Source organism: Melanerpes formicivorus, unplaced genomic scaffold (genome assembly GCF_026170545.1).
Source record: "Melanerpes formicivorus ecotype bairdi unplaced genomic scaffold, bMelFor1.0.p_v2 SCAF_91, whole genome shotgun sequence".
Classification (NCBI taxonomy): Eukaryota; Metazoa; Chordata; class Aves; order Piciformes; family Picidae; genus Melanerpes; species Melanerpes formicivorus.
Genome location: NW_027142443.1, coordinates 1 through 110753, shown reverse-complemented (window position 1 = coordinate 110753; position 110753 = coordinate 1). Strand labels below are relative to the sequence as shown.

General features: G+C 60.8%; 5 protein-coding genes and 2 long non-coding RNA genes across 15 annotated transcripts; 2 read left to right on the top strand and 5 right to left on the bottom strand.

Moving 5' to 3' along the window:
• Positions 1-7804: 7804 nt before the first annotated feature.
• On the bottom strand, positions 7805-35713 carry LOC137455098 (uncharacterized). Of its 3 annotated transcripts, none has more exons than XR_010990757.1 (3): positions 35630-35713; positions 10827-10948; positions 7805-10075 (listed from the first exon to the last, which is right to left on the bottom strand). It is a non-coding gene; the product is annotated as an uncharacterized lncRNA (long non-coding RNA). The 3 variants fall into 3 exon arrangements; XR_010990755.1 differs by lacking the exon at positions 35630-35713 and adding an exon at positions 30707-30773; XR_010990756.1 differs by lacking the exon at positions 35630-35713 and adding an exon at positions 17813-17884.
• A 6886-nt stretch (positions 35714-42599) lies between these two features.
• LOC137455093 (uncharacterized) lies at positions 42600-48178 on the bottom strand. 2 transcript variants are annotated; one of them, XR_010990752.1, is made up of 3 exons: positions 47985-48178; positions 46031-46124; positions 42600-44352 (listed from the first exon to the last, which is right to left on the bottom strand). It is a non-coding gene; the product is annotated as an uncharacterized lncRNA (long non-coding RNA). The 2 variants fall into 2 exon arrangements; XR_010990753.1 differs by having other exon boundaries at positions 46031-46121.
• A 1260-nt stretch (positions 48179-49438) lies between these two features.
• HDAC3 (histone deacetylase 3) lies at positions 49439-64861 on the bottom strand. 2 transcript variants are annotated; one of them, XR_010990754.1, is made up of 16 exons: positions 64752-64861; positions 64422-64504; positions 60278-60420; positions 59881-59962; positions 58478-58534; positions 58331-58386; positions 57165-57298; positions 56060-56140; positions 55898-55971; positions 55471-55535; positions 54456-54545; positions 54299-54357; positions 52245-52324; positions 51671-51828; positions 49808-50643; positions 49439-49776 (listed from the first exon to the last, which is right to left on the bottom strand). XR_010990754.1 is itself a non-coding variant. In XM_068165640.1 (15 exons), the coding sequence occupies exons 1-15, from the start codon at positions 64804-64806 to the stop codon at positions 50574-50576; spliced, it is 1287 nt and encodes a 428-aa protein (XP_068021741.1). In that variant the 5' UTR covers positions 64807-64861; the 3' UTR covers positions 49439-50573. The 2 variants fall into 2 exon arrangements, 1 of the variants encoding a protein (XP_068021741.1); XM_068165640.1 differs by having other exon boundaries at positions 49439-50643.
• A 2506-nt stretch (positions 64862-67367) lies between these two features.
• On the top strand, positions 67368-82916 carry RELL2 (RELT like 2). 3 transcript variants are annotated; one of them, XM_068165643.1, is made up of 8 exons: positions 67368-68216; positions 72445-72658; positions 74465-74530; positions 74608-74674; positions 75460-75648; positions 79812-80331; positions 81823-81865; positions 82559-82916. In XM_068165643.1, the coding sequence occupies exons 1-7, from the start codon at positions 68178-68180 to the stop codon at positions 81862-81864; spliced, it is 1137 nt and encodes a 378-aa protein (XP_068021744.1). In that variant the 5' UTR covers positions 67368-68177; the 3' UTR covers position 81865; positions 82559-82916. The 3 variants fall into 3 exon arrangements, with proteins under 3 accessions (XP_068021744.1, XP_068021742.1, XP_068021745.1); XM_068165641.1 differs by having other exon boundaries at positions 82087-82916; XM_068165644.1 differs by lacking the exon at positions 67368-68216 and adding an exon at positions 71068-71738 and having other exon boundaries at positions 82087-82916.
• Positions 82907-94305, bottom strand: FCHSD1 (FCH and double SH3 domains 1). 3 transcript variants are annotated; one of them, XM_068165637.1, is made up of 19 exons: positions 94206-94305; positions 93798-93895; positions 93261-93306; positions 92349-92422; positions 91301-91445; positions 89989-90125; positions 89838-89901; positions 88537-88665; positions 87946-88068; positions 87767-87862; positions 86955-87062; positions 86743-86838; positions 85910-86140; positions 85730-85813; positions 85453-85609; positions 85121-85326; positions 84123-84219; positions 83975-84042; positions 82907-83819 (listed from the first exon to the last, which is right to left on the bottom strand). In XM_068165637.1, the coding sequence occupies exons 1-19, from the start codon at positions 94227-94229 to the stop codon at positions 83754-83756; spliced, it is 2049 nt and encodes a 682-aa protein (XP_068021738.1). In that variant the 5' UTR covers positions 94230-94305; the 3' UTR covers positions 82907-83753. The 3 variants fall into 3 exon arrangements, with proteins under 3 accessions (XP_068021738.1, XP_068021739.1, XP_068021740.1); XM_068165638.1 differs by lacking the exons at positions 87946-88068; positions 88537-88665; XM_068165639.1 differs by lacking the exons at positions 87767-87862; positions 87946-88068; positions 88537-88665.
• A 7913-nt stretch (positions 94306-102218) lies between these two features.
• On the top strand, positions 102219-106559 carry LOC137455076 (proteinase-activated receptor 3-like). The gene is made up of 2 exons (XM_068165615.1): positions 102219-102577; positions 103925-106559. Exons 1-2 carry the CDS (start codon positions 102490-102492, stop codon positions 104950-104952), a joined length of 1116 nt encoding a protein of 371 aa, XP_068021716.1. The 5' UTR covers positions 102219-102489; the 3' UTR covers positions 104953-106559.
• LOC137455115 (arf-GAP with Rho-GAP domain, ANK repeat and PH domain-containing protein 3-like) lies at positions 105209-110525 on the bottom strand (the record flags this gene model as incomplete). The annotated part of the gene is made up of 8 exons (XM_068165671.1): positions 105209-106559; positions 107809-107847; positions 108121-108258; positions 108583-108646; positions 109708-109743; positions 109942-110024; positions 110153-110286; positions 110397-110525. Coding segments are annotated over 8 exons (1172 nt in total), but the record flags the coding sequence as incomplete, so codon positions are not given.
• Between the last annotated feature and the right edge of the window lie 228 nt (positions 110526-110753).

Here is a 110753-nt window from a genome sequence, read left to right as displayed (position 1 = left end):
AGGCAGTGCTGCAGGTCTCTTCAGCATCCTTGGAGCCCTCCCTTGGACTCTCTCCAGCAGATCCCTGTCCCTCTTGACCTGGGGAGCCCAGAACTGGGTGCAATACTCCAGGTGAGGTCTCACTAGGGCAGAGAAGAGGGGCAGGAGAACCTCCCTGGATCTGCTGGACACAATCCTCATTGTCCTTCCTCTGGGGATTGTCCTCAGCTCCTCACCTGCTCCTGGCAGGGCTGGAACCTTGCAGATGCCAGGGGCAGTGCTGTCCCCACGTGCCCAGCCTGCATGGCTCTTGCTCACAGCAGGTCACGTTTTGAAGCCAGCTGACCTTGGAAAAACCCAAACCAAGCCCAACAACAACAGCACAAAAGCAGCCAGGACTGAGCCAGCCCGAGTCTGCAACTGGATTTATGAGCTGAGGTGGCTGGGCCCTGGGGAGGGCTGGCTGGGAGGAGCTGGCACCCTGCCTGCTGACGTGCTCCTTGGCATCGGGCTGTGGTCACAGGCTGGGTCCCACCAGGGAGCTCCTCCAGCGGTGAGCTCACCCAGCAAGGAGCAGGGGAAACAAAAACATCACCCAAAAGCTGAGTTGTCACGCTGCTCCCTCTCACCCACTCCTCTGAGGTCCTCCAAGGCTGGCAGGAGGCTTCTCCAGGCCTGGCACAGGCACTGTGAGCTCTGCTGGGTTAACAGAGCTCTGTGCAGGCCTGTGCCAAGAGCTTGCGGCTGGAGTTTGAGCTTGCCCTGAGCTGAAGAAAACCCTGGGGAGCTGCTGGCTGTGGGGGAGCTTCTCCTCCCCACAGTGAATCAGGGAGAAGGTGGGGAGCTGAGGCTGACAGCTTGAAAATCCTGGTGTTTGGGACAGGAAAGGTCTAAAAGGGACTCAGCAGGGGCAGGAGGTGGAAAAGGGTGAGGAGGGGAGAGCAGAGCAGGTGTCCATGGCAGGGTGACATGATGACACCAAGCTGTGTGGTGCAGCAGACACGCTGGAGGGAAGGGAGGCCATCCAGAGGGACCTTGACAGGCTGGAGAGGTGGGCACAAGCCAACCTCATGAGGTTCAACAAGAGCAAGTGCAGGGTCCTGCAGCTGGGTCGAGGCAATCCCAGGCACAAATCCAGGCTGGGCAGTGACTGGCTGGAAAGCAGCCCTGAGGAGAGAGACTTGGGGGTGCTGGTGGACAGAAAGCTCAACATGAGCTCTCAGTGTGCACTTGCAGCCCGCAAAGCCAATCAGATCCTGGGCTGCATCAGGAGAAGTGTGGCCAGCAGGGCAAGGGAGGTGATCCTCCCCCTCTGCTCAGCCCTGGTGAGACCCCACCTGGAGTACTGTGTCCAGTTCTGGAGCCCCTATTACAAGAGGGATGTGGAGGTGCTGGAAGGTGTCCAGAGAAGGGCCACAAGGATGATCAGAGGGCTGGAGCACCTCTCCTGTGAGGACAGACTGAAGGAGTTGGGGCTGTTCAGTCTGCAGAAGAGAAGGCTCCGAGGTGACCTCATTGTGGCCTTCCAGTATCTGAAGGGGGCTACAGGAAGGCTGGGGAGGGACTGCTCAGGATCTCAGGTAGTGATAGGACTAGGGGGAATGGAATGAAGCTGGAGGTGGGGAGATTCAGGCTGGATGTGAGGAGGAGGTTCTTCACCATGAGAGTGGTGAAACCCTGGAATGTGTTGTCCAGGGAGGTGGTTGAGGCCCTGTCCCTGGAGGTGTTTAAGCCCAGGCTGGATGAGGCTCTGGCCAGCCTGATCTAGTGTGGGGTGTCCCTGCCCATGGCAGGGGGGTTGGAACTAGAAGATCCTTGTGGTCCCTTCCAACCCTGAATGATACTATGATACTATGGGAAAGTCCTTCCCACAGCCCTCACCTCCTGGTTCCCCACCAGCCCACATTTGCAGTGCTGGGCTTCCCAGTTCCAGAGGGACAGGGATACACTGGAGAGTGGCCAAAGGAGGCTATGGGGGTGATGAAGGGACTGGAGCAGCTCTGTGAGGAGCAAAGGCTGAGAGCCCTGGGGGTGCTGAGCCTGGAGGAGAGCAGCCCCGGAGGAGAGCAGCCCCAGAGGGGAGCTGAGCAATGCTCAGCAAAAGCTAAAGGCTGGGGGGCAAGAGGCTGGGGCCAGACTTTTATCAGTGGTGCCCAAGGGCAAAGGGCACAAAGTGGCAGCCAGGAGGTTCCATCTGAGCAGGAGGAGAAAGCTGCTTGGTGTGAGGGTGCTGGAGGCCTGGAGCAGCCTGCCCAGAGAGGTTGTCTGGAGGCTTTCCAGACCTACCTGGACACATTTCTGTGTGGCCTGCCCTGGGTGACTCTGCTTTGGCAGCAGGGTTGGACTCTCACAGCCTTCACCTTCCCAGCTGGGAGCCCCTCTCAGGAGGGTGTTTCACCATCCTCCCTCCAGGTCCCTTCCTGCTCCACGAAGCCACTTCCCAGCGCTTGGATTTGTGTCGTTGTTGGGCAGCTGGAGCCCAGCCTGAGGACACACCACAGGATTTGCCTCCTTTTGCTGACCGAAACGTTTGTGACTGTGGTGAAGGAGAGGGCAGAGGGGGACAGCACTACCAGCCCTGCAGGGCCAGGCCCAGCCCCTCAGCCCCTCTGCAGGCTGCAGGGCACCAGACAGAAGAGGACGTGGTGGCACTGCTCCCTTCAGCAGCCTGCCTGACCTCACGGTGGCCTCTGCCCTGCAGTGCCAGGAGCTGCTCGGAGCCCTCTCTGTCTGTCTGTCTGTCTGTCCTCCCCCGCAGGGCAGAGCCCTTGCCCTGGCCAGGCTGGTGGCTGTGTGCCCGGGGAGCTTGGCCTCGGGCTGGTGGCTGCGGCCAAGGGCTGATGCCATGGGGCCAGGGCCAGGGGAGGGCAGGGAGGGGAAGCAGAGGGATGCCAGGTGGGACAAAGGCAAACTGGGCAGAGTGGGGAGAGGCTGTGGGCACTGCTGTCGGGTCCTGGTGTGGCTGCAGGGGCTCAGCTTCATGGGGACACCTCTGTCCCCTCCAGAGCCCCCCCTCCAGAGCCCCCAGGCTGTGCTGGAGCTTGCTGGTGCCCTTGGGATGGGGACCAGCCATGGCCAGTGTCACCGAGCTGCTGCTGGAGGACCCAGCCCATAGGGTTGGACCCAGGGTCTGGTGCTGACTCAGCAGGCAGGAACACCTCTCTGCTCCCAGCCCAGTGCTGGCTTCCCCACCCCCATCCTGGGAAGCCCCTGGGGGTCACAGAGGGCTAATTCCCTCCTGGATGCCCTCAGCCCACGCCAGTCCCCAGGGATCTGGGCAGCGGCAGCAGCGCCTTGGGAAACCCCAGGAGGAAAATGAAAAGGTCAAGAAAAGCCTCTGGGGGCCAAAAATGTTCCTCCAGCAGCACACAGAGCCAGGGGCAGGGGCTGCCCATGCCCAGCCCGGCCTGCCCAGCCCTGCTCCCCTTGGCACATACCCAGAGTGGCAGTGCCCAGTGTGGGGAGGGGGCTTTTGGCAACCCACCCCCCTTCGGTCAATATACAGCAATGGCAAACCTCCCAGGGCTTTGCCAGGCCAGCTGGGAGCAGGAAGGGGGCAGGAGGTGGCTGTGATGGACAATGTCCCCTTGCAGGGCACAGGGGTGTGGGGAGCACAGCGCTGGGGATGTTCCCCTGGTTGAGGTCTGGAAGCTGCTGGCACTTCTGGGGACCTCTCTTCCTCTCCCACAGGGTTCCCAACATGGAACTGGGGGATGGGGGGGGGGGGGAGAATTCCTCATGGTGACCCCCAAGTGGCACAACCCTGCTGGCATGGGGGAGGGAGAGCAGCTGGTGAAGCTGTGCCATGCTGGAGGGAAAGGGCTCCCCCCTGTGCCACCCTAGCTCCAAAGGGCTTTGGGCAGCAGCAGCCAGGCTGTGAATGGGTGCCAGGGCTGGTGGGTTGGGGACCCTTCCCTTTGTCCCCATCACCTCTGGCTCAGGGTACAGCCAGGAGGGTTCCCTGTGAGCTGCAGTGGGGGTGAGAAAAGGGGATTTGAACCCTCCCCACCCCAGAGATCAATAGAGAAGATGGAGCCAGGAGGGGTGCCAGGGCTGGTGGGCCTTGGGGATCCTTCCCCTTGCCCTTGTCCCCATCACCTCTGGCCCAGGGCACAGCCAGGAGGGTTCCCTGTGAGCTGCAGTGGGGATGGCAAGGGGGGCTTTGGCCCTCCCTACCCCAGAGATCAATAAAGAAGGGTCCTTGGGCTGGAGCTGGAGACTGGATGGGTGCCAGGGAGGGAGAGCAGCCAGATGGAGGAGAGGAAGAGGAAGAGGCAGACAAAGCTGCTTTGTGCTGGGCAGCAATGAGAGCGGAAAGAGGGAGGGGGGAGGGGAGGCCTTGGGCTCACTGGTGCCAGCCTGAGGAGCATGAGGGGTGTGTGTGTGTATGTGTGTGTGTGTGTGAGCTGGCTCCTTCCATCCCCATGGTCCCCAGAGTGGGGGTGCAGGAGGTAGCCTGTGGGGGTGTGGGGAGACAATAGCTGCTGTCCTGTTCCTCAATTTACAAGGACTGAAAAGAGAATTTCTGTTACCTCTGCCCCGTCCTTTTGTAGCCCAGGGGGGTGTGGTGCAACCTCAAAATGTGGAGCCCACTGCTCCCCATCACGTTGTTAGAAACCAGAGATCCTCCCTCCTCCTCCCCCCCTCCCCCAGGCTGAGCACTCCAGGCTCATACAGCACTCTCCCCACTGAAGCTCACAAAGGTCTCTGCAGAGCTCTGGGGTGTCCCCAGGGGAGGGGGGTGTGTGTGTTCCCTCCTCCTAAAACAAAGCATCAGCTCTGTGTCCTTGCTGAGGTCACCCCAAGCCTGGCTTTCCTCCATCCCCCTGGCCAGGCCCAGTGCCAGGCTCAGATGATTACTTGGTGACTCTTTTTGGCCCCCTCTTTTTTTCACAGGACAATGTGGGGGGGGGCACTGAGCCATGAGGGTGCCCCAGGAGACCCCAAGCCCTGCCCCACTGGCCCAGTTTGAGGCCTCCTGCTCCTCAATTAGCAGCTTGGCATGGGGCAGCTCCTCAAGAGGCTGCTAAAAACAGACCCCAAAGCGAAGAGAACGAAGAGTTGTCACAAACTAGGGCAAGAATCAGGTCTCTGCCCTCCTTTCCAGATGGTCTCAGCAGTCCCCTGTGTGCCCATGCCCACAGAGACCAGCTCCTGAGAGCCCTCTGGTGCCAGCCCTGGCTGGCCCTGTCCCACACCCACTGCAGCAATGGGGACCTCTGGAAGGGTAAAGGGGCAGGGGAAGAGGCAGGGACATTCAGGGACATGGTGGGACTGGGGAGATGGAGCAAAAGTAGAAGTGAGGAGATTGAGATTGGATGTGAGGAAGAAGTTGTTCCCCATGAGGGTGGTGAGAGCCTGGCACAGGTTGCCCAGGGAGGTGGTGGCAGCCTCACCCCTGGAGGTGTTTGCAGCCAGGCTGGCTGTGGCTGTGAGCAGCCTGCTGTAGGGTGTAAAGGCTGGGACCATGGTGGTGGAGGAAGCCACCTTGGTGCCTTGCAGCCTGGTGGTTTGAACACCTGCCTGGGGAAAGGGCTCAGCTCTCTCCAAGGGGAAGGGCTTTCAGGGACCCCCACCTCACTTCTGGACAACTTCTAGCTGCAAGAGGAAGGGCAGCTCTGGTCCCAGGTGAGCCAGCACACAGCCAAGGGGCAGAGCCTGGCATCCCAGAGGGCAGCAAGAGCAGTGGGTGGGCAGAGCATCAGCTGGGAGAGGTCTGAGTGCTGGAAGGTGTCCAGAGAAGGGCCACGAGGAGGAGCAGAGGGCTGGAGCTGCTCTGCTCTGGAGACAGACTGAGAGAGTTGGGGTTGTGCAGGCTGGAGAGGAGAAGGCTCCAGGGAGACCTTCTTGTGGCCTTGCAGGATCTGCAGGGGGCTACAGGAAAGCTGGGGAGGGACTTTTGGGGATGTCAGGTAGGACTGGGGGGGATGGAGCAAAAGTAGAAGTGGGGAGATTGAGATTGGATGTGAGGAAGAAGTTGTTGCCCATGAGGGTGGTGAGAGCCTGGCACAGGTTGCCCAGGGAGGTGGTGGCAGCCTCACCCCTGGAGGTGTTTGTAGCCAGGCTGGCTGTGGCTGTGAGCAACCTGCTGTAGTGTGAGGTGTCCCTGCCCATGGCAGGGGTTTGGGACTGGCTGAGCCTTGAGGTCCCTTCCAGCCCTGACCCTTCTGATTCTATGATTCCATAAGGGCTCCTGTGCCAGTGAGCCAGAGCCAGGGCCACCAGCACATGGCAGAGCATTTGTCCCTCCCAAGTGGCCATCTGGGAGAAGATGTCCTTGGTCCCAGCAGAGCAGCAGGGAGCTGCAACCTGGCCCAGTTCTGCCTGGGTCAGCCTCTAAACTCAGCTGCTGGCCAGGCTGGTGCTGCTCACAGGAGAGCAAGGGCAGGAGGAGCCCTCCATGGGGCCACCACGGTGGGGGGGACATTGCTGTCACAGAGCTGTCACACAGCTATGGACACCTCTGGGGGGCAGGAAAGGCTCAGACAGGGTGACCAGGGCTCTGCTTGGTTTTATCCCCAGGAAATATCCATCAGGGCAAGTACCTGGACAGTGGTGGTGGCTCATCCCCACCAGCTTCCCCCCTGCTTGGCTTTCAGGGCAAGGGTTAGGGTTAGGGTTAGGAGGGATGTCTCCAGCCCCCAGAGCCCACTCCCAGGCTCAGAGGGGAGCTCCCAGGCACCAGCCCAGGTTTGCCAAGGTGGACTTTCTGTGCAGTGAACAGGACTTCCAGCCTCCTCCTGGCAGCAGAGCTCACCACAGGCAGCTGTGATGCCCACCCAAGCCTGGGGGAGGCCCCTGCTCAGTGCCACAAGGCTTCAGGTTCACCTCCATGCCACCAAAATTCACAGCTTGCATCAGGTTGGAAGGGACCCTCCAAGGTCATCTTGGCCAATGCCCCTGCAGGCAGCAGGGACAGCTCCAACCAGAGCAGGCTGCCCAGGGACACATCCAGGCTGATCTTCAATGTCTGCAGGGGTGGGAACTCAACCCTCTCCCTGGGCAGCCTATGCCAGTGTCTCACCACCCTCATGGTGCAGAACTTCCTCCTGATGCCCAACCTCAACCTCCCCTGCTCCAGTTTCTAACCATTGCTGCCCATCCTATCCCCACAGCCCCTCCTGAGCAGTGCCTCCCCAGCTCTCCTGGAGCCTCTTCAGGTACTGGAAGGCTGCTCTGAGGTCTCCCTGGAGCCTTCTCTTCTCCAGGCTGAACAGCCCCAACCCTCCCAGCCTGTCCCCACAGCAGAGGTTCTCCAGCCTCTGAGCATCTTTGTGGCCCCCTCTGTCCCCTCTCCATCAGCTCCAGGTCCTTCTGGTGTTGGGGGTCCCATATCAGGACCCAGCCCTGCAGGTGAGGTCTCACAGAGCAGAGCAGAGGGGCAGGATCCCTCTCTCCAGCTCTGGCCACACTGCTGTGGATGCAGCCCAGGCTGCCCTTGGCCTTCTGTGCTGCCAGTGCCCATTGCTGGCTCCTGCCCAGCTTCTCCCCCACCAGCACCCCCAAGGCCTTCCCTGCAGGGCTGCTCTCCTGGATTGCTATCAAGGATTGCCCCAACCCAGCTGCAGGGCCTTGCTCTTTGCCTTGTTGACCCTCAGGAGGTTCTCCTCACCACACCTCCCCAGGCTGCCCAGGTCCCTCTGGATGGCTCCATCCCACCCTTCAGCCTCACCAACCACCCCCTCAGCCTGGGGCCATCTGCAGAGCTGCTGAGGCTGCCTCAGCCTCGCTCTCTGTGTCCTTGATGAAGACCTTGAGCAGCAACTGGTCCCAGTACAGACCAGTATGGAAGCAAAGCAAGCCAAGATCCCAGTTGGTACCCCAAAATGCTGTTTATTTCCCCATTTCTTTGTACACACCAACTGTCAGGATTAGACCCCCCCTCAGCCCTTCCCCCCCATAACTTTGGCCCCATCCAGTCAAGCCTGGCACTGCCCTCCAGCTGCAGCCCAGTGCTGGTGTCCCAGTTAAGAGGTCCAGACAGCTCCTGCCCTGAAGAAGCCTTCACAGCTTAGAGCCTGAGCTCATCCAGCTCATGACGTGGCCAGGCCTGAATTAGAGCAGCCAGGGGGCACTGGGGCACTCGGTGGCTGAGGGCACAGGGCTGAGGGTGGCTGTGGCATGGCCGCGGGCAGGGCACCTGGGGACAGGCAGCAGCCGCAGCTCCTGCCCCTGCCCCTCCACTGCCTCCTTCCCAGGGGGAGTTTGTGTGCTGGAGGAGGAGGCAGAAGGGAGGGGGAGGGCTGAGGGGTATCCAGCAGCAGCTGAATGACTGCAGGCAGCAGAGGTTAACCCTTTCGGGACCAAAAGCCTCTCAGGTGTCAGCCTGAGACGCTGAGGGCAGGCACAGAGGAGTCAGTGTGGATGGAAGAGATCTCCAAGAGCATCCAGACCAAGCCTCACCCCAGCACTGCCAGGGCACCACCAAACCATGGCCCTCAGCACCAGAGCTCTGCAGGTCCCCTCGTGGTGGCTTTGCTCTTCTCTGAGGCTTCTTTGGTCTTTCAGCAACATGATCAAAGCCAGGAGCAGGAAGAAGGATGAGGAAGGAAAAGAGAGCAGAGAAATCAAGGCCCTGCTGTCAGACAGCACCAACACCATGGCCCTCAGCACCACAGCTACACAGCTCTGAAACCCCAGCAGAGATGGAGACTCCACCACCACCCTGGGCAGCCTGGGCCAGGCCTGGACAACCCTTTGGAGGAAGAAATTGTTCTTCATATCCAACCTAAACCTCCTCTGGCACAACTTGAGGCCATTTCCTCTTGTCCTATCACTTGTTCCTTGGGAGAAAAGACCCCACCTGGCTCCAGCCTCCTCTCAGGGAGCTGCAGAGAGCAATGAGGTCTCCCTCAGCCTCCTCTTCCCCAGGCTGACCAACCCCAGCTCCCTCAGCTGCTCCTCCCCAGCCCTCTTCTCCAGACCCTTCCCCAGCTTAGTTGCCCTTCTCTGGCCCTGCTCCAGCTCTTCAACATCCTCCTTGGACTGAGGAGCCCAAACCTGCCCCCAGCACTCAAGGTGTGGCCTCAGCAGTGCAAGGACACAAGCTAGGGGATGTAAAAGTGGTTTGGGGACTGCTAAATAAGGGACAAAGCCAGCAGCCCTCCCTCAGCCTCTCCATGCCCTGGAGCACCTCTGGAGCTAGCCCTCACCTCTCCTTGCTGCAGCTGCCTTTCTCCCCTGCTGCCCACCTGCAGTGCCACACAGGCTTCTGTTCACTGGTGGGCAGGAGCCATCACTGCTGGGTCTGTCCTCCTCCCCCCACAGCAGCAAAGCAAGAGGAGCATGAGGTGTGTAGAGCAGAGGGCTGGGACAGCTCTTCTGCCCTGTGCAGCTCTGACACACACAGGTGGTGCAGACAGGGAAGGGACCAAGGGCCTCCAAACCCAGGCACCAACCATCTCCCTTCTCCTTCCACATCTGCTGGCAAGATGAAACCTTCCTGAGGCCTCCTGGTGACTTAAATGGCTGATCAGAAAGCTGTGGACAGGCTTTTCAGCAGGGCCTGTTGTGACAGGACAAGGGGGAATGGTTTGAAACTGAAAGAGGGAGGTGGAGAGTGGAGAGAAGGGAGAAATGTTTGACCCTGAGGGTGGGGAGAGCCTGGCCCAGGCTGCCCTGAGAGGTTGGAGCTGCCTCATCCCTGGCACCATCCCAGGTGAGGCTGTTTGGGGCTGTGAGCAACCTGCTCCAGTTGGAGATGTCCCTGCTGGCTGCAGGGGGCTTGGACTGGATGAGCTTTGAAGGTCCCTTCCCTCCCAAACCACTCTGGGGTTCACATGTCTCCTGGGCAGGGGGTAGGGGCATTTTCCAGCACTGGGCCCTGTGTGGGTGCTGCTGGTGGGTCAGACCCCTCCAAGTGGTCTCAGATTCCTGCTGCCAGGCTGCCCAAGAGCTGCTCTCCCCTCTCAGTCCAGCAGTGAGCAGGGATGAAGCATTTGGGTTGTGCAGACAACACAGGGAGCATTCAGAGCTGCCAGGCTTTGTGTGCTGATCCCCTCAGGGCTCCAGCAGAAAGGGAAGGGGTGGGGAGGGGGGTGGAGGAGAAATGTCCCCCCCCCAGCTGCCAGCTGGACCATGGCTGAGCTAGAAAGAGCTGAAAGAAAGAAAGAAAAGACAGAAAGGGCATGCACTCAATGCACCTCTTGTCCTCCTCCTCCTGCAAACCCTCCTCTGATCCAGCAGCCCTGGCTGCCCCCCAGGCTCTCCTACATCCCCCAAACCCTCTCCCAAGCCTCAACCCACAGAAGAAAACATTTTCCCATGAGAACAGTTGGACATTGGAACCATCTCCCAAGGGAAGCAATGGATCACAGGGTGCTGGGCCACCTCATCCAGACTCTGCTGTGACCTAGAAAGGCTGCACTAGATCCTTGGGGTCCCTTGAGGGGTTCTATGATAAGCTTCTCCCTGCTCTGCCCAAAGCCATCAGCCCCCAGAAGCTTCTCCCTGCTCTGCCCAAAGCCATCAGCCCCCAGAAGCTTCTCCCTGCTCTGCCCAAAGCCATCAACCCCCAGAAGCTTCTCCCTCTGCCCAAGGCCATCAACCCCCAGAAGCTTCTCCCTGCTCTGCCCAAAGCCATCAACCCCCAGAAGCTTCTCCCTGCTCTGCCCAAGGCCATCAACCCCCAGAAGCTTCTCCCTGCTCTGCCCAAAGCCATCAACCCCCAGAAGCTTCTCCCTGCTCTCACCACAGCCCTCCCTCTCCTGCAGCCTCAGCTCTCCCCTTCCCAACCCACAGCCTGAACCCGGCAGGCTGCTCCCTCCCTGCTTCACCCCCACCTCAGCTCCTTGCAGCTCCCAAACCTTCCCTCTCCTCAGGCACTGAGGTTTCCCACATCCTCCCACCTTTTCCTTGCACAAACGTTCTCAGGTTGCTTTTTTTATCCCTTGCAGCATCCTGTGAGGAGGAGGAGGAGGAAAGCTGTGAAGCTCCAGCTTGGCATTTAAGGCTGAGTTCATTCAAGCTCCTGCAGAAGAGACACCAACAGCTCCAGGTTAGGATTTCAGACTCCTCCCTCATGTCCCTTTGCTGACTGCAGCAGCTCCTGGCTCTACCCAGTTGTCCTCACTGCCCCCACCTGGATTCTTCTCTAGCTCTTGATGTCCCTCCTCTGGCAGGGGAAGCAGAACTGCAGCCAGCACACAATGCTTTGGGCTTGGGAGGAACCTTTGGGAGATCAGAGGCTGCAGCCTTTGCTGGGGGGCAGCAAACAGCCAGGGCCAAGATCACAGAAGTGTCAGGGCTGGAAGGGACCTCAAGGCTCAGCCAGTCCCAACCCCCTGCCATGGGCAGGGACACCTCACACTACAGCAGGTTGCTCACAGCCACAGCCAGCCTGGCTGCAAACACCTCCAGGCATGAGGCTGCCACCACCTCCCTGGGCAACCTGTGCCAGGCTCTCACCACCCTCATGGGGAACAACTTCTTCCTCACATCCAATCTCAATCTCCCCACTTCTACTTTTGCTCCATCCCCCCCACTCCTATTCCCTCCCTGACACCCTACAAAGTCCCTCCCCAGCTTTCTTGGAGCCCCCTGCAGATCCTGCAAGGCCACAAGAAGGTCTCCCTGGAGCCTTCTCCTCTCCAGCCTGCACAACCCCAACTCTCTCAGGCTGTCTCCAGAGCAAAGCAGCTCCAGCCCTCTGCTCATCCTCGTGGCCCTTCTCTGGACACCTTCCAGCACCTCCAGATCCTTCCTGGCACAGAGGCTCCAGACCTGGACACAGAGCTGCAGCTGTGGTCTCAGAGTGGAGCAGAGGGGCAGAATCCCCTCCCTCACCTGCTGGCCACACTTCTCTTGCTGCAGCCCAGGCTCTGCTTGGCTCTCTGGGCTGCAAGTGCTCACTGCTGGCTCCTGCTGAGCTTCTCCTCCCCCAGCACCCCCAAGGCCTTTCCTCCATGGGTGCTCTCCAGCCAGTCCCTGCCCAGCCTGTATCAGTGCCTGGGATTGCCCTGACCCAGATGCATGTAGCAACCATGCAGCAGCCTTGGCTCCTGCCAAGGAGAGCAGACTCAGACCATGCTAGGGATGGGTGGAAGAGACAGATCCTGAGGGTGTGGAAAAGGAGACAGCTTGGAAGCAGGTCCAGAGGTGACAGGGTTTGAGGAGAGTAGTGTGAAGGGATGGTGGAGCAGCTGAAAGTGGTCCTTGGATGGGAGGCTCTGGCTAGAGAGGATCTGATGTGCTCAGGGTGCAGAAGGCAGCAGAGAAAAGCAGCTCCACTGCTGAAAATAAGTTGGAGATCTCTTTCCATGCTTCTCCTGAGCCTCCTGCACCTATAGCTGAGGCACCAGAGCTGTAGCTTTGCCTCTCCGTTATCTCCACTCTGGTTTTCTTCTTCCCAATGCTTGGCTGAGGGATCTACCTCCCCCACTCTTCTGGCCTGCTCCCAGGCTTGTGGCCACTTGTGTGGCACAGACCTAAGCCCACCTGGCTGCCCTCCCCTCTGCTTTGCTCTGCTGTCTTCTCCAGCCTGAGCACATCACATCCCCTCTAGCCAGCGGCTCCCATGCAGTCTCTGCCATCCAGGACCACTTTCAGCAGCACAGAAGCTGCTCCACCAGCTCCTCACACTGCTCTCCTCAAACCCAGTCCCCTCTGAACCTGCTTTCAAGCTGTCTGCTTTTCCAACCCCTTTGATCTCTCCTCCATCTGTTCCTTAGCATGGCAGGAGGCTCTTCTCTCCACGAGCTCCTGCAGCTGCTGGGACCCGGGGGTCTCCCCATATGTCCCACCACCACTTCAGCTCTTTCCATCTCCCTGCAAGCCCTTCTGGAAGAAGTCTAACAGCCCTGCCTTGGCCACACTCATGCACACAAAAGGGACCATTCTGCTTCCTCAGCCTGGGAGAAGGCTTCTGAGCAGGGCCTGTGGTGCCAGGCCAAGGAGAGATGGGTGGAAACTCAAAGAGGGAGATTCAGAGTGGAGAGAAGGGAGAAATGTTTGACACTGAGGGTGGGGAGAGCCTGGTCCAGGCTGCCCAGAGGGGTGGGAGCTGCCTCATCCCTGGCACCATCCCAGGTGAGGGGGTCTGGGGCTGTGAGCATCCTGCTCTGGCTGCAGCTGTCCCTGGTGGCTGCAGGGGATTGCACTGGATGAGCTCTAAAGATCCCTTCCCACCCAAACCATTCTCCAACCCTATGATCCACCTGCCTGATGCTCTGCAGCCCCCAGGAGCTCTCTCTCCCAGCTCTCCTTCTCCATCACCAGCTCTCAGACCCTTTCTCCATGCCCCATCCCAGCTGCCAAAGAACACAGGAGCTCCGTGGGTGAACCTTGGCAGCTCTGCTCTCCAGCTCCCACCCTGCCCAGGCAGCTTGGTTCTGTGCAGCCAGGAGCAGCTCCAGCCCTAGGCTAAAGGAGGGGGAGAAGCTGCTGGGCTCCTGGTGAGCAGCTGGAAGGGGCTCTGGGTGCAGATGCCCCTGTTGACTGCAGGGGGATTGGTCTGGGTGAGCCTTGGAGGTCCCTTCCAACCCAAGCCAGCTGATGGTTCTAAGGCAAAGTGTGGTGCCCTGGTCCAGATCTCTGGGCAGGGGAAGAGGCAGTGGCAGGCCAGGAGTGCACAGTGGAAGGTGCTGCTTAAGGCAGCAGGAATGGAGGGGGTGGAGAAGCTGTTTTGGACGTGGATTCAAAGGGCAGAACACGTCAGCAGCTGCAGCACTACCAGCTGGCTGTGAGAGCCATGCCAGGGTTCCCTTGACAGCTGAGAGGATGGAATGAACACTGAGGAGGAAGCAGAGGATCAGGGAATGGTTTGGCTTGGAAGGACCTTAAAGATCATCTGGTTCCAGCCACGGGCAGGGACACCTCCCAGTGGAGCAGGTGGCTCAAAGCCTGGCCCAGCCTCACCTGGGATGGTGCCAGGGATGAGGCAGCTCCCAGCTCGCTGGGCAGCCTGGGCCAGGCCCTCCCCACCCTCAGGGTCAAACATTTCTCCCTTCTCTCCACTCTCAATCTCTCTCTCTCAGTCCAAACCATCCCCCCTTGGCCTGTCCCAACAGGCCCTGCTCAAAACTCTGTCCCCAGCTTCCTTCTCATCCCCTTCAAGCCCTGCAAGGCCACCAGAAGGTCTCCCTGGAGCCTTCCCTTCTCCAGGCTGCACAGCCCCAACTCTCTCAGCCTGGCCTCACAGCAGAGGGCTTCCAGCCCCCTCCTCATCCTCAAGAACAGTCCCAAGAGCAGGCACCTTCTCCTCCTTCCCTGACATCCCTGGAGCTCCCTGTGGGAAGGAGCATGGAGGTGGCATAGCCTGGTGAGCGGCTGCTGCCCTGCCAGGGAGGGGACAAGCCACCAGCCTGCAAGGCTCCCCTCCCTCCAGCCACATCAGCCACCCTCAGAGGAATCACAGGGCCCTGAGACACACACAGGGAGGAACAGGGACCAGAGCCCAACCTTTGGCACTGTCCCCACAGCATCCTGCTGGCCTTGTTGGAGAGGGATGGATTTGCTGGGTGGACTGCTCAGTGGGTAAGGAATTGGCTGGGTGATTGCACCCAGAGGGTGGTGCTCAGTGGCTCAAAGTCCAGCTGGAGAGCAGTGACAGTGGTGGCCCTCAGGGCTCTGTGCTGGGATATCTGCTGCTTAATATTTTTATCCATGCTATAGACAGAGGGATCCAGGCACCAGCAGCAGTGTGCAGATGGCACCAAGCTGAGTGGTGCTGTTGGCACCCCAGAGGGACCTGGACAGGCTGGAGAGGTGGTGCCCAGGTGAGCCTCATGAGGCTCAACAAGAGCAAGTGCAGGGTCCTGCAGCTAGGCCAGAACAATCCTCACTGTCAGTACAGACTGGGGAAGGAGGGGATAGAAAGCAGCCCTGGGGAAAAGGACTTGGGGGTGCTGAGGAGAAGAAGCTGGACAGGAGCAGGCAGTGTGAGCTTGCAGCCCAGGAGGCAAATCACAGCCTGGGCTGCATCCAAAGCAGTGCTGCCAGCAGAGCCAGGGAGGTGATTCTGACACTTGGCTCTGCTCTGGGGAGACCTCACCTGGAGCACTGCATCCAGCTCTGCAGCCCTCAGCACAGGAAGGACCTGGACCTGATGGAGAGGGTCCAGAGGAGGCCATGAAAATGCTCAGGGGGTTGGAGCAGCTCTGCCATGGGACAGGCTGAGGGAGCTGGGGGTGTTCAGCCTGGAGAAGAGAAGGCTCCAGGGAGACCTTAAAGCAGCTTCCAGTCCCTGAAGGGGCTACAAGAAGGCTGCAGAGGGACTGTTCCCAAAGGCCTGCAGGGACAGCACCAGGGACAATGGCTTCAACCTAGAGCAGAGCAGACTGAGATTGGATGTGAAGAACAAGTTCTGCAGCAGGAGGGTGGTGGAGCACTGGAAGAGGTTGCCCAGGGAGGTGGTTAAGGCCTCATCCCTGGAGATATTCCAGGTGAGGCTGGACAGGGCTCTGGGCAACCTGATCTAGTAGGGGATGTCATAGAATCAATAAGGTTGGAAAAGACCTCAAAGATCATCAAGTCCAACTTGGCACCCAACACCTCATGACTACTAAACCATGGCACCAAGTGCCACATCCAATCCCCTCTTGAACACCTCCAGGGATGGGGACTCCACCACCTCCCTGGGCAGCACATTCCAATGGCCAATCTCTCTTTCTATGAAGGACTTCCTAACCTCCAGCCTAAACCTCCCCTGGCACAGCTTGAGACTGTGTCCTCTTGTTCTGGTGCTGCTTGCCTGGGAGAAGAGGCCAACCCCCTCCTGGCTACAACCTCCCTTCAGGTAGTTGTAGAGAGCAGTACCCAGGGGACATGGAGCAAAACCCAGGGGGCATGGAGCAAAACCCAGGGGGTCCTCACGCTGTAGGTGCTTCAAGGGAATGTTCTCCTCCCCTGTGGGTATGATGGGTGGTGGGAAGGCACCCGCCTCCCCCCACCCTTACCCCCCCCCCCCCCGATGGGAAGGGCTGGATTAGGACCCAGACTGCCTGGCAACACATTCCTGCTGGGAAGGAGGGGGCAGGGATGGCTGCCCCAGGCCCTGGAGCTGTCTGAAGCCTTGCTCAGGGATCCCAGCTGTTGGGTTATTCATTTGCTGCCAATCAGAGCCCCTCTGCCTCCCCCACGATCTGCCCTGGGGTCTTCTCCCTCTCTGCTGGGTTCAGTTGGCTGCTGGCTCCCCTCCAATGAGCACCCTGGGCTGCTAATGCCACCCTGCCTCTAATCTCCCTTTCACTCTCCTGCTGGTGCTCAGCCCACTAAGGAGCTTAGCCTGGCCTCAGCTGCTCACCCTGCCCAGCAACAGGGCTCTCACCCTCGGGGTGCCACGTGTGGGGGTGCCACATGTGCTGGCAGGGATGCTCTGCTGCTGGCCTCTCTTGTCCAGGCACCGAGAGGGTCCATGAGCTGCAGTGTGGGGTAGGATGTGCTTGGCCCAGGATTTTGTAGGACATTGGACCTCATGAGGATCAACAAGGCCAAGGGCAAGGTCCTGCAGCCGGCTCAGGGCAATCCCAGGCACTGATACAGGCTGGGCAGGGACTGGCTGGAGAGCAGCCCTGGAGAAAAGGCCTTGGGGGTGCTGGGGGAGGAGAAGCTCAGCAGGAGCCTGCAGGGAGCACTTGCAGCCCAGAGAGCCAAGCAGAGCCTGGGCTGCAGCAAGAGAAGTGTGGCCAGCAGGGGAGGGAGGGGATTCTGCCCCTCTGCTCCACTCTGCTGAGACCACAGCTGCAGCTCTGGGTCCAGGTCTGGAGTCTCTGTGCCAGGAAGGAGCTGGAGGTGCTGGAAGGTGTCCAGAGAAGGGCCACGAGGAGGAGCAGAGGGCTGGAGCTGCTCTGCTCTGGAGACAGCCTGAGAGAGTTGGGGTTGTGCAGGCTGGAGAGGAGAAGGCTCAAGGGAGACCTTCTTGTGGCCTTGCAGGATCTGCAGGGGGCTCCAAGAAAGCTGGGGAGGGACTTTGTAGGGTGTCAGGGAGTGATAGGGCTGGGGGGGATGGCTCCAAGCTAGAGGAGGGGAGATTTAGATTAGACATTAGGAAGTTGTTCCCCATGAGGGTGGTGAGAGACTGGCACAGGCTGCCCAGGGAGGTGGTGGCAGCCTCCTGCCTGGAGGTGTTTGCAGCCAGGCTGGCTGTGGCTGTGAGCAAGCTGCTGTAGTGTGAGGTGTCCCTGCCCATGGCAGGGGGGTTGGGACTGGCTGAGCCTTGAGGTCCCTTCCAGCCCTGACACTTCTCTGATTCTACAATTTTTAACCCCAAGATGGGAAGCTGGGAGACCTGCACCCACCCTCTCCTGCTCTCCCCTCTTGTTTGTTTGCCAAGGCTGAAAAGGGTCAGGACAGGTAGGTAGAAGATGGAACCCCCTCTGTCTTCACCCCCAGGGCAGAGCTTTGTGCCCTGACAGGACAGCAAGAGATTTTAAGAGGCCAGCAATGCTCCCCCAGCCCCAAATGAGCCAACACAGCCCTGGCCCTGCAGAGCCAGCAGGAGGTTGGGAGCTGCATGCACAAAGCCACTCAGCACTCCTCTGAGAGCTGCCTCCTGGGGCTGCTGCCTGCCCTGGGCAGCCTCCCTCAGCCATCAGCATGCTCCCTCAGCCATGCTCCTCCCTCAGCCATCAGCATGCTCCCGCAGCCATCCTCCTCCCTCAGCCATCAGCATGCTCCCGCAGCCATCCTCCTCCCTCAGCCATCAGCATGCTCCCGCAGCCATCCTCCTCCCTCAGCCATCAGCATGCTCCCTCAGCCATCCTCCTCCCTCAGCCATCAGCATGCTCCCGCAGCCATCCTCCTCCTTGCCCCCTGGGCTTTGTCATCTTCCTGCCTCAGCCATCTTCATCCCCCCTTGGCCATCCTCCTCCTTCCAGGGCCATCCTCCAGATCCTACCTCAGACATTCTCCTTCTCCTCCTCTTTCAGCCATTCTCCTCCTCCTCCCTCACCACCCTCCTCATTCGGCCATCCTCTTCCTCCTCCTCCCTCAGCCATCCTCCTCCCTGCCCCTTGGGCTTTGTCATCTTCCTGCCTCAGCCATCTTCTTCTCCCCTTGGCCATCCTCCAGTTCCTACCTCAGCCACTCTCCTCCTCCTCCCTCACCACCCTCCTCTTTCAGCCATCCTCCTCCTCCCTCGGCCCCGGCGCCGAGATGGTTAACTGCGGCTGCTGAGGGCTGTCTCCAGCTCCGGTTTCCGTGGCAACAGCTCCCGGCGGACCCCAGCCGAGGCAAATCCCCTCCAACATCTGCCAGCAGCTGCCGGCTCCAGGCCCCTGCTGCCTGCTCCGGCTGCCCCCTGCTGGCAGCCCCCTGCGTGCCAGCCTGACCCACATCTCCCACCGGACGCACAGGGGATCACAGAAGTGTCAGGGCTGGAAGGGACCTCAAGGCTCAGCCAGCCCCAACCCCCTGCCATGGGCAGGGACACCTCACACTACAGCAGCTTGCTCACAGCCACATCCAGCCTGGCTGCAAACACCTCCAGGCAGGAGGCTGCCACCACCTCCCTGGGCAACCTGTGCCAGGCTCTCACCACCCTCATGGGGAACAACTTCCTAATGTCTAATCTAAATCTCCCCTCCTCTAGCTTGGAGCCATCCCCCCCAGTCCTATCACTCCCTGACACCTTCCAAAATCCCTCCCCAGCTTTCTTGGAGCCCCCTGCAGATCCTGCAAGGCCACAAGAAGGTCTCCCTGGAGCCTTCTCCTCTCCAGCCTGCACAACCCCAACTCTCTCAGGCTGTCTCCAGAGCAGAGCAGCTTCAGCCCTCTGCTCCTCCTCGTGGCCCTTCTCTGGACACCTTCCAGCACCTCCAGATCCTTCCTGGCACAGAGACTCCAGAGCTGGCCCCAGAGCTGCAGCTGTGGTCTCAGCAGAGTGGAGCAGAGGGGCAGAATCCCCTCCCTCCCCTGCTGGCCACACTTCTCTTGCTGCAGCCCAGGCTGTGATTTGCTTTCCCAGCCCTCTCCCAGCCCCAAGGCACAGCTGCTGCCACCCAGTATCCCCCCAGAAAAAATCCCTCCCCAGCTTGAGGGGAGCAGGGACAGCACCATGAAGGGGAGAAGCTTGGGGCATCAAAGTTGGCTACCAGACCTGGCTGCTGGGCTAGTGAAGGGAGCCTGGGATGGTTCTAGAGAGAAATGGTTTTCAATGCCCAGTTTGGACTGGTCCTGAGGAGAAAATGTTGGGCACTGAGGGTGGGAAGAGCCTGGGCCAGGTTAGCCAGAGAGGAGCACAAACTCTGTCCTGGGGAGGCCACAGCTGCAGAGCTGGGTCCAGGTCTGGGCTCCCCAGGTCAAGAGGGACAGGGAACTGCTGGAGAGAGTCCAAAGGAGGCTACAGAGATGCTGAGGAGTCTGGAGCAGCTCTGGGAGGAGCAAAGGCTGAGAGCCCTGGGGGTGCTGAGCCTGCAGAAGAGCAGCCCCAGAGGGGAGCTGAGCAATGCTCAGCAAGAGAGAAAGGAGCTGTGGGGGGCAAGAGGCTGGGGGCAGACTCTGCTCAGTGGTGCCCAGGGGCAGCACAAGGGGCAGTGGGCACAGACTGCAGCACTGGAAGCCCTCTGCTGTGAGGCCAGGCTGAGAGAGTTGGAATTGTGCAGCCTGGGGAAGAGAAGGTTCCAGGGAGACCTTCTGGTGGCCTTCAAGGGGATGAGAAGGAAGTTGGGGAAAGAGTTTGGAGCAGGGCCTGTGGTGCCAGGCCAAGGGGGGATGGTTTGAACTGAAAGAGGTAGACTGAGAGTGGAGAGAAGGGAGAAATGTTTGACCCTGAGGGTGGGGAGAGCCTGGCCCAGGCTGCCCAGAGTGGTTTGAGCTGCCCCATGGCAGGAAACCTGCAATCAGAGAACATTAGTGCCTGGAAGGGACCTCCAGAGATCAGAGTCCAAGTCCCTTGCTACAGCAGGAGCACCCAGGGCAGGTCACACAGGAGCACATCCAGAGGGGTCTTGAAAGCCTCCACACCAGGAGACTCCACAACCTCTCTGGGCAGCCTGCTCCAGGGCTCAGCACCCTCACACCAAACAACTTTCTCCTCAGGTCCAGATGGATCCTCCTGGCTTCCAGCTTACTCCTGTTGGTCCTTGTCTTATTACTGGGCACCAAGAACCTGGCCTTGAACACCTCCAGGGAGGGGCCATCTACAACTACCCTGGGCAACCTCTTTCAGTGTCTCACCCCTGAAGCCTTCAAGGCCAGGCTGGATGAGGCCTTGAGCAACCTGGGCTGGTGGGAGGTGTCCCTGCCCATGGCAGGGGGGTTGGAACTGGATGAGCTTTAAGCTCCCTTCCATCCTAACCCCTTCCTTGATTCTATGATCTGAAGCAGGAGCTGCAGATATTGATCTGTGGGCTCTCTAATCCCCCCCAGGCTGTACCCCAAGTCATTCCCCTGCACTCCTGGGCTCAGAGGTGCAGAAGAATTCAGCTCCAGCTTGGAACAAAAAAAACCCTAATCACCTCCTCTGCTTGGAGAAGGATGGGGCCAGAAGCAAGCTGGGAGCAGAGAGTGCTGCCTTCATCTCATCCTCATCATCCAACTCCACTGCTCTGTGTCTGTGTGTGTGGTGTGGGGAAACAGTGCAGGGACTGGCAGCAGCAGGAGCCCTGGGAAACTCTGGCATCTGCTGGAGCTGGGGGGACTCCAAAGGGGCCAGGGATGAAAGCTGACACGGAGAGAAAACACTTGGAGCTCCAATTGTTGGCACAGCTGCTGGCCAGACCCCCTCCTGAAAGCCTGGAGCATGCCCAGCAAGAAGGGGATGGAAACCATTAACATCTTCATTGGTAGGCTTTGAACCAGTTCCATTTCCCCCTGGCCCTTCAGCAAGCTCTATTGTTGGAGGGGTTCCAGCTCCTGGGCCCCCCTGAGCAGCAGGCAGGGCTTGGGGGAAGCACGAAGGGAGGCAGGGCTCCATCTCCCCTCCTCCTCCTCCCCAAGTGCTTCCCAAAGCAGAAGCCATGGGAGCCTGATTGCCCGGCAGGAGTGATCACAGAACCACAGAAGTGTCAGGGCTGGAAGGGACCTCAAGGCTCAGCCAGCCCCAACCCCCCTGCCATGGGCAGGGACACCTCACACCACAGCAGGTTGCTCACAGCCACAGCCAGCCTGGCTGCAAACACCTCCAGGGGTGAGGCTGCCACCACCTCCCTGGGCAACCTGTGCCAGGCTCTCACCACCCTCATGGGCAACAACTTCCTAATGTCTAATCTAAATCTCCCCTCCTCTAGCTTGGATCCATTCCACCCAGTCCCTGACACCCTACAAAGTCCCTCCCCAGTTTTCTTGGAGCCCCCTGCAGACCCTGCAAGGCCACAAGAAGGTCTCCCTGGAGCCTTCTCCTCTCCAGCCTGCACAACCCCAACTCTCTCAGGCTGTCTCCAGAGCAGAGCAGCTCCAGCCCTCTGCTCATCCTCGTGGCCCTTCTCTGGACACCTTCCAGCACCTCCAGCTCCTTCCTGGCACAGAGGCTCCAGACCTGGACCCAGAGCTGCAGCTGTGGTCTCAGCAGAGTGGAGCAGAGGGGCAGAATCCCCTCCCTCCCCTGCTGGCCACACTTCTCTTGCTGCAGCCCAGGCTCTGCTTGGCTCTCTGGGCTGCAAGTGCTCACTGCTGGCTCCTGCTGAGCTTCTCCTCCTCCAGCACCCCCAAGGCCTTTTCTCCAGGGCTGCTCTCCAGCCAGTCCCTGCCCAGCCTGTATCAGTGCCTGGGATTGCCCTGAGCCAGCTGCAGGACCTTGCCCTCGGCCTTGTTGAACCTCATGAGGTTGTCATGGGCTCACCTCTGCTGCCTGTTATGGTCCCTCTGGATGGATTCCTTCCTGATGGCCAGGAATGAAGCCAAACAGCCTCCAGGAGGAACCCAGAGAGGTTTGATGCTCCTCTGGAAGGGCAGAAAGTCCACAGCCTCGAGAGGGAATGGGGGGGAAAATAGCCCAAATCTAGGAAAGGCAGCAGCTGGCAGCAGCTGGCTGAGACCTACAGGGTGACCCTTAGGGGGGAGAAGGACCTGGGGGTGCTGACTATGAGCCAGCAGTGTGCTGAGGTGGCCAAGAAGGCCAAGAGCATCCTGGCCTGGATCAGCAGGAGGCAAGAGTGTGGCCAGCAGGTCTAGGAATGTGATTGTCCTCCTGGGCTCAGCTCTGGGGAGGCCACAGCCTGAGTGCTGGGCTCAGTTCTGGGCTTCTCACTCCAAGGCCATTGAGGAGCTGGAGCAGGGCCAGAGAAGGGCAATGAAGCTGGGGAAGGGTCTGGAGAAGAGGGCTGGGGAGGAGCAGCTGAGGGAGCTGGGGGTGTTCAGCCTGGGGAAGAGGAGGCTGAGGGAGACCTCATTGCTCTCTGCAGCTCCCTGAGAGGAGGCTGGAGCCAGGTAGGGGTTGGGCTCTTCTCACATGCAGCAAGTGACAGGATGAGAGGAAATGGCCTCAGGTTGCCCCCAGGGGAGGTTCAGGTTGGATGTTAGGAGACATTTCTCAGGCCCTGTCCCAGGCTGCCCAGGGAGCTGGTGGAGTCTCCATCCCTGGAGGTGTTTCCAGGCCATCTGGGTGTGGTGCTGAGGGAGGTGCTGCAGTGCTGGTGGCTGAGCAGCAGCACTGGGAGCTGTAGGGCAAGGGTTGGACCTGATGATCCCAAAGGTCTCTTCCAACCTCAACAGCTCTGTGGTTCTGTTCTCTGACCCAGGAGCCCTGCAGAGGCAGGGTGGGGACCTTGGCCAGGAGAAGGCAGGACACAGCAGCCCTGCCAGGCACTGAGCAGAGGGCTGGGGAGTTCTGCTGGGACCCGGCTGAGCCCTTGGGGCTTCTTGGGCTCAGCTCAAGCGCCAAAGGGTCTGCAGCCCTGTCTGGGAGGGACTCTGGGTCAGGACCACCTTGTTGAGGCAGCAGAGCAGCAGGAGGGAGGGAGGAATGTGAGAGCTTGCAGAGCATCTGCCTGCAGGATCCGGAGCTGGCAGGGGGAGGGGACGAGCTCCAGGGAGGGCAAAGGCAGGAAATGAAGGCAGAGGGACACTGATTGACTCCAGATGCTGGAAGGGAAGGAGGAATCTGGTAGCAGGGAGCAGACTGAGGGAGACAGCCCACGCTGGGGGGACAGCAAGGAGTCAACCTTAGCCTCCTGGAGCAAGCAGAAGGTTGAATTTGGACTAAGCCACAACTGCTGAGGCAGGGCACTTGTCACTGCCCTGGGCTGTCAGCTCTGCTCTGGGCTGTCAGCTCTGCCCTGGAGTAGCTACAGAGCCAGGAGGCTTCCAAGCCTAAGCACAAACTCTGCCCTGGGGAGGCCACAGCTGCAGAGCTGGGTCCAGGTCTGGGCTGCCCAGGTCAAGAGGGACAGGGAACTGCTGGAGAGAGTCCAAAGGAGGCTACAGAGATGCTGAGGGGCCTGGAGCAGCTCTGGGAGGAGCAAAGGCTGAGAGCCCTGGGGGTGCTGATCCTGCAGAAGAGCAGCCCCAGAGGGGAGCTGAGCAATGCTCAGCAAGAGAGAAAGGAGCTGTGGGGGGCAAGAGGCTGGGGGCAGACTCTGCTCAGTGGTGCCCAGGGACAGCACAAGGGGCAATGGGCACAGACTGCAGCACTGGAAGCCCTCTGCTGTGAGGCCAGGCTGAGAGAGTTGGGGTTGTGCAGCCTGGGGAAGAGAAGGCTCCAGGGAGACCTTCTGGTGGCCTTGCAGAGCTTGAAGGGGACAAGAAGAAAGTTGGGGACAGAGTTTTGAGCAGGGCCTGTGGTGCCAGGCCAAGGGAGGATGGTTTGAACTGCAAGAGGGAGAAACAGAGTGGAGAGAAGGGAGAAATGTTTGACCCTGAGGGTGGGGAGAGCCTGGCCCAGGCTGCCCAGAGAGGTTGGAGCTGCCTCATCCCTGGCACCATCCCAGGTGAGGTTGTCTGGGGCTGTGAGCATCCTGCTGTGGGTGCAGCTGTCCCTGCTGGCTGCAGGGGGGTTGGACTGGATGAGCTTTGGAGGTCCTTTCTAATCCCTTGCATGATTTTTACCTGCTCTTCCAGGATTCACTCAGGGATGAGGGCACAGACATGGTGATGGATGAGGAACCTGGCTCTGCACATCATCCCAAGGCCACCCCACAGAGGCTGTCCCACTCTTTAGGTTCTCTCAGGTTCAGGCTACATGCTGGGAAAACTTGCAGGACTTTTCTGGCCTCTCCCCTCCCCTTTTAAAGCACATCTGGAAAGGAATCTGAAGCACATGTGGCTGGAAGCGAGGAAGCTGATGCCAGGCTCTGCATCTGGGAAGGAGGGAGGAGAGCCCTGAGGCTAAGACCCACCAGGCCTCCAAGGAAACAAGGGAGAGGATGGAGCACAGGACCAGCACTGAAGGACCCCACAGGCTTCTGGGATGTCCAACAGCTGCATTTCATGGAGGCAAAAAGCCTCTCAGGAAGGCCTCCAGATCTGGTAAGGTCCTTTAGCCCCTTAGGAGGCTTTGCCCATCACTGAAGATAGCCTCAGAGGATCACAGAACCATGGAACTGTCGAGGTTGGAAGAGACCTTGGAGACCATCAAGTCCAACACTCACCAAGAGCTCTCAATCTGCTGAGCTAAGCTACTACTATGCCACCACATCCCTCAGCACCACATCCCTGCACCTTTGAAACCCCTCCAGGGATGGGGACTCCACCACCTGCAGAGCCTGGGACAGGGGAGGGGATGGAGCTATCCTGGAGCTGTTCCTGGCTGTTATCACAGAAACACCCAGGTTGGAAGAGACCTCAAAGATCATCGAGCCCAACCTGTCACCACAGACCCCATGACTAAACCATGGCACCAAGTGCCACATCCAATCCCCTCTTGAACACCTCCAGGGATGGTGACTCCACCACCTCCCTGGGCAGCACCTTCCAATGGCAAACAACTCTCTCTGGGAAGAACTTTCTCCACACCTTGAGCCTAAACCTCCCCTGGCACAGCTTGAGACTGTGTCCTCTTGTTCTGGTGCTGCTTGCCTGGGAGAAGAGACCAAACCCCTCCCTGCTACAACCTCCCTTCAGGTAGTTGCAGACAGCAATAAGGTCACCTCTGAGCCTCCTCTTCTCCAGGCTAAGCAACCCCAGCTCCCTCAGCCTCTCCTCACAGGGCTGTGCTCCAGACCCCTCCCCAGCCTTGTTGCCCTTCTCTGGACACCTTCCAGCAGCTCAACATCTTTCCTAAACTGAGGGGCTCAGAACTGGACACAGGACTCAAGGTGTGGCCTCAGCAGTGCTGAGCGCAGGGCAGGATGACCTCCCTGCCCCTGCTGAGTGCAGGGGGTTGGACTGGATGAGGTCTGGAGCTCCCTTCCAGCCTGGCCCATTCTGTGATTCCATCAGCTGGGAGCCTTCCTGGAGGCTCTGTGAGGAGCAGCTCACTTTGGGTCATGGAAAGGGACACTGAGTTCTCCCTGTCCTGCTCCTCCCTGTCTCTCCTGGAGGTATGGAGCAAAACCCAGGGGATCCTCACACTGTAGGTGCTCTCCTCACAGGGCTGTGCTCCAGACCCCTCCCCAGCCTCATTGCCCTTCTCTGGACACCTTCAAGAGTCTCAGTGTCCTTCTTAAACTGAGGAGCCCAGAACTGGACACAGGACTCAAGGAGGCTGCTGAAATGCCAGGCCAGGTAGGCCAAAGCTGAGCCCAGCAGAGGTGTGTTTGGAGCAGCCTGGCCTTGGGCAGCGCTGGACGGATGCATCTGCAGCCACATCCTGCGGCTGCCTCTGCCTTTCCTTCCTCCCTGGACACTGACTCAGCACCACCAGCCCTTCATCCCAGCACAGAACAATAAATATCCTTCCTTCCAGCCAACACAGCTGCTGTTCCAGAGAGGTTTCTTCCCCCTCACCACCCACAGCTCCAACAGGAAGGTGGCTCCCACCGGAGCACCACAAATGAGGCACTCTGGGATGCAGCCCCAGGCTCTGCCATCAGCCCAAAGTGTCTTTGCTCAGAGCAGCTGAGATCCAAAGCCCTGCTCAGGAGCCACAGGGAGCATCTCATCAGCCACAGCCTGGGCTGCAGCAAGAGAAGTGTGGCCAGCAGGTGAGGGAGGGGATTCTGCCCCTCTGCTCCACTCTGCTGAGACCATCCAGCCTGGCTGCAAACACCTCCAGGCATGAGGCTGCCACCACCTCCCTGGGCAACCTGTGCCAGGCTCTCACCACCCTCATGGGCAACAACTTCTTCCTCACATCCAATCTCAATCTCCCCACTTCTACTTTTGCTCCACCCTCCCCAGTCCTATCACTCCCTGACACCCTACAAAGTCCCTCCCCAGCTTTCTTGGAGCCCCCTGCAGATCCTGCAAGGCCACAAGAAGGTCTCCCTGGAGCCTTCTCCTCTCCAGCCTGCACAACCCCAACTCTCTCAGGCTGTCTCCAGAGCAGAGCAGCTCCAGCCCTCTGCTCATCCTCGTGGCCCTTCTCTGGACACCTTCCAGCACCTCCAGAACCTTCCTGGCACAGAGGCTCCAGATCTGGACCCAGAGCTGCAGCTGTGGTCTCAGCAGAGTGGAGCAGAGGGGCAGAATCCCCTCCCTCCCCTGCTGGCCACACTTCTCTTGCTGCAGCCCAGGCTCTGCTTGGCTCTCTGGGCTGCAAGTGCTCACTGCTGGCTCCTGCTGAGCTTCTCCTCCCCCAGCACCCCCAAGGCCTTTTCTCCAGGGCTGCTCTCCAGCCAGTCCCTGCCCAGCCTGTATCAGTGCCTGGGATTGCCCTGAGCCAGCTGCAGGACCTTGCCCTTGGTCTTGTTGAACCTCCTGAGGTTGTCATGGGCTCACCTCTGCTGTGTATCAAGGTCCCTCTGGATGGATTCCTTCCTGATGGCCAGGGAAGAAGCCAAACAGCCCCCAGGAGGAATCCAGAGAGGTTTGATGCTCCTCTGGAAGGGCAGAAAGTCCACAGCCTCGAGAGGGAATGGGGGGGAAAATAGCCCAAATCTAGGAAAGGCAGCAGCTGGCAGCAGCTGGCTGAGACCTACAGGGTGACCCTTAGGGGGGAGAAGGACCTGGGGGTGCTGACTATGAGCCAGCAGTGTGCTGAGGTGGCCAAGACGGCCAAGAGCATCCTGGCCTCCTGTTGAGCTTTTCCTCCCCCAGCCCCCCCAAGGCCTTTCCTCCAGGGCTGCCCTCAGGCCAGTCCCTGCCCAGACTGTACTAGTGCCTGGCATTGCCCTGAGCCAGAGGCCACACAACCCCCAACCCTGACCAGCTCTGGGGTGCTCCCCCTTGGGTCCTGTGGGTGAAAGGGCTGCAGGAGGCTGTAGTCCCCTCTCCTCCCAGTGCCCACAGCCAGCTGCTGCCCAGTAACAAGGGGGGGTGCTGAGCTCCCTGGCTGTGAGCTGACCTATGGCTGTGCTGCTGCTGCGCTGCGCCTGGGGCTGCCAGCAGCCAGGGAGGAGCTGAAGCCCTGACCTATTTTCCTGGAAGAGGAGAAGAGCCAGGCTGGCAAACAAAGGCAGCTTTGGCTCAGGGTATTTAAAGGCAAAGATCCTCACCCAGCTGTCCCCAGGCAGCACAGCAGCTCTCCTGGCCCACAAGAAGTGTCCTCCTGCCTGGGGGTGGGAAAGGGACACACAGAATGACCTGGAGCTGCTCGGTGAGGAGCAGAGGCTGAGAGCCCTGGGGGTGCTGAGCAGCCCCAGAGGGGAGCTGAGCAATGCTCAGCAAGAGAGAAAGGAGCTGTGGGGGGCAAGAGGCTGGGGGCAGACTCTGCTCAGTGGTGCCCAGGGACAGCACAAAGGGCAATGGGCACAGCCTGGCAGCCAGGAGGTTCCATGTGAAGAGGAGCAGAAAGTTGTTTGGTGTGAGGGTGCTGGAGGCCTGGAGCAGGCTGCCCAGAGAGGTTGTGGAGTCTCCTGGTGTGGAGAGCTTCCAACCCCCCCTGGGCATTGTGCTGCTGGGCATTGTGCTGTGGGTGCCCTGCTGGAGCAGGGGGCTTGGGCTGGATGAGTTCCAGAGGTCCCTTCCAAACCACACCCTGCTGGGATTGTGCTGCAAGCTGGCAAGATGAGAGCCCAGAGCAGCTGGGTAACAGCCCAACAAAAAGCTCCCAAATCCCATTTCTAGGAAGCTAACAAAAAGGGATCTAAAGCAGGAGCATAAAGCAGGCCCAGGGCTTGAGGAGCACAGCAGTGACCAGGATTCAGCTACCTGAGCCTTCAGCTGGAGCCCCAAACAACCTCACCTGGGATGGTGCCAGGGATGAGGCAGCTCCCAGCCCTCAGGGCAGCCTGGGCCAGGCTCTCCCCACCCTCAGGGTCAAACATTTCTCCCTTCTCTCCACTCTGCATCTCCCTCTTGCAGTTCAAACCATCCTCCCTTGGCCTGTCCCAACAGGCCCTGCTCAAAGCTCTGTCCCCAGCTTCCTTCTCAGCCGCTTCAAGCCCTGCAAGGCCACCAGAAGGTCTCCCTGGAGCCTTCTCTTCCCCAGGCTGCACAACTCCAACCCTCTCAGCCTGGGCACCTCTCTGGGCAGCCTAGAGCAGGTTACTCAGAGCCCCATCCAGCTTCACCTGGAATGGTCCCAGGCAGGGGGGCAGAGCAAGAGCCAGCAGCCCATAGACCACATCCAAGTCCTCCTCTGAGCCTGCAGCCCTCTGCTTTGGTTGGGTCAGGGAAGATCCCTGATGGAGAAGCCCCCAGCAGCTCAGAGTTTGCAGCTTGCTCCATAGCCTGAATTGGGAAATGCCTGCTGGCCCCAGGCTCCTCACTGCAGGACCCAGTGGGCTCTGTGAGCAACACCACAGCAATGGTTCCCAGAAACAGAGCCCTGCACAATGCTTGCTCAACAGCAGAGCCTGGCAGCTCCCCTGGGGCTCTGCAGGCAGCTGGGACAAGCACCACTGCTTTGGTTGGAAACAAACCTGGAGCAAGCAACAACCTCCCCCTCACCCCCCCAGACCTCCTTGGTCAACAGGCAGGAAGGAAAAAAGGAGCAGGAATAGATCTGAGTGTCCTGAACAATGGCAACAGGAAAGTCCCTCTGGCCTGGGCAGCCCCAGCAGAGCTGCTCTGCCCCAGAACCTCCTCAGCTCCCTCTGGGCAGCCCTCAGCAGAGCTGCTCTGCCCCAGAACCTCCTCAGCTCCCTCTGGGCAGCCCCCAGCAGAGCTGCTCTGCCCCAGAACCTCCTCAGCTCCCTCTGGCTTCCAGGCAGCCCCCAGCAGAGCTGCTCTGCCCCAGAACCTCCTCAGCTCCCTCTGGGCAGCCCCCAGCAGAGCTGCTCTGCACCAGAACCTCCTCAGCGCCCTCTGGGCAGCCCCCAGCAGAGCTGCTCTGCACCAGGACCTCCTCAGCTCCCTCTGGGCAGCCCCCAGCAGAGCTGCTCTGCCCCAGAACCTCCTCAGCTCCCTCTGGGCAGCCCCCAGCAGAGCTGCTCTGCACCAGAACCTCCTCAGCTCCCTCTGGGCAGCCCCCAGCAGAGCTGCTCTGCACCAGGACCTCCTCAGCTCCCTCTGGCTTCCAGGCAGCCCCCAGCAGAGCTGCTCTGCACCAGAACCTCCTCAGCTCCCTCTGGGCAGCCCCCAGCAGAGCTGCTCTGCACCAGGACCTCCTCAGCTCCCTCTGGGCAGCCCCCAGCAGAGCTGCTCTGCACCAGGACCTCCTCAGCTCCCTCTGGGCAGCCCCCAGCAGAGCTGCTCTGCACCAGAACTTCCTCAGCGCCCTCTGGGCAGCCCCCAGCAGAGCTGCTCTGCCCCAGAACCTCCTCAGCTCCCTCTGGGCAGCCCCCAGCAGAGCTGCTCTGCACCAGAACTTCCTCAGCGCCCTCTGGCTTCCAGGCAGCCCCCAGCAGAGCTGCTCTGCACCAGAACCTCCTCAGCTCCCTCTGGGCAGCCCCCAGCAGAGCTGCTCTGCCCCAGAACCTCCTCAGCTCCCTCTGGGCAGCCCCCAGCAGAGCTGCTCTGCCCCAGAACCTCCTCAGCTCCCTCTGGCTTCCAGGCAGCCCCCAGCAGGAGCAGCTGGCAGGGGCATGGGGGGTGTGTGTGTGTCTGGCAGGGGCATGGGGGGGCTGCCAGCAGTTTTTCATCATAACTAGAAGCTCTTCTTGCAGACCCTCCCCCATCCCCTCTCCCCAGGGCTGGCATCCCCCTCCCTAGGTCTGGCTTCCCCCTCCCTGAGACCCCCTTGCTCTGCATCCCCCTGGGTACAAGCCTGGATGGAAGGAGGGAGGTGGGGTGGGCACCATCCTGCCTTGGGGGCTGGCAGGGCTGTGGTGGAAGGGTTCCAAGCACTATTTCATCTCTCTGCTGACCTCCCTCCCCACACTCAATTCTGTCATCACCTTCCCCTGAGCCCTCCTCTTGCTCTGCATCTCCAAGTTGGGATGGAGAGAAGGAAGAATGGAGGGTGGGCACCACCCAGCCTCAGGGGCTGGCAGGGGCATGGGGGGGGGGGGGGGAGGGTCCCAGCACTTTTCCATCCTAAATAGAAGCTCTCCTTGCAGACCCTCCCCCACCCCATGCCAGGTCTGGCATCCCCCTCCCTGAGACCCCCTTGCTCTGCCTCCCCCTGGGTACAAGCTGGGATGGAAGCAGGGAGGGGTTGGGTGGGCACCATCCTGCCTTGGGGGCTGGCAGGGCTGTGCTGGGGGGGCTCCAAGCATTGTTTCATCTCTTTGCTGCCCTCCCCCCACCTCCCCAATTCTGACATCCTCCCCCCAGAGCCCCCCCTCCCTCTTTCACCCCCCTGGGGCTTGCTGCCTGCCTCCCTCCCCCTCCCCAGCCCCACATCCTGCCCCAGTGCCAGGCTTTGCCTCAGCACATCCTGCTCCCCCTCTCCCTCCCCCACTTCCCTCCTCTCCCCCCTCCCTCTGCTGACCTCTTTCTTTCCTGCATCCTTCCCATAAAATGGAGCCTGCAGGGAGGGGTCCTGCTGCCTAAGATGGCTGAGGATGAGGAGGGCTTGCAGGATGATGCAGGAGCACCCTCTGCTGTTGGAAGAGCTGGGGGGGGGGGCACACCACAAAATCCCTGCAGCCCCACAGGCTGCAGCACACACACAGACACAAACCCCCAACCAGCCCTTTTCCCAGGGCCATTTAAATCACTGGGGCAGCCAAAACTTTGCCTTCAACTGCCTGGCAGCAGCTTGGGTGCCTCCCTGAGCTGGCTTCTCCCCCACCACCTCCTGCTTCTCCTCTCTCTGGAGCATCCCCAAGCCTCAGAGTCAGAGTTTTGTCCCAAATCCAGCAAGTTTCACACCAAGAGCTCCCCTCCAAACTAATGCCACCCACCCCCGGGTTCATCTCTTTGTCCAGGTATGAGACCCCCCCCAGGGATTTCACCTGCATGGTGCCCACCATGGTGGGCACCCCAGAGCCTGGTGTCAGCCCCTCATGGGAGTAGGTCCAGGCCCTGGGATGGAAGAAAGGGTTGAAAGCAGAGCCTCTGCTCCCAGACCAGATGAAAACATCAAGCCCAGCACCCCCTTGCCCCTCCCTGCACTGGGGGTGACCAAATCCTGTCCCCTAGGGAAGGTTTGGTGAGCAAAAGGTAGAGGCAGAAGCAGCAGGAGGCCACCTGCATGGGGCAGGAGAAGGAGGAGCTGGGCAGGGGGCAGCAGCAGGGGGCAGGAGAAGCAGGAGCTGGGCAGGGGGCAGCAGCAGGGAGCAGGAGAAGCAGGAGCTGGGCAGGGGGCAGCAGCAGGGGGCAGGAGAAGCAGGAGCTGGGCAGGGGGCAGCAGCAGGGGGCAGGAGAAGCAGGAGCTGGGCAGGGGGCAGCAGCAGGGAGCAGGAGAAGCAGGAGCTGGGCAGGGGGCAGCAGCAGGGGGCAGGAGAAGCAGGAGCTGGGCAGGGGGCGGCAGCAGGGAGCAGGAGAAGGAGGAGCTGGGCAGGGGGCAGCAGCAGGGGGCAGGAGAAGCAGGAGCTGGGCAGGGGGCAGCAGCAGGGGGCAGGAGAAGCAGGAGCTGGGCAGGGGGCAGCAGCAGGGGGCAGGAGAAGGAGGAGCTGGGCAGGGGGCAGCAGCAGGGGGCAGGAGAAGCAGGAGCTGGGCAGGGGGCAGCAGCAGGGGGCAGGAGAAGCAGGAGCTGGGCAGGGGGCAGCAGCAGGGGGCAGGAGAAGCAGGAGCTGGGCAGGGGGCAGCAGCAGGGGGCAGGAGAAGCAGGAGCTGGGCAGGGGGCAGCAGCAGGGGGCAGGAGAAGCAGGAGGTCTCTGTGGTGCTGCTCCAGAGGCAGGGGATGCAAGCTGAGAGCTGAGGTGCCAGAGCCTCTGATGCCAGGAGCAGCAGAGGGCCCAAGCTGTTGCCCAGCAGAGCCCTGGGGCTCCTCAGCATGGGTGTGAGCCCCAGTGAGTCAGACTGGGGAGGCTGGGAGTGTGAGACATGAGGCTGGATCCCAGCCTGGGAGGATAATGCCATGGGGCAGGAATGATGGAGCTGGGAAGAGCTCTGGGGAGCTCCAGCCTGGGGTACCCTGGCACTGTGGGGTCTGTAGTGCCTGCAGGGAAGGGGGGCAGGAAGAGAACCCCAGAATGGTTTGGATGGGGAGAGACCTTTAAAGCTCATCCAGTCCAACCCCCTGCAGCCAGCAGGGACAGCTGCACCCACAGCAGGTTGCTCACAGCCCCAAACAACCTCACCTGGGATGGTGCCAGGGATGGAGCAGCTCCAACCTCTCTGGGCAGCCTGGGCCAGGCTCTCCCCACCCTCAGGGTCAAACATTTCTCCCTTCTCTCCACTCTGCATCTCCCTCTTGCAGTTCAAACCATCCTCCCTTGGCCTGTCCCAACAGGCCCTGCTCAAAACTCTGTCCCCAGCTTTCTTCTCATCCCCTTCAAGCCCTGCAAGGCCACCAGAAGGTCTCCCTGGAGCCTTCTCTTCCCCAGGCTGCACAACCCCAACTCTCTCAGCCTGGCTTCACAGCAGAGGGCTTCCAGCCCTGCCAGCACTGCTGTGGCCTCCCCTGGCCCTGCTCCACCCCCTTGTTCAGGGGGGTTAGGATCAGAGGAGCCTTCCAGCAGCACCCCAGGGATGTGCTGGGAGCATGGGGCAGGAATGGGGAGGGGGTGAGCACCGGGAGGGCTGTGAGCAGCCTCACAGCAGAGGGCTGCAGAAGAGTGAAGGAGCTGCACCAGGCTCCTGCCAGCCCTGTGTCCCCCCCCTGCTAATCCCTGCTCCTGCTCTCCAGATGCCCTAAAGCATCCCAGGATGCTGCAGATGCCAGGCTGGGGCAGGTGGTTTCTGCCTGCCACCCCCTCAGTGCCCCAGCGGCAGATGGAGACCCCCAGCCCCAATTGTGGCCTTGTCAGAGGCAAAGAAAAGCAGCCACAAATCACCCCAAGGGAGCTGCCAGGCAGCACAAAGGCTCCTTGAGATGGGAGCTGAGCTTTAGCCACCTTCAGACTGGGGACAGAGGCTGGGGGGGCGATGGTGCTGAGCACAAGGGGGGGGGGGTGCTGGGCAGAAAGGGAAACAGTGCTGAGCAGAACGGGGACGGACAGTGCTGAGCAGAATTGGAGGGATGCTGAGTAGAAGGAGGGGGGATGGTGCTGAGCACAAGGGGGGGGTGCTGAACAGAATTGGGGGGAAGGTGCTGAGCAGAATGGGAATGGTGCTGAGCAGAAGGAGGGAGATGCTGAGTAGAATTGGGGGGTGCTGAGCAGAAGAAGGAAGGGGATGGTGCTGAGCAGAAGCAAGGGGGGGATGGTGCTGAGCAGGAAGGGGGGGTGGTGCTGAGCGGGGGGGGGGGGGGGAGGGGGCAGGAGGGGGGAGGGGCCCGCGAGCCGCGCTTGGCGCAGCGCGGGGTGCGCGCGCAGCCCGCCTTTGTCTGCAAAGGAGGTCACGGGGGGGGGGCGCGGGTGGGCTGGGGAGGAGGCGGGGGGGCTGCGGGCGGGCCGGGGGCGCTTGCGTCACCCGCGCGTCACCGGCAGCTGATTCCCCGCCGCCAATCGCAGCGCTCTGAGCTCATCCCCGGGCGCGGCGCCAGCCCGGCTCAACTGCGCACACCTGGCGGACGAAAAGCGCATCGCAGCCTCCTCACCGGCACCAAAGGGGGTCCAGGGAAAAACCCTTCCTTCTCCAGGCCCCCCGGGCCCCCCCCGACCCACACCCGGCCCCAAAAAATCCCTCCAGCGCCCCTGGGCTTGGCTTGGCCGCTCCAAGCTGCTCAGAGCTCCAATCACCAATAAAACAGCTGCCCGGCTTTGACCCCCCCTGCAGTGTGAACAGCAGGGATGTGCCCCGTGGGCACTGCAGGCACAGGCCAGCGCCCAGCACACCCAAAAAGCACCAACACACCTGCGGAGAGCCCACCAGTAACTCTCCCAAGTGCTTTTTGCAGCCACAGCAGCCTGGGACACTCCAGAGCTGGGTGCTCCCCCGCCACCCAGAGCCCCCCAAAAAGTGAGCAGCAGCAGTGCCAGCAGCCAAGGGGACAGAAGCAGCTCCTCAGTGCTCAGGAGACACCCCCAGGACCCAGCCCAAGCTTGTTCTCACCGACTTTTCTACATGTTTCTGTTAGAAACCTCACCTCCACCTGGCAACACATCCACACCGGGACATCTCCTGCACCTGGGCAGCAGCTGGGGGCACCAGGGGTGGCACTGCTGTGGCAGGAGAAGAGCTGCTTGCCCTAAAGCATGAGGAAAGGTCAGGCCAAGCCAAATAAAGCAACACCATCAACCTTATGTGAGGTGAGAACTTTGCTAAAGGACACAGTTGGCCTACAGAAAGGTCCTGAGCTGGTCTGGGTGAGCCTGGGTTGTCCTCTCCAGGCTCTGAAGAAACAGCAGGAAGGTGAAAAGCCCTCCCAGAGCAGCTCCCACTGCCCCTGGACTTATAGGCCAGGTGTGTGTGATGAAGACACTGCAGGGCACACACTCAAAGCCCTCTCCTAGGACATGCCATAAAATGACCACTCCACAACTTCTGCAGAGAGGAAACACAGCACCTAGAGAGGAACTTCCCCAAGCAGTCCCTGCCTCCTTTGAAAAGCAAATGGACCTTCCCTGTCCTACCAGTGCTGCTCCAAGAACCACAGAATGGTTTGGGTTGGGAAAGGCCTCTGAGCTCATCCAGTCCAAGCAGCAACCCAACCCCACCATGGCCACCAAACCATGGCCCCAAGTGCCATGGCCACAGGCTCCTTGAACACCTCCAGGCATGGGGACTCCACCACCTCCCTGGGCAGCCTGTGCCAATCCCTGACCACTCTGGCAGCAAAGGAATTGTTAATCTGCAACCTAACCCTCTCCTGGCACAACTTCAGGCCCTTGCCTCTCCTTCTATCACCTGGGACTAGGGAGAAGAGACCAACCCCTACCTCAGTCCAACCTCCTTTCAGGGAGAGCCATGAGGTCTCCCCTCTGCCTCCCCTTCTCCAGACTAAACACCCCCAGATCCCTCAGAGAGAGTGACACATCCAGGAGCCACATCCAAACACACTGATGCCATCAAGGTGTGTTTCCCACCCCCATTCCAGGAGAAACAAGGAAGGGAGAGCAGGGAGAAGGTCAAGAGATAACAGCCACGAGGTCCAGAGAGGAGGTTCCCAGCCTGGAGATCATTTCCCTGTCCCTGTTCACTGCCACTTCTCAGTGACACTTCTCACAGCCACTTCTCAGCAGCTAGGGTGAGCAAAACACACAGGGACACTGACTTCATACAAGGAGAGTATTGACATCAGGGGTGGTCCAACATGACAGAAAGGAACCAGGCTACACCCAGAGCAGCAACCTCTCTCCTTGGAGAGACTCTGAAGGGACTGCAAAAAACCCTGAGCCATCTCAGACTTTCAGGTCAGCCTTACCTGGAGCAGGGTGGAAGAACTTGAGGCCACCAGAAGACTCTCCTGAACCCAAATCACTCTGAGCTCCTCAGGTTTGCTCTCCCCAGCAGGAACTTCTCAACCAGGATGTGAAGGCTCCCAGGGCTGCAGGCAGACATCTCTGTCCCATCCAAGAATATTCCTGAGGAACAGGAGAAGAGAGGAGTTTCTGGGCCTGCTCCCTGCTGCTCCTCAGCCAAGGTGGCCACAACACACAGGGACACTTGAGGAGGAGAGAAGCTACAGATGCAGAATGCTGAAGGCCAGAGAGAGGGCATGGAGAGGGGATCCTCACCTGAGAGAGGGCATAGAGAAGTGATCCTCACCAGGGACAGGGCATGGAGCAGGGATCCTCACCAGAGCAAGGGCATGGAGAGGGGATCCTCACCAGAGCGAGGGGATCCTCACCAAAGTGAGGGACGGAGAGGGGATCCTCACCAGAGCGAGGGGATCCTCACCAGCGCGAGGGACGGAGAGGGGATCCTCACCAGCGTGAGGGGATGCTCACCAAAGTGAAGGATGGAGAGGGGATCCTCACCAGCGCGAGGGACGGAGAGGGGATCCTCACCAGAGCGAGGGGATCCTCACCAGAGCGAGGGGATCCTCACCAGAGCGAGGGGATCCTCACCAGAGCGAGGGACGGAGAGGGGATCCTCACCAGCGCGAGGGACGGAGAGGGGATCCTCACCAGCGCGAGGGACGGAGAGGGGATCCTCACCAGCGTGAGGGGATGCTCACCAAAGTGAAGGATGGAGAGGGGATCCTCACCAGCGCGAGGGACGGAGAGGGGATCCTCACCAGAGCGAGGGGATCCTCACCAGAGCGAGGGGATCCTCACCAGAGCGAGGGGATCCTCACCAGAGCGAGGGATGGAGAGGGGATCCTCACCAGCGCGAGGGGATGCTCACCAGAGTGAAGGATGGAGAGGGGATCCTCACCAGCGCGAGGGACGGAGAGGGGATCCTCACCAGAGCGAGGGGATCCTCACCAGAGCGAGGGGATCCTCACCAGAGCGAGGGGATCCCCACCAGAGCGAGGGGATCCTCACCAGAGCGAGGGACAGAGAGGGGATCCTCACCAGAGCGAGGGGATCCTCACCAGAGCGAGGGATGGAGAGGGGATCCTCACCAGAGCGAGGGGATCCTCACCAGAGCGAGGGATGGAGAGGGGATCCTCACCAGAGCGAGGGATGGAGAGGGGATCCTCACCAGAGCGAGGGGATCCTCACCAGCGTGAGAGGATACTCACCAGCACGAGGGACAGAGAGGGAATCCTCACCAGAGCGAGGGACGGAGAGGGGATCCTCACCAGAGCGAGGGATGGAGAGGGGATCCTCACCAGAGCGAGGGATGGAGAGGGGATCCTCACCAGAGCGAGGGACGGAGAGGGGATCCTCACCAGAGCGAGGGACGGAGAGGGGATCCTCACCAGAGCGAGGGATGGAGAGGGGATCCTCACCAGAGCGAGGGACGGACAGGGGATCCTCACCACAGCGAGGGACGGACAGGGGATCCTCACCAGAGTGAGGGGATGCTCACCAGAGTGAAGGATGGAGAGGGGATCCTCACCAGCGCGAGGGACGGAGAGGGGATCCTCACCGGAGTGAGGGACGGAGAGGGGATCCTCACCAGAGCGAGGGGATCCTCACCAGAGTGAGGGATGGAGAGGGGATCCTCACCAGAGCGAGGGACGGAGAGGGGATCCTCACCAGAGCGAGGGACGGACAGGGGATCCTCACCAGAGCGAGGGACGGACAGGGGATCCTCACCAGAGTGAGGGGATGCTCACCAGAGTGAAGGATGGAGAGGGGATCCTCACCAGCGTGAGGGACGGAGAGGGGATCCTCACCAGAGCGAGGGATGGAGAGGGGATCCTCACCAGAGCGAGGGACGGAGAGGGGATCCTCACCAGCGTGAGGGACGGAGAGGGGATCCTCACCAGCGTGAGGGATGGAGAGGGGATCCTCACCAGAGCGAGGGACGGAGAGGGGATCCTCACCAGCGTGAGGGACGGAGAGGGGATCCTCACCAGCGCGAGGGGATCCTCACCGGAGCGAGGGACGGAGAGGGGATCCTCACCAGCGCGAGGGATGGCAGAGGTGACCCTCTGTGGTCAGCCCAGAGCAGAGAGGGAGAGGTGGTCCTCATCAGAGAGAGAAGGAGAGGTCATCCTCACCTGAGACAGTGGAGGGAGAAGGGATTCTGACAGAGAGAGAGGATCCTGAGATGGTATGGGGAGGTGCTCCTCAGCAGAGAGAGGGAGGGGAGAGTTGCTCCTGACCAGAGAGGTGGTATGCAGAGGTGATCCTCACCTGAGAGAGGGGATCATTACCACAAAGGGGATGGAGAGGTGACCTTCACCAGAGAAAGGAGGGAGAGGTGACTGCCAGGAGAGACAGGCAGGGGAGAGGTGGTCCTCACCTGAGAGGAGGGAGCACAGGGAGAGGAGGGAGAGGTGATGCTCAGTTGTGGGAAGGGATGAAGAGGTGATCCTGAACCAGAGAGAGGGGATCCTGAACCAGAGAGAGGGGATCCTGAACCAGAGAGAGGGGATCCTGAACCAGAGAGAGGGGATCCTGAACCAGAGAGAGGGGATCCTGAACCAGAGAGAGGGGATCCTGAGCCGAGAGAGGGGATGGAGAGGTGATGCTCAGCAGACAGAGGGGATCCAACCCAAGAGGGTATGGAGAGATGATTCTCAGCAGAGAGGTGGTATGAAGAGGTGATCCTCAGCTGGCAGAGGGGATCCTCACTAGAGACAGGACAGAGAAGCGATCCTGGGCCAGAGAAAGAGATCCCTCACTAGAGAGAGGATCCTGAGCAGGATGAGGAGACAGAGAGTGGATCTTCATGAGAGACAGGGAATGAAGAGGTGATTATCACCCGAGTAAGGGGAGGAAGAGAAGATCCTCAGCTGAGAGAGGAGATGGAGAGGGACCCTCAGCTGAGAGAGGGGATCCTCACTAGGGAGAGGGATGGAGCTGTGGCCACTGAGAAGATAAAGCGAGAGAGGTGTCAGGCAGAGGGGACCCTTGTGCCTAGCAAGACCTCCACGAGCAGGAGTGATGCCTCCAGCAGCCTGGAGCTCTGAGGAGACAGGAGGAGCAGGTGGGGATGGCTGAAAGGTGTTTGTGAGCACCTGGGGGGGGCTCAGGCATTTTGTGAGTGCTGGGCAGCATTTTCAGTAGAACCCCAATGCTACAGCCTCAACAGAACCCTTGGTTAGGGTCCACACAAGGGGGTCAAGGCCCTGACTCCCAGATGGGTGCAGAAGGTCTCCCTGTCCCTTGGTGGTGTTTTACAGTTCCATACAGGAGGAGCTCTCTGGACCTGCCCTTCTGGGGCTAAGGACTCACTGCTTTCTGGTGAGCCAGACTGGAGAGAAGGAAGAAATTCTTCTCTGTGAGGGCAGTGAGACCCTGGCCCAGGTTGCCACCATCCCAGGTGAGGTGGGTTGAGGCTCTGAGCAACCTGCTCTGGTTGCAGATGTCCCTGCTGGCTGCAGGGGCTTTAGAAGGTCCTTCTAGTCTGGCCCAAACCATTCCATGGTCTATAAATAGTCCAACCCCTGCCTCTCTAGGTTCCACCTGCCAGAAAATAAAGCATCTCAGTGCAGAAGGAAGGGAAGACCTTAGAGCAGCCTTCCAGTACTTGGAAGGTCCAGAGGAGACCATGAAGTTGATTAGAGGGCTGGAGAACCTCTGCTATGGGGACAGCCTGGGAGAGTTGGGGCTGTTCAGCCTGGAGAAGGCTCCAGGGAGACCTCAGAGCAGCCTTCCAGTACCTGAAGGGGCTCCAGGAGAGCTGGGGAGGGACTTGTGACAAGGGCTGGAAGTGCCAGGAGGAGGGACAATGGCTTTGAGCTGGGAGAGGGGAGACTGAGACTGGAGATGAGGAAGAAATTCATGGCAGTGAGGCTAGGTTGCCCAGGGAGGCTGTGGCTGCCTCCTGCCTGGAGGTGTTCAAGGCCAGGCTGGATGAGGCCTTGTGCAGCCTGTGCTGGTGGGAGGTGTCCCTGCCCATGGCAGGGGGCTGGCACTGGATGAGCAGCACCCCTGAAGATGAAGCACCCAGCACTGTGTGCCCAACCCATGCAGGACAAGCACAGCTCAGCTCCCAGGGGCTGCACCACCCAGAATGAGGAAGAAAAGGACCTCAGGTGTTGATTCTATGAGCAGGTCAGAAAGGAAAGGAATGGAAGCCATGGAGGGGACAGCACTGAGTGACAGGGCTGCCAAAACCCTGCCTCTGGTATGCCCAGACCTCTTCCAGATCACAGCCAGCAGCCTGCTCCACCCAGAGTCTGTCATCCAGCACAAAGTGCCAGCAGCCACTGCTGTGCCCTGACACCAGCAGCAGGTCCCAGCCACAGGCAGGTGGACTGCAGAAATGCTCCTCCAGCTTCAGCAGCCATCTCTTCACCTCCCCACAGCCAGCTGTGGGCCCTGGCACTGGGTTTGTCCCTGCACTGCTCATGCTGGACCTGTCTAACAGCCACAGAGAGGTTCCAGAGAGGACTCCAGGGTGGGGGCAAGAGCCTGGGGCTGTGGGAGGGCGGAGGAGGGCAACCCCTGACAACTGAGAGGCTTGGCTGAGACACCTGAAGGCTATGTGGCCACCCAGTGAGACTTGGACAGACTGAGAGCTGGCACAGAGGATCCTACTGAGGCTCAACCAGGATGAGTGCAGAGCCCTGCAGCTGGGCAGGAAGAATAAACTGCAGCAGGACAGGCTGGGAGGGGATCTGCTGGAGAGCAGCCCTGGGGAGAAGGACCTGGGAGTGCTGGTGGACAAGTTCTGCATGGGACAGCAATGTGCCCTGGTGGCCAAGAAGGCCACTGGGGTCCTGGGCTGCATTCAGAAGAGTGTGGCCAGCAGAGCCAGGGAGGTTCTCCTGCCCCTTTACTCCCCTGGTGAGACCTCACCTGGAATATTGCATCCAGCTCTGGGCTCCCCAGGTCAAGAGGGACAGGGATCTGCTGGAGAGAGTCCAAGGGAGGCTCCAAGGATGCTGAAGGGACTGGAGACTGCCTGGGGAGGAGAGGCTGAGAGCCCTGGGGGTGGTTAGCCTGGAGAGGAGAAGGCTGAGAGGGATCTGATCAATGTCTATCAATAGCTGAGGGCTGGGGGTCAGGAGGGAGGGGACAGGCTCTGCTCAGCTGTGTCCTGTGCCAGGACAAGGAGCAGTGGATATAAACTCCAGCACAGGAGGTTCCACCTCAACATGAAGAGGAACTTCTGCACTGTGAGGCTCACAGAGCCCTGGAGCAGGCTGCCCAGAGGGGTTGTGGAGTCTCCTTCTCTGGAGCCTTTCCAGCCCTGTCTGGATGTGTTCCTGAGGGACCCGTGCTGGATTCTCTGGTCCTGTTCTGGCAGGGAGGTTGCACTGGAAGATCTCTGGAGGTCCCTTCCAACCCCTGACACCCTGTGAGCCCTAAGAAAAGCAGTCCCTGGCTGCCCACGGTGCCAAGCAGAACTCTCTGCTGGGCTGTGCCTCCTAACTCCAAAGCTGGCACAGACCAGACCTGTCCCAGAGCACGGCCAGGACTCTGCTCCCCCAAAGAATTCCCCCTGGCAGTTGCCTGGGGTCTGGGCCAGGCTCTGGAGCAGACACAAAGCTGCGGCAGAGCCCAGCGAGCCTGGTGCCACCTGGCGGCCAAGAGCAGCTCTGCACCGGGACCCAACCGCCCGGGGGCCAACTCTGCAACCCCTCTAACTGCGACCCAGGGGCACCACGGGGACCAGCAGCACCGACTCTGCTGGATGAGGCCCTGAGCATCCTGTGCTGGTGGGAGGTGTCCCTGCCCACGGCAGGGGGATTGGAGCTGGATGAGCTTTAAGGTCCCTTCCAACCCTGGGAATTTGGGAATCTATGAAAGCCTGAGTACCACCTGGCCTGTCCCCAGCATCCCCAGCTCAGGATCCAGCACCCCCCTAGCTGCAGAGACACGCAAATGGGTCTTTCTGTCCCAGCAGAAAACTCTTTGCCAGGCTCCCAAGTCCTCTGGACACCATAGGCTGGGAAACTGAGGTGACTAAACATGAGCAGGACCCTCAGAACCCTCCTTCAGCTGGGCAGCCAAAAGCAGAGGGAGACACAGAGCAGAGCCAGGAGCTGCTGAGGCCTGATGGTGACATCTTGCTGGCCCTGCAGTTGAGGACACCAGCGAGGCAAGTCCTGAGCCAGGCCCAGCAGCACCCTGAGGGGGCAGGGCTGACCCTGTGGTGTGGCTGCAAGTGGAGGAGCTGCAGAGCAGAGGTGCTGGGCAGCTCCAGAACCTATAGAACTGACCCCAAGCACATCTGTGTTGGGGCAGCTGCAGAACCAAGAAGCCAGGAAGGTGGCACTGGGACAGCAGAGGACAAGCAAGAGGTTCTACCACTCCCTCCCTGCCCCTGAGCTGGTCCTAGAACACCCACAGGGGGTGCACAGAGTGCTCCCACAGCCACCCTGCTTCTCAGGCAACCTCAAGGGAGACCTTCTGATCCCATCACAACCCTCTGGCAGTGCCCTGACCTCCAGCAGGGATCAGAACAAGCTCCTTGGTGCCTGCCTGTGAAAGGCCAAACTCCAGAAGCTTAAAGGAAGGAGAGCAAAGGAGGTTTAAGAAAGAAACAACCTGGAGAAAGGGAGAGAGCTGGAGAAAGCTCCCAGCCAGGTGCAGCAGAAGCAGGACACAGAGCAGGGCTGATCTCCCAGAGCCACCCCTGAAGCAGGTGAAGAGAATCAACCCTCTGGGCTGTCACCTGCCAAGTTGTCCCTTCCCTCAGCACAAAGGGAGGGAGACAACTTGCAGCCACTTCTCTGCCCCCCTCAAATCCCTGAAGGGTCAGGGAAGGGCATCCCCCAAAGCACCAAGGAGAGCCTCACACTTAGAATCACAGAATCAGTTGCCAGAGTTGGAAGGGACCTCAAGGCTCAGCCAGTCCCAAGCCCCCTGCCATGGGCAGGGACACCTCACACTACAGCAGCTTGCTCACACACAGCCAGCCTGCCCTCAAAAAGCATCTGGAGAACATGGAGCTCTCATCCCCTGCTCCACAGGACAAGCTCAAAGCCTGGAGATGTTGCTCCCATTCCACTGTTGTAAGGACCCTAAGGCTGGGGAGCCTGTGGACATCTCCTCTCCAGCCCCTCCTGTTCACACCCCAGGACATCACACAGCCCAAAGCCTGCTCTGGGTGCAGGGACAAGGGGGGACAGGGCTCCAGGAGTGTTTCACAGGAAGAGATGTCACAGAGAGCTCTGAGAGATGGGGGAGAGCCTCCTGCAGTGCTGGAGACTCAGCAGAAGAGTGACAGGGACCTGGTGGAGCAGGGCCAGAGGAGGCCACAGCAATGCTGGCAGGGCTGGAAGCCCTCTGCTGTGAGGCCAGGCTGAGAGAGTTGGGGTTGTGCAGCCTGGGGAAGAGAAGGCTCCAGGGAGACCTTGAGACCTTCCAACAGTCAGAAGAAAGCTGGGGACAGAGTTTTGAGCAGGGCTTGTGGTGCCAGGCCAAGGGGGGATGGTTTGAACTGCAAGAGGGAGATGCAGAGTGGAGAGAAGGGAGAAATGTTTGACCCTGAGGGTGGGGAGAGCCTGGCCCAGGCTGCCCAGAGAGGTTGGAGCTGCCTCATCCCTGGCACCATCCCAGGTGAGGTTGTTTGGGGCTCTGAGCAAACTGCTCAGGCTCTAGCTGCCCCTGCTGGCTACAGGGGAGTTGGACTGGATGAGCTTTAAAGGTCTCTTCCAACCCAAACCTTTCCATGCTGCTGCTGCCATTGCTTAGCCAGGAGATTCCTCAGAGCTAAAGAAGACTTCATCATCTGGAAGGGCCTTTAGGTCTTCACAAGAGCCTCCTTAGGTCCTGGCAGCCTATGAAGGGAGCTTACACAGGACAGGCACTCAGGGCAGCAGTGAAGACCTTCCAGGCCACCACCACCTTCAAAGGTGGCAGAGCCAGGGGAAGTTTAGGCTTGAGGTGAGGAGAAAGTTCTTCCCAGAGAGAGTTGCTGGCCATTGGAATGTGCTGCCCAGGGAGGTGGTGGAGTCACCATCCCTGGAGGAGTTCAAGAGGGGACTGGATGTGGCACTTGGTGCCATGGTCTAGTCATGAGGTCTGTGGTGACAGGTTGGACTCGATCTTTGAGGTCTCTTCCAACCTTAGTGATACTGTGATGCCAGCATCCTACCAGCCAGGGCTCCTGCTTGGCTTTGGGTGGACCAAGCCCCTCAGGTCCCTGGGTGCTTTCCCTGCCCAGCAAGGCCAAGGTGAACTCATCTCCCTCTGCAGAGTGCTGCAAGCAGGGCCATGAAAGCCCTCAGCTAGGCTGCTGTGAGGAGAGGAGACACAAAGGAAAGGAGAAGCTTGTTGAGGTGAGAGAGCAGGGTGTAAGGTGCCCTTGAGAATGCAGGTCCTACCTTGGTGCAGTGTGGTCTTCACAGCTGCATGGCTGCTGAGAAGCTTCTTTGGAGGCAACCCTCATGGAAGCAGTGGAGTGCCACAGGCTGTCCTGCATCTGAAGCCAAGACCCATTCCTGATGGAGGTGGTAGGAATGCAGAGCAGCCTGGGAGAGAAGCTGCTGCTGGGATGCCTCCAGGAACTGTCAGTGGTGCTGGCTGGCTGTTCTCTGTGGTGCCTGGCACTGGAGCTGCTGGCAGGGAAGAAGAGTGTGAAGCTGTTTCCCTTGTTGGTGTCTCCAAGCTCTTCTTTCAGCCTCTCCACCTGAAGCAGAAGCACAGTACATGCCAGGGGTCACTTTGGGCTCAGTTACCCAAAGCACAGAGGGACCCACCCTGGACCATGAACCAGATGATCAGCTTGAGCTCAAACCCCCTTCCTTCCCTCCACAAGTTGCTGCCTCCTTCCCTTAGGATCATAGAAGCACAGAAGTATCAGGGCTGGAAGGGACCTCAGGGCTCAGCCAGTCCCAACCCCCCTGCCATGGGCAGGGACACCTCACACTACAGCAGCTTGCTCACAGCCAGCCTGGCTGCAAACACCTCCAGGCATGAGGCTGCCACCACCTCCCTGGGCAACCTGTGCCAGGCTCTCACCACCCTCATGGGCAACAACTTCCTCCTCACATCCAATCTCAGTCTCCCCACTTCTAGTTTTGCTCCATCCCCTCCAGCCCTATCACTCCCTGACACCCTCAAAAGTCCCTCCTCAGCTTTCTTGGAGCCCCCTGCAGATCCTGCAAGGCCACAAGAAGGTCTCCCTGGAGCCTTCTCCTCTCCAGCCTGCACAACCCCAACTCTCTCAGGCTGTTTCCAGAGCAGAGCAGCTCCAGCCCTCTGCTCCTCCTCGTGGCCCTTCTCTGGACACCTTCCAGCACCTCCAGATCCTTCCTGGCACAGAGGCTCCAGACCTGGACACAATGGTCCAGGTGGGGTTTGGGTTGGAAGGGACCTTCAAGATCATCCAACTCCAGCCTCCTGCCACGGGCAGGGACACCTCCCACCAGCCCAGGGTGCTCAAGGCCTCATCCAGCCTGGCCTGGAACTCCTCCAGAGAGGAGGCAGCCACAGCCTCCCTGGGCAACCTGTGCCAGAGTCTCCCCACCCTCACTGCAAAGATTTTCTTCCTCATCTCCAGTCTTAGTCTCCCCTCTCCCAGCTCAAAGCCATTGTCCCTCATCCTGTGACTCCCAGCCCTTGTCAGAAGTCCCTCCCCAGCTCTCCTGGAGCCCCTTCATGACAATTCAAGGTTGCCTTAACCCCAGCCTGATCAAGCAGGTCCCTGCAAGGCTTCAGTAAGGAATCAATGGAAGGTCTGCTGTGTGATGCTGCCACCAGGAAGGTTCAGCACTCTCTGGGTGTGGACTTCCAGTTTACTCAAGGAATTACTGGTTTGAGTCCTGTTTTAGCTTCAGAAACTTAGGGAATGCTTCTGAGCTTAAGAGGAGTGTGGCCAGCAGATCCAGGGAGGTTGTCCTTCCCACCTCACCTGGAATAGTGCATTTGTTCTGGGCTGCCCAGTTCAAGAGGGACAGGGATCTGCTGGAGAGAGTACAAGGGAGGGCTCCAAGGATGCTGAAGGGACTGCAGCACTGCCTGGTGAGGAGAGGCTGAGAGCCCTGGGGGTGTTCAGTCTGGAGAGGGGAAGGCTGAGAGGGATCTGATCAATGTCTATCAATATCTGAGGGCTGGGGGTCAGGAGGGAGGGGACAGGCTCTGCTCAGTTGCACCCTGGGATAGGCCAAGGGGCAGTGGATATAAACTCCAGCACAGGAGGTTCCACCTCAACATGAGGGGTGTTGGACTGGAAGATCTCCAGAGGTCCCTTCCAATCCCTGGCACCCTGGGAGCCTGTGATCCTATCAAAGGCAGGTTTTGGGCTGCAGCCATTGCAGAGCACAGAATGTCTCCTGGAGATGCCAGTGGGGGTCAGCAGTACTCACAACACTGGGCACAGCAAGGCTTCTTTGCCTGGATCATCTCATCCTTCTCCCTTGGAGGCTGCTGCTTCTCTTTGCCCAGGTCCATCTCCAGCTGCTGAGAGAAAGCAGAACAGCTCTGAATTATCCACCCCTGTGGACTGGAGTGAGCAGAGCTCCATGGCCAGCACCAGGGGGGTGGCAAACACAGCTGCTGTTGAGCTCAGCAAGCACCCATTGGGGCTGAGTCTCCTTAGAAAGCTGTAATCCACCCTGACAGCATCCATCACAGAACAACAGAAAGGACCTCTGGAGATATCCAGCCTCAACCAGGGGAGGTTCAGGTTGGACAGCAGAAGCAGCTTCTTCACTGTGGAAAGGTTCTCAAAGCCTGGCCCAGGCTGCCCAGGGAGGTGGTTGAATCCTCCTCCCTGGAGGTGCTTCAAGCACAAAGAGTTGTGGTGCTGAGGGCCATGGTTTAGCCCCAGCCTTGCCAGGGTCAGAGAAGAGTTGAACTGGATGATCTTGGAGGTCTTTTCCAACCCAAGAAATTCTCATCCCTCTGTGAAAGGCAAATTTCAGGCCCTGCTGGGTCTCAGCAGTGCTGCACAGAGAGCCCTTTGTAGGGAAATGCCAATTAGGGCTCACTGGAGGAGCTTTGACGACTCCAATTTGGCTTCAGTTGCTTGAGTGGCTTCAGAAGAGGACTTGAGCCACACATGGATGATCAAAGGACTCTTGGCTTTGAGCAGAATAGAGCTGGACCTTTTCCTTTCTTTGAACAACAGAATGGTGAGGGCTGGAAGGGGCCTCTGGAGCTCATCCAGCCCAAGCCCCCAGCCCAAGCAGGGCACCCACAGCACAATGCCCAGCAGCACAATGCCCAGGGGGGGCTGGAAGCTCTCCACACAAGGAGACTCCACAACCTCTCTGGGCAGCCTGCTCCAGGCCTCCAGCACCCTCACACCAAACAACTTTCTCCTCCTCTTCACATGGAACCTCCTGGGTGCCAGTTTGTGCCCATTGCCCCTTGTGCTGTCCCTGGGCACCACTTGCCAACACCACCATCAGTCCAACCCCACCATGGCCACTAAACCACGTCCCCAAGTGCCATGGCCACAGGTTTCTTGAACACCTCCAGGGATGGGGAGTCCACCACCTTCTTGGGAAGCCTGTGCCAGTCCCTGACCACTTTTCCTTATCTTCAACCTGACCCTTCCCTGGCGCAACCTGAGGCCATTTCCCCTCCTTCTGTCACCTGATACCAGGGAGGAGAGGCCAACCCCCACCTGACCCTAATAATAGTAATTATTGAAGTGAAAGAGAGGAGATTTAGTACTTCCAGTGCTTAAAGGGGATGAGGAGAAAGCTGAGGACAGAGTTTTGAGCAGGATCTGTTGGGACAGGCCAAGGAGGGATGGTTTGAACTGCAAGAGGGAGATGCAGAGTGGAGAGAAGGGAGAAATGTTTGACCCTGAGGGTGGGGAGAGCCTGGCCCAGGCTGCCCAGAGAGGTTGGAGCTGCCCCATGGCTGGCACCATCCCAGGTGAGGTTGTTTGGGGCTGTGAGCATCCTGCTGTGGGTGCAGCTGTCCCTGCTGGCAGCAGGGGCGAGGTGGATGAGCTTGAAAGCTCTCTCCCCACCCAAAGCATCCAGCGAGACCTTAAAGCTCCTTCAAAAGAGGGAGATTTCAAACTCCCAAGGCACTCCTCCGGAGGCCAAAGCAGGAGCTCAGCCAGGCATCAACATTCCTGCCCCTCCTCAGAGAGGACAAAGGCTTCACCCTCAGCGCAGCCCGGAGAACCAACCCCTTCAAAGCAGCCTCATTAACCGCCAAATCCCAACGGCCGCAGGACAATGAGGAGCACAAAGCAAGCACCGCGCTGCGAGCGCAGCCCTGCTCAGCCTTGGAGTCCCTCCATCCCCCAGCACCTGTAAATCACACCAATTACTCCGTGGACACAACTTCGAGTCTTACCAGGCTCAGACGGAGGTTTACTGAGCTTCCAGGGGTGGATTTCTCAAGTCTATCCATCAGCCGGGAGCTGTCATCGGGAATCCGAGCGGCTCCTGAAGCCCAGCCTCAGGTGCGCGGAGATCTGGGGAGCCCGGGCTTGAGGCACGACTCCACAACGGAGCATCACCGAGGGGCGAGAGCTCGACGGTGCTGGGGGGCTCCTGGAAATGCACATTTGAGGGCAAAATGAGAACACTGAGGGAAGAACCAGGATTATTTCGCAGGAAGGAAAGCAGAAGGCACAGGTTGCAAGTTCCGTAGCTACACCTCGAACGCTCAAACGCCCCTGAAACCCCCAAACCCCCCAGATTAACCCCCAAATAACCTACTTTGGGATCCATCGGCGATCACTTACGGGGTGGTTTTGGGGCTCTTCCAAGAGCTGCGGGCGCGGGAGAAGCCGGTGGGAACCCCGCAGCCAGGGCAGGAGGAGCCGCGGCCCCCATCCCAGCGGGAACGCCTCGGGAATCCCCACCCCAGAACCATGCCGGGAGCCCCCCGGTATCCCCCAGCCCCACCGCGCTCACCGCCGCCGCCGCAGGGAGCCCGCGCAGGCAGCGGGGCCGCCTCATGAATATTAATGATAACCACGCCCACAGCACCCCGGGACACGCCCACAGGGAGGGGCGCGCCTCCCCTGCGTGCTAGAGGCGGAGGGGGCGGCGGAGACTAAAGCAAGAAAGGAAGAGGGAGAGAAGAACCCCGCCCGCAGTCTGACCCCCAGATCCCTGCCCAGCTGCTTCGGGCTCCTCCTCCTCTTCACATGGAACCTCCTGGGTGCCACTTTGTGCCCACTGCCCCTTGTGCTGTCCCTGGGCACCGCTGAGCAGAGTCTGGCCCCAGCCTCTTGCCCCCCACAGCTCCTTTCTCTCTTGCTGAGCATTCATAGAATAAAATCATAGAATCAATCAGGTTGCCCAGGGAGGCTGCGGCTGCCCCCTCCCTGGAGGTGCTCAAGGGCAGGCTGGATGAGACCTTGAGGATCTTGGTCCAGTGGGAGGTGTCCCTGCCCATGACAGGGAACTGGATGCTCTGGAAGGTCCCTTCCCACCCAACCCATTCTGTGAATCTCTGAAAGTGAAGCTGCAAGGAGCAGACTCTTCTTGAAGCTGCAACTCAAAGGCACCAGGAGATTCAAAGCCACTGAAGGAGAGGCCTCTGCAAGCAACCCTTAAGCTTCCTGCAGAGCTTCCGCTGGACTCAAGCAGGAGCCTCCACCCCTGAAGCTGTCCTCTGGTTAGGGAATTCAAGGCTCTGCTCACAGTGCAGAGGCTGAAGACTCATCAGAGTAGACATCAAGGAGCTGATTGCCCTCCACCAATTCAGATGCTGAAGGACACGGCCCTGCTCGTTGTGTCCATCCTTGGGAGGACAGGAGCCACTCAAGTGTGAGGATGGAAGAGCCAAACACCAGGTCAGGTAAGAAAAATACTGCCTCTTCCTTTAATGGTCAAAGCCACCAGTAAACAACCCCAGCACAAGACAGCCAGAGGCTGAAACCCTCCCACCCTCCCTCAGCACCCTCAGAACCGTCACAGGGACCAGGGGATGGAGCAGCAAAAAGTCAGGAGAGGGTGAGGGGAAGTCCCCTGCTGTGTGAGGGCAAGGGGACAGGCTCTGGAGGAGCAGTTTCCCTCAGCCAGGAGCAGAAGGTACCAGGAGGGAATGCTTTCTGCTCCCAGCAGCAGCCCTGGCCTCTTGCTCACACACAGAGGGGCCAGGTGGGACCTTGGCAACCACAGCTGGAAGCCACCTCAGAGGTGCAAGACACAGCTGGAAGCCACCTCTGAGGTGCCAGGGCACCCCATGGCAGCCAAACCTCTCCTCCAGCGGGCTTTTGGCCTCCCAGAGAGAGCAGGGGACATGGGTCCAACTCAAAGTGCTGTGGAACTGCTCTGTGAACACAAAACTGAGCATGGAGGGGAATGAGCACCATGAGGCTCTGCAGGGCTCCTGCCCACCTGCTCCAGCAGGCTGCTCCTCCTCACTCCAGGGGTGCACCCAACCCCTATCCTACACCAGGCCTTGGCTCCTCAGGGTGATTTTGCTCCAGCTGTGGACCATCAGATGGTTAAAGAAGACATCAGGAAGCAACTCTCCAGTGCAGGTTCAGAGGGGAGTCGCTGAGGAGCTGAGCAGAGGGCTGGGATGAGAAGGACGGGTTGGGTGCTGCTGCTGAAGGGGGGCAGAGAGGGGAGGGAGAGCCTGGCCAGGTCCCACCCTGCTGGCAGAAGCCTGGATGGGAGTCACAGGAGGTGGCTGAAGGCTCTGAGGGCAAGTGGCACAGCTGCCAGCCAGGATGCAGCACGGATTGCAGTGCTGCTTGGAACTGCCACTCCCCAGAGCAGAGCCAGCAGTGGGACGAGCAGGACGAAGGTTTCACCGCTCTCTGCCTCTCCAGGCAGCAGAGGCCAGCTCTGGTGGTGGTGCTCCTGCTGCCACCACCTGCAGTCAGATACAAAAGGGAGGGCTGACTGGCTCCTGCAGGGCCCCAGCTGTCTGCTCCAAGCACCCATGGCCAGTGTGGGCCCTCCCCTGGGGGCAGTGCCCTCAGATCTCCACGTCGCTCTCTTTGTCGTTGTCGTGGTCGCCGTCGTAGAACTCGTTGGCAGCTTCAGGCCTGGAGGGGAAGACAACCACCAGGATGAGGAGAGCCCTAGGTAGCCCTGGGCCAGAGAAGAATGCCTGGGACATGCTGCTGAAGGTCAGGAGATGGCCTGCACACAACCACCACCACCCCAGGTGAGGAGACCACACATGTCCAGAGAGGCTCCTTGGATAGAAGCAGAGACTCACAGAAGGTCATCCTGGTGGGGATTGGAAGGGACCTCTGGAGAGCATCCAGCCCAAGCCCCCTGCTCCAGCAGGGCACCCACAGCACAATGCCCAGCAGCACAATGCCCAGGAGGGGTTGGAAGCCCTCCACACAAGGAGACTCCACAGCCTCTCTGGGCAGCCTGCTCCAGGCCTCCAGCACCCTCACACCAAACACCTTTCTCCTCCTCTTCACATGGAACCTCCTGGCTGCCAGTCTGTGCCCATTGCCCCTTGTGCTGTCCCTGGGCACCACTGAGCAGAGTCTGGTCACAGCCTCTTGCTCCCCACAGGGCTAAGCAACCCCAGCTCCCTCAGCCTCTCCTCACAGGGCTGTGCTCCAGACCCCTCCCCAGCTTTGTTGCCCTTCTCTGGACACCTTCCAGCAGCTCAACATCTTTCCTAACCTGAGGGGCCCAGAACTGGACACAGGACTCAAGGTGTGGCCTAACCAGTGCTGAGCACAGGGCAGGATGACCTCCCTGCTCCTGCTGGCCACACTGCTCCTGATGCAGGCCAGGATGCCATTGGCCTTCTTGGCCTCCTGGGCACACTGCTGGCTCACGTTCAGCTGCTCTCAATCAGCACCCCCAGGTCCCTCTCTGCCTGGCTGCTCTCAGCCACTCTGCCCCCAGCCTGTAGCACTGCATGGGGTTGTTGTGGCCAAAGGGCAGAACCTGGCACTTGGATGTGTTCAGTCTCAAGCCCTCAGACTCGGCCCATCTGTGCAGCCTGGCAAGGACCCTCTGCAGAGCTCTGCTGGGCTCTAACAGATCAGCTCCTTAAGGTGTGGCCCAAGCAGTGCTGAGCAGAGGGGCAGAATGGTCTGGTACCTGCTGTAGTTCTCCTCAGAGCCTCTCTCCTCCGGGTCAGGCTCGTCGGTGCGGTCGTAGCTGAGCAGGTCCGAGGGCACGTCGTGGATCTGCACGCTGGGAGCGTGGTTCAGCATCTTCAGGTTCTCAAATATGGTCTGCCTGATCTGATCCAGGTACTGCACACACCACAAAAGAGACAACCACCGAGGTCCTCAGGTGCTACCAGACCCTCCAACCAAGTCCTGCACCGTGAGCATGCTGGAACGCTACAGCGAGGTGCTCAGGGAGGTGGTGGAGGTCCCATCCCTGCAGGTGGTGGAGGTGAGGCTGGACAGGGCTCTGGGCAACCTGATCTGGTGGGGGATGCCCCTGCTGACTGCAGAGGGGGGTGGACTGGATGAGCTTTGGAGGTCCCTTCCAACCCAGCCCATTCTATGATCTCAGAGGACAAGGTCATACTTGGGGTTTGGCCCTTTATTGCCCCTCTAAGAACTCCTTGGCTGGGGTCTCTCTGGTTTCAGAGGGCACAGCACTGAGCAGAGGGCTGTGGAAGGACAAGGCTGGACCTTGGACAAAGGCTGCAGGGACTCACCTGCCTGGAGTTCTGGTTTTCAATCCTGGTGCTGACATCAGGATGCAAAGTGAAGTCTGGGGCGAAGTACTCGAAGTACTCTGAGGGGGAAGGAGCAGAGTCACAGCAAGGAGCCTGAGGAGTCAGCACTGCTCTGGGGGGAGCAGAGCTGGACCCCACCACACCAGGAGGGACCAGACCCCCAAAAGCACAGCCCTGAGAACATCAGGAACTATAGCACAGCATCCCAGCATGGTGAGGGTGGGAAGGGGCCTCTGGAGCTCATCCAGCCCAAGCCCCCTGCTCCAGCAGGGCACCCACAGCAGCTTGCCCAGCAGCACAATGCCCAGGGGGGGTTGGAAGCTCTCCACACAAGGAGACTCCACAACCTCTCTGGGCAGCCTGCTCCAGGCCTCCAGCACCCTCACACCAAACAACTTTCTCCTCCTCTTCACATGGAACCTCCTGGCTGCCAGGCTGTGCCCATTGCCCCTGGTGCTGTCCCTGGGCACCGCTGAGCAGAGTCTGCCCCCAGCCTCTTGCCCCCCACAGCTCCTTTCTCTCTTGCTGAGCATGGCTCAGCTCCCCTCTGGGGCTGCTCTTCTGCAGGCTCAGCACCCCCCATGGCTCTCAATCTTTGTTCCTCCCAGAGCTGCTCCAGGCCCCTCAGCAGCTTTGTAGCCTCCTCTGGACTCTCTCCAGCAGTTCCCTGTTCCTCTTGAACTGGGGAGCCCAGAACTGGACCCAGGACTGCAGCTGTGGCCTCACTAGAGTAGAGCAGAGTGGAGAAGAACCTCCCTTGACACATAAGCATCCCATCAGTACAGCTGATGACACCAACCCCAGTGGGACAGATGACACAGGATCATGGAATCACAGAACTGCTTCTGTTGGAAGAGACCTTTAAGATCATCAGGTCCAACCCTTACCCAGCACTGCCAGGTCACCCAAACCAGGTCCCTCAGCACCACATCTCCATGGCTTTGAAACTCCTCCAGGCATGGGGACTCCATCACCTCCCTGGCCAGCTTGTCTAGACCATTTTTTTGCCATGAAAGGTTGAACCAAATGATCCTTGAGGTCCCTCCCCACCTGGGAGTCTCTGATAAATGAAACAGAGCCACCAAAGCCACACTGAGGTCACTGAACAGGAAACAACCCAAATTAAAGAGTCCAGAGGAGGGCTGGAGCACCTCTGCTCTGAGGACAGGCTGAGGGAGCTGGGGTGCTTCAGCCTGGAGAAGAGAAGACTCCAGGAGGACCTCAGAGCTGCCTTCCAATAGCTGAAGGGATCCTACAGGAAGGCTGCAGAGGGACTTGTGCTAAGGGTGTCTAGGGACAGGCCAAGGGGGAATGGTCTGAAGCTGAGGCAGAGCAGGGTGAGGCTGGAGCTTAGGGAGAAGTTCTTCAGTATGAGGGTGGTGAGACCCTGGAACAGGCTGCCCAGGGAAGCTGTGGATGTCCCCTCCATGGAGGTGCTCAAGGCCAGGCTGGATGAGGCCTTGGGCAACCAAGTCTTGTGGAAAGGTCTCCCTGCCCGTGGCAGGGAGGTTGGAGTAGATGATCTCTTGAGGTCCCTTCCAACCTGAGCCATTCCATGTCAGTGCTACATGACCCAGGAAGGGAGTGGCTGCCCAGCAACATCTCCTCGTAGGTGGCAGGAGATGACTAAGGGCATCTCTAAGATCAGAGAGTGCTGTCACCTGATCTTATCTCTGGTCAATGAGGAGTAGAAGTGTGGCTTAAGCTGCACAAGGGGAGGGTTAGGTTGGAGGTGAGGAAATATTTCTTCCTGCAGGAGCGGTCAGGGATTGGCACAGGCTGCCCAGGGAGGTGGTGGAGTCACCATCCCTGGAGAGGTTTCAAACCTGTGTAGCTGTGGTGCTGGGGGCCACTCTGGAGGTGTTCAAGGAATGTGTGGCCATGGGGCTTGGGGACATGGTTTGATGGCCATGGTGGGGTTGGAACTCAACAGCCTTTGAGGCCTTTCCCACCCAAAGCAGTTCCCTGCTTGTTCAGCTGCCATCAAACAGCAGAGCTCAGCTACGAGAGGCAAAGACCCAACTCCAACTCACCGCTGTAGGGCAGCTCTTCACTTATGGCTTCATCCACCAGCAAGGAGGTCTCATAAGTCCTGCAAAGGTGGAGGAAGAGGAGTTCAGACCACAGAGTGGTGCCACTGTGACAAAGCCTACAAGTGCTCAACCTCCAGGCAGCAGAGGAGAGACTCACCAGCACCGCGCCACGTTGCGCACCGTGTAGCCACCTCCTCCCAGCACCAGCAAGGGGATGTTGAAGCTCTTCACATACTCCACACACTCCCTAGAAAGGCCAACAAAGGTGCCAGAGCTGTCAGCTGGGCTGGACATCCACCTGTCACCAGTGCCAGCCAGACACCACCACTGCTGGGGGGATACACCTGCAGGTGGCAGCTTTCACCCAGGAGCTACAATTTCGATTGCTCCCCTGCCAGAGCCTGAAGGCTTTGCTCTGAGACCCCCTCCTGGCAGGCCAGAGAGAAAAACCCAACCCAAAACCTGCTAGTGGCTGCTGGAAGGGTGAAGGCAAACCTCAAACCCCATAGCAGAGGAACTCAGAGTCCTTCAGACTAAAGGATGATCTTTCAACACTGGCCAGAGGTCTGTGGCCAGCAGGAGCAGGGCAATGATTGTCCCTCTGTGCTGGGCACTGGTGAGGTCACACCTTGAGTGCTGGGTTCAGTTCTGGGCCCTCACTCCAAGGAGGAGATTGTGGGGCTGCTGAGTGTCCAGAGAAGGCAACAAAGCTGGGGAAGGGTCTGGAGAGCAGGGCTGGTGAGAGGCAGCTGAGGTAACTGGGAGTATTTGGTCTGGAGAAGAGGAGGCTGAGGGGAAACCACCTGACTCTCTACAACTCCCTGGAAGGAGGTTGCAGCCAGGTGGGGGTCAGCTCTCCTCTCAAGGAAGAAGTGATAGGACAAGAGGAAAAGGCCTCAAGTTGCCCCAGGAGAGGTTTAGGTTGAACATGAGGAACAATTTCTTCCCCTTGAGAGTTGCCAAGGCCTGGCCCAGGCTGCCCAGGGCAGTGGTGGAGTCTCCATCCCTGGAGTGGTTTCAAACCTCCGTAGCTGTGGTGCTGGCAGCCACAGTTTGGTGGTGACCTGGCAGTGCTGGGGTAAGGCTTGGACTGGGTGATCTCAGAGATCTTTCCCAACCTTAATGATGCTGATTCAACCAAAGAGCTCCAAGACCAGCCCTGCTGCACTCACCCATGGCCTCTGATGCTGAGGTTAAAGCAGCCCAGGCGGTCACAGCCCAGCGAGTCGGCGCCGCACTGGGGAACAGAAACAGACCAACCTCAACTGGTGGTGGCCTCCAGAGCCACAGCAGTGTCCCCACCCCATGGCCACCCTCATTCACCCAAGGGTACACACAGACAGCAGCTCAACTGGAATACACCAACCATGACTGCCCAGGAACAGAAGGTCTTGGAACAGGCTGCCCAGGGAGGTGGTGGAGCCCCCATCCCTGGAGGTGCTCAAGAAAGGCATGGCCATGGCACTTGGGGACATGGTTGAATGGCCATGGTGGTGCTGGGTTGATGGCTGGATGATCCCAGAGGGCTTTTTACCCCAAGCAATTCTATGCTAGAAGGCTCTGAGAGGGATGGAGCCGTGCAGAGCTTTAGTTCCTTACCTGCAGCACGATGCAGGTGGGCTGGTAGTAATCCACCACCTGGTTGATGACAGGCTGGAAGAGGTGTTTGTAACCTTGGGAGAGAAAGGAGCATGGCTGATGGCCCTGGGGGAGAGGGAGCAGGCAAGGGCTGGGTGGGGAGGGGCAGCAGGGAGCACCTACTTTGGTCGTCGATGCCGTCTCGGAGGGGCACATTGAGGCAGTAGTAGCGACCGCTCTCAGCTCCCACCTCGTACATGTCACCTGCCCAGGGAAAGGGCAGGAGTCACAACAGCTCTGAGCCTTCACAGGGGCAGGAAGGCTACATCTGCTCTGGCCTGAGACCTCCTAACCCAGCTGGGATCCCCCTTCCTCACAAACAACAACTCCTGTTCCTCTCTACCTGGTTTTTGCAGCAAGGGTTGGGTTGGAAGGGACCTTCAAGGCCATCCAGCTCCAGCCCCCTGCCCTGGGCAGGGACACCTCCCACCAGCCCAGGCTGCTCAAGGCCTCATCCAGCCTGGCCTTCAACACCTCCAGGGAGAGGACATCCACAACCTCTCTGAACAACCTGTTTCAGTGTCTCACTACCCAACTCTTGGGACTTTTGACAAGGGCTGGGAGTGCCAGGGACAATGGCTTGGAGTTAGGAGAGGGGAGATTGAGGCTGGAGAGGAGGGAGAAATTCTTTCCATTGAGGGGGGGGAAAGAGACTGGAGCAGGTTGCCCAGGGAGGCTGTGGCTGCCCCTTCCCTGGATGTGTTCAAAGCCAGGTTGGATGAGACCTTGAGGATCTTGGTCCAGTGGGAGGTGTCCCTGCCCATGGCAGGAACTGGATGCTCTGGAAGGTCCCTTCCAACCCAACCTATTCTGTGAATCTCTGAAAGTGAAGCTGCAAGGAGCAGACTCTTCTTGAAGCTGCAACTCAAAGGCACCAGGAGACTCAAAACCACTGCAGGAGAGGCCTCTGCAAGCAGCCCTTAAGCTTCCTGCAGAGCTTCCGCTGGACTCAAGCAGGAGCCTCCACCACTGAAGCTGTCCTCTGGTTAGGATACCTCCCTGGAGGTGCTCAGGGCCAGGCTGGATGAGGCCTTGAGCAACCTGGGCTGGTGGGAGGTGTCCCTGCCCCTGGCAGGGGGCTTGGAGTAGATGATCCCCAAGGTCCCTTCCACGATTCGTCCCCTTTTCCCCTCCCTTCTCCCTGCAGCTCTGAGTCTGTGCTTTCAGCCTTTGGCAGCCCAGCAGAACTGCCCAGGGGCTGAGAGGCAGGGCCAGGGCCCAGACCTACCTGTGCCAGGGAAGAAGTAGTTGCCATACTTGTGGAAGGAGACGGTCATGACGCGGTCGGTCAGGTAGAAGGCCTCCTGCACCCCGTCCCCGTGGTGGATGTCGATGTCAATGTAGAGGACTCGAGGGTGGTACCTGGAGGGAGGCAGGAGGAAAACAGCTCTGCTGAGGCACTGCAACCCACCCCACCGCTCCCCACAGGCCTCAGTTATCCCCTGGTGCTCTGGAAGCCGCCAGCCACGTCCACCTGCCAAGCAGAACTGCCCTGGCCCAGCTGGGGTGGGACACCCCGGGGGTGTTAGGCAGGAGAATGTTTCTATGGCCATGCAGATCTCAACCACCAGAACATCTTCTGTTCTGCTGGGGAACTGAGAGTTCCAGCAGAAGGCTTTCAGACGGAGCCAGAAGTGTCTTGGGAAGCACTTGGTGAAGAGACTCTACTGTAGTCAGCAGGATGGTAGGAAGGAGAGGTCCTCCTGCCCCTCTACTCTGCCCCAGCACAGCCACAGCTGGAGGACCTGGTGCAGTTCTGAGCTCAAGGGGGACAGGGAACTGCTGCAGAGAGGCCAGCAGAGCCTGCAAAGCTGCTGAGGGGCCTGAGCAGCTCTGGGAGGAGCAAAGGCTGAGAGCCCTTGGGGTGCTGAGCCTGCAGAAGAGCAGCCCCAGAGGGGAGCTGAGCAATGCTCAGCAAGAGAGAAAGGAGCTGTGGGGGGCAAGAGGCTGGGGGCAGACTCTGCTCAGTGGTGCCCAGGGACAGCACAAGGGGCAGTGGGCACAAAGTGGCACCCAGGAGGTTCCATGTGAAGAGGAGGAGAAAGTTGTTTGGTGTGAGGGTGCTGGAGGCCTGGAGCAGGCTGCCCAGAGAGGTTGTGGAGTCTCCTTGTGTGGAGAGCATCCAACCCCCCCTGGCCACTGTGCTGCTGGGCAAGCTGCTGTGGGTGCCCTGCTTGGGTTGGGGGCTTGGACTGGATGATCCCCTGAGGTCCCTTCCAGCCCACAGCATTCTATAACTCTCCAAACCCTCTTCTTGTGCCTGCAGAGGAGGCCAGGACAACAACCAAGCTGTTGGCCTTCCTGGACTCTAGAAACCAGGGTGGAAACAGAGAGCACAAGGCAGGAGCAGAGCAGTGGAGCCAGGCCAGCAGGGCCCCTGCCCCATGTCCTTACTTGAGCAGCTCCAGGATGCCAATAACGATGTCATTCACATAACAGAACCCAGAGGCCTGCAGGAGAGAGAAAACCAGGATCAGAAAGGGCTCATCCCAGGCCCTGAGCCTCCCAAAGGCTCAGCAGCACCCAGGGTGGCTTCATTACCTCAAACTTCTTGGCATGGTGTAGCCCTCCTGCCCAGTTTATTGCAATGTCACAGATCTAAGAGAGAAGAAACCACAACAAACCCAGTTAAAGGTGACAAGGTGGTGACAACCTTGCAGCCCCTTCCCCAGTGCCACCTTCCTGGCCTTTTTCTCCTCTGCAGACCTTTCCAAAGCTCCACCTCAACTGTTAGCCCAGATTTGGTTGCATCTTACCCATACTGGGTTAGCTCTGTGCTATCCCTTCCCACTTAGGCCAGCAAAGATCATCTCCCACCACCAGCAGCAGGCACAGATTGCTCCTGCACTTGCTCTTCTCACTCTTTGAGACCTTCCTCAGGTCTCTAGAAGCCTCAAAGCTCTGTGGGCATTTTGGATAGTTCCCTGAGGGACCCTCTTCAGACCTTCTGCAAGGGTCTCCTCCAGTGCACTTCCACCCAGCAGTGGCCTCCAAGCAGCCAGTTTGAAGCCCCTAGCACTGAGAGGACGTTGGGATGTGCAGCATGAGGATCTTCTGCCTCCCTCAGGGTTAAATATCTCCTGAATGGTTGCACAGGAATGGTCTCAAGCTGGCTGATCACAGGCTCCCAGGATGTTAGAGGATGGAAGGGACCTCTGGAGATCCAGTGCAACCCCCCTGCCAGAGCAGGACCAGAGAATCCTGCACAGGTCACACAGGAACACATCCAGACAGGGCTGGAAAGGCTCCAGAGAAGGAGACTCCACAATCTCTCTGGGCAGCCTGCTCCAGTGCTCTGTGAACCTCACAGGGCAGAAGTTCCTCCTCACGTTGAGGTGGAGCCTCCTGTGCTGGAGTTTCTATCCACTGCTCCTTGGCCTATCCCAGGGTGCAGCTGAGCAGAACCTGTCCCCTCCCTCCTGACCCCCAGCCCTCAGCTATTGATAGACATTGATCAGATCCCTCTCAGTCCTCTCCTCTCCAGGCTAACCACCCCCAGGGCTCTCAGCCTCTCCTCACAGGCTGCAGTCCTTGTTCCCAAAACAAATCCCTGAGGTTCTCCTGACCTGGAAGCCAGCTGGCTGGTGGCTGGCAGCCGGCCGGCCAGAGCAGGATGGGGGGGGCAGGGGGGGCAGCCGGCCGGCCAGAGCCGGGCAGGGGGCAGCCGGCCGGCCAGAGCCGGGCAGGGGGCGGGGGGGGGACAGCCGGCCGGCCAGAGCCGGGCAGGGGGCGGGGGGGGGGGGACAGCCGGCCGGCCAGAGCCGGGCAGGGGGCGGGGGGGGGGGGGCAGCCGGCCGGCCAGAGCCGGGCAGGGGGCGGGGGGGGGGGGCAGCCGGCCGGCCAGAGCCGGGCAGGGGGCGGGGGGGGGGGGAGCCAGCCAGCCAGAGCCGGGCAGGGGGCGGGGGGGGACGGACAGCCGGCCGGCCAGAGCCGGGCGGGGTTACCTTGTTGTTCAGCTGCGTCGCTCCTTGCAGGGAGGCCCCGGTGTAGCGAGAGCAGAACTCAAAGAGGCCTGGGAACACTGGGCTGGAAGAGAAACCATGGCTCACCACCACCAAGCCTGCTCCACCAAGCTCCAGCCCTCTGCTCCTCCTTGTGGCCCTTCTCTGGACACCTTCCAGCACCTCCAGAGCCTTCCTGGCACAGAGGCTCTAGAACTGGACGCAGAGCTCCAGCTGTGGTCTCAGCAGAGGGGGAGGTGATCTTGATACTGAACAGCTCTGGTCCCAGCACTGACTCCTGAGGGGCTCCACTAGACCCAGGCCTCCACCTAGTCTCCATGGCCAGGATGTGGGGCAGCAGAGGCTGGGTGCTGGGCTTCAGGAGGCACAGAGCACTCACCAGTCATCCCCCACGTTGAAGGCATTGAGGCTCTTGGTGAAGCCCTGCATGTTGTTGGGGCTGACCCTCTGCAGGAAGTCGATGTAGTCCTCGGAGTGGAACCGGCACATGTCGTGCTGGGAGGCCTGGTAGGGCTTGAAGACCTTCAAGAGACAGAGCCAAGAGTCACTGCCCACCCAGCTCTGGGCTCCCCAGCTCAGGAGCAACAGGGATCTGCTGCAGAGAGACCAAGGGAGGGCTATGAGGATGCTGAAGGGACCTGCAGCACTGCCTGGGGAGGAGAGGCTGAGAGCCCTGGGGATGGTTAGTCTGGAGAGAAGGCTGAGGGGGATCTGATCAATGTCTATCAATAGCTGAGGGCTGGGGGTCAGGAGGGAGGGGACAGGCTCTGCTCAGTTGCACCCTGGGACAGGACAAAGGGCAATGGATGTGAACTCCAGCACAGGAGGTTCCACCTCCACATGAGGAGGAACTTCTGCCCTGTGAGGCTCACAGAGCCCTGGAGCAGGCTGCCCAGAGAGGCTGTGGAGTCTGCTTCTCTGGAGCCTTTCCATCCCTGTCTGGATGTGTTCCTGTGTGACCTGTGCAGGATTCTCTGGTCCTGCTCTGGCAGGGGGGTTGGACTTGAAGATCTCCAGAGGTCCCTTCCATACCCTAACACCCTGTGAGCCTGTGTGTTTGCCTCAGCTGCAAAACATCTGTGAGAACTCTTACAGCCAGCAGGCTGGGAGAGGTAGAGGGGTTCAGCCTGGAAAAGAGAGAGTAGAGGGGCCTGGGGCAGCTCTGGGAGGAGCAAAGGCTGAGAGCCCTGGGGGTGCTGAGCCTGGAGAAGAGCAGCCCCAGAGGGGAGCTGAGCAATGCTCAGCAAGAGAGAAAGGAGCTGTGGGGGCAAAAGGCTGGGGCCAGGCTCCTGTCAGTGGTTCCCAGGGACAGCACAAGGGGCAGTGGGCACAGACTGGCACCCAGGAGGTTCTATCTGAACAGGAGAAAGTTGTTTGGTGTGAGGGTGCTGGAGGCCTGGAGCAGGCTGCCCAGAGAGGTTGTGGAGTCTCCTTGTGTGGAGAGCTTCCAACCCCCCCTGGGCATTGTGCTGCTGGGACAAGCTGCTGTGGGTGCCCTGCTGGAGCAGGGGGCTTGGGCTGGATGAGCTCCAGAGGTCCCTTCCCACCCTCACCATGCTGGGACTGCATGATGTGGAAACTCTGACCATCAGAAAAAGGGTTTCAAGGCTCAGAGCACTGTGTAGGGCAGAGCTCAGACACAGATCTGCCCCTTCCCAGTGTCCCATCAGAAGCTGCTCTTGGCTGCTCCTGCACAACCCCCCCAGCTGTGAGGGAGGTCAGACACTGAACAACCCTGCAAGAGAAAGGCCCTAAAGATTCCCCCATGCCCTGAGTGCTCTCCAGCTGCATCCTCCTGAGTGCAACAGCAGCTCACCACAGCTGGACTCTCCCCAGTAGCTGCCTGCCTTGAACTGGGATGCCCAGAGCTGGCCTCAGTACTCCCTGTGTGGAAACACCTCCACACAGCTGCATCAAACCAGAGGTGCCTGCAGCTGCAGCCTGTGCTTCCAACAACATTCTAGTCCAGCCCTTCCTCAGGGCACACCAAACAGCTCCTGGGCTGTGGAGCCAATAGGCAGCAGCAATAGCAGCCTCTGGATGAGATTAGCACCACCTGAAGCCACCCCAGGCAGCAAACTAACTGAATGAATGAAGTTGCTCAAGGGTCTGAAACAGCTCAGGAGCAATCCTGCTGCACTGAACATGGGAGACAAAACCAAGCTGGCCCTGGCAGCTGGAGGTGCCAGGTGTTGCAGATTAAAATGGGCAAACCCACCTCAAAAAGGGGGAGAATGGGAGAAGACTTTCACCATTCCTGCCTTGGTCTTGTCTAATGAGGCAGGAGGTTAGTCCTGAGAGCTTTGGCTTTGCTCTGTGCTGCCAGAACAGGGAATAAAACAGCACCAGGATTCCAGGGAAAGCAGCAAGATTCAATCCCACTGGCACCAACGGAGGGGTAAGAGTCCCAGAGTGTGTCCCCAGCCACTCAGAGTGATGCCCTGGGTCCCCAAACAGCACCAGGATTCCAGGGAAAGCAGCTAAATTCAATCCCACTGGCACCAACGGAGAGGAAAGAGCATCAGAGTGTGTCCCCAACCACTCAGAGTGATGCCCTGGGTCCCCAAACAGCACCAGGATTCCAGGGAAAGCAGCTAAATTCAATCCCACTGGCACCAAGGGAGAGGAAAGAGTCCCAGAGTGTGTCCCCAGCCACTCAGAGTGATTCCCTGGGTCCCAAAAGCAGTTCAGCTCCTGAAAGATTGAAGATTTCAGCTTCTTTTCCTGTTGTTTGGTGATCTGAGCCATCAGGGCTGACAGACTGCACTGCAAGGAGAGAAAAACCTGACAGCAAGAGCTGGGCTGGGCTGCTTGAGCAAGCAAAGCTTTGAAGAGCAGGTTGGACAATCACTGAGCAGCCAGGAGGCAGCAGCAGTGAAGCCTCTCAAGGCATCCAGGTGAATCAGAAACCTCCCCAGGAAGTTTTTCCTACCCCTCACTGCCCTAAGCCCACACCATTCACAGGGTCCTGCTTGGAAGGTGCCACACAGGAATGGCCCACAGGGTGCCCAGCAGCACTGCACACACAAGGTGCTGACAGGAAAGGGTGAGGCCTTGCAGATCAGCTCTAGAGGCTATGGTGGGGGCTGAGGGCAACAAGAAGGGCTCAGACTGCTTAAAGCCTGGTCACAGGACGTCAGGGGTTGGAAAGGACCCAAAGAGATCATCAAGTCCAACCCCTCTGTCAGAGCAGGACCATACAATCCAGCTCAGGTCACAGAGGAACACATCCAGAGGGGCCTTGAAAGGCTCCAGAGAAGGAAACTCCACAACCTCTCTGGGCAGCCTGCTCCAGGGCTCTGTGACCCTCACAGTGAAGTTCCTCCTCCTGGTGAGCTGGAACCTCCTGTGCTGGAGTTTCCATCCATTGCTCCTTGTCCTGGCATAGGACACAACTGAGCAGAGCCTGTCCCCTCCCTCCTGACCCCCAGCCTTCAGGTATTTATAAACATTGATTAAATCCCCTCTCAGTCTTCTCTTTTCCAGACTAACCACCCCCAGGTCCCTCAGCCTCTCCTCACCAGGCAGTGCTCCAGTCCCCTGATCATCCTCACAGCCCTCTGCTAGACCCTCTCCAGCAGTCTGCAATAAGTCACAGAATCAACCACGTTGGAAGAGACCTCCAAGATCATCAAGTCCAAAGTGGGAGCTGAAGGAGAGGCAGCAATGCAGGAAGAAACCTAAGAGGGGCCAAGCTTTAGCATGGACTCATAGACCCACACAAGTGTTTGGGGTGGAGAAGACCTCAGACATCATCCAGTCCAACCATCAGCCCAACACCATGACAGCCTTTAAGTGACCACTCCACATCTTCTGCTGAGAGGGAACACAACACCTAGAGAGGAACTTCCCCAAGCAGTCCCTGCCTCCTTTGAAAAGCAAATGAACCTTCAGTGTCCTACCAGTGCTGCTCCAAGAAACACAGGATGGTTTGGGTTGGAGAAGCCCTCTGAGCTCATCCAGTCCATCAACCCAACCCAACCATGGCCCCAGGTGCCATGGCCACAGGCTCCTTGAACACCTCCAGCCATGGGCACTCCACCACCTCCCTGGGCAGCCTGGGATAGTCCCTGACCACTCTGGCAGCAAAGAAATTGTTCCTCATCTCCAACCTAACCCTCCCCTAGGCAACTCCTCTCATTCTGTCACTTGTTCCTTGGGAGCAGAGCCCAACCCCCACCTGGCTCCAGCCTCCTCTCAGGGAGCTGCAGAGAGCAATGAGGTCTCCCTCAGCCTCCTCTTCTCCAGGCTGAATACCCCCAGTTCCCTCAGCTCCTCCACATCAGCCCTGTCCTCCAGACCTTTCCCCAGCTTCAATGCTCTTCTCTGGACACACAGCTCAAGGGCTTGCTTATAGTGAGACCACGACTGGAGGCAGCAGGACACTGCACAGCTCTCTGGCACCGTTTACGTGTGTCAAAGCCTAAAACGCGCATGCCGGCAGCTGCCTGCCCGCAGCCTTCTCTCCCCGCGCCGCCCGGGTTGGAGGGGAGCCCCGTCCGACCCCCCGAAGCGCCGCTTACGATCATCTTCTTGTAGAGGCCGTAGTGCAGCACCAGGCTGTGGGTCAGCGCCAGGCGATGCGGCTTCATGGGGTGTCCCGCTCCTGGATGGGAAACGACACCGGGGAGTCACCAGAACCAGCGGCACGAGTGAACACCAACAAACCCCAACCCCCGCGGCCAGGCCCAGCGCGGGGACCCCTCCGAGACGACCTCCGCCCAGGCCCACTCGGGCCCAGGCCGAGGTGAGGGGAGCGGCCTCAGGCCGGGCACGGCCCAAGCCCCGCCCTGAGCCAGGCCCGGGCCCCCCTCCGCCGCCCTCCCCGCGCCTCTCCCGGCCCCGGCGCGCACCGTAGTGGAAGTTGCCCACGTCCGGGTCGTAGAAATAGGCCACGGTCTTCGCCATGGCGGACAGGCCGCGACCCGCCGCCGCCGCGCGCTCCTGCCTACGTCATCGTGGATCGACCGCGCCCGGCGCAGCCACGTCGCGGGAGAGTGACGTTGGGAGCCAGGGGGCGGTGCGTGGAGACGGCGCCCGTGCCTGGGGGCGGGGCGATAACCGCTGAGGTGTCCCCGCGGTCCTACTGCCCACCCCCGGCGCTGCTGTCTCCTCTGTTGCGCTTTGGATTCTCTTCTGTAGCGCGAAAGCTGCGCCCCTCGTCGGCTTCAGCTACCTCCAGGCATCTCTTGCTGCACCTCACCTACTCCAAAGCACGCCCACCTGTTCCCAGTTACTCCCAGCTGCTCCCAGTTATTCCTAGCAAGCTCCCAGTTACTCCTAGCGAGCTCCCAGTTACTCCCAGTTATTCCCAGCTAGTTCCCAGTTACTCCCAGCGAGCTCCCAGTTACTCCCAGCTGCTCCCAGTTACTCCCAGTGTCCCTCAACCTACTGGCCACACTCTTCTTAATGTACCCCAGGTTCCCATTGACCTTCTTGGCCACAAAGACTCATTTCCTCCTCATGGTAAACCTGTTCCCCACCAGCACTCCCAGGTCCTTCTCCACAGAGCTGCTTCCCAGCAGGTCACCCCCAACCTGTACTGGTGCAGAAGGTTGTTGCTTCCCAGGTGCAGGACTCTACACTTGCCCTGGTTGAACTTCAGGAGGTTTCCTCCACCCAACTCTCCAGCCTGGCCAGGTCTGTTGTATGGGAGCATGACCTGGGGAGGTGTCAGCCACTCCTCCCAGTCTGGGATCACCCACAAGCTGGCGGGGGGGAGGGGGGGGCACTCTTTCCCTTCATCCAGGTCTGTCACTGGGCCAAGCAGACCCCCACATCCCACCCCTTAAGGGTGCAGGTGCTGCTGGTAGCCTCCTGGGCTTGGCAGGGAGCAGGGATAGGGTGGCACCAGGCAAGGGTGTTTGGTGGAAAAATTGCTGTGGAAGGAAAACCCAACCCTGAGGAGCAAGGCAAATCCTGAGCCTCACCCAGAGATGGCAAAGAGATGAGGACAGGGCCATGGCAGGAGTGACATGGGGGTGAAAAGCTTCTCCTGGTGGGAAATGTGTCCCCTCTTGGGAAGAAGAAAGGATCAATGGAGCCTTTCAAAAGGCCTGGAAAACTGGGTGCTTGACAAGGGCTTGGTTCTGCTGCTTTCCTCCCTGATGTGCAGGAGCTTGGGGTGAAGGATCCCCAGAGCACCTGCCATAAAATGGGGCTTTAGAGAGGAGCAGGAAAGGGCCAGGATCCCCCCCACAAGACACTCCAGGAGCCAGCTGAGGATGGAGGCCACCAGGATGTTCCCTGACTTCTCAGTGAGGGGATCTTGATGCTGGGTAATGATGTGAGAGAAGGAATTGTGGGCTGTGGGGTGGGAGTGGATGCAGCTGGTGAGATGGGATGGGACTGGATGGGATGGGAGTGGATGGAGCTGGTGGAATGAAGTGGGATGAGATGGGAAGGGAATGGATGGGGCTGGTGGAATGGGATGGAGCTGGTGGGATGGGAAGGGAATGGATGGGTTGAGATGAGTTGGGAATGGATGGGATGGGATTGAATGGGGCTGGTGGTGTGGGATTGGATGGGGCTGGTGGGGTGGGATAGAATAGAATTAGAATAGAACAGAATAGAGTTAACCAGGTTGGAAAAGACCTTTGAGATCATCAAGTCCAACCTATCACCCAACACCATCTCATCAACTAAACGATGGCTCCAAGTGCCTCATCCAGTCTCTTCCTAAACACCTCCAGGGATGGTGACTCCACCACCTCCCTGGGCAGCACATCCCAATGGCCAATCTCTCTTCCTATGAAGAACTTCTTCCTAACATCCAGCCTGAACCTCCCCTGGCACAGCTTGAGACTGTGTCCTCTTGTTCTGGTGCTGGGTGCCTGGGAGAAGAGACCAACCCCCACCTGGCTGCAGCCTCCCTTCAGGTAGTTGTAGAGAGCAATAAGGTCTCCTCTGAGCCTCCTCTTCTCCAGGCTAAAATGGTATGGATGGGGTTGATGGAGCAGGTGGAATGGGATGGAATGGAGATGGTGGGAACGGCATGGATGGGTTGAGATGAGATGGGGCTGGTGGGATGGGATGAGATAGGATAGGAATGGATGGGATGGGGCTGGTGGGATGGGATGGGGTTGGTAGAATAAGATGGGCTGGGATTTTGGGGCTCATGCTTAAGGTGTGCATAAATCATGGGGTAGTTAGATGATGCTTCCCACTGCAGGGGCTCTGCAGTCTCCACACTCCTTGGGAATTTTTCCCTTTGGGATCCCAGCTCCAGAGCACGGAGCAAAGATCCATCAGGGTACACTGAGACCCCACAGGGCTGTGTCTGGGGGCACTCAGAGCTGCAGTCCCCAAGCCCAGCACCTACCCAGCTTAAACAGAGAAGCTTTAAATGTGTCTGGGGCTGGTGGAGAGCTCTGACGTCTTGGCCAGGGCTGGTCTCTCGCTGTGACGTTTGTCCTGTCACAGCTCTGCAAGGTGTTGTCACCAGATAGCAGCTGCCTGGGGCCACCCAAGCCACCCAAGCAGCACAGCTGAGCTGGGGGAAACGAGGGAAGCAGCACGTCCCTGCCTCCTGTGGGAATGAATTTAAGGGGTGGAAGCCTGTTCCAGGAACCTTCATGGCTCTTGGAGTGGTACAGAGAAGGGTTGGAGGAGAGTTGTAGATGTTCTTGGTGCTCAGAGAGCCAGAACAGGCTGTGGGTTGAAGACCATTGTCTGGTTCAGAGAGCCAGAACAGGCTGTGGGTTGAAGGCCATCAGCTGGCTCAGAGAGCCAGAACAGGCTGTGGGTTGAAGGCCATCAGCTTGCTCAGAGAGCCAGAATAGGCTGTGGGTTGAAGGCCATCAGCTTGCTCAGAGAGCCAGAATAGGCTGTGGGTTGAAGGCCATCAGCTTGCTCAGAGAGCCAGAATAGGCTGTGGGTTGAAGACCATCAGCTGGCTCAGAGAGCCAGAACAGGCTGTGGGTTGAAGACCATCAGCTGGCTCAGAGGACTGAAACAGGCTGTGGGTTGAAGACCATCAGCTTGCTCAGAGAGCCAGAACAGGCTGTGGGTTGAAGACCACCATCTGGCTCAGAGGACTGAAGCAGGCTGTGGGTTGAAGACCATCAGGTTGCTGGAGAAACTTAAGTGAGGGCTTTGGCTCCAGGCAGCTGCTTGAGGCCTGGGATGTAGCAGACTTGCAGACACTGTGACAACTTCTGAGCTGAGGACCAGAGCGGAGAGCCCAGGAGGAACCTGCCTGTGGGACTGCTGGAGCTGGGCAACCAGTTCCCTACAGCTGCCACGTGGCCAAGGAGCAGGGCTGGGGCACATCAGCTTCAATGGCTGTGGGGAAAGTGCTGGAAGAGTGTGGACGAGAGGTAAGGTGGTGATGGGCAATGGTGATGGGCAATGGTGCTGTCCCTTCACCCTCTCCTGGAGAGCTGAGACACCTGAAGGCTGGGTGGCTACCCAGTGAGACCTGGACAGGCTGAGAGCTGGGCAGAGAGGATCCTAATGAGGGTCAACCAGGATGAGTGCAGAGTCCTGCAGCTGGGCAGGAAGAATAAACTGCAGCAGGACAGGCTGGGAGGTGATCTGCTGGAGAGCAGCCCTGGGGAGAAGGACCCGGGAGTGCTGGTGGACAAGAAGTTCCCATGGGACACTGTGATGTCCTTTTGGGTCACCTCTGAGGTGCTGTGGAGACCTTTTGGGTCACCTCAGAGGCACTGTGGTGTCCTTTTGGGTCACCTCTGAGGAACTGTGATGTCCTTTTGTGTCTCTTCTGAGGAGCTGTTGTGTCCTTTTGGGTTGCTTCTGAGGTGCTGTGGTGTCCTTTGGGGTCACCTCTGAGGAGCTGTGGTGTCCTTTTGGGTCACCTCTGAGGTGCTGTGGTGTGCTTTTGGGTTACCTCTGAGGAGCTGTGGTGTCCTTTGGGGTCACCTCTGAGGAGCTGTGATGTGCTTTTGGGTCTTTTCTGAGGAGCTGTGGTGTCCTTTTGGGTCACCTCTGAGGCACTGTGGTGTCCTTTTGGGTCACCTCAGAGGCACTGTGGTGTCCTTTTGGGTCACCTCTGAGGAACTGTGATGTCCTTTTGTGTCTCTTCTGAGGAGCTGTTGTGTCCTTTTGGGTTGCTTCTGAGGAGCTGTGGTGTCCTTTGGGGTCACCTCTGAGGAGCTGTGGTGTCCTTTTGGGTCACCTCTGAGGTGCTGTGCTGTCCTTTTGGGTCTCTTCTGAGGAGCTGTGGTGTCCTTTGGGGTCACCTCTGAGGCACTGTGGTGTCCTTTTGGGTGACCTGAGTGGGAGAAGGGTCATGGTCCAGACCTTGAAGTGATAAGAAGATCCTGCCCTGGGAGGAGGACTGGGATGGGGGTGGGGGAATCAGGATGGAGACTGGGCACATGTGGCACATGGGGGGAACATTGTGGGGGAAAAATGAGGCTGCCAGGGACACCCCAGCTGCAGAGCTGGGCATGGGCATCTTGATGGCAGTGAAGTCTCCTCCTTGTCCCACTTCACCCCATGCAGGGCCAGGATTTGTCCTCAGGGAGGGCTGCTGCAGCCTCCCAGCTCTCCTCCTGCTGTGTCCTCTTGCTCGTGGGAAGGGCTCCAGAAGCTGTGGGGAAATGGGAATGTCCCCGGGAATGCCCCTGGAAACAGGGAGGGCTGAGCAGTGTGTGCTGATTTTCCCAGCGTGGATAAAGGCTGCCAGAGGGTAGGCAGGGTGCAGTAGTGCACTGGGTGGGTGGCAGTGCCCAGGGAGCAGAAGGAGCTGTGCGTTGTGCCAGCCAAGCGTGGGTGGGCAGCAGGAGGATGGGAACAAGCTGGCTGTGACTGCAAGCCCTCAGGGCCCTGCAGAAACCCAGACCTGAGAGGTGCCAAGGTTTAAAGGAGCAAGGGCAAGGAGGAAACCAGCTTGAAAGTCTTGAGCATAGAATCATGGAATGGGTTGGGTTGGGAGGGACCTTAAACATCATCCAGTTCCAGCCCCCTGCCAGGGGCAGGGACACCTCACACTGGACCAACATCCTCAAGGTCTCATCCAGCCTGGTCTTGAACACCTCCAGGCAGGAGGCAGCCACAGCCTCCCTGGGCAACCTGTGCCAGAGTCTCCCCACCCTCACTGGAAAGACTATCTTCCTCACCTCCAATCTCCATCTGCCCTCTCCCAGCTCACAGCCATTGTCCCTTGTCCTGGCACTCCCAGCCCTTGTCACAAGTCCCTCCCCAACTCTCCTGGAGCCTCTTCAGGTACTGGAAGGCTGCTCTGAGTTCTCCCTGGAGCCTTCTCTTCTCCAGGCTGAGCAGCCCCAACTCTCCCAGCCTGTCCCCACAGGGGAGCTTCTGCAGCCCTCTGATCATCTTCATGGCCTCTTCTGGACCCTCTCCAGCAGCTCCAGGTCCTTCCTGTGCTGGGGGCCCCAGAGCTGGAGGCTGGAGGTGGGGTCTGAGCAGAGCAGAGGGCAGAATCCCCTCCCTGTGCTGCTGCTCTCCCTGCTCTGGGTGCAGCTCAGCACTCAGCTGCCTGCTGGGCTGCCAGGGACCATTGCTGGCTCCTGGGGACTTTGTCACCAGCTGACACCCCTCAAGTCCTCCTTAAGGCTGCTCTCTAGCCACTCCACACCCTGTATCAGCCTATCTCTCATGATAGTCCAGCATCAGGAGATCTCTCCTGAGATCATGGTCTTGGAGGAAGCATGGCAAGAGGAGTAAATCTTGGTGCCCATGGTTTTATCTTGCCACAGTTGGTCCATTTTAGGGTGGGTCTCCCTGCCAGGACAGCAGACATGTGGGGGTCACCTGTGATGCAGCCACCTCCTGAAGTCACAATGGTGGAGGAGGCTCTTGGGCTTCTGAGAGTTGAGACTTGAGAGGGAGAGGAACTCTCATCATCAGGTAACCAAAACCTTGGAGGAGCTGCAGGTTGCCTCCTGGCAGTGTGGAGTGTGGTGAGACACCTCCTGCAAATGAAAGTGTAGATGGAGAGGAACTTAGCTGAGCAGAGGTGGAGTGGGAGGGGCATCCAGGGCTGCTCGGGCTGCTCAGGGTGAAGAGAAAAGGATGGAGATAAACAGTAGCCAAGGGAATTGGGGTGAAGCTTCCCAGAGTGGGGATGATGTGGTGGAGATGGAGAAGGAGGTCATGGGACCACCATGGTCGTGTGGAAGGAGGGAGAGAGAGTTGTCCTGGAGCAGAGTATTGTCCTGGGGGCTCTCCTGGGGGCTGCTTTTCCACCATCTCATGGTACAGGTAGCTGCAACCCTTTCCACCCCACACGCCGGTGCAGGACCAGTCCTGGTCTTGCTGAGATCCACTCCCACCTCTTTTGCCCTCCCACTGCCGCGGCTCAACGCTCAACAAAGCCAGCAAACAGCCCACCAAGAGCTTCAGAAAGGAGGGTGCCGGGGGGAAGCCCAACCTGGCTCTGGGGTCTTCGCCCCAGGAGGGCAGCAGCTCTCCAGCGCTTGCTTCCCACAGCCCTGCTCCCGCTGGCTCCCGTTGGCTCCCGCTGGCTCCCGCTGGCTCCCGCTGGCTCCCGCTGGCTCCCGTTGGCTCCCGTTGGCTCCCGTTTGCTCCCGTTGGCTCCCGCTGCCGGCGTTTCCCTCGCTTCCCTCTGCTCCTCCATCCGCTGGAACAGCTCCGGGAAGGATTTTTTTTTGGTGTTTGGCTTTTTTTTTTTTTCCTCCGGCTGCTGAGGCTGGCAGAGAGCTGCAGGCTGCCGTGGTGGGCAGAAGCGGCTTGGCTCCTTCCCAGGAAAGGAAAGGGAAGGGAGGAAAAAGGGCAGGGGGAGCCGGGAGGCCGGAGGATGCTGGCGGCCGCGGGCAGCCGCAGGGATGCGGGGTTGCTAGGAGGCAGGTGAAGGTGAAGAGGAGAACGCTGCGGAGAACCGACCGCGGGCCCAGGTACCACCGCGAGGGCGAGGGGACGAGGGAAAAGTGTCGCTGGCCAAGATTTGAGCCTCCCCAGGAATGCCCAGGAGGGAAACCGGGGGAGGGGTTGGAAGAAGGGAGCCAGCCGGGTTCTGCGGGCGGCCGATGCGGGAGCCGGTGGCCCGGCTCGGCCCTTCACCAGCCCGGCTGCCTCCGCTCCCTGCCCGCCCCTGCCGCTTGCCCTCGCCGCCGGAGGGCCCTGGCTGTGAGTGGGAAGGGTTGGTGCGGAGCGGATGGGCACGGGGGCAGGATGCTGAGCTGCCCGCATGGGGCGATGCCGCAGAGCTCCGCGGGGAGGCCGGGGCAGAGGTGCCCTTGGGAAGCCGCCTGCCAGGGCTGGGCTTAAGCCGCAGCCCCGAGGCTGGGGGGTTGCTTCTTCTTCTGCTTCTTCTGCTTCTTCTTCTTCTTCTGCTACTGCTACTGCTTTTCTTCTTCTGCTGCTGCCCTTGGGATGCCTCTCACCGGCTGCGTGTGGGGCAGTGGTGTCCTTGTGAGGACTGTGCCAAGCCACCTCCAGCCTGCCCTGTTGCCCCATGAAGGAGCCCACCCCGAGCCAGGAGCTGGCTCTAGCCTGGGCTGGATGGGAGGAAGAAGAGGAGGAGGAGGAGGAGGAGGATGGGGACAGGCAGGCTGGCAGGAGGGTGAGCGCTGAGGTCCCCCCCATCCTCCCTTCTCCTAGATCCGCATGCCAGACCAGAACAGCACCGAAGATGGGGAGTCAGACCCCGAGCACAGCTTGTTTATCATCTTCCTCCTGGTCCTTGTCTTCTTCATCATGGGGCTGGTGGGTTTCCTGATCTGCCATGTCTTGAAGAAGAAGGGTTACCGATGCCGGACCTTCCGGGACGAGCTCGACCCAGATAACAAAGACGTGCTGGCAGAGCTCCAGGCCAGTGAGTACTCGGGGAGGGGGGGATGGAGGGTGCCCAGTGTGGCTTCAGGCGCTGCCCTTAGCCTGGCATGGACCCAGCGCCTCTGACACCTGCTTCTGGACTGCGGGCCGGAGGTGGGAGGGTTCCCACCGTGTGCTGCTGGGGTGGGAATAAAGGAGGGGGTGGTGAGAGCAGTGTGGCTCCCTGAGGAGCAGGAGAGTGTGGCCTGGAGGACCCTCTGATCCACTGGCTCTGCAGGCTGGCCTTCAGTGTCTGAAGGGGACCTACATGAAAGTTGGGGAGGGAACTTTGTAGGGTGTCATGGACTGACTGGGGGGCATGGAGCAAAAGTAGAAGTGGGGAGATTGAGATTGGATGTGAGGAAGAAGTTGTTCCCCATGAGGGTGGTGAGAGACTGGCACAGGTTGCCCAGGGAGGTGGTGGCAGCCTCATGCCTGGAGGTGTTTGCAGCCAGGCTGGCTGTGGCTGTGAGCAACCTGCTGAGGTGTCCCTGCCCATGGCAGGGGGGTTGGGACTGGCTGATCCTTTAGGTCCCTTCCAAGCCTGACAATGCTCTGATTCTATGATCCTTCAGCCAGGGCAAGAGCTGTCCCCTCCGTCCCTTTGGTGTTAGAAGGTTTGGCATGGGGCCACCAGGGTGCCTGCTAAAGGTCATGTCCTCTTCCAGACACTTGAACTCATGCAGCCCAGAGGAAGAGGAGGGTTTCCTTGGGGGTAGGGGACATCTAGGGATGTTTTTCATTGCTTCAGGCCACCCTGTCTGGCTCTGGGACAGCAGTCTGGGAAGTCAGGTGTGGGTTCAAGGCAGAGCTCAGTTCAAGCTCTGTTGTTTGGTAGTTTCATGAGGCTCTGCTGAACTGGAGAAGACACTTTCTTCTGGCTGCTTCCCCTCCACAAAATGGCCAAATGGTTCTACAAGACTCCTCTGGCTCCTCTGTGCCATCAGCAGTACTCAGCAGGGCCAGCACCTCCTGCTGTCTCTTCTGTGGCTCCTCCAGCTCCCCCATGGATGCAGCAGGACCTTCTGGGTGGCCTTGGATGTGCTCCTCTGGCTTCACTGACTTGGCTGCAACATGACCTGGAGACTGTTTGAACCTTCCAGGATTGGGTTTGCCTGCTGGAGTTGCCACAACCCGGGCAACCATCTTTGTGGGCTTCCAGGAGGGCAGCAGCAGCCTTGGACCATGCTCTAGGAGGCAGCTGCCCACCAGACCACCACTCTGAGCTGCTCAGAGGAACACAGAGCACAGCAGGGCGGGCTGAAGGTCCAGCCAGCCAAGCCTCCTGCCTCCAGCTGTGGCCAGAAGGGAATTGCAGTGGATGCTGGGGATGGACACCACAACGGAGCAGACACCGAGCCAAGTTTCTGCAGCATGGGCCTTCATGCTTCTCACAGGGTGTAGCTCCAGGGCTTTCCTCCAGCACTGATGGCTTCTCCAGACTGAACAGGCCCCAGTGGCTTTCCTCCTCTGTGAACTGCTCCTGTTTGCCTCCAGAGTCTTTTAGCTCCCACAGCACCCTGCAGCCAGGGGCTCCAGGGCTGGGCTGTCCCTCCACAAGGAGCCTCTTCTTCTCGACCTGCTTCCCACTCACTTCTCTTGATGCTGAAGGAACACCACCTCCCTGCACACGTGGCTGCTGGCTCAGCCCTTCCTTTTCCAGGCTGGGGGAGCTTCTGTTCTTTGGGGGCTTCAGAGTGTGATGGGGGACAAGAGGCTCCTCCAACCTTGCTGTCAGTGTGGCTGCTCCTGGGGAGGGACTGGGTGGCCAGATCCCAGCCCTCAGCACCACCTTCTCTCTTTTCAGATGAAGAGGAGGAGCTGAACGAGGACACTGTGGAGAAGATTGTGAGATGCATCATCCAAAATGAAGGTGAGAGCCCCCTAGGGCTGGCCTGGAGGTGTGCTGACTGCTTGGGCTGACCCCTTCCCTTTTCCCTCTCTCTTCAGCAAACGCTGAGGCCCTCAAGGAGATGCTGGGGGACACCGAAGGGGACATCCCAGTGCCAGTGCCCAGGTGAGGCTCCTGCAGAGCAAGGGAGAAGCAGCCTCTGGGTCTCACTGAGGTGCTGAGCAACCTGCTTTAGTGGAAGGTGTCCCTGCTCATGGCAGAGGGGGTTGGAACTGGATGATCTTTGAGGTCCCTTCCAGCCCAAGCCATTCTATGACCACCATGGTCTGGAGACTTTGCAGCCATCCCCTTTGCAGCTTGCTGTAAAGCATCTTCTCAAGCAGAAGTCCTCCTGCTCCACCAAGGCTTGGGATGATGACCCAAGGGCTCGAGCTAGGGGTGTTCAGCCTGGAGGAGAGAAGACTCCAGGGGGACCTTAGAGCTGCCTTCCAGTAGCTGAAGGGATCCTACAGGAAGGCTGCAGAGGGACTGTTGCTAAGGGTGTCTAGGGACAGGCCAAGGGGAAATGGTTTGAAGCTGAGGCAGAGCAGGGTGAGGCTGGAGCTTAGGGAGAAGTTCTCCAGTCTGAGGGTGGTGAGACCCTGGAACAGGCTGCCCAGGGAGGCTGTGGCTGTCTCCTGCCTGGGTTGCTCAAGACCATGTTGGATCAGGGTTTGGGCAGGTGAGTCTAGTTGAGAGGTATCTCTGCCCATAGCAGGGGGTTTGAAGGAGATGACCTCTGAGGTCTCTTCCAACCTGAGCCATTCCATGATTCTATGGTTGCTCCACCCCACTGCCAAGGGGAAATAGCTCTTCCTCACTCCTGTCCTCACAGGAAGTCCCCTCCAGAGCTGCTCTTGGCAGCTGCCCTCCAGCTAACCCAACCTCTGCTGCGCTTCTCCTGCTTGCAGCCTTTGTCCTCACCGCAACAGCCAGGACGGGGGCCCACCGCATCACCACACAGTCCACCTGGGCTCCGCCCAGGCCCCCTGCATCCACTGCAGCAGGAGGAAGAGGCCCCCCCTGCAGCGCCAAGGCCGCTCCAAGGAAGGCAAAGGCAGGATGCACCCTGGGGAAACCACTGTCTTCTCCGTGGGCAGGTACTGCAGCTGGCTCTGCTGGGGAGGGGCGTCGCGGGGAGGCTTCTCGGTTCTCCTGCTCCTTGCCCCCGTGCCAGGCACCCTCTTGCTCCTGCCCCAGCTGCAGCTCTGGAAGTCCTGAGGAGCCAGGTGCCTCTTCCACCTGGGAAGAGCTGTCTGGTAGGTGGTGGCTGGTGGTGGCTTCCCTCCTCCTTGGAGCATGTGACTCAAGCCTGGGTTGTGCTGCTGACTCAGTGCTGGGCTGAGCCCCAAGTCCATGTCCTCCCCAAGCCTGCTGGCCCAGCTGCACCCAAACAGAGCTCTTGCTGCCCAGCTGGGACAAGAACTACAGGGTCTTAAGGATCTTGTTAGGAGGGCAAGGAGGTGACAGCAGGTCTCAGGTGGCCTTGCACCACCACCACCACAATCAGAATGAGAGTGGCTGTGCTCCTCCAGGTCCTTGCCTGCCATGCTGGCTGCAATTAGATGACACAGCAGGAATGTGAGCTCAGGGGAGTGTACCTGACACTACCCTCAAATCCTGTGCCAGTCCCCACTTGCTGTCACCTCAAGGGACTTGCTGAGCTTCCTGTGGTCAGTGACATTCAGCACAATCTGCAGTTGTGGCCAGGTTGCTCCATTCCCCAGCAGAGAGGCTGAGCACCCCCAGGAGCTTTAGCAAAGTCTCCCAGGGCTCAGCTCCCTGCTGCAGCGGTGACCTTGGGCAGGGTGACAAGCAGCTACTGGCCCGTGGGTGGCCACTGTGGTGAGCCTCAAAGCTCTGCTGTGATCACATCCTGCAGTGGGTCTTCAGGCAAAGCCTAAACCTTGATGAAGAAAAGGTCCAAAATCTCTCCCTGGACCACACCATGCAGCTTCATTACGGCTTAGGCCTTGACTGAAGACCTTTCCACGGTGACGTTGAGGGACAGAGGGCATCATGGGGGGTGTGGGCTTTCCACAGTCAGGGAGGTGAACTGGGGGCTGGTGAAGGGGAGAACCCCTGGAATGGGTTGTCCAGGGAGGTGGTTGAGGTCCCATCCCTGGGGGTGTTTAAGACCAGGCTGGATGAGGCTCTGGCCAACCTAATCTAGTGTGAGGTGTCCCTGCCCATGGCAGAGGGGTTGGAACTAGATGATCCTTGTGGTCCCTTCCAACCCTGACTGATTCTATGATTCTGAGCTCCAGCTAAGATCAGACCTTCTGGAGACCAACAGCTCCTGCTTCCTCTTTGCCTGTTGCCATCAGCTGTCCTTGGTGGTGGTGGTGGCTGTTGAGTCAGCTCTCTGCGTGGCTGCATGTTCCTGGCTTATCTCATTCCCTGGCTGGTGGCCAGCTCCATCCACTCCTCCATGTCCTTGCTCCACGCTCTTCTCAGTCTCCTCTCACTCACCTCTGAGTCCTGGAGAAGTTGGTCTCCTTTCCCTCAAAGCTTTCTTATCTCTCTTTACCCTTCTCAACACCCAGTGTCACATCAACCTTCTCCCCAGGGCAGTCACCATGGTCCTCTGAGGTTGCATTTGAGCCTTCCCCTTCCTGAATCTCCTTGGGCTGAGGTCCAGCTGCTGAGGGGCCTATGAGGTACAAAATGACCTCCAAATTGGGGTTCTGGTGTCCAGGCTGGTTGGTCCCTTTGCTCCTTCAGAACCTGGATGGCCTTTGTGGGGCGTTATTTACTATGAACATCTTGGTGGCTCCAAGACCTTTGACTCCTGACTGATCCTAGGGACACAAAGCTCCTTTCACCCACCTCTTCTTTTCCAACCCTCTGGTCCTCTTCCCTCTTCTTCTGTTGTTGTGATTGCTTTTGTCTTGGACACAGTGGTGGGGCCCAGCCCCCTATGATAGCTGCTGAGTGTGGTCCAGAGCTGAGGAGTGAGAGTGATGGAGGTCCACCAAGACATGCTTATGGCATGTGAGGGGACAGGGTTAAGGAACAGGATTTGTTTAGCCTGAAGATGTTAGGGTGGGGGAGGGCATCTCTCTAGAGGTACTCAGAGGGTTTGGAGAGAGTTTAGATGGAGCTGGAGTTTTTTAAGGCCACCAGAGTGGAGCAGAGGGGCAGAATCCCCTCCCTCCCCTTCTGGCCACACTTCTCTTGCTGCAGCCCAGGCTCTGCTTGGCTCTCTGGGCTGCGAGTGCTCACTGCTGGCTCCTGTTGAGCTTCAGGGATGGCTTCTTTCCCTCCCTGTCCCCCACTGCCCGGAGCTGCTTGTGGCACCCCAGGGATGCAGCCTGGAAGCTCAGAGGTGAGGGCTTGGGGGGATTTGCACTACAGGGCACTGGGTGTTACTGGAGCCAGCTAAAGGTGCCCAGGATGCTGGGCATGCTGAGGCCACTTCTGAGTGCCCAGAGGGAGGAGACCTTCCCCTACAAATGTTGCTGTTAAGCAGAGGAAGGGATGAAGCTTCAGGAGCTCTCCTCTTCCTCCTTGCTCTGCCACCACATCCTCCCTGCTCCTAGCTGAGCTTCTCATCCCCCAGCACACCCAAGGCCTTTTCTTCAGGGCTGCTCTCAAGCCAGTCCCTGTCCAGCCTGTATCTGTGCTTGGGATTGCCCTGAGCCAGCTGCAGGACCTTGCCCTTGGTCTTGTTGAAGCTCCTGAGGTTGTCATGGGCTCACCTCTACTGCCTGTCAAAGTCCCTCTGGATGGCATCCAGATGGCATCCAGAGAGCCTTGGGTTTTTTTGTATCAGTACTGAGAAATGATCCTTACAGGGTAAGTGGAGTTTGAATGAGGGTTCTCCCCCCTGCCCTGTCTTTGGCTCCAAATATTCTCTGAGGCACTCATACCTTCCAGTTCTGTTTTCTGGAGGAAAAAAATACATCCTTATTCTATTTTTCTCTCTGAGCAGTGGCATGAATGAAGCTTAATACAAGTCCAAGTGCCAGATTCTGCCCGTTGGCCACAGCAACCCCATGCAGTGCTACAGGCTGGGGTCAGAGTGGCTGAGAGCAGCCAGGCAGAAAGGGACCTGGGGGTGCTGGTGGACAGCAGCTGAACATGAGACAGCAGTGTGCCCAGGTGGCCAAGGAGGCAAATGGCATCCTGGCCTGCATCAGGAACAGTGTGGCCAGCAGGAGCAGGGAGGTCATTCTGCCCTGTGCTCAGCACTGGTTAGGCCACACCTTGAGTCCTGTGTCCAGTTCTGGGCTCCTCAGTTTAAGAAGGACATTGAGACTCTTGAAGGTGTCCAGAGAAGGGCAACAAAGCTGGGGAGGGGTCTGGAGCACAGCCCTGTGAGGAGAGACTGAGGGAGCTGGGGTTGCTTAGCCTGGAGAAGAGGAGGCTCAGGGGAGACCTCATTGCTCTCTACAACTCCCTGAAGGGAGGTTGTAGCCAGGTGGGGGTTGGTCTCTTCTCCCAGGCAGCAGAACAAGAGGATGATCAGAGGGCTGGAACACCTCTCCTATGAGGACAGACTGAAGGATTTGGGGCTGTTCAGTCTGGAGAAGAGAAGGCTCTGAGGTGACCTAATTGTGGCCTTCCAGTATCTGAAGGGGGCCTACAAGAAGGCTGGGGAAGGACTGCTCAGGATCTCAGGTAGTGATAGGACTAGGGGGAATGGAATGAAGCTGGAGGTGGGGAGATTCAGGCTGGATGTGAGGAGGAAGTTCTTTCCCATGAGAGTGGTGAAGCCCTGGAATGGGTTGTCCAGGGAGGTGGTCGAGGCCCCGTCCCTGGAGGTGTTTAAGACCAGGCTGGATGAGGCTCTGTCCAGCCTGATCTAGTGTGGGGTGTCCCTGCCCATGGCAGGGGGGTTGGAACTGGATGATCCTTGTGGTCCCTTCCAACCCTGACTGATACCATGATACTATACTATGACACAGTCTCAAGCTGCATAAGGGGAGGTTTAGGCTGGAGGTGAGGAGAAAGTTCTTCATAGAAAGAGGAATTGGCCACTGGAATGTGCTGCCCAGGGAGGTGTTCAAGAAAGGCTTGGATGTGGCACCTGGAGCCATGGTTTAGCTGTCAGGAGGTGTTGGGTGATAGGTAATAGGTTGGACTTGATGATCTCTGAGGTCTTTCCCAACTTGATCCTATGATTCTGAGGCACAAATGATTTTACCATAAATGACAACCACATCCTCCTCATCATCACCGATCTCCAAGCTGGAGGCGCAGGCAAGCTGGAAAGGAGAGGGAGGGAAGGGACTTTGACGCCTCCTGCCCCCGTTGCCAGGTTCCGCGTCACACACATCGGGAAGAAGCCAACCTTCCAGGAGCAGCAGGACGGAGCCCTGCCCGCCGGCAGCCGGCCGCCCAGCACCGAGGAGCTGGAGCGCAGCAGCGAGCGGCTCCAGCGGGAGCGGGCTCCCAACGGGACTCTCCCCGCCGGCGGCCTGCGCAACGGAACCCTCCAGAAAGGCTCCCAGAGCGGCAGGAGCGGCGAGCAGAGCCGCTCCACCACCCCAAACACGCCAGCCAGCTCCGCCCGGCGGGCGCCCAAGGGGGCACCGCAGGAGAGTGGCACCGCCCCCGGCAGCGCCAGCCGCCAGCGCAAGCTCCTCAGCCTTCACCGGGTGCTGGGAGGGTCGAGCCCCAGCATCCCGGGAGAGCTGGCGCTGGAGGAGACCGGACTGGGCTCGGCAGATGAGGTGTCGGATATTCACGGGAGCCTGAGCCTGCAGGAGCAGCCTGAGGAGCTGGGAAGGGAAGATGGCAGCAGGAAACAGCCTGGAGGGGAGGATGGGGGGCAGCAGGTAGGTTCTTCATCTTTCCTCGTCCCCATGTGGCCCCCGGGCTGGAGGGTTTGAGGGCTCAGGGCACAGCTGCCTGCGAGGTCAGCCAGGCCAGGCGTGCTGGGGTGAGCTCTGCAGCCAGGCTGAACGCTGGGCATGGAGCCTGCCCTGCCCTGCCCACCCTGACCCTGCTTTTGGTGGCATCTCCCCCTCCCTTTTCTAATGCCTGGGGCAGACAGGGTCACCCTGACAGTTCCCAGCCTGCTGGTAGCCCACACTGAGGAGAAGGCAGCTCACTGGTTGGCTTATATGGGAGATGTTCTGTGGAGAAGGACTTGGGGCTGCTGGGGCTGCAAAGCTGGACAGCAGCTGGCACCAAGCACTGCCAGCTCAGCCCCAGCCTGTCCTGGGCTGATCCCCAGCAGGGTGGGCAGCAGGGGCAGGGAGGGGATTCTGCCCCTCTGCTGTGCTGGGGCAGCTCTGGAGTCCTCAGCACAGGACCCCAGGGAAGGGTTAGCATGGAAGACAAGCCTAGGGATGCTGATTTTGTCCTCTTCATCTGCCCTCTTTGGCACATCAGACCCTTGCCTCATACCCTGAACCAGGCTTTGGTGTGCTCCAAGCTATGGAGTCTCAGGGGAATGGTGATGAGACCTCACTGGGATGTTGGTCACCAAGCCCTGGCACAATTCAGACCCTCCCTCATTCCCTAGGTCCCAGACACAGCTACCACGAGGGTTGGGAGCTGCTGCTCAAAAGTGTCCTTCAGGTGCTGGGGCAGGCAGGGCAGAGAGGAGGTGCTTTGGGCTGGAGGCAGCTGGTGGAACCTCAGCCCAGCAGCCCATGGGTCCCTGCTGTGGCTAAGAGAGACCCCAACCCCAGCACCCAGCACCCCCAGCAGCACTGACAGACCCCCCCAGAAGCACCCAGCACCCCCAGCAGCACTGACAGACCCCCCCAGAAGCACCCAGCACCCCCAGCAGCACTGACAGACCCCCCCAGAAGCACACAGCGACCCCAGCAACACTGACAGATCCCCCCCAGAAGCACCCAGCACCCCCAGCAGCACTGACAGACCCCCCCAGAAGCACCCAGCACCCCCAGCAGCACTGACAGACCACCCCCAGAAGCACCCAGCACCCCCAGCAGCACTGACAGACCCCCCCAGAAGCACCCAGCACCCCCAGCAGCACTGACAGACCCCCCCAGAAGCACCCAGCACCCCCAGCAGCACTGACAGACCCCCCCAGAAGCACACAGCGACCCCAGCAACACTGACAGATCCCCCCCAGAAGCACCCAGCACCCCCAGCAGCACTGACAGACCCCCCCAGAAGCACCCAGCACCCCCAGCAGCACTGACAGACCACCCCCAGAAGCACCCAGCACCCCCAGCAGCACTGACAGACCCCCCCCAGAAGCACCCAGCACCCCCAGCAGCACTGACAGACCCCCCCAGAAGCACTCAGCACCCCCAGCAGCATTTCACCCCCATCCTTCCTCCCCCCCGCAGGAGCCCAGCGCCGCGGTGCAGGACCGAGGAGCAACTGTGTGATGTGAGTGCTTGTCCCCAGCCCCTGGGGTGACAACCAGGGTGGGAGGGGAAGGCACTGCTGATGGACTGGGCGCTCCAGCAGGCTCCTGCCCGGGCAGTTCCTCCTGCCCAAGTGGCTCAGTGCCACCTGCGGGCGACCCCGGGGCCAGGCCAGCTCGGCTGTGGCCGGTGGGGGACAGCAGGGCCGTGGGGACCAGCCCCATCCTGCTCCTCTCCTTGCAGCTCCTCTCCGTTCCCGGCTGGAGCGTTGGGCAGGAGGCGAATGGCCCCCGGCCCCCCGACACTGGACTCGGGGTGGGGGCTGTGCCAAGAGGGGATCCTGTGGGGCAGCCGGCCCCGGGGGGGCAGCTACGTGCTTGGCATGGCCAGAGCGAGGCGCCAGGGGCACCACAGCGCGGCCCGGCCAGACCTCATCCCATTGGCAATAGGTGCCCGACCCCCACCCACCGCCCCCGCTCCGGAGCGACCCCCCCACAGGCACGGGAGGGGCACGGCACCCTCGGGGCTGGCACGGGCAGGACAGCACCCGGTGCCCACCCTGCTCCCCGCAGCCCCCTCCCGGCGCTGGGATGCATCGCAAGGGAGCTGCAGCGAGGGGCAGGGACGGGGGCAGCAGCTTGAGCCCCTCACCAGGGCTGGGGGGTGGGGGAGGCTGGGCAGCACCCGACCACTTTTCTCCCCTCCTCCCCCCAAGCCCACCCGGCACATTCACCGCAGAGCACAGCCCCCCGCCCCGGGCACCCCTGCCACGGGCACCCCTGCCCCGGGCACCCCTGCCACGCAGCGTGGGCACAGGCACAAATCCTGCACCGGCGAGGGCCCCGGCGGCTCCCTGGGGGCGATGCTGACGGAGAGAAGAGCTTCCAGCCCCCCCCCCCCGCCCCGGGGCACGGGAGGGACCGGAGCCCTGGCTGAGGAGCGGGGGAGGGGGGCAGGTTGGCAACCCCAGCCAGGGCAGAGTGGGCAGCCCCGGTGCCCGCGGGGAGCTGTGGTGTGGGACTGCACTGTACATAGATGAGCTACAACCATTAAAGCTGCTGAACCCCTGGGCACAGCCGAGTGGATTTATTGGGGCACAGCCCCGGGGGCAGGGGAGGCAGAGAGGGCCCTGGGGCAGAGCCCCCCACACTGCCAGGGAACCAGGGGGGTACTGGGTGGTGAACAGGCAATGCCAGGAAGCTGGGTGAGTGGGGAAACAGCCATGGCACTCAGCACCCCAGGGTGCATGGGTGATGCCAGGCAGGCAGCTGGGTGAGGGGGGGGCACAACCATGGCACTCAGCACCCCAGGGTGCATGGGTGATGCCAGGCAGGCAGCTGGGTGAGGGGGGGAACAGCCATGGCACTCAGCACCCCAAGGTGCATGGGTGATGCCAGGCAGGTGGCTGGGTGAGGGGGGGCACAGCCATGGCACTCAGCACCCCAGGGTGCATGGGTGATGCCAGGCAGGCAGCTGGGTGAGGGGGGGGCACAGCCATGGCACTCAGCACCCCAGGGTGCATGGGTGATGCCAGACAGGCGGCTGGGTGAGGGGGGGGCACAGCCATGGCACTCAGCACCCCAGGGTGCATGGGTGATGCCAGACAGGTGGTTGGGTGTGGGGGGGCATAGCCATGGCACTCAGCACCCCAGGGTGCATGGGTGATGCCAGACAGGTGGCTGGGTGTGGGGGGGCACAGCCATGGCACTCAGCACCCCAGGATAAAGGCTGCTAGGATGCCCTGCTGGGGTGTCCAGGGACAGAAGCAGTGCTGGGCAGGATGTGGCCCTCTGTGAGACCAGCTCAGGGCCTGGGGCAGCACCAGTCCCTGCTGCTGGCACAGCAGCCACGGGGGCTGGCTTGGGTGAAGGTTTCTGGGGGGCAGTGCCAGGTGGGGGGCACCCAGAGGATCAGCTGAAGTGCAGCTCGGGGTCAGGCTCGGGGGCTCTGCCAGGCGGGGGAGGGGGCGCCCGCAGCTGTGGAGAGAGGAGAGGAAAAGCGGTGCCAACAGGCTGGGGCTGCTTGGCCCCTTTCAGCAGCCCCCCAGAAAGCACATGGCTGGCACCAGGCCCCGTGCTGGGAGGGCTGGGGGGCGGGCTGGGGGGCACGGCGTGGCTGGGCTGGGGCTTACCGGCCGCAGGCGGCTGGCTGCCAGGTCCGGAGAGCTGTGCCCGCTGCCTGTGCCATCCTGGCGGCAACCTGGAAGAGCTCAGCAGCTCAGCACGGCTCCCTGCACGCCCCCAGCCCCTTTCCCACTTCCCCCAAGCACTGGCACTCACCTCCCAGGGGTGCTTCAGGAGGGGGGCACTGGTCCAGGCTGGCCTCGGGCAGGAGGCTGGGAGGGGAGAAGGGCGGTGGGGAGGGCGAGGGCAGCTCCTGTGAACAGAGAGCCAAAGAGGGGGGGATGGCTAAGGTAAGGGGGGACGGGCCAGGGGGATGAGGTTCAACCAGGCCAAGGGCTGGGACCTGATCTTGGGGCACAACAACCCCAGGAAGGCTCCAGGCTGGGGGCAGAGTGGCTGGAAAGTGCCTGGGGAAAAAAGGCCCTGGGGGTGCTGGTTGGCAGTGGATGAAAATGAGCTCAGGGGGTGCCCAGGTGGGCAAGAAGGGCACCAGCAGCCTGGCCTGGAGCAGCAATGGTGTAGGCAGCAGCAGCAGGCAGGGATGGTGCCTCTGGACTGGGCACTGGAGAGGCTACAACTTGAGTGCTGGGTTCAGGATTGGGTCCCTCCCTCCAAGAAGGACACTGAGGGTATGAAGCAGGGCCAGGGAAGGGCAACCAAGGTGGGGAAGGGTCTGGAGAAGAGGGCTGGGGAGGAGCAGCTGAGGGAGCTGGGGGTGTTCAGTGTGGAGAAGAGGAGGCTGAGGGAGACCTCATTGCTCTCTGCAGCTCCCTGAGAGGAGGCTGCAGTGAGGTGGGGTTGGGCTCTGCTGCCTAGCATCAGGTTATCATCTGAGGAGAGGAAATGGCCTGAAATTGTGCCAGGGGAGGGTTAAGTTGGAGAGGAGGAACAATTTCTTTGCTGCCAGAGTGGTCAGGGACTGTCCCAGGCTGCCCAGGGAGGTGGTGGAGTGCCCATGGCTGGAGGTGTTCAAGGAGCCTGTGGCCATGGCACCTGGGGCCATGGTTTGGTGGCCATGGGGGGGTTGGGTTGGATGACCTCAGAGGCCTTTTCCAACCCAAACCATTCCATGGCTCTAAGGCTGAGCAGAGCAGGGAGGGCATCAACCTCCCAGGGACCACGCTGACCCCCCCCCCCCCCCCCCCATCACCCACCTGCCCAGCTGCCCCTTGGCCCCCAGTGAGCTCCTCCACCACCAAGGAGGGGAAGACCCCAAGGCGGCCATCGAAGTCCCCGGTCCAGAAGCCGTCGTCCACCTCCCCAGGGGCCCTGGGCAGCACCCTGATGATGGCTCCCTCGGGGAAGCTCAGCTCCTCGGGGCTCTGCCCCTCGTAGTCGTACAGGGCTCGCACCAGCCAGGCTGGAGGGACGGCGTGGGCAGGGCTCAGCGCCCCCTCTGCTGCTGCTGGGGGGGCTCAGCGCCCCCTGGGTGCCAGCCCCGCGCCGCTGCCCCACTGCCTAGGGCAGGAGCCGCCCCAGCACCCACCTCCGGGCTCCAGCACCAGCTCTGCGGCCATGATGCTGGAAAGCTGACGGTGCAGGGCAGAGGGTCCTGGGGGGCCAGCCCCAGCCCCTGCCTCACCCCCCAGGGACAGAAGGTACTTCTCAGGGACGTAGCCAACCTGGCCTGCCTTGTTCCGAGCCTGGAAGGGCAGAAAACCTGTGACTGTCCCTGCCCCCGGGGTAGGGACAGCCCTGGGGACCTCTGCAGCGTGACCCCTGTCGCTCAGGGGGTGCCGTGGGGGTGCTGAGCCTGCTCCTACCTTCACCCACTCCTCCGCATCCCCATCCTCCAGCACCTCCAGCTCCTCGCCCTGGCTGATGGACAGCTCGTCTGCCTGGCAGCCCTGCAGGGGACAGGGGGACAGAGTGGCAGGGAGCCAGCAGGGGAGGGCTGGCCCCGGGAGGGCCGGCAGGGCAGGGGTCTGGCAGCTAGCCCATACCTGGTAGCCAAAGATGACCCTGCAGGTGTAGGGGTAGGTGCGGGCGGCCGGGCCGGCCTCCTGCGCCCCCTCCGGCTCGTCGCTGTCCTCAGAGTCACTGAACTCAGCTGGGTCCAGCCCAGTGGGCACCTCCTCCCCTGCCCCCACCATGGCCCCTGCCAGCCAAGAGTCCACATCCAGCCCCGCTGCCCGCAGCAGTGCCAGCCGTGCCTCCGCCTTCACCTGGCTGACCTGGGGACACAGAGACGGTGTCAGGGGCCAGGGTGGGGACACCTGCAGGGGGGTGGGCATGGCCCAGTGGGTTAGTGTGGGGGCAAAGCATCCCCACCTTTGGAGCACCTCCCCTATGGGCACAGGCTGAGAGAGCTGGGGCTGTTCAGCCTGGAGAAAAGAAGGCTCCAGGGAGGCCTCAGAGCAGCCTCCCAGTGCCTGAAGGGCTCCAGGAGAGCTGGGGAGGGACTTGTGACAAGGGCTGGGAGTGACAGGAGGAGGGACAATGGCTATGAGCTGGGAGAGGGGAGACTGAGCCTGGAGGTGAGGAAGAAATTCATGGCAGTGAGGGTGGGGAGACTCTGGCACAGGTTGCCCAGGGAGGCTGTGGCTGCCTCCTGCCTGGAGGTGTTCAAGGCCAGGCTGGATGAGACCCTGAGGATGTTGGTCCAGTGTGAGGTGTCCCTGCCTCTGGCAGAGGGCTGGAACTGGATGATGTTTAAGGTCCCTCCCAACCCATTCCATGATCTGCAGTGCAGCTTCTCGCCTTCCCCACACCTCCCACCCCACGGGTCACAAGCCTGGAGGGAGGCCACCCCCAGCCTGGAGGCTGCAGTCCCCACCTCTGCCCTCCGGATGCTCTCCCTGGCTTCCTCCATTCGCCTCTCCGCCTCCACCTCCGGCACCTGCTGCCTCCTGGCCTCCAGCCTCTGCAGCACCTGACAGGACCCCCCCCAAGTCACCCAGGTGCTGGGAGCCTTGAGTGGGGGGCGGGGGCACATTGACAGCCCCTCCTTGAGCGCCCCTGTGCCCCATGGGGAGGGTCAGCAGTCACCTCCTCGCTGTGCTCCTTGTTCTTGCGGTCCCTGGCCACCCGCGTAGCCCAGCGCCGAGCCTCCTTCTCCAGGCTGGCCCCATCATCCCCTGGGGGCAGCAGGGACACCTGGGGGAGGACATGGGGGTTGAGAAGGGGACAGCTGCATGGATCCCCAGCCTCCCATAACCATAGAATCACAGAATGGTTTGGGTTGGAAAAGGCCTCTGAGCTCCTCCAGCCCAACCAGCAACCCAACCCCAACCATGGCCACCAAACCATGGCCCCAGGTGCCATGGCCACAGGGTTCCTGAACACCTCCAGCCATGGGCACTCCACCACCTCCCTGGGCAGCCTGGGACAGTCCCTGACCACTCTGGCAGCAAAGACATTTTCCCCCATCTCCAACCCAACCCTCCCCTGGCACAATTTCAGGCCATTTCCTCTCCTTCTAGCACCTGACACTCAGAAGAGAGCCCAACCCCCACCCGGCTCCAGCCTCCTCTCAGGGAGCTGCAGAGAGCAATGAGGTCTCCCTCAGCCTCCTCTTCTCCAGGCTGAACACCCCCAGCTCCCTCAGCTGCTCCTCCCCAGCCCTGTTCTTCAGACCCTTCCCCAGCTCTGTTGCCCTTCTCTGGCCCTGCTCCAGCTCCTCAGTTTGGGCAGTGAGGAGCCCAAACCTGACTCCAGCACTTAGGCTGTGCCCTCACCAGTGCCCAGTCCAGGGGCATGCCTAGTGCCCTGCTCCTGCTGCCCACACCACTGCTGCTCCAGACCAGGATGCTGGTGGCCTTCTTGGACACACCTTGGCTCATCTCCACTCCCCAACCTACCTCCTCCACCCTGGTGAGCTGCAGCTGCTGGTGGGGGGTCAGGGCAAAGCTGGGGTGGTCCTGCAGGAAGAGGAGGAGGTCCTGCTCCCTGGATACCTGCAGCAGAGGAGCAGTGTGGGGCTGGGGCTGTCACCTGTGCCCTCCTGCCCTCTCCCTGCCCATGGGATGGGTGCTGTTACCCTTGCTGAGGCCTCTGCTACCCCCTGGAACCAGTCCCTGGTGGCCCTGCAGGTGTCCACCTCTGTCCTGCTGGCCATGGACAAGTGATCCCGCAGCCGCTCGTACAGGTCCCCATCCACAGCCTGGGGGGACAAGCAGGTGGGGGGACCCCCAGCATGGCCCACACTCCCCCAGCACTGCCCAGAACCCCCCAGCATTGCCTAGAACCACTCCCAGCACCGCCCAGAACCACTTCCAGCACTGCCCCCACCCCCCAGCACTGCCCAGACCCACTCCCAGCAGCGCCCAGAACCACTCCCAGCACTGCCCAGAACCACTTCCAGCACTGCCCCCACCCCCCAGCACTGCCCAGACCCACTCCCAGCACTGCCCCCAGTCCCCAGCATTGCCCTGACCCCACCCCAGCACTGCCCAGAACCCTTCCAGCATTGTCCCCACACCCCCAGCACTGCTCCAGAACCTCCCTCAGGGGAGCATCCCTGCCCCCCACACTGGTGGGACCCTCCCCTAGCAGCCCTGGGCAGATGCCTGCTGCAGGCCCCAGGGGAGGGGGTGGTGCTGGAGGGTTGGGGGAGGTCCCCAGGTCCCACCTGCATGGCTGCCGGCAGCTCCACCCGCTGGTAATGCTGCAGGTGGGCAGTGGCAGCGGCCAGGGCGAAGCCATACTCGTTCTGCACCCCTGCCAGCTGCCTCGAGTGCTCTGCCAGCCTGGCTGAGAACTGTGGGGACAAGGACACAGGCCCTGGGGATGGGGCCAGCACCCCCCTCACCTTGCCACCCAGATCCACAGATGGCAACAGGTTGGAAGGGACCCTCCGAGGTCAGCTTGTCCAACGCCCCTGCAGGCAGCAGGGACAGCTCCAGCCAGAGCAGGCTGCCCAGGGACACATCCAGCCTGGCCTGGAACACCTCCAGCCAGGAGGCAGCCACAGCCTCCCTGGGCAACCTGTGCCAGTGTCTCCCCACCCTCACTGCCAAGAATTTCTTCCTCATCTTCAGTCTCAATCTGCCCTCTCCCCGCTCAAAATTGCCCCTGGTGCTGGCACCCCCAGCCCTTGTCACAAGTCCCTCCCCAGCTCTCCTGGAGCTCCCTTCAGGTTCTGGAAGGCTGCTCTGAGGCCTCCCTGGAGCCTTCTCTTCTCCAGACTGAACAGCCCCAAGTCTCCCAGCCTGTCCTCACAGCAGAGGTTCTCCAGGCCTCTGAGCATCTTTGTGGCCCCCTCTGGACCCTCTCCATCAGGTCTATGTCTCTCTTGTGTTGAGGGTCTCACAGCTGGACCCAACCCTGCAGGTGAGGTCTCACAGAGCAGAGCAGAGCAGAGCAGAGGGGCAGGATGCCCTCTCTCCAGCTCTGGCCACACTGCTGTGGATGCAGCCCAGGCTGCCCTTGGCCTTCTGTGCTGCCAGTGCCCATTGCTGGCTCCTGCCCAGCTCCTCCCCCCCAGCACCCCCAAGTCCTTCCCTGCAGGGCTGCTCTCAACCTCCTCACCCCAGCCTGGATTGCTATCAAGGATTGCCCCAACCCAGCTGCAGGACCTTGCACTTTGCCTTGTTGACCCTCAGGAGGTTCTCCTGAGCTCACTTCCCCAGGCTGCCCAGGTCCCTCTGGATGGATCCCATCCCCCAGTCCTGCCATCCACCCCCCTCAGCTGGGTGCCACCTGCAGGCTGACTGAGGGAGCCTCACTCTTGCTGTGCATGACATTAATGAAGGTATTGATCAAGCATTAATGAAGGTATTGATCAGCACTGGTCCCAGTACAGACCCTTGAGAGGCACCACTTGTCACCCATCTCCAGCTGGCCATGCAACCATTGCCCTTTAGGCTGCCACCATCCAACTAATTCCACCTGCCCTGCCCAGCCCAGCCCAGCCCCCAGCCCTGTGCTGACCTTGGCACTGAGCTTCTGCAGGCTGGCCTTGGTGTGGAATATCCTCCTGTCGCTCTTCCTCAGCCTGTGGGGGCAGGGTGCGGGTTTGGGGAGGAGGTGAGGCCATGCTGATGCCAGGGCAGCCCCCAGCAGGGTGCCCACCCCTGCTCACCGTGCCTCCACGTCAGCTGCCTTGTCCTTGGCCACCTCACTGCTGCGCTGCAGGTGAGTGAACTGCTTCTTGGCCTTGTCCAGCTCCTTCACTGTCTCCAGCAGCTCTGCTTGAGCCCTCTGCAGCCTCTCAATGCCCTGTGAGGAGTGTCAGCCCTGGTGGTGGGGGACAGCTGTCCTCCCACCCCCCAGGCACAGGGGGTGTAGAATTGGTTGGGGTGGGAAAGCCCTCTGAGATCACAGGATGCCAGGGGCTGGAAGGGTCCTCCAGAGCTCACCCAGTCCAACCCCCCTGCCAGAGCAGGAGCACCTGGGGCAGGTCACACAGGAACACATCCAGGCAGGTCTTGAATATCTCCAGAGAGGGAGACTCCCCAGCCCCCCTGGGCAGCTCTGTCACCCTCACAGGGAAATAACTTTTCCTCCTGTTCCCATGGAACTTCCTCTGCCTCAGCTTCCACCACTGCCCCTTGAGCTGTCCTTGGGCATCCCCCAGCAGAGCCTGGCTCCAGCCTCTGGGCACTCACCCTGCACAGCTTTATCCCCAGCAATGAGGTCACCTCTCAGGCTCCTCCTCTCCAAGCTACAGAGCCCTCAGCTCCCTCAGCCTCTCCTCTAAGGAAGATCTTCCACTCCCTGAATCATCTCTGTGGCTCTGTGCTGGACTCTTTCAAGCAGCTCCCTGAGGTCCTTCCTGAACTGAGGGGCTCAGAGCTGGACACAAGATTCCAGCTGTGGCCTCAGGGCAGAGTAGAGGGGGAGGAGAATCTCTCTCAGCCTACTGCCCACAGCCCTTCTAATCCACCCCAGGATGCCCTTGGCCTTCCTGGCCACAAGAGCACTTTGCTGGCTCATAGTCAAGCTCCCCTCCACCAGGACCCCCAGAGGTCCTTTTCCCCTTCACTGCTCTCCAGCAGCTCAGTGCCTAACCTGTGCTGATCCCTGGGCTTGTTCTTGCCCAGGTGCAAGGCTCTGCCCCTGCCCCTGATGAGTTCCATTGCTCCCTGCCCAGCTCTCAGCCTAAGTCTGGAAGCAGGGCAGCACAACCCTCCTGTGCCAGCCCCTGCTCCCAGTTCTGTGCCATCAGCAAACCTGCTGCCAGTGCTCTCTGTGCCCTCACCCAGGCCCTTGATGAATCTATTGAGCAGCTCTGGTCCAGTCCTGACCCCTGAGGGATTCCACTGGACACAGGCCTCTGGCTAGGCTCCATCACACTGACCACAGAGTCCCACCACGAACCCAGCACCACCAGGGCCACCAAACCACGTCCCCAGGTGCCATGGCCACCTGTCTGCAGGTCCTCATCTGGGTACCTTCTTGAGCATCCTCTCCTTGGAGAGCCTGTGGCTGCGGGCAGCCTCTGCAGCCAGGGCTCGGTAGCTGTCGGCGGCGGTGACGCGGAGCTGCCCGGCCTGCGCGGTGCCCTCAATGATGCCCTTCCAGACAGCCACTGAGCTCCTGTGGGCACCAGGGGGGGTGAGCATGGAGCCACAGACTGCTGTGAGTAAGATCTTTAAAGCTCTTCCAGTCCAACCCCCATCCTGCACTCAGCAGGGACAGATGCAGCTGGAGCAGGATGCTCACAGCCCCAGACAACCTCACCTGGGATGGTGCCAGGGATGGAGCAGCTCCAACCTCTCTGGGCAGCCTGGGCCAGGCTCTCCCCACCCTCAGGGTCAAACATTTCTCCCTTCTCTCCACTCTGCATCTCCCTCTTGCAGTTCAAACCATCCCCCCTTGGCCTGTCCCAACAGGCCCTGCTCAAAACTCTGTCCCCAGCTTTCTTCTCAGCCTCTTGAAACCCTGCAAGGCCACCAGAAGGTCTCCCTGGAGCCTTCTCTTCCCCAGGCTGCACAACCCCACCTCTCTCAGCCTGGCCTCACAGCAGAGGGCTTCCAGCCCTGCCAGCATTGCTGTGGCCTCCTCTGGCCCTGCTCCACCAGGTCCCTGTCTGTGTTGTGCTGAGGACCCCAGAGCTGCCCCAGCACTGCAGGGGAGGTCTCAGCAGAGCACAGCAGAGGGGCAGAATCCCCTCCCTGCCCCTGCTGCCCACCCTGCTGGGGATCAGCCCAAGACAGGCTGGGGCTGGGCTGGCAGCACTCAGTGCCAGCTGCTATGCAGCTTTGCCCCCCCAGCAGCCCCAAGAGCAGGTGGAGGTCAGGGCTGGCCACATCCCTCCCAGCTTTCAGGGATGTCAGCAGCACCCCCAGCCCCTGTGGTCCTCCACACAGAGTCAGCTACCACATCCCTGTGGACATCCTCCCCGAATCCTAGTTGGCATTAGGCATCTCCCAGCTGGTTGGGCCGTGCATGGGCACAGCCAGCCCCAGCCCCTTGTGCCCATTCCTGTCCCCAGCCCACCTGGAATCGCCGGCCTCGCCACGGCCCCTCTGCCAGTCTCTCTTCAGGAACTGGCTCGCCAGCCTCTGCAGTGCCTGAGGACAGACCTGTCACCACCAGCTCTCCCCAGCCCTGGCCCCTACCCCCACACCCCACATCCCACCTTGGGAGCCAAATCTGGGCTCTCCCACTCTGGCTGCCCACCCCAGAGTGCCCCCGGCGCAGGGTGGGACACATCCCACAGCAGCTCGGTGCCAGCTGGGTCCCTGTGGGAAAAGCTGTCTGGGGAGCAGTCACCACCACCAGGAACCCCCCCAGGGTGTGGCTTTGGGGACTGGGAAGGGGACACCAGTGAGGGACAGCGACTGCAGAGGCAGAGCAGAGGAGCCCCCCCCTTGCAAAGCCAAGCCCGGGAAGACCCCAACCCTGGGGACACAGCAAACCCCCCGGGCTGGGGAGGGGGGAAGAGGCAGCAGTGTGAGGTGGTGCCTGGCTGTGTGCAGCTGGGGACACAGCTCTGCTGCAGGATGTCCCCAGGGGATGCTGCAGGAGCAAACCCAGGCTGACATTTCAGAGCAGAGCCCTGCATGACCCAGCAGACAGCAGAGCCCGCCGCTTTCTTCCCCCGCCCCCGAGGGGTTTTCTCTCCAGACAGCCAAGCTCCAGGCTTTGCTGTGCTCAGCAGAGCAGCCCCGGGGGTGCCCTGCCGTGCCTGGTGCCACCCCAAGCAGGGACAACGCTGAGTCCATCTGCCACGGCCCTTCACTGCCGGCACGGAGCAGCCCAGCCCCTGCCTGCTCCGACAATTCCTGACGCCGCGGGTGGCCTGCGGGAGGCTCTGCTCTGCTCCACAGCATCCCCCGCAGGAGGGATGGGGCTCAGGGCTTGTGCCCCCCCAGCACGTTGGTCGTGAAAGCAGTGGCACCTCCTTACCTGGCCATACTCCCTGTCGATGGCAGCCCTCTGCTTGCTGTAGGACCTGGAGGGAGAGGGCATGTGGGGCAGGCAAGGACCCGTGCAGGGATAGGCCACCCTCATCATCAACCCCACTGCCACCATCACCCCCACTGACACCCCTCAATCCCAATGCCACACTCACCCTACTGCAAGTGTCAGCCTCACTGCCACGGTCACCCCACTGCCACCACATCCTTCCCCTGCCACCATCAACCCCACTGCAAGCATCAAGCCCCTGCCATCATCATCCCCTGCCAGTGTCACACTCCCCTGCCACCATACACCCCCACCAGGATGTCCCCATCTACCCCCCTGGGTGATGGAGGCCACGACCTCCAGGTGGCAGGTTCAAGGTGAGCTGTGCCTGGCAGCCTGGCTCCAAGCCCCCCGTGGGAGATGAGCTGGCTGGGGAGGGGACACCTCCACGAGGACCCTACCTGAAGTCCCACGCATGAGATGAGCTGCTCGGTCTCAGCTCAGGGTGGCACTGGGACACAGGCGTGGGGACCTTACCTGATGTCCTCCAGCAGCTCTGCGTCTCGCTGCTGCTTGCCCTGCAGGCCCGAGAGCTGCTCCAGGAGGTGGATCCGCACCTCCTGCGTGAGCTTCACCTGCGGGACGGGACGGCACGGCTCAGGCCCCCGCACGGCAGGGGCAAGGGGTGCGCTGCCCTCCCCGGCCCCAGACCCCGGCTGCGTGGAGCCATTGTCCAGCCGGGGTGGTGAACCCTGACGCCCACTCCGGGACCCGGCGCGGGATGCCACCGGCACCGACGGAGAACACCGGAAAGATCACAAGTCCGGATGCCGGGACCGGCTTCGGTGAGCCCTGCCCCGATCCCCATTTCAGTCTTAGTCTTAGTTATAGTCTCGGTCTTGGTCTGCGTCCCGGTCCCGGTCCCGGTCCCGGTCCCGGTCTCACCTTGCGCGGCGGCGGCGGCTGCATTGCTGCGCTACTCTTGATCCCTGATCCCCGCTCCCGGTATCCACTGCCTAGCGTGAGTGGCCCCGGAACTACCGGAACCGGCTCCGCCCCGTCCCGGGGACACGCCCCCCAGCCCCGCCCTCGCCTCAGCCAATCCCCGCCCCCCCCGGGGACACGCCCCCCCCTTTCGCCCGACCCTCTGCCCAGCCAATCCCCGCCCCGGAACGCCCACACCACCACCACCACCCTTTCCCTCGCCCTTCCCCAGCCAATCCCCGCCCCACTGCGGGAAGCCCTGCCCATGGCTCCAGCCAATCCCCGCCCCACTGCGGGAAGCCCTGCCCATGGCTCCAGCCAATCCCCGCCCCACTGCGGGAAGCCCTGCCCATGGCTCCAGCCAATCCCCGCCCCACTGCGGGAAGCCCTGCCCATGGCTCCAGCCAATCCCCGCCCCACGGCGGGAAGCCCTGCCCACGGCTCCAGCCACTCCCCGCCCCACGGCGGGAAGCCCTGCCCATGGCTCCAGCCAATCCCCGCCCCACGGCGGGAAGCCCTGCCCATGGCTCCAGCCACTCCCCGCCCCACGGCGGGAAGCCCTGCCCATGGCTCCAGCCAATCCCCGCCCCACGGCGGGAAGCCCTGCCCATGGCCCCAGCCAATCCCCGCCCATGGCTCCAGCCACTCCCCGCCCCCTGCCTTGACTCACTTGCTCCACCTATTGGATTGGTGGTGCGCAACTGGCAGGTGCGGTGGGACCGGGGCATGGACGTGGGGCTCTGGGGTCGTTAGGGGAGATGGGGACGCCAGGATATAGGCAGGTGGGGAGACAGAGACATGGGGACACGGTGAGATAGGAGGGTAGGGAGAGGACACAGTGAAACAGGGAGCTGGGGAAGCAGGGACGTGGGGAGGCAAGAGCAATGGAACATAGGGACATGGGGACACAGGGAAACGGGGCATGGGGACATGGGAACACATGTAGACAGGAGATAAGGGACAGGAGGACATGGGGACACAGGGATATGGGGAGGCAGAAGGACAAGGACCTAGGGAAATGGTGACACAAGGACATGAGATGAGGACATGGGGACATGGGGACATGGATACATGGGGACATGAGGACATGGGGACAGAGGGAGATAGGAGGATAGGGACAGGAGGGCACAGGGACATGGGGAGTCAGGGACATGGACACATAGGGAGATGGGACATGGGGAAACAGGGACATGGAGACACAGGGAGAAAGGAGAACAGGGACATGGAGACATGGGAAATGGGGTGATGGGGACCAGTGGAGCCCCTGTCATTGGGCAGGAGGACAAGGGAAGATGGGATTGCTGTGGGGGCACCAGGAACACTGAGGACCAAGTCCTTGTGCATGAATCATAGAGTCATGGAATGACAGAAGTGTCAGGGCTGGAAGGGACCTCAAGGCTCAGCCAGTCCCAACCCCCTGCCATGGGCAGGGACACCTCACACTACAGCAGCTTGCTCACAGCCACAGCCAGCCTGGCTGCAAACACCTCCAGGCAGGAGGCTGCCACCACCTCCCAGGGCAACCTGTGCCAGGCTCTTACCACCCTCATGGGGAACAACTTCTTCCTCACAGCCAATCTCAATCTCCCCACTTCTAGTGTTGCTCCGTCCCCCCCAGTCCTATCACTCCCTGACACCCTACAAAGTCCCTCCCCAGCTTTCTTGGAGCCCCCTGCAGATCCTGCAAGGCCACAAGAAGGTCTCCCTGGAGCCTTCTCCTCTCCAGCCTGCACAGCCCCAACTCTTTCAGTCAGTCTCCAGAGCAGAGCAGCTCCAGCCCTCTGCTCCTCCTCGTGGCCCTTCTCTGGACACCTTCCAGCACCTCCAGATCCTTCCTGGCACAGAGGCTCCAGACCTGGACACAGAGCTCCAGCTGTGGTCTCAGCAGAGTGGAGCAGAGGGGCAGAATCCCCTCCCTCACCTGCTGGCCACACTTCTCTTGCTGCAGCCCAGGCTCTGCTTGGCTCTCTGGGCTGCAAGTGCTCACTGCTGGCTCCTGTTGAGCTTCTCCTCCCCCAGCACCCCCAAGGCCTTTTCTCCAGGGCTGCTCTCCAGCCAGTCCCTGCCCAGCCTGTATCAGTGCCTGGGATTGCCCTGAGCCAGCTGCAGGACCTTGCCCTTGGTAGACGCAAAGGACACTTGTCTAGGGACACAGTGACACCTGGGGTGCCAGGACATTGGTTCTAGGGCACAGGGACACCTGGGGTCCCACACCACGTGGAGGACACAAAGCCATAAGATTCTGCCATGGGGACATAATGTGGCATTGGGTGAGGGACACCTGGACCCATAAGAGCTCTGCAGTCATCCCTTGTCCCATCTGTCCCCCTGTCCCCCTCCCAGCTGCTTTGGCTCTGCTTTTTCTCTGCCTATGCTTCCTTGAGAGCCTGTGGCTGTCCCCACCGTCCCTTTTGTCCCCTTCTGGATCTTTTTGGGGTGAGCTGCACGTGCCCTGGCTCCCTTGATGGGTCTGGATGGAGTGGGCTCTGCTGGGGTTGTCACAGGGTCTGTGCTGGGGCTGTCACCAGGTCTGTGCTGGGGCTGTCACAGGGTCTGGGCTGGGGCTGTCACAGGGTCTGGGCTGGGGCTGTCACCAGGTCTGTGCTGGGGCTGTCACAGGGTCTGTGTTGGGGCTGTCACCAGGTCTGGGCTGGGGCTGTCACAGGGTCTGGGCTGGGGCTGTCACCAGGTCTGTGCTGGGGCTGTCACAGGGTCTGTGCTGGGACTGTCACCAGGTCTGGGCTGGGGCTGTCACAGGGTCTGTGTTGGGGCTGTCACCAGGTCTGGGCTGGGGCTGTCACAGGGTCTGGGCTGGGGCTGTCACCAGGTCTGTGCTGGGACTGTCACCAGGTCTGTACTGGGGCCATCACAGGGTCTGTGCTGGGGCTGTCACTGGGTCTGGGCTGGGGCTGTCACAGGGTCTGGGCTGGGGCTGTCACCAGGTCTGTGCTGGGGCCATCACAGGGTCTGTGCTGGGGCTGTCACCAGGTCTGTGCTGGGGCTGTCACAGGGTCTGGGCTGGGGCTGTCACCAGGTCTGTGCTGGGGCTGTCACAGGGTCTGGGCTGGGGCTGTCACCAGGTCTGTGCTGGGACTGTCACAGGGTCTGGGCTGGGGCTGTCACCAGGTCTGTGCTGGGGCTGTCACCAGGTCTGTGCTGGGGCTGTCACAGGGTCTGTGCTGGGGCTGTCACCAGGTCTGTGCTGGGGCTGTCACCAGGTCTGTGCTGGGGCTGTCACAGGGTCTGGGCTGGGGCTGTCACCAGGTCTGTGCTGGGACTGTCACCAGGTCTGTGCTGGGGTTGTCACCAGGTCTGTACTGGGGCCATCACAGGGTCTGTGCTGGGGCTGTCACTGGGTCTGGGCTGGGGCTGTCACCAGGTCTGTGCTGGGACTGTCACAGGGTCTGTGCTGGGGCTGTCACAGGGTCTGTGCTGGGGCTGTCACCAGGTCTGTGCTGGGGCTGTCACAGGGTCTGAGCTTGGGCTGTCACAGGATCTGGGCTGGGGCTGTCACCAGGTCTGTGCTGGGGCTGTCACAGGGTCTGGGCTGGGGCTGTCACCAGGTCTGTGCTGGGACTGTCACAGGGTCTGTGCTGGGGCTGTCACTGGGTCTGGGCTGGGGCTGTCACCAGGTCTGTGCTGGGACTGTCACCAGGTCTGTGCTGGGGTTGTCACCAGGTCTGTACTGGGGCCATCACAGGGTCTGTGCTGGGGCTGTCACTGGGTCTGGGCTGGGGCTGTCACCAGGTCTGTGCTGGGGCTGTCACAGGGTCTGGGCTGGGGCTGTCACAGGATCTGGGCTGGGGCTGTCACCAGGTCTGTGCTGGGGCTGTCACAGGGTCTGGGCTGGGGTTGTCACCAGGTCTGTGCTGGGGCTGTCACAGGGTCTGTACTGGGGCTGTCACAGGGTCTGGGCTTGGGCTGTCACAGGATCTGGGCTGGGGCTGTCACAGGGTCTGGGCATGGGCTGTCACAGGGTCTGTGCTGGGGCTGTCACAGGGTCTGGGCTTGGGCTGTCACAGGGTCTGGGCTGGGGCTGTCACCAGGTCTGTGCTGGGACTGTCACAGGGTCTGGGCTGGGGCTGTCACCGGGTCTGTGCTGGGGCTGTCACCAGGTCTGTGCTGGGGCTGTCACCAGGTCTGTGCTGGGGTTGTCACCAGGTCTGTACTGGGGCCATCACAGGGTCTGTTCTGGGGCTGTCACCAGGTCTGTGCTGGGGCTGTCACAGGGTCTGGGCTGGGGCTGTCACAGGGTCTGTGCTGGGGCTGTCACAGGGTCTGGGCTGGGGCTGTCACCAGGTCTGTGCTGGGGCTGTCACAGGGTCTGGGCTTGGGCTGTCACAGGATCTGGGCTGGGGCTGTCACAGGGTCTGGGCTGGGGCTGTCACAGGGTCTGTGCTGGGGTTGTCACCAGGTCTGTGCTGGGGCTGTCACAGGGTCTGGGCTGGGGTTGTCACCAGGTCTGTGCTGGGGCTGTCACAGGGTCTGGGCTGGGGTTGTCACCAGGTCTGTGCTGGGGCTGTCACAGGGTCTGGGCTTGGGCTGTCACAGGATCTGGGCTGGGGCTGTCACAGGGTCTGGGCTGGGGCTGTCACAGGGTCTGTGCTGGGGCTGTCACAGGGTCTGGGCTGGGGCTGTCACCAGGTCTGTGCTGGGGCTGTCACAGGGTCTGGGCTTGGGCTGTCACAGGATCTGGGCTGGGGCTGTCACAGGGTCTGGGCTGGGGCTGTCACCAGGTCTGTGCTGGGGTTGTCACCAGGTCTGTGCTGGGACTGTCACAGGGTCTGTGCTGGGGCTGTCACAGGGTCTGGGCTGGGGCTGTCACCAGGTCTGTGCTGGGGTTGTCACCAGGTCTGGGCTGGGGCTGTCACAGGGTCTGTGCTGGGGCTGTCACCAGGTCTGTGCTGGGACTGTCACCAGGTCTGTGCTGGGGCTGTCACCAGGTCTGTGCTGGGGCTGTCACAGGGTCTGGGCTGGGGCTGTCACCAGGTCTGTGCTGGGGTTGTCACCAGGTCTGTGCTGGGGCTGTCACAGGGTCTGTGCTGGGGCTGTCACCAGGTCTGTGCTGGGGCTGTCACCAGGTCTGTGCTGGGGCTGTCACAGGGTCTGTGCTGGGGCTGTCACCAGGTCTGGGCTGGGGCTGTCACAGGGTCTGGGCTGGGGCTGTCACAGGGTCTGTGCTGGGGCTGTCACTGGGTCTGGGCTGGGGTTGTCACCAGGTCTGGGCTGGGGCTGTCACAGGGTCTGCACTGGGGTTGTCACCAGGTCTGTGCTGGGGCTGTCACAGTATCTGGACTGGGGTTGTCACCAGGTCTGGGCTGGGGCTGTCACAGGGTCTGGGCTGGGGCTGTCACCAGGTCTGTGCTGGGGCTGTCACAGTATCTGGACTGGGGTTGTCACCAGGTCTGTGCTGGGGCTGTCACAGGGTCTGGGCTGGGGCTGTCACCAGGTCTGTGCTGGGGCTGTCACAGTATCTGGACTGGGGTTGTCACCAGGTCTGTGCTGGGGCTGTCACAGGGTCTGGGCTGGGGTTGTCACCAGGTCTGTACTCGGGCTGTCACAGGGTCTGGGCTTGGGCTGTCACAGGGTCTGGGCTGGGGCTGTCACCAGGTCTGTGCTGGGGCTGTCACAGTATCTGGACTGGGGCTGTCACCAGGTCTGGGCTGGGGCTGTCACCAGGTCTGTGTTGGGGCTGTCACAGGGTCTGTGCTGGGGTTTTCACCAGGTCTGTACTGGGGCTGTCACAGGGTCTGGGCTTGGGCTGTCACAGGGTCTGGGCTGGGGTTGTCACCAGGTCTGTGCTGGGGCTGTCACAGGGTCTGGGCTGGGGCTGTCACCAGGTCTGGGCTGGGGCTGTCCCAGGGTCTGTGCTGGGGCTGTCACAGGGTCTGGGCTGGGGCTGTCACTAGTTCTGTGCTGGGGCTGTCACAGGGTCTGTGCTGGGGCTGTCACAGGGTCTGTGCTGGGGCTGTCACCAGGTCTGTGCTGGGGTTGTCACCAGGTCTGTGCTGGGGCTGTCACCAGGTCTGGGCTGGGGCTGTCACCAGGTCTGGGCTGGGGCTGTCACAGGGTCTGGGCTGGGGCTGTCACCAGGTCTGTGCTGGGGCTGTCACAGGGTCTGGGCTGGGGCTGTCACCAGGTCTGTGCTGGGGTTGTCACCAGGTCTGTGCTGGGGCTGTCCCAGGGTCTGTGCTGGGGCTGTCACAGGGTCTGGGCTGGGGCTGTCACCAGGTCTGTGCTGGGGCTGTCACCAGGTCTGTACTGGGGCTGTCACAGGGTCTGGGCTTGGGCTGTCACAGGGTCTGGGCTGGGGTTGTCACCAGGTCTGTGCTGGGGCTGTCACAGGGTCTGGGCTGGGGCTGTCACCAGGTCTGTGCTGGGGCTGTCCCAGGGTCTGTGCTGGGGCTGTCACCAGGTCTGGGCTGGGGCTGTCACCAGGTCTGGGCTGGGGCTGTCACAGGGTCTGGGCTGGGGCTGTCACCAGGTCTGTGCTGGGGCTGTCACAGGGTCTGGGCTGGGGCTGTCACCAGGTCTGTGCTGGGGCTGTCACAGGGTCTGTGCTGGGGCTGTCACTAGTTCTGTGCTGGGGCTGTCACTGCTCTGCATTCTCCTCTTCTGCAGGAGTGAGCCAGAAAAGTGGCCTAGAAGCCACCCAGCACCCACTTGTGTGTCAGGAAGGGGACAGCAGAGAGGGACAATGCAGGGTGGCCCCATCTCTAGGGTGACATCGGCTTGCAAGCCCCTCCAAGGTGATGCATGCCTGCTGAAGTTCCATAGCCTCTGGCACTGTGTCCCACAGCAGCCTCCTGCAGAATCTGGCTTCTTGTGGCTTGGAATGGTGGAGGCTTCCCTGGGTTAAGAACTGGCTGATGGCCAGGCCCAGTTAGTGTTGGGAATGGAGTTCACTCCAGTTGGTGGCCAGGTCACCAGTGATGTTCCTCAGGGCTCTGGACTGGGACCAGTTTGTCAATGATTTGGGTGGGGGCACTGAGGCTCTCTCTGTAAGTTTGCAGCTGACACCCAATTGGTTCAACAAGGCCAGGTGCTGGGTCCTGCTCCTGGGTCACAACAGCCCCAGGAAGGCTCCAGGCTGGCGGCAGAGTGATTGGAAATGTCCAGCAGAGAGGCCCTGGGGGTGCTGGGTGACAGTAGCTGGAGATGAGCTCAGGGTGTGCCCAGGTGGGCAAGAAGGGCAGCAGGAGCCTGGCCTGGAGCAGCGATGGTGTGGCCAGGGCAGGGATTGTCACCATGGATTCAGCACTGCTGAGGCCACGGCTTGAGTATTGAGGTCAGTTCTGGGCCTCTCACTCCAAGAAGGACACTGAGGAGCTGGAGGTCTAGAGGTTCTTCTCTGACATCCAGAGAAGGGCAACAAAGCTGAGGAAGGGTCTGGAGAACAGGGCTGGGAGGAGCAGCTGAGGGAGCTGGGGGTGTTGAGCCTGGAGAAGAGGAGGCTGAGGGAGACCTCATTGCTCTCTGCAGCTCCCTGAGAGGAGGCTGGAGCCAGGTAGGGGTTGGTCTGTCTTCTGAGTCTCAGGTGCTAGAAGGAGAGGAAATGACCTGAAATTGTGCCAGGGGAGGGTTAGGTTGGAGATGGGGAACAATGTCTTTGCTGCCAGAGTGGTCAGAGATTGGCACAGGCTGCCCAGGGAGGTGGTGGAGTGCCCATGGCTGGAGGTGTTCAAGGAGCCTGTGGCCATGGCACCTGGGGCCATGGTTTGGTGGCCATGGGGGGGTTGGGTTGCTGCTTGGACTGGGTGAGCTCAGAGGCCTTTCCCAACCAAACCATCCCATGGTTCTGTGCCACCTGGTCCCGGCAGGGCTGGCCACGGGGAGCTGTGTGCAGGCAGGGTGCCTCACGTCCCCACGGCGGCACAAGGACACACCTCGGCGGGCTGGCCGCTGGCCGTCCCCTTCCTGCCCGGGCCCCAGGGCTCGCACCTCTGCCTTCCGACGGCTGCCTCGCGTCTTCCTCCTCCCGCCACCGCAGCGGTCGCTGTCCCCAGCTGGAAACCACCACCCTGACCTCGCTGACGTCCCCTCGGCTGCCGGGGGGCGGCGGGAGCTGGCGGTGCCCTCCTGCTCGCCGCCTGCCGGCTGGCTGCGGCAGCCTCGAGGGCGCGGGCAGGACTCCGCCGTGACGCAGAGGAAGGGTGAGGGCAAAGAGGGGTCCGGTGCCTGTGTCGCTGCTGCGGTGACACCCGGAGTGGCCAGCCCTGCCTGGGACATTCTCGCAGAGCCAGAGATGTCCCAGCTGGTGCCTTCGTGCAGCTCTGCTGTCGCTCGTGTCGCTGTCCTGCTCGGCTGCGCCTGCCTCAGCTTGGCTGCGCCACGTGAGTCTCCTGAGGGGTCTGGGGGGTGATGGGGGCAGGGCCGGGAGACCTTGCCGGGACATCTCAACACTGTGCCCCGTCCTGCTTGGATGAAAACGTGTCCACACTGACACCTCAGTGAAGACCTCCAACCCTGCCACTCTTGTGGCAGCAAAGTTCAGGTCCCTGCTCTGGGAACCTGCATTTCTCCCCTGCCCTGGACGTGGAGGGGAGGCAGAGGTGACAGGAAGCTTGTCAGATGTCATCAAGGTCCCTTCAGGGCTGGGGGTCCTGGGGACCACCCGGATGGAGCTGTGGGGTGAAGGAGCAGAGGCAGGGAAGGGATTGGGTCTGGAGTTGTTTGTCTGTGTCTGGGAACCTTCCTGTTCTTTGCTTTCATTTTGAGCACGCAATGGAAAGTCTCTGACCACAGAGAGCCGGTGAGGAGCCAGCAGTCACGGCTGTGTGGGGGCTGAGATGGGGGCTGGCTGGCAGCAGAAGGCAAGAACCTCAGCAGAACATCTCCCAGCCTTGCATGGGTGCCCATATCCCAGCCCTGTCCTGGTGATCCTCTTGGGTTCTGGTGGATCTGTTGTGCTGGGTTTGGTAGGAGAGGGGACGTTGGCAGAGCCAAGGAGGAGGAAACAGGAGCCCCACTAAGAGAACATCTCCCATCCTTGCATGAGTGGCCACATCCTGGCTCTGCTCTGGCTGGGTTGCTGCCTGTCCTGGTGATCCTGTTGGGTTCTGGTGGATCTGTTGCGCTGGGTTGGGTAGGAGAAGAGATGTTGGCAGAGCCAAGTGAGTACAAGGAGGAGGAGACAGGAACCCTGCTAGAAGGACCTCTCCCATCCTTGCATGAGTGGCCATATCCCAACCCTGTCCTGGTGGGGGTTTGCTGCCTGTTCTGGTGATCCTGTTGGGTTCTGGTGGGCTGGGCTTGGTAGAAGAAGAGATGTTGGCAGGGCCAAGGAGGAGGAGGCAGGAGCCCCACTAGGAGAACCTCTCCCATCCTTGCATGGTTGGTTGTGTCCCAGCCCTGTCCTGGTGTGTGTTTGCTGCCTGTCCTGGTGATCCAGTCGGGTTCTGGTGGACCTGTTGGGCTGAGCTGGGTGGGAGAAGGGTCACTGGCAGAGCCACACGGGAGCAGAGCTGGTCTGGGCTGCAGGCAGGGCACCCAGCCAGGCTGGCAGCTCCGTGGTGGCACCGGCTGAGGCACATCTCTGTGTGACGAGGCTGGCAGGGTGTTAAGGCAGAGAGACACCAGCTGGTGGCTCTGGGAGGGGTGAGACTCCTGTGTGGCTGCACGTAGGAAGGGGCAGCGGGGGAGGGCCTCTGGGCTGAGCTTGCTCCTTGTGTCCTCTGCAGCGCGTGGCCAGGGGCGAGCCTTTATCCTCCTCAAACCTGAAGACGCAGCCACCTGCCCTGAGGCATCTCCAAAAGCTCTCCTCAGCAGCAGCCTCACCACCCGCCTCCTGCCTGCCCTCTACTCGCTGGTGCTGCTGGTGGGGCTGCCAGCCAACGGCCTGGCCTGCTGGGTGCTGCTGGCCAACTTCAGGAGGTGTTCTGGCAGCCTCTTCTTGCTCAACTTGGCTGCTGCCCACCTGCTCTTCCTCCTGGTGCTGCCTCTCAAGATCTCCTACCACCTGCTGGGCCACCACTGGCTCTTTGGGGAGCAGCTGTGCCGCGCCACGGTGGCCTCCTTCTACGGCAACCTCTACGGCTCCATCCTCTTTGTCACCTGCATCGGCCTGGAGCGCTACGTCTCCGTGGTGCACCCCTTCCTGTGGAAGGGCTCCAGCTGGGCCTGGGGCAAGGCAGCCCTCTGCCTGCTGCTCTGGCTGCTGGTGGGGCTGGCCATGATCCCGCTTCTCCTGCAACCCCAGACGGGACCCATCCCCGGCCTGAACATCACCACGTGCCACCACGTGCTGAAGGGGGAGCAGCAGCATGCCCTCAGCAGCTATTTCCTCCTCTTGGTGGGGCTGGGCTTTGGCTTGCCCTTTGTCCTCATGACCACCTCCTACAGCTGCATCCTGGCGCGGCTGCTGGCCAAGGGCAGGCAGCACAGGCAGGTGGTGCGGGTCCTGGCCTTGGTCCTTCTGCTCTTCCTCTTCTGCTTCACCCCCAGCAACGTGCTGCTCTTCGTCCACAGCCTGCTGTACAGCTCGGGCTGCAGCACCAACATCAGCTACATGCTGTACAGCGTGGCCCTGGTGCTGGCTGCCTTCAGCACCTGCTTTGATCCCTTCCTCTACTTCTACAGCTCCCAGGAGTTTCGGGGCTGGGTGCGATGCGCAGGCAGACGCTGCCTGGCAGGGCTGGAGGCCTCCTCAGGGAGGACCTCAGAGAAGGCAGCCCTGCCCCTGAGGTCCAGCAAGCAGAGCCAGCTGTAGGCAGGCTGAGGAGGAGCTGTGTCCCCCTCCCTGGGCAGTGGACAGCATCCTGCACCTTGGGTGGCAGCAGGCTCGGGGGGGGGTGGGTGTGTGAAACTCCCACCTTGGCTCTGAGCTCCGCCAGGACTTTGCCCTGGCTTGGCAGTTCCTCCACCACCGCTGGCACTGCCCCTGTCCCCTGTGTGCCCCCAGCTTGTCCCTGTCCCCTCCTTCTCCCCACACCCCTTCCACTGCTCCTCCTGCAGTGACCAAACCCTCCAGAGCACAAATAAACCTTTATTTCTCCTTGCTGGTGGCAGGAGCAGGTGTGGAGCCCTCAGGCGGGCAGGAGCTGATCTCCACCACCAGGACACCTCTATGGGCACACATGGCCAGCCCTGCCCTGCCCTGCTCCTCTTGACTGCCCCCTGCCACACCCCAAAACCCACCGTGGGAGCTGCAAGAAGGTGAGGCACAGCTTGGTCATCCTGCCCCATGGACCCAGCTCTGGGGAGGGGACATCCTGCTGCGTCCCCCCAGGCTGGCACCCTGCCCCCTTCTGCCAAAGCAAGCGGGCACCAGGGCTCTGCTTTCAGTGTCCCTTTAGCTTGCTGCCCTTGGCACAGGGCCCTGCCACCCACGTGCCACCCACCAGGGCTCCTGGCAGCGTCCCCAAGCCTCCAAGCTGGGGGGACCTCATCTCTGCAGCCTGGTCCCCACGTGTCCCCCCAGTCCTCATCTCATCAGCCTGGCCCCCACATGTCCCCCTGGTCCTCATCTTGTCAGCCTGGTCCTCACATGTCTCCCCAGTCCTCACCTGGGCAGCCTGGTCCCCACGTGTTCCCCCAGTCCTCATCTGGGCAGCCTGGTCCCCACGTGTTCCCCCAGTCCTCATCTGGGCAGCCTGGTCCCCACGTGTCCCTCTGGTCCTCATCTGAGCAGCCTGGTCCCCACGTGTCCCTCTGGACCTCACCGGTGCCTGCTCCCAGCCCGGGGTCGGGAGGAGGAGGAGGAGAGGGAAGGCTCAGGGAGGTGGGAGCGTGGGGTGCCCATCGGCGCCGCCCCTCGGGCACCGGGGCTCACGTCACCGGCGGCTGGCCCTCGCTCTTCCTGAGGATGACGCTGCTGAGCTCCTGGATGAGTTTGTCGCTGATGGGTGAGGAAGGCTGCGCGCTCCTCTTCCGGGGCCCCTCCAGGGAGCTCTCCGCGCCGGGACCGCTGCCGGCGGCGGCTGCTGCCTCTTCCCAGTCCAGCACCAGGGACGGCTCCCTGCTCCTCTCCAGAGAAGCTGTTTTGGTGGCTCTGAGCCCCTGGGGAGGAGCTCTGTCGCTCTCCAGGTTGAGGCCCCTCTCCAGCGACAGGGCTTTGGTGACAGAGGGCACTGCCACCCTCTGGGCAGGGCTGGCGGGCAGGGAGGAGCGCAGCGCCGTGCCCGGGGGCTGCTCGAGGAAGGGGCTCAGCTCCTTGGACCTGTCCGTGGTGGGCACTGCCGACAGGTCTGCCAGCAGGCCCTGCCCCAGCTCCAGCGCTGCCAGCTCAGGGAAGTTGCCCACCTCCTCGTAGACAGGGTCAGTGTCCACCTCCTTCTCCTGCTGCTCCTCCAAGGAGTCCTGGTGCATCTTCATGGGCTGGGGGAGGGCAGGGGGATGGGGTGAGTGGCACTGTCTACACCATTCACATGTGCCCCTTTGTACTCCCCCCCCTTGTACCCCCTCACTGTGCCCTCCCTACACTTGGTAGCTGGGGGGGACCTTGTGCCCTACCCCTGGGCTTGGGGCCTGTAGGGGTCAGGCACTGCTGCCCTTTCCTTGACACCAAGCTGTGTGGTGCAGCTGACAGCTGGAGGGAAGGGATCCATCCACAGGGACCTGGATAGAGCTGGGCCCAAGCCAACCTCAGGAGGTTCAACAGGACCAAGGGCAAGGTCCTGCAGCTGACTCAGGGCAATCCCAGGCACTGATTCAGGCTGGGCAGGGACTGGCTGGAGAGCAGCCCTGGAGAAAAGGCCTTGGGGGTGCTGGGGGAGAAGCTCAACAGGAGCCAGCAGTGAGCACTTGCAGCCCAGAGAGCCAAGCAGAGCCTGGGCTGCAGCAAGAGAAGTGTGGCCAGCAGGGGAGGGAGGGGATTCTGCCCCTCTGCTCCACTCTGCTGAGACCACAGCTGCAGCTCTGGGGCCAGCTCTGGAGCCTCTGTGTCAGGAAGGATCTGGAAGTGCTGGAAGGTGTCCAGAGAAGGGCCACGAGGATGAGCAGAGGGCTGGAGCTGCTCTGCTCTGGAGACAGCCTGAGAGAGTTGGGGTTGTGCAGGCTGGAGAGGAGAAGGCTCCAGGGAGACCTTCTTGTGGCCTTGGAGGATCTGCAGGGGGCTCCAAGAAAGCTGGGGAGGGACTTTGTAGGGTGTCAGGGAGGGATAGGACTGGGGGGAGTGGAACAAAACTAGAAATGGGGAGATTGAGATTGGATGTGAGGAAGAAGTTGTTCCCCATGAGGGTGGTGAGAGCCTGGCACAGGTTGCCCAGGGAGGTGGTGGCAGCCTCCTGCCTGGAGGTGTTTGCAGCCAGGCTGGCTGTGGCTGTGAGCAAGCTGCTGTAGTGTGAGGTGTCCCTGCCCATGGCAGGGGGGTTGGGACTGGCTGAGCCTTGAGGTCCCTTCCAGCCCTGGCACTTCTGTGATCTCTGGTGGAAGTTGAACATTTTGGTCCTTGCTGAGGCATGGTCCCTGCCAGCAGGCTGTGGGACCATGCAGGGACCCCCACTCACGAGTGTGGGACCTCCTCCTGTGCCACCCAGCGTGGGCAGGGGGGCCCAGGCACGTCTGTGAGCTGCAGACCAACCCCTGAAGGCAGCAGTGAGGATGCTGCAGCCTTGAGGGTACTTACAAAGAACATGGAGAGAGTCCTCCGTGTGTGGAGCCGGCGCTGCAAACAGAGGAGATGGGCAGGGGTAAGCAGGAGCAAGCGTGGAGCAGGACCAGGGGAGGCTCTGGGCAGCGGCTTCAGCTCCCCAGTGCCCTCACAGGGCACACAGAGTGGTGCCATGGCCACGAGGGCAGCACTCAGAGGCTGCCCGGCTGGAGGGCACACCCCCAAAGCCTCCCGATGCAGGCAGCCTGCAAGCACCTCCAGGGCCCTGCCCCTCGAGACAGGCACAGGGACCCGGCTGAGGGGCAGGGGGAGCTGTAGAGGCTTTACCAAGGTCTGGTTGGCAGAGAGCATGGTGGCATCGGTGCTGTCTCCGTGCAGGGGCACCAGTGGCATGGTACCAAACTTCTGCTTGGCCAGGTCGGAGGAGGAGCGACGGCGCAGGATCACGGGGCGCAGGTCATCGTGCTGGGCATGGGCACAGGGCAGGGGAGGGGGGTCAGGGCCTGCCAGCCCCTGCCCAGCCTGGCCTGCACCCACCTGAGCCTTGTCAGGGCCTGCCACCCCTGCCCAGCATGGCCTGCACCCACCTGAGCCTTGTCATCCCCTGCCAGCCCCTGCCCAGCCCAGCCTGCACCCACCTGAGCCTTGTCATCCCTTGCCAGCCCCTGCCCAGCCCAGCCTGCACCACCTGAGCCTTCTCAGCCCCTGCCAGCCCCTGCCCAGCCCAGCCTGCACCACCTGAGCCTTCTCAGCCCCTGCCAGCCCCTGCCCAGCCCAGCCTGCACCCACCTGAGCCTTGAGGATGCTGGTGGTCCAGTCCCACAGCTCAGCCTGCCCTGAGCACACCAAGTACCTGCAGAAGGGACAGCTGAGAAGCTGCCAGGGAGCAGATGCAATGGGGAGGGGGTGGCCCATGTCCCCTTGCCACCTTGCCTGTGAACCTGGAGCCATCAGGCACAGCCTCACCCAGTGGAGCTGCACCTCTCAACCTCTCTGTGTGCCCAAAATGCTGCTTCAGGGTGAGGCAGGAGCTCACTGGGCACCCATGGGGCACCTTGGCTCAGAAGAAGCAGCAGCTGCTGCTGGGTGCATGGCAACACAGAATGCTCTGCTGAAGGCTGAGCTGCATTAGGAGCTCCTCACTCCCAGAAGGACACTGAGGAGCTGGAGCAGGGCCAGAGAAGGGCAACTGAGCTGGGAAGGGTCTGGAGAAGAGGGCTGGGGAGGAGCAGCTGAGGGAGCTGGGGTTGGTCAGCCTGGGGAAGAGGAGGCTGAGGGAGACCTCATTGCTCTCTACAGCTCCCTGAGAGGAGGCTGCAATGAGCTGGAGGTTGGGCTCTGCTCCCAAAGAAGTGATAGGAGAAGAGCAAACAGCCTCATGTTGCCCCAGGGGAGGTTGGCCATGAGGAACAATTTCTTCCCCTTGAGGGTTGCCAAGGCCTGGCTCAGGCTGCCCAGGGTGGTGGTGGAGTCTCCATCCCTGGGGGGGTTCAAAGCCCTGGAGCTGTGGTGCTGAGGGTCAGGGGGTGGTGGTGCCCTGGCAGTGCTGGGGGAAGGCTTGGCCTCAAAGACCTGAAAGGTCTCCTCCAAGCAGAATGGTTCTGTGCTTCCATGAGCCTGTGGGTGACAGCTGGCAGGCAGCACAACCCTGCAGGGGACACAGGGCTGGGCAGGGTGGGCAGGACCCTCTGAGCTGGATGAGCTCCTCCCAGAGGTGCTGTTGTGGGTGGGGAGGGTATGGAGCTGGATTGCCCCTGGAGCCTGGCCCTCACTTTCTGCCAGTTGCCACCCTTGGGTGCCCAGGTGCCAGCTTTGCCCTGTCCCCCCGGGGTTCTGGTTGTGCCACTCAGAGGGGGCTGAGAACGCCACACCTCTCCAGCCCCCACCCCCAGGAAGCAGGGGCAAGATACTCACAGCTGCTGCTTGTCTAGGCTCAGGGTGAAGCCCCACCTGAAGGAAGGAAGGGAGGGAGGGAAGGATAGGCTGCAGGGCAGCACCACCGAGCTCAGCCCCACCGAGCTCAGCCAGCCTGGGGGCTGGAAGGGGGCTGAGGTCCCCCCACAGGCCCAGATTTGGGGTGCTGCTGGGGGGCTTGGCTTGCTCCCAGCACCTGGGGTCCCAGCCATGGCCAGGCAGGGTGCCACTTACTGTGCTGGTGGCTTCAGCTTCTTCTTGATGCCCATGTAGACCTTGGCTGCATCCAGAGGCCACTCCCGCTCTGGCCTGGCGCTCTGCAGAGGGACATCCCCCCCCAGTCAACCCTGCCAGGTGCCAGCCTCCCTGCCAGGGGCACAGCCACCAGCAGGCCCCAAGGCTCCCCTCCCTGCCTCCCCTCCCCCTGGCAGCGTCCCCTGGCTACCCTCTTCTCCTTGAGCAGCAGCAGCCTCCTGTCCCTGATGACGAAGTAGCGCTCCTGGAACTTGCTGCCCAGCAGCCTGGGGGGCTCCTCCCGGCACCTCAGCAGCCCACACCTGGGGCTCTCACGCTTGGCACCTGCCCAGAGGGGGGCAAGGGGGTCAGGAGCATGGGGGATCCCTGATGGCTGCAGGCTGGCGGCCAGGGCAAGGGGAAGCTGAGGTAGGGCTGTGCTGTGGGGGCCTCACCTGTGAAGAGGCAGCTGCCCACCCCGATGGGCACCTTCTTCACCAGCAGGTAGGCAGCACTGGGCTCTGGCAGCTTGCACCACTGCAGGGCTTGCTCCAGAACCTTCTCCTTGGGGTGCAGAGGCCTCTCTGGGGAGCAGGGACAGTCTCACTGCCAGCCCCCTTAACTTCTGCCAGCCTCCTTCCCCTTCTGCCATCCCCCTTCCTCTCTGCCATTCCCCTTCCCCTTCTGCCATTCCCCTTCCCCTTCTGCCATCCCCCTTCCCCTTCTGCCATCCCCCTTCCCCTCTGCCAGCCCCCTTCCCCTTCTGCCAGCCCCCTTCCCCCTCTGCCAGCCCCCTTCCCCCTTCTGCCATC

Coding starts and splice junctions, on each gene's coding strand:
- RELL2 (XM_068165643.1), top strand. CDS start 68,178: ATGGCTGTGGGGAAAGTGCTGGAAGAGTGTGGACGAGAG. Junction 74,675..75,459: donor ATCCCAGTGCCAGTGCCCAG/GTGAGGCTCCTG, acceptor TCCTGCTTGCAG/CCTTTGTCCTCACCGCAACA. Junction 75,649..79,811: donor ACTGTCTTCTCCGTGGGCAG/GTACTGCAGCTG, acceptor CCCCGTTGCCAG/GTTCCGCGTCACACACATCG.
- LOC137455076 (XM_068165615.1), top strand. CDS start 102,490: ATGTCCCAGCTGGTGCCTTCGTGCAGCTCTGCTGTCGCTCGTGTCGCT. Junction 102,578..103,924: donor CCTCAGCTTGGCTGCGCCAC/GTGAGTCTCCTG, acceptor TGTCCTCTGCAG/CGCGTGGCCAGGGGCGAGCC.
- HDAC3 (XM_068165640.1), bottom strand. CDS start 64,806: ATGGCGAAGACCGTGGCCTATTTCTACGACCCGGACGTGGGCAACTTC. Junction 58,535..59,880: donor CGACGCAGCTGAACAACAAG/GTAACCCCGCCC, acceptor CTTCTCTCTTAG/ATCTGTGACATTGCAATAAA. Junction 55,972..56,059: donor AGACGGCATCGACGACCAAA/GTAGGTGCTCCC, acceptor TTCTCTCCCAAG/GTTACAAACACCTCTTCCAG.
- FCHSD1 (XM_068165637.1), bottom strand. CDS start 94,229: ATGCAGCCGCCGCCGCCGCGCAAG. Junction 91,446..92,348: donor GGCGAGGCCGGCGATTCCAG/GTGGGCTGGGGA, acceptor TGGTGCCCACAG/GAGCTCAGTGGCTGTCTGGA. Junction 85,327..85,452: donor GCTGGTGCTGGAGCCCGGAG/GTGGGTGCTGGG, acceptor CCGTCCCTCCAG/CCTGGCTGGTGCGAGCCCTG.